The following is a 144,179-nucleotide window of genomic DNA, read 5'->3' on the forward strand; positions in this document are numbered from 1 at the left end:
CTGGTATCCCCCACACAGGTGAGCAGTGTCATCATCACCATGATGACTCGAAGAGGAGAAAGAAGGGAACCTTGGACACCTGGGTCCAGGAAGCTCGAGATGGGAATGCCCCACAAGTATATAAGTATGTCTTCCTCTGTCTAACCAAAATGCAAGCTGAATGCATGCAAAACTGGTATACATAATGGTGTGCTTCTCTCCCAGTCACTGCAGCAGAGAGGACTCATAATGTCGAGTCCCATGTCAGGTGCCTGGCCAAGTTGTGCCATGAGCATGGTAAGTATGGACTGTAGTGCAATATGCAAGAAAGAGTAAAGCATCTACTGCAATAAAACATATACAATAAAAAGTGTAGTACAATAAATGGGCAAGTAGAGCTATAATGCAATAAATGGGCAATTAGAGCTGTAGATCTGTAGAGCTGTAGTGCAATATATGACCAATAAGAACTGTATTTCAATAAAAGAATAACAATACCCATAACAGTAAGCAAAATGTTGTTCAGCAGGACTGTGTTGTCAAAACCATTGCAGTAGTGCTGTATGCATTGATTGTCTATGGTAAGGTTCCTGCAGTCAAGTGTAACATTGTAATAGCTGCAGCCAGCAAATGTAATGGCCTGCAAACTGTATTGCTTAACTCATAGTACTGTCCAAGGCTGTCTCCAGGCCAATATCATTCACATAATGCTCTCTCTTCCTCAGACATCAGGTAATACAGGTATATGGGTGAGGTAGCCCAGTCCATGGGCAGACATTATGTGTGGACTTCACAGATATTTCAAACCAATAACAATAAAATGTGTTCATTAGCATTGTTGATTCTAAAATACAGCTTTTATAAATATATGTAGTATGGTTGTATTTCATGCATGTGTGTTCTACCGTCACTGCAGTCTAGTATAACACTGTAATAGTACTAGAATGCCAGAGGGATGTCCTGTAATTTGTATTGCTCATTTCATAGTATAGTTCCAGGTGATCTCCAGGTAAGTGTCAGTCACTCAATAGTCAGCAGTGACTCAGTAGCTCAGTCTGTTAAATGCTTTGTATGCAATACATTTTACCACACTGTCCTGGGCACTAAACTTTCAGTATCAAGTCACATAATGTTCACATTTTCTCTCTCACCAGGAACACATCAACTATATGGGCGAGGTAGCCCATATTTAGAGCAGGTATTGTGTTTAGGTTTCACAGAATGTTAACATCAATACCAAGAATGTGCTCATCAGCATTGTTGAGTCATAAATAAAGCTGTGTAATCCCAGTATGGCTGTATCCCTTGCATGTCGGTACTAAGTTGCTGCAGTCAATTATTACATTATTTGGAGATGTCCCCTGCAGTCACAGTTATTGGGTTCTACTTCCATGCCTGCCAAATAAGGCATGACAGCTGTCTAGTTTACTCACTGTACACAAACATGCCTTTCAAGTGTCACAATTTCTCATAATGTAATTAAAACTGCCTAATTTGTCACATGATTAGCAGATAAATTATTACCTGGAATGCAATGTATTACCAAATCCATTTACAGGACACCTGGGTAGTTATATAAGTCCACATTATGTGAAACTGTTCTGTGTAGTGGTGTGCCTCCATTTATTATTGCTTGGCCCATACTGACCCATGCTAACAGCTTGAGAGGTATATACGTGCTACATCAGCTATAGGGGAATTGCAATCACTGTACTCAAACCTGACACTGTACACCTGTAGAGTATTTGTTATCAGTATTTTCAGGGATATAATCTGTAATGTCAGTAATGGAATGTTTTTCTGTCTTTTCTTAAACTAATTATATTTTGGAAAAATGTGGTTATTATTGTTATGTTTTATTATGATTTAATAATAATATATTTTGTTAAATTAATTGTTTTTTGGAAAATGTGGTTGATTACTGTTATTTTTTATTATGATGCAATATTAACATATTTGTTAAACTGTTTTGTTGACCCTATGGTTTACTTCGTACTGGCATGCTGTTACCATACTGACTGTTATGTTATGTTGCTCATAATATACATTAATATGTATTTGGATGACTAAATATGATGTTTGATTCTATTAATACTAATTTAAACTTACTGCTATACCTCATTTACCACAGCATGTCAAGGTAGGCCGGTTCCAGCTGATCCTCCTACTTTGCCTCAACTGGCCGTGGCACCGGGTCCCAGCACATCTGGGACCCAGACCAGTGGTGCCTCCTGTGCTGCCCCTGCACTACCTGCAGTGTCAGGTAGTACTGCTCCATGGGATGGGGCTGGGCCCCCCTCTGGGAGCATGGCAGAGTGGGAGTTGTCACCTTGGTGGAGCTGTAGGCTTTGGTGCATAGGATAGTTCACCATGGCTATGACTACTGCCTGCACTGGATTGAGGGCATGCTGGCCAACCTGGTGGGGCATCCTCACTCTGGTGCCCAGCCTTCAGCATAGCGTCTTATCCAAGGTGTTCACCCTCTTCATGTGTTACACACCTCTCCTGTATGCTGGCACACCCCCTCATGTGTTATACACCTCCCCTGTATGTTGTCTTGTCTGCCTTGTCTGTTTGCAAATGGGTCTCCAACTACCCAACTTACCTCCCCCACGTGTCTATGTCCCTTCCGCAAAATTCCACTCTCACCTTAAAAAAAATGCATACCTTCCCCACCTCAAAAAAAAAAACAATCGTCCCATACATAGCTCTCTATTTCGCACACATGTCCACTGGACACACATAAATCAGTCCGCTTGGCTTGACAATGCCATTATATTTCTTCACCCCTCTCTCTGGGGTTTGAGAATCCAAATTCATCTACAAATTCTGTCAAAGTACATAGTTGTTGCTCTACAAGAAATGGATAGCTATGGTTCTTTCCTACACCCTTTTTGCACATCCCTCCCTGCCTTTCAATATGTTTTCCCCTGCTTGCCCCCATTTCACCGCTTTCCTATCCCCCCCCCTTTTTTTTAATTTTTTTTTAGCGCGGAGCTGTGTGACACCCCCCATCACCTAGCTTCTCTAAGCTCAGTTAACATTGTAAGGTACATGTACAAAGTAAACATCTCTGCCATGTTTTGAATCCAAGGCCATCACACCTGCAGCACACTGCATTAACCCACCGCACCACACAACTCTTAATTAATTAAAACAGGTGGTTTAAACAAAACACATTAATTACCAATTACAGTCATTAGTCATGTTTCAGTGGAGGTGTACGCTGTGCTGCACTGTGCAAACTGGAATAAAAAGTAATGGAAAAAATGGAAGTGCACCTTGGACTCTGGTGCAATAGTGCACCACTAGACAGTCAAAGAAATGATAATGGATGTAACTTAGGCCTGTGATAGCAGGTAAATGTGCCCTTTTATCAGCAACATGTAGAAAGTCACGTCCAAAGGCATTCATGGCAAAATGCATATTCTAGTGAGACTCTGTTGCAGAAATACATCCATAAAAAGGCAGGCACATACTGATGGATGTAGAAAATGTTTTTCACAGCTTGTATGTGTGCACATATATATTGCAAATACACCTGCTGTAGCAGTCATGCAGTAGCTCAGTCTGTTAAATGCGTTGCATACAGTACATTTTGCCACACACAGTCCTGGGTTCAAATCTAGGGTTGTATTGCATTTCAATTACATTATTGTGAAGACAACAGTTAACGAATGACTCATGCACTCACTATCCAAACAAAGCATTGCAAATTAAATAAATGCTTTTCAGTGCTGGAAGTCACAGGCCTGCAAGTAGGGACACACTTCACATATCTGTATAGCATTACTATATGTCACCTAGTGCTCTGTTATTGACACAGTTGCCTAACATATCTACCTTAAACACGTGCCGTAATTGGAGTGTAAAGGGGACCCTCACCCTGGCTCTACTGCTACAACAAAGCTGACACAGCTGACACAGGTATACCTACAGCTTGTTGTCCTCCAATGTGTTCACACTCTGTGCCTGTGTCTATTACCTGTGTCTATTACCTGCAGCAGCAGCTGCAGCCTGTGGTATACACACCTCTATGTAAAGGTTTCTGCTACAGACCTGCCCTCTGCGATGATGTCTCCTCACCTCAATAATGTCCATCCCCACAGCTAAGAAAGCAGCCATGTTCTATTATTATATTGCGCAGTGGTTGCATGTAATTGGCTAAGGATAGCTAATGATAGTGCAGCTCAGCTGTTTTGGCTGCAATTGGCATATCAGAGTCACGGATTGGTTTAGAGGCAATTACCTGCTAATGAGAAGCATGTTAAAATGCAAGCAGCTGGCTATGGGCAAAGATTCTGTATGAGACCTTGATCACACAGAGCACACCTTTGTGAAACGATTACTATTAGCACATTTCAACAGAGGAGTACTGCATTCCACCAGGTATGTAACTGTTTTTTGTGTATAACAGGATGCAGATGGGAGGATAACAGTATGGCAAATAGGGATTACAGCAGCAAGCCTGTCTTCAACTTGTGGTAGTGACATGTCATTGATAGCCTGCTGCCTTACACATACAGGGGACATACACTATATTAGGGTTGCATTGTCTTTTGTCATTGTGGCATACTGGTGTTGTTGGACTGTCCCTATACAGTGGTCATAATAGCACACTGCTATTTATCTGGCAGTGGTCTTATGAGATATTATTGGGTGGCTGGCCTTAAGGGACATACCACAGTGGACCAGAGCATTGAGTGTATGATCATACAGCAGAATCTCTCATGGCACACAGGGAACTACCTCAGAAAGTATATTATCTTGGTTGTATCCACACACATAGTATGTTGCCACACTGTGAGGTCTGTGAGCAAGGAGTGGATAGTGGCAGCCATTTTGTTCTTACTGTATCTGTACATAGTGGACATTCATGTAATTGATCCCATAATGTGTTTCCCTTTTGGTGTGTTTCAGGACTAATGTATCGTAGACAGCATGCCACCTTCTCAGATGCAGAGAATGAACTAATACTTCAAGGACTATGGCAGCATCATCACATCCTCCTATCCAGGGAGAAGCATAACAGGGAACAGTGGGCTGCATTGTGGGCAGACCTTGTCCAGGATGTGAATGAGACTGGCCACCAGGACAGGACATATGAGCAAGTCTGACACCGTGTTGCAGACATGGTGAATGCTGCATGATGAACAGCAACTGATGTAGCCAGGGATCGTGTCATCACCGGTGGAGGGCCTGCAATGGAACAACCATTTACAGCCACTGAGGAATTCCTGGTAAACCTAGGGACACACGAAAGCTCCCAAGCATCCATCACACCATACACTATGGAGGTGGCTGCCACAGTGTCCACAACAGAGAAGCGTGTAGGTAAGCTTACTGTGATCACCATTGTAGTACTGTAGCAGTCATTCTGTCAGGCTGTACATACCTTTATGTGGGTGTCAGGTCTATGTGCTGTGGGGGGTGGGTTAACCTCAGTTGTACACTCATACTCAGAATGTCACCAATACATCAAATAACACAGTAGCTACTGTACATGTAAGATATATGCAGGTATTACCTTGTTCTGCTGCAACATGTGGTGGTACTGAAATTACCTCACCCTCACCTTTTTACAGGTCCATCAGGAGTTGTCCAAGGCCATGGTCCTGCTCCTGGTAAGCTTGATAGTGTTTTGCTATGTAACATCTATATGCTATTACATTTAAGGCCCAGGATAATTACCTATGTACAGGTAATGTGTGTAACCAGAGTAGAATGTTTGTATGTTCCAGTCTGTAACCATTACCTGAGTTTCCTAGAGTAGGTAATCACAGGAGTGTAGATGAATGAGCAGAAACACTTTTGCAGTAATAGTTTTGAGTGAATACGCCTCCTGGTGTACATGAGGCAGTTAATGTGACATGCCTTGTAAAAACAGAAAGGTTGATGGTACATATCTTAGGCACTGAAACTTTGTATATATATTTGTTGTGATAGGTGTACTGGGTTTTATGTGTTATTAGTTATAGTGTCATATTGCATACCTAAAAAGTAGATTGTGCTGGTCAAGTGTCATGTGATTTACCTGATGTGCTTGTTATAAAGGTCTTGAGTCGACTGGGTATTTTGTTATGAGGAAGTCTGCTGTGCATAAAAGCAGAGACGAAAAGATGTGGGACTGGTATGCCCACACATACCCAGTCCCCACAGGCCTCAAATATTTTACAGTCAGAGGGTGGAGACATTGAACAGGCCAGTGTGCCAACTATGGCTTTAGTAAGTGTAGACACTGGCCATAGCCAGAAAGCTGGTGAGATCCCATACAGGTGGCTTGACAGGGGTGCTCATAGGAGGACTGCTGTCTGTCCACCACCTGTTACAGGTGTCACATCACTGGTCACTCCGCATATGTTTTGGGCCATCATGGAGACACAGGCACATTCTGAATGGAACACCAGATGTATACTTAGGGTTATGGATGCAGCACAGTGTGACATCTGTGACTGCCTCCACCACAGTGGGGACACCCTAGATCAGTTCAGTGGATGCAGTGGGCAGACAGTGGGATGAGACAGTGTCTGTTTTGGATGCATATTGTCTGTGCTGGAACATGTGGTTGGATTTGGGCGTCGGACACATGGACATAGGTCAGCAACATCATCTGCTGAGAGTCCACACAGCCATGTGTGGCAGTCACCATCAGGTACTAGTACCGCGTTTGACCTTGGGTATGGTGTTACCAGTGTAACTCCTAGTAGAATCAGTTCCCATGTTCAGAGTGGGAGACTGTGATCTGTCAACTCTACCAAGTATGGTCCAAAGCTGTCCAACATACACACATGTAGGGCTAGCACTGTGCTTAACTGTGTACACACTCAAACTCACACACCACTGTCACAAGCAGGTTACCTACAGACACACATGGCACCTCTCCATGGTCCATCTAACCCGCTCCCCTTCCTGACTCACACACACATGCTGTCAACCATTTGGGCCAGCCTAGGCATCCAGCACCCCCACATATCATCCTGTGAAAGTGATGATACTTGTGCCACATCCCTGTCATCCTTCCCATTGATGCAGGGGAATGAAGCTATATGTCTGATGCACAGGTTGACTGTATTACTTGAAATGTACTTGTGTAATGCAGTATTGTTTTGTCATGCCACTTGTAGTGATCACAAGTATACATTGTATGCTGGCATGTGTCATGAGTACACAACATACTTTTGTGGACCTTATGTTGTATGATGTTGCACTGACAGTATTATTACACAATGACAGGTGTGTCACGGACTTGTGTATGTTTCTGTTCCAGGAGTCTGAGGGGATAACTTGTGGGCACACAGTGGCAGTGAAGCGACACAGCATGGTATGGAAGCACAGCAGAAATATGACTTTAGCAAGGTACAGCAGCATACGTGCATGGCTCCATAGGTTCACATCTGTATGACAGTCTACCAAGGACAATGGTGGCAGTCAGTGTACTCATGCATTTATAATTTGTGATAAGGTCGGCTACAGAGCAAGGTGTGATCTTGCTGGAGTGCTTATGCTGCCTATCTGTAGGGAGCATAGTGGATGGATTACTCACTTTAAGGACATTAACTTACTATGTACCATTAGTACTACATACTTGTGGGAGACATCTGTCAAGCAGACATAAGCACACCCTTGCAACAGACCCTGCCTAATGGTACACAGACCACCTCAGTGCACCTCAGCACATGCTATTTGTTTGATTGGCTGGGCAGCCATCATCTCAACATATGGCATCTGCCTGAGTCCCTCTTGGACTTGGGCAATATGTGCTGGTCATTTACTGAGGGGTATACAGATGTCCCTGATTGTGAGGGCTGTATGGACATTATGTTGGTTAAGTTTACATGTCCTATGGTTCCATAACATGATGTATAATGCTGTAACAGCCTCACACACAAACACGGTCAGGCTAGCACCACTTCCACTCACTGTATACAGGACATGCCAAGGTGTGCAGGGGGGGGGGGCACATCACTTGCTACAATTAAAATGATGCAAAACCTTAACTATGTGTAAGTTACAAAGGTTATCATACGTATGAAATATGGATATACACATGCACCATGTTGAGAAGAGTGAAATTAGAACTCCTACCTATCTAGGCTTATGCACTATAGATCACTGTACTTATCACATGTGCCACAGCTTACTTCTGATACTGTCAGCTGGTAGTCTTCAGGTGGCTGACATCATCAGGCCTTGTAGAAGAGAAGAGTTTGGAAACCAGCAGCAAGTTATGGACCCAAAAGGTGCATAAGTATTGCTGCTGGATGGCCCATGAGGGCATGTCCATTGTTTTGCAGAGGTATACACACACTCACACACACACACACACACACACACACACACACACACACACACACACACACACACACACACACACACACACACACACACACACACACACACACACACACCAAGTGGGCTGCAGTGAGATTAGAATCCCTACCTATCTAGGCTTATACATTATGGATCACAGTACTTATCACAGGTGCTACAGGTTAAGTCTGTTGTGTATGTGATTGCAGGCACAGTACTTGTGCATTACACAAAGTAGGCTTGTGTAGAACAGCATCTCTGGCCTGCAGAGTGATATTGGTTTGTACCATTATCTGCATCTAGTATCCTAGCAGTGAGATAACTGTTGTTATCCTAGCTATGTTTGTACAGTTACCAGTATGGCCATATGTGACTGCTTGCAGTTAGATAGGTGACACTGTGTGCAAAGAAAATGTGCCCTGTCCATACGTGTGTTGACACCATTATACATTACACCACCTGCTCACTTGTGTCTGTCTATGCTGTGATATATAGCGGGCATAGGGGTCTGTAGGTAAGTGGATTATGTACTGTTGCATCCTTAGTTTGGATCCTTTGAGCAACATTATGGCTGTGTGATAGTGCAGATTTACTCACCATTATTAGGGCATGTAGGATAATATAGACATCCCCCACATATTTATGTATATAACAGGAATGTATGCATAAATGTAGCTGTGTGTGTATGATATGTATATGTGTTATGTAGATATATGGGGGAGTCTATGTATCTTTTTAATATATATAGCTATATATATATATATATATATATATATCTAGGATGTTTGCTTGACTGAGCAAAACGTCCGAATCCATAAAACCCGAACACACTTTAACAAAAGTGCTTTTATCGAAAAAGTGCTTTCATTAAAGCGTGTGACAAAAAAAACGACAAAAAAACAATCTAGGACTGTGTTTTAACATGGGTCGAGGTAGGGGAGGTGTTTGTAGTTCTGAATAATACTGAACACCTACCTCGACCCATGTTAAAACCATTCCTAGATTGTTTTTTTGACGTCGACATTACTATTTTTGAACTTCCGTGTTCAACTATAGTACAGTCGACGTAAACCATATATCTCAGTATATATCTATTTGACACTACATAGTGATAGATTTACTATGCATGTGACAGAGAGATACTGACAGACGGATATGTATACATATATGTCTGTATGTACATATGTTTATACATAGCAGGTCATTTCAATGAAGAGCCAACAGAATTGACCTCATTTTTGCTAAATGTACGGGCATGCCCATTGGGACTGTCACTGCTTATAATGTGACTCCAGGCCACACCTATCTGTATTCCGGTGTAGGATTTTGTATGTTACAGACTTTAACATCTGCCCCTGTTTCTGAAATACAGCACTTCAAGCAAAATGTCCAAAGCATTCTCCAGCTGTCTACTCTACTAAATATATGACTGAGGTTGGTAATGTTACAACTCCAACAGACTGACAGTTTGTATACCTCTCTACTGTCCTGATTTTCATAGAATGTCCAGAGTTTTGCCTCAGATGTTTGCTCTGTTCCTCACACATTTGTGGTCTTCTGGTACTTTACTGAATGTTGACATCAGTGCATTCTACTAACTACAGACAATTGTGTGTCAGACTTTATATCCATCAGACAATATGTGCTACTGCAACACCTTTAATTCCAGCAACTGTCTAGGTTTATGTGATCAATATTTAAACTATGTCCCTATGTTTGTCCTTTGTCCCCCCCAATCTTTCTGGCTTTGTCCAGATTTCTTGCACTAAGAGGTTGGGAGGCATGACATTCTGTGAAAACACCAACATACTGCTACTACCTCACATGCAAAAGTGAGTAATTCCAGATGAGAACCATCAATACCATCACCCATGCTAGCTTGGTACATTTTCTGAAGTCTCCTCTTCCTTCTTCATACAGGCTATTCCTTAGATTGTAGAAAATCCATGTTTTGGCAGCGTGCACTGGAACATTCCTGGTCTTCTAGCCAAATTACCTCTACTAATTATAAAAACAACCTTAGATATCTCTTAATAACAGGCTGTTGGACATTCAATACTATCCTATTCAATAACATGTCTCCTGATTTCATGTCATGATGACTGAAGATAAAACGAATGAGACTTAAAAAAATCTGAAAAATTTCAAGTTTCTCAAATTCTGCATCTAACATATGTGAGGAAATGTGCATACTGCTTTTTTATTTTTATTTTAATTTCTCCAACTCTTTTGGTTTTCTAAAATCATGACGGGAATGGATCCCATTCCCAAGTCAAAGTATGATTAAAGTTCATGAAATTAGTATGGTTTCAGCCTTTGATATCAGCCAAGACTACTCTTTCCAGCACTTGCAATGTGTCCAGTAATGACTCCTTTTACAATTCGAATGGGGTTACATGTATTGGTAACATGTCTAAATAAGACTGTAGATTATTTTTTATAAGACCCGTTGCTCCCTACTGCTGTAACTGTCTGGGTATCTTTCTTCCACATTGCTCTCATTTTCTGCCTGCAGATCCTGATATTTTTTGACTTTGTGTCTCTCTATACTCAAGACATTGGGTGTGGTGATTTTAATGATCAATGCTACTTTTGTCTTCTTTTCATGGACCACTATATCCAGTTTTCTAGCATCTATCTTTTGAACTGTTGGTAATGTGTGATCCCATGTAATGTAGACTTCATAATTTTCTATGATGCTTTGTGGCTCATGTTTCCAGTGTTTTTCAGCCACTTCAGTACCATAATGTTTGCACAATCCCCAGAGCAACAGTTTTGCCATATTATTATGCCTTTCAGTAGCCCTTTTGCCATTAGCATGTCACAGCCAGCAATGAGATGTGCAACTGTTTCCAATTCGGTTTTACAAAACATGCATTTGTCTGTTTCTTCCATATGTTCAATGGACTTTGTAAACCAGCATGTACATAACCCTCTGTCTTGGGCTGCCACTATTAACTTTTCATCTCTCTCATTGAATTTACCTCTCCTTAACCATTCCTGCATTCCTTCCTGATCAACAGGAGGTTCTTCCAGAAGTTTTCTATACTTGCAACTATATTTATGCATTTTCCACATTTCTTGCCTTCTCATCTGATCCTTCACCTTATATTCTTTCTTTTGTTTATGGCATAGTCAGTTGCTGCCTGATTTTTATCTACTTCTGGTTTGATTTCCTTTCTTGCTTGACGCCAATGTGCTTCTGCCAGGTTAAGCAGAGAAGTCATCTTAGATTTATACTCCTCATGTTGAAAAAAAAAACTTCACTACTTTTGGGTCTTGTGAGGTCAGCAGATAAGTGTAGAGTCCCATAATTGCAGATCTATACATGTAATCAATTTCAAGGAGGCCCATTCATTTTCCAGAATCAAGATTACATAATCTTGATATACACTGATTTTTATAAATCATTTGGTGAGCATGAAACATACTTCTTGTTTTCCTGTCTAATCAATCCAACATGTTTTGGGGCCAGTCAATCACTCCAAAACTGTAACTTAGGACAGGAATAGCAAATTGGTTTATAGCTTGGATTTTATTCCTAGATGTCAATGCTGTCTTCAGGATTAATTTAAGTATGCTAAAGTATTCCTTACTAAGTTTTATTCACATTTGTTCATGTTTTATTGTTGATCCTTCATCAGTTCCTAAATATTTATACACTCCCTCTTGCTCAAGTTCTTTTATATCACATTCTTGTCCCAAACTGATGTTCTTCTGGTGCTTCAGTTTTCCTGCTTTAAAGGTTGCTTTTGTACATTTATCAAGACCAAATGACATTCTTACATCATCTGAAAAAGTTTCTACAACTTACTCATCTGATGAGCAATACAGTTTCAAATAATTGATTAAGAGAAGATCATACGTCTTTGCACTTTGTTGTTTACTAGGAGCCAAATTATAGCTATGACTTAAGCTGTTAAGTAAACAGCTTAGTGGATTAATAGCAGCAGTAACAGAGTCATCCTGGAATATCCCCCTTTGGATTTTTATCCCTGTAATAATACGTTGTCCTTTTCATGGCTTAATTGCAAAGTGGTCTGCCACTGTTTCATGGTCACTGTAATGTAGTTGATCAGTGTAGGGTGTATCTTATACTATTTTATCCAAGAATGTGGGATACTATCAATTGCTTTTTTGAAGTCAATCCATGCCATACTTAGATTCTTCCCCTTTTTACAGTTCTCCACTATGACTTTATTTAACAACAAATGATTCTTTGTTCCATATGACTATCTTTTATTGCCCTTTTGCTCTACTGCCTTCATTGAGTTTTCTAAATGACTATGAACTGTCAGCATTAATTCCTGTGTACAGTTTATACATTGTCGGAAGGCTAGTTATTGGTGTATAGTTTTTAGGGTAGCTTGAAGGTTTACTCTTAAGTAGGAGCATAGTTTTTCCTGTAGTTAGCCAGTTGGTCTCTGTTCAGGGTGCTCATATAAATAGTTTTCAGTCATGGCTAAATCTTTGTACAAAAATGTTAATACTTTTAACCAGAAATTAGGCACTGCATTTGGGCCTGGGGTTTTCCAATTGGAGGCTTTTCTTAACTTAGTTTTAATCTTTCTGGCTGTTACTTCATCCCATTTCATATCCTGTACCTTTAAACTTCTTATTCTTTCTTTTACTTTTTCTATCCATTTAGCATCTTTGCAATGTTCCACAGGATCTTCATAAATGCATGTATCTATTTCTTCTTTTTTGATGGTCTTTCAATTCCTTTTACCTTGTTTCCCAATTCTCTGTAAAACATTTTTGGGGGTCATCAATAAATTGCTTATTTTGTACTTTTCCTTTATATTTATCTGCGTATCTTCTATGTTTTTTCGCCTGTGCTGAGATTTTTAGCTTATTTGCGATAGTGTATGATAGATCCTGGCCTGTTCTAATACCTTGCATTGCTTTTATTACATCTGTCTTTCTTAGTATTTTGGTTGATCTGTTCCCTCTTTTGTACTCTTCTAACAGTGACATTTCTTGTCTTAGTTACTTTATAGTTTTCTCTGTCTGATACTTCCATGATGGTATTCGATTTCTCCCCTTCCTTTCCCTCACTATCCTGTGTTCTTGTGGTAGAACTTTATCAGTTATTAATTTAGCTGCACAGTAATATATCCTATTTACTTTTGTTATATTGCAAGGATCTCTATGGATAGTCCTAATTATTGTGTTCATTTGTTTTATCAAACATTTGACTTTTGGGGTTTTATTGATCTTCTGCAGTCTATTTCTTTCATTGATCTCAATATGTCTATCTATATCTACTAAATCAAGCAATACTTCTCTTAGCTCATTTTCTTCTAAACTAAAAACACATTTTTTTATTTTCCAATTCCTGCAGGCATTTTATATAAAGTTCTATTGCATCATCCTGTGGCACATGCTCTTCAGTTTCATCCTGTGTCATCCGTTGCTCTATCATATGGGAACTCACTGGCCTATCACTTCTCAACATTGACTGCATCAGAGTTTCCACAGTTTCCTGTTCCTTCCCTTGCTGTCCAACTTCAAGTGAATATTTATACTGGTTTCCTGTGGAAGGCTCCAAAATATCTTCATCTGGCACCTGACCAATTGCTTCCTGTTCCACTGGTGTCCCCTTTCTTTGGATATCCATCACTCTATCCTGTTGTGGTGCTTTCTGAATTAGATTTTCTACACTGAATCCTTCATTTCATAGGTACTCCATAACCTCAGTTTCTATTTCTTTAACTTCTCCATTACTGATCTCCTTTTCTACTTTTCATCTTTGTCTTCATATTTTTTGTATTGTAAAGTTTTCCATATCTGGATTACTTTGTCTGTATTCCTCTTCAAATATCTTTGGTGCTGCTCTTTTTGTATTGGTTAGTTTTGCTTTCTCCTTTGCATAAATATTACACTATATTAAATCTTTTTCTTTCCCATGTCCATATTTCTTCTTCACGTCTCCTAATCTTTCTGCTTCTCCTTACTTTGTGGACTCGCTACATCTTGCTGTGATGTAACCTGTGTTAGAAGACCTTCTACACCAAATCCTTCACTTTGCAGGCACTCCATAACTTCTATTTTTTAACTACTACTTTACTAATCTTCTTTTCTACGTTCCCTCTTTGTGAAATTTTCCGTATCTGGATGCCTTTGCCTGTATTTCTCTTGAAATATCTTTGGGGCTGCCTTCTTTATGTTGATTAATTTGACTTTGTCACTTGTGTAAATATTGCAGCGTATCAAATCTTTTTTTCTTTCCCACGTCCATATTTCTTTTTTATACTTTTCAAAAATGTCTAATTTTGTTGTTTATATTTTCAAACTTCCTCAGATGCTTCATTTTTTTCAAACAGAACAATGTTTCTTGATCTATATACTGTTTTTTACAAATCTGTTGTATTAATGATTAAATTATAGATTTCTATTTGAAGTCTCTGACAGTTTTTCTTATCGAAATATTTTTCTTTCCTCAAATTTCTCTCTTAATTGTTTTGTATATCTTGTGTTTGGAAATTCTGGGCTTTTTGCATAATAGTAACAATACACAATTTCTTTCTTATCCTCAATAGTCCACTGTATTGTCTTTATGTTTTTCTTAGGCCTATCAGTTTTTGTGATTTTTGTGGACTACTACATCCTTCTACAACAGGGGGGCCATCATCCCTGGGCCTGGCCTGGCCCCATTGTAGTAATGTTTCCGTATTTTGAGGATTCTACACTGTCATTATTTCCAGTCCTGGCACCAGTGTACCCACCAGGATTGGGCACTTTTTTATTGTCCTGGGTCTTGTGGACCCAGCTATCTTTTTTTTTAATTTTTAACCTACTTTTGTCCATGATATATGCTATATAAATACAGTCTATATATCAGTGTTGCCTTGGTGAGATTTTGTGAAAAACAGGGTCCACCTCATGAAGGTACTCACCAAGACTTGAGAAAGTATTCAGTTTCAGCAATACTACTCTCCTTTGCTTGCTGACTTATCACCTCTCCATTTGGACCCCTACTACATTTGGACCCCTACTACATTTGGACCCCTACTACATTTGGACCCCTACTACATTTTTACATTGTAGTCTGCCTGTTGGGTGATAATGAGAAGAAGATTATTTGTGGGTTTTCTGCTTTCACTTCATGTACAGAATTAGGTCCTTTGAGATGGTTATACATACAGTCTGCTGATATGCATGTATGTCTGTATGTGTACGTTTGACAGTTGCAGATGTCCCTTGCTTGTGTGCAGAACTGCAGATATGGTTCAATTTTCTGTTTTCCTTGTTTATGATATGAACTAGGAAAATCAAACAAGTGGTCAACAAGTCTGTTTTTTTAAAGCAGAACTCTGATAGACTGCAAAACATCTTTCACTGTAGTTCTCTGAATGTAACTAGATAAGAAGAAAGGTAACATTAAAAAAGTGCCACAAAGGAGAGAAACATCAGAACTATGAATAGACATTACTTACATAAGAATAATCTGACGGATAATGGCATTCGTGGTTTCAGTAACCAGAATAGCTGCCAGTCAAAGCAACAGCATACACATATGCAGTATTTTCAGTTTTTAGTTTCTGTTCCAAAACTACCAGTAAAGCACCATTTATGTATATGCCTTTTCAATGGATTTTCTTTTTTGCCTTTTTTTCACAATCATTTTATGTATGTGAGTGCTTCAGTATACAATATGATTTCCAAAGACCGCTAATGCTATATATATATATATATATATATATATATATATATATATATATATATATATGGAAACTGCAAGTGACTATTTTACAGTGTAAAAGGACCAGGGACCCTGAAAGCAGAAGTATAATGCAACGTTTTGAGATGGTGGCTACCTCAGTATAGAGCGATGGGCTGGGAATGAAGGGAGAAGACAAATTTAAAAAGGCTAAAGTTAAGAAAACAATCAGCTCAGGGCCTTTGTCAGGGAATGAGCCCCAGAAGCAGGAATCTTTCTGTTGTGTAATTACAGAGTCCACAATGGAAGAGTTCTCACCATTACTGAGTAAGGTACAAGAGAAAAGAACTGGATGCCATGTCTGTGAAATGACAAAGGGCCATCATCCTAGTCTTTTGTCAGGGGATCCTGGATGAAACAGGGTTTAGATACAGTTTCCCAGATGTTTTATTTGATTTATTTGCAAAAAGCCTAGGATAGCTAACTAGAAATAACTGCTTTCTTTTGTAATAGATACCTTTTGCAGCCTTGATTTCATAACTCCAGTCTAGATTTATCTTGGTGTAGTCATGATTCTTATACCTCTGAAAAATATGTTTAAAAAGGAGAGTGACAAAAATGATGGAAAAATAAAAGCACATTATCAAAGAGACAGTGTAAAATTTGTAGACTTTAATAAACTGTATTATTAAATTCTACCACACAATATCATTTATTTTTGCCTCTGGAAAAGGGATATGTAAGATGTGTGTCCTCTTTTTTAAATTATTGGTGCTGCTGGTCATGTAGTGTGGTTTCTGTGTATTAGACAGCTTCAAAAATCATATGTGACAAGGGGGATTTGGAAAATTGTGTGAAGGGATAAATCAAGCCTGAAAATCGAGGAAATACCTATAAAAATAGGTACATCATGTGCAGGGGTAAATCAGGCTTAAAAATAGAAACATTTCTCCAAAATAGGAGGAGTTGAGAGGTCTGCTGTTCATAATGCTGATGAGTACAACATTTCCATTTTCCAGGAACTGTCTCTGTTTTTATGATAACTTTTAGTCCTTTGAAAATCAGAGAAAGCTGAGACCTCCAACAGTCCTAGAGGTAATGGAATATTTGCCATAGAAACAGTCATATTTATGTGATGGGACAGATACAATGTATCAAGGCCCTTAATGTAAGAATACATGTGGGTGCAGTTAATATGTCTACTTATAAATGTGATGAACATTCTGCTGGTTAATAAGGACTGCAGAAAGTTGAAACCTGTGGAGTGAACATGAGGAGAAGATGTAACACTGAACACAGGGCTTACAATGCCAAGTCCCGGAATGTGGGCACTGAATGACCAAAAATCTGTACTTACATATATTAAATCCAAGATTCCCATTTCTTAGAATATTCCTTTTTCTCCAGGGTATGGTGATCTTAAATATATATATATATATATATATATATATATATATATATATATACAAAAAAGTTCTGGGGGTGTTCTTGCCCCCCATGTTCAAAGGTTCATAGGTAGGTACTTGGCTATCGGCCCTGGGGCCTATATAAGCCTAGCCAAAAAGGTTCCCTGGCTTTCGCCACCCAAGAAAATTATTTTCCTGTGGCCCTGTCAAGCAGCGCCACAGAAGTGATCCCTGGGGTGAATTTTCTATTTCCCATCCAGTCGTCAAGATTTTTCTTAAAGAGGGCCAATGAGGAGCTTTGCTTGACATGAATGGGTAGCTTGTCAGAGTACAGATGAGCTTGAACTCTTCAGAAGACAAGTTTGAAGGAGAGGTGTTTAATATATGCTCTTCTCCTGTGTTTTTGGTCTTTTTTTTCAGTATTTCTAAACTTGACAGTGCGAGTCTCAACATTTTAATAGGGAGCCAATAGTTCGGGTCTAATCAAAGCTGAGTCATTCCTGTGACTGGGAAGGTTCTAGCAGGAATAGATACAAACCAACTGAGAGCATATTGGACAGTAAATTCTTTATTAGCTGCCTCTTTTTTTAGACCACTTACTTTTCCAAGTAAAGATAACATAGACCTGCGAGTCTAAGATTTTAGATCAATAAATGGGCGTAAATGAAGAGGTAGAATAAAAAGGCAGAATGTGTTTAGACAACTTGTGTTTGCTCTGGTGTGTAAACAATTCTTTAGAGTTCTGGGATTGTTGGATGTAGAGGGACACAATCCACTCCACCTTCATCCAGCAAGTGAGTGAAAAATTTAAAATGTAAAGAGAAGTAAGAAGAAAATTAATGCATTTGTAAACTACTGAATTGCTTACATTTATCTCAAAAATATTTTGGAAGCTATGAGCTCTTCTGATGGGCAGAAATCAATGAGGTACAATAGTCCTACTTTAAAAGTACAGTGGATAAAAAAGGGAAATAAAGTACAACGACTCCCTCAAACTGGATGGGCATGTAGCTGCTGCAACCCGTAACACATAAAGTAACTTCATATCTATCAAATCTGATCTCCATTCTTAACTGTAAGTTACCGGAGCTGTGACTTTGAGGATTCTGGTTAAGCTGATGCCTGAGACATGTCTGTATAAGACAGAAATAAATACTAATTCTGAAACTACTGGAGAATTCTCTTTTCTTTAAGTTACAACAATATCAGACTTAATATATGTACATTCTTGGGGTATGGAGGTTGTGGGGGGGGGGGCTGCCATTTTATGATTGCATTATGCTGAGGACGGGGGAGAGATGCTTGTTAAAGACACACATAGTTTGGTGTTGTTACCAGTCAGCAGTTGTATAGGTAATCAATGTGGAAACAAGTCTGACTTTGTATTGCTCAAATGAATTAGTTTTGGAATGATTTTTTTTTAAATAAAAAAGCTCCAGCTCAGAGGTGACCTATGCCTGACCTATAGGGCCATGTCAAACCCTGAACTAATGGACATGCTTCACCTCAAAAAAATGAGATCCCTCAGAACCACTCGTTCTAGCGACTTGATCCTATGTACAACAATAAACAGGACATGCTGGAGGGATAGATTCCTGTCCCAGCGACTCCCCTCACTCTGGAATAGAATCCCAATCCATATTTGACAGAACTCCTCTCTGACCCTCTTCAAGAGAAATCTTGATGAGTGGATGGGTAATCGTAAGTTCTACCCTGGGATCACTTCAGGAGCCCTGTTGACAGAGGCCCAGGTTACTAATCTAATGGGGAGGCGAAAGCCATCACTCTGTGGCTAGGCTTATAAATGCCCATGGGCAGATAGCCTAGTACTTACCTATGAACCTATGAACTTTCCTTTTTAGGAAAGTTATTTTGGTACTTATATATTATCGCAACCACTTTTTCAACAGAAGAAACGGCTGTCTTGAAAGCCGTACTCCTGCTGATAAGTTAGGGCTTGGCCTGCAAAATGTAGGATTTCCATAAAGAAGTTCCGCTTTCCACATTTCAGATGTAGGAGTATATCTGTGGCCATGTGAAACAGTGAGAAGCATATATGCTTCTTTGGGGTTTACAGCTGTAAGCATCGTTGTGGTGGAGTCGGAGTTTTTCTTTTCCAAAATGACAGCTTACAAGTGTTACCGACAGTGAAGCTTTTCAACAATCCTGCCTTGTGCCAGGAAACCACACATTTTATGCAGACAACAGCACCCACAAAAAAAAAAAAAAAAAATAAGATATGACACAAAAATCTGGCTTTTCTGGGAAAAGCTGGAGAGTTGATAAGAATGTTGGCACTCCTGTCTTACTTCTAATGCAGTAGTACTTAACGGTTTTGAAACGTACTGTGTACCTCCGCTGATTTTGACATAGTTTTGGACCACTTGTGTACATTAAAAGCAATGTTTTGTGTTCCTACATGTTTCTACCAATCTTGTTGCTATTTATATAGATTTTGAGTATTTTTAAGTGCATTTGTCGGCACAACTATGGCTTGGAAAATAGCCATTTCTTATCCTCCATATGTGGTTGCGATAATAAGTAAGTACCGTTATTTTAAAGCTAGGAGTGTTGTGTTTTAATGGTCTGTCTCAAAACTGTAACATACTTTTAAGCGGGCCACTTGTTTTTATTCTGTCAGTTTTAAAGTCATGTAAACTAATGGATAACATATTTTCTGTGGATAAATTGTGTTTAACTTTCCATTGCGGGGCTGTCATAATGTCTGAAAGTGCTTTTTACTACAATTTGTTCTGTCTAAAAAGCAACTTCTGTGGACTGCTAGTTTTACTGGCATTTACTGCTTGTCTTCCCTGTTAAAGAAGCACCATTTTTGGCTTGACCATAGAACAAGTTGTCCTTCCTATGATTGGTCCTTCTTCCAGCCAGAAAAAGACAAAGTTAAGCAAATAGCCTTTGCCACCACAGAAGACTAGGAATTTGCCTGCGCTTCAGATGAGTGACTCTGCTGTGGCCATTTGTTGAATCTCACACCACTCATCTTTTACCCTGGATTCCTCTGATGTAGCACCTACAGCCAGTATGGATCAGGAGTTAGCCATATTCTTTGCAGCTGTTGGAGTCATCTCAGTGGGCAAGGGAGAGCCACTCTTGTTGGTCCTGGAAGAGGAACAGGGAAGGTTTCCCTGTGATGTCAGAATGCTATGCCCATCCCTGGGAAAGTATTGTCTGACATTAGTAACATGGTTAGCCCTGTTTTTCCTTTCAAAACAAACCAGAAAACCAAACCTGTATCTTCTCATCCTCATATTTCCTTGGATAGGAGTAGATTAATGGAACTGGCTCAGGGTTAATTCAGGCTATTGATCCTTCTTGTAGAGTAGTTTCCGGTGAAAGAAAGAGGGATGTCTCTTTTCCTGAAGAGATTTAAGATTCTGAATCTGAACAAGAAGATGGGATAGAGTCTGGGTTTTGTGCTCAGGTTTTTGATTTAATCCAGAGGAAAGTTCAGTTTCTGATTCTTCCTGTGGGGGGTTTCTCTTTCTTTGAAACTATTGCTAAAACACCCCAGTGTTTTCAGTGGGAGAACACTGAGGTTTCTCAGTTCCTCAGACAATACTATAAGTCACAGACTATAAAGGATTAGTCTAGATAAAAATCACTTTAGCTAGCAAATCTATGAGATTCTATCTTGCTGATACCCTCCCTGTTAGGGGAATAAAAACACATTGTCCCTGTTAAGGGAATAAAGACAACTTGCTGAAGTTTACAGTAGTTTATTCAGTTAAGCAGGTAGATGGATGAATGTTCTTATTCTAATACATTACATTCAACAGGTTAGTTATTTAAAGGCAGTTACAGACAATGGTGGGAGGTTCCGTAGGAGCTGATTGGAGGAAAATCTGGGAGATGGAAAAACAGGGAGCCAATCCCAAAGTTTAGAGGTTTGTCCCTTATTTCAATATTCCTGAATGACCTGAGAGGGTTTACCAGCTCAGCAGCCTGTGGAACCTCATTCTTAGTTAAAAGGTTTTATTTTTATTTTTAACAAACAAAACATGACAACACACTATGAGCTACAACTATAGAACTATATTTAGGAAAACATTTTTGCCTGAGCTTCATCAGGTCCATCTAATAGAGTGGTTCCACTTTGATCATTGAAAATGCCTGCTTTTATGAGGCTATCACCAAAATGTATTACTTTGTTTTGTAACATATAAAATGAGAGGCTCTGTCTTCATTATCTCCTGACATATAATATGACAGGTTAATATTCTCTTGTATAACAAAAAAGGTTTACAGCACTGCTTATAAGAGGCTCATATATAAGATTAATGTGACCAATCCCCATTCTTCTTCTTCCTCTTGATGAAGACTGCCTTTTTATATGCGGGGAGGTAATCATTTAAAGCTACACTAGGTGATTCCCATCTTTGAACAGTACATGCATCCGGAGAAATAGCATGCAATGGAAAACAAGTCCCAGTGCTCATTGTTTACAGCTCTCATGAATGAGAAAATGTAGGAGGAAAAAAGTACAAAGTAAGTAAAATTTGAGACCTCAGAACCTTTTGTGTAGGCTTACTGTGCCCATGGTATAAAAATCCAACAAGTGGTGAACTGCAGAGTATACAAACACTTAGTAAACATAAGAATCTCAGATTTTCTTTGACCACAGGCAAATTATGCCTTTGGTGTAAAGAATATAGCAGTGTGGAAGTGCTACCCTGGAACAACAATTTTTACTGTACTGCAAAATATAGAAATGTTGTTAAATGCAGGTCCAGTGGCTACAGAATCTATACCTGGTTGCTGTTGGGTAGCTGCAGTGAGAAGTAGAATGCTCTTGGTCCCAGAGTATAGTTTTATAGTACTCCAGTCTGGGGTCTTCACTGTCAAGCTTCTTCCTGAGTCTAGGAGTTCCTGAGGGCTCTTTGGTTCAGAGTCTTCCTCTCATCAGGTTCCAGGTGGTAAAGTCAGGGCTCTTCTGTTCAGATTTTTCCTCTCTTCAAGTTCTAGGTGGTAAAGTTAGTGTAAAAGAGGGCTAGATAGCTCTGTGCCTGGCTAGATAAAGGGCTAGAAACTGGGAGAGATCAGGTGGAAAGGCAATAAGCCAATCACCTGAGAGAGCGGGTGGTGCCATGGGCCAGGGGTGGGGTTAGATGATGTAACAGGTTGATGTAATCTGTACGAGAGTAGGCTGTCGATCAAACTGAGAGGCTAGAGTTTGGCCACCTTTCCTCACTCTTAGCACCAAAGTCCCAAATCAGTACTAGAAAAAAAAACACATTGCCGTTCTTGCTCTTTCAGATTTCCTGGTAACATTAGTCTTGAAAGATACTTATCATCACATCCCTAAAATACTATAAGTTGTTACAGAAGGATTTTTTAGAACCTACACCCAGTTCTCCTGTCCTATCTGCTTTAGAGGATATGTGTCTTATTACCTGCTATTTTCCTGATATGCTAGCTGTCCCTAAAAAGACAGATAGAATGTATAAAGTTCCTTGGTCTTTTAAATTTTATAAACTATTCCCAAACCTGACCCAGCAGATATAGCCTTAGTTGACTCCTCTGCTGCTAAGCACTTAGTTAATTCCAATCCTACTCTTTCTAATAAGGATGGGAAAATTATTGATAGGTATGGGAAAGAAGTGTATGCTTCTGCAAATTTGATTTTCAGAATTTTAAATTGTCTGGATCATATGTTAGAGTTTGTTCTGACATATTGTGAAAGTATGAGAAATGTTTTATCTACAGTTTCTTCTTGTGAAGAAAAATCTGCTTTAAATAACTTAGTTTCTTCTATTGCACAGGTCACTACTCATTGTTTGTGGTGTATGTATGACTCTGTCGATACGTCCTCCAGGGTATGGCCACTGGTACTGCTTTAAGGAGGTTTGTTTGGATGCATTCTCAGAATCTCTAAGATGATTTAAAAATAAGATTTTAAATTCTCCCTTAGAGAGTTAATGTTTTGCCTCTCTACTGCAGAGGTGATCAAAAGGTTTGATGAAAGGGGCAAGCTGATTCAGGGAATCTAAGATTTTTCAGCCCTCCTTTTCCAAATTGTCCAAGGGATTTTCTTTCTCCTCATCCAGTTTTGGCAGAAAACAGAATACACAGTCTCAATGGAATTCAGGTAAACAGGCATTTAAGAAGAAGTGGCAAGGGTTTTCCAAAAAGAAGCCTGAAACTTCCCCCAAACCAATGGCAGCCCAATAAGTCTGAATGACTATTCAAGAAACCTTGTGACCCCTGCTTCACCCTGGCCCCTATTCTCTTCCAGAAAGTTAGAATCTCCTTTTTTCATTTTGGCAACAGATTGTTTCAGATAAGTGAGTATGAAAATCATTCCTCAGGGTTACAGATGGCAGTGGGAGGAAATTCCTCCTTTCCAAGGAGTCATTCATTATCCTGCAGATCAGACTCTTTTATTTCTCCTGTCTTTTATCACATGATGTCCCAAGGAGTGATAAAACCAGTTTCTCCTTCCCAGGTGGGGAAGGAGTTTTATTCAAGGATGTTCTTAGTGCCAAAAATGCTTGGAGAGCAGTTCTAGATCTTTCTTTCTTTCTGAAACCTGTTTGTGACAGTGCCCTAATAAGTTTCCTGGTAACACTAGACTTAAAAGATACTTATCATCACATCCCTATTCATCCAGACTTGGGCATTTCTTAAGGTTTTGTGTGTCTGGATCACATTATTAGTTCTCTGTTTTACCCTTTGGACTATCCACTCCACCAAGAGTGTTCACAAAGTGTCTAGCTCCAGTTATAGCTCATTCCAGGCTACAAGGTATCCACATTTTTACATATTTACACAACTTGGTTATCTTAGCAAAGTGTCAGGAGTTTGTGTCTTGGGTGAGAGATCTCTTGCACAAGCTGGGATTCCAAGAGAACATTCAAAATTCTTTCTTGATTCCTCACACATGATTATGTTTCTGGGATATGAGCTAGACTCTCAGTTCAAAGAGCTTTTCTTCTACAGGAAAAAATAGATTTTTACCTAGATCTATTTCTAACATTTTCTACTCGGACATCAGTCACTGAGAGGGATTACCTCAGATGTTTTGGTCTCATGACATCTATGATTTTCATGATACCCCTGGCAAGACTCCACATATGAAAGATACAGTGGTATCCAAAAATCTCTTTGGTCCCACATCGGCACCCTTTATCTTTTCCGATGCAGTACTGGGGTTTGTCATAAGAGAAATGTTTTGGTGGAGACAACAGATATCCTAAAATTCAGGTATCCCCATCTCCATCCCTGCTCCCTCAATCACCACAGACACTTCGGAATTTGCTTGGGGAGCAGTTTCAGTAGGGTAAAATCACAGGGGGGTGTAGGACACCAAGGACAGATGCAAGGACATAAACATCAGGAGACACTTACCTTGATCAAGGCACTCAACTCTCTGAACCATCTTTGGTCCCTGCGGCCTCTTCAAATGGTTACAGACAAAACCAGTCATGTGATACATCAACAAGCAAGGATGAACCAGGTCATACCCTCTTTGTAGACTAGCATGTTAGCTTGAGATATAGCTTCACAGCACAATCTCACTCTACAGGCATCCTCCATTATGTCAGAGTACAACTTTGTGGCAGACAAGTTAGTAGGACCAGGACAGACCCTCATGAATGGAAACTAGATCAGGGGGTCTTCCAAGTTTTGATATATCTGTGGGGAGTTTCTCAAGTAGACCTCTTTGCTTCCTCTCTGAACAGTCAACTGGAAAAATTATGCTCCTGGATTCCAAGCATGAAGGCCTGGAAAACAGATGACTTTTCTTTTCTTTGCACAGGGATGTTCTTGCACACCTTTACACCCTTTTCACTAATATCCAGGGTACTTATGAAGATTCAGAAGGAATCCCCCAAGATCATTGTGGTGACTGCCTTTTGGCCCAGGCAACAATGGGTCTTCCTTCTTTTTGATATGGCCTGGGTCAGTTACCACAAGCTTCCTCACAGAATGGATCTACTCACACCAGAACAAGGGTGCTTGATACACCCCAACTTCAATCGTCTTTAATTGACTGCTTAAATGATTGGGTCTTAATTCCTTTTGTCACCTGTTTTCTGAGGACATGCAGCAGGTAATAATGGAGGCAAGAAAGCTTGCTACTAGAAAATCATATATTAGCAAATGGAAAAGGATTTCTAGTTGGTGGCAACAAAATAACCAGCACCCATTCAGGGCTAATTGTTCTCTGTTTTTTGGAGTATTTGTGCGAGTTACTATCCTATGGCCTTTCCTGTTCATCTATTAAGGTTCAGTTATTGGCCATTTCAGCATGTCTTCCCATGCTTCCTCCTCTTTCAAGGCAGTCTCATAACAATATGATCTTGAAAGGTGTTTTGCATAAGAGGTTTCCAAGTAAACAAGTGTCAACTCCTTGGGATCTTAAATCTGTGGCAGAGAAGCAAACATTTGCTCCATTTGAACCAGCTAATCTGGCTGACTTGGGGTTATTAACATGGAAAACAGTTTTACTGCTTGCTCTGACCTCTACATGAAGGGTATCTGAGTTTCAAGCTGTTAGGCTAATTCGACCCTACCTCATTTCACATAGGGAGAGGGTTTCTTTGAGAACTAATCCTTCCTTTTGCCTGAAGTGGTATCCAGGTTTACTTTAAGCCAAATTATCCAGCTCCCCATTTTCTTTCCTGAACCTAAAAATGTGGGAGAAAGGATACTCCATACCCTGGATGTCTACAGTCAACTCATGTTCTACCTTCACAGAACTAAATCTTTCAGATCTTTAAATCAGTTTTGCTTTCATGTGAAGGTAAGAAGAAAGGACAACCTGCATCAAAACAGACAATTTCCAAATAGTTGTCTAAGGCTATTATGTTTTGTTATAATCACCATAACTAAAGTATTCCATGCAAGGACCAGGCCCGCCCTACCAGGACCATGGCTTCATTTATGAGTTTTTGAAAAGGGTTGGATTCTAGAAGTATTCTAGAAACTGCTACTTGGTCTTCTATACATACTTTTGGAAAGTACTATAAGCGTGATTCCTTCTCTAGGTTTAGATCAAGCTTTGCTGGGACAATTCTCCAGGGGCTCCTAGACCCTTTTCCTTTGTCCTCCCAAATACAGTTAGCTATGGTAATCTACCCACGTACCTAAAGCTAATGCAGCGGTGATGAATATGAGGAACATAGTACAGTTGTGTAAATTGAACTTGCCATAACAGTAGATGTTTGGATGATCACTGCTGCAGTAGCTGTTACCTACCTCTATCTCCCTTGTTTTTTGGTGTGTTTTTTATGCCAGGGTGTGGACATTTATTTTTTGTTATTCCTAGCATTGTCCTTTCTGGGCTTAGCCTCCGTCTCTATGCTGGCAGGAAAGCTCTGAAGAGCTTCACTCCCAAACTTGTCTTTTAGTCAGCTCATTTCTGTCTTCTTGACAGTTTGGGTTGATGGAAGGTGCCCTGTAGCTTTGGAAGCTGGCTGACATATCCTTGGAAGGATATAACCCATATAGCTAGCGCTACTGTAGCAGTGATCGTTAGAAAATCTACTGTTATGGTAAGTTCAGTTTACACAACTGTATTTTATATGTACTTAGACTCAATCTGTGCCTGAAACAGTAAGCAGCCCTTTTTACAGGTGCAGGCTGCCTCAGGTGAGTTGGAGAGCCTGGGATTAAAAGTGAAAGATGGCATTAGTGTTCAGAAGCAGCAGAGGCAAAAGGATGGTAGGTTTTTGTTTTTAAAGCCAATAAGCCAGCATGTAGAAAGGTAAGTACTTGTGTGTGTGTGTGTGTGTGTGTGTGTGTGTGTGTGTGTGTGTGTGTGTGTGTGTGTGTGTGTGTGTGTGTGTGTGTGTGTGTGTGTGTGTGCGTGTGTGTGAATGTATATATGTTATGGTGTGGGAGGGGGGGCAAAGATGCTCTCAACTGTCCTTGAATTTGTAGAACAGTCTTGATTTTGACATACTTTACTCTGCCCTTTGAAAAATGTTTGATTTTTCTGGAAAACCTCTTGAGTATTGCAGTATTATAATATTATAATTAACAATAAAGTCAGGCATTATAGTGCCATACTTTTGACTCTCCAAGAAATGCATGCTGGTGGAAATCCTCTAGTTAAATTATTTTTTTAACCAAATTATGGCTATATTTAAGCATTGTCTCTAATTTACTTTCATTGCCCCTTCATTATTGTTGATTTTTCTATAATTCTTGAGCAAAGAAGATGAGAGTTTTGGGAAGGCATAAAAACTCTCAGCCATCACTGATATTCCCTCATATTTTGGTCTGTTTTCTTGTAATATTTGAGATGTTCTGCCAGATCAGTGATAATCTTAGTTTCAGGCTTAATAGCCTTCAGGAAAAAGCACACTGGTGCAAAGGTTGTTATTCTGTTTATTTATTTATTTACAGATTGTTTACCAGGATAGTCCATTGGCCAAAATAGCCCATTTTCAATGGAGACATGGGGAGAAAAGCTCCAACAAGGTTAACAATTAGACATTGCAACAACAAAAGATATTACATAGTTTTAAAACATAATAGTATACAAGAAATGCAAATTGTACTACAAGAAAAAAAATAAAACCCTTTTTTTCAGACATACAATGGAGTAGCATGCTCCAGCAAGAGAAAGGAGGGGAAGTTCAGGGTGATAGGAGGTGGGGATGTAGGAGTAGAACGTATGACGAGGTTGGGAGGGAGTTGGCTAGAATGAGTAGTAAGTGGGGATTAAGGTTGTAGTAAGTGAGAGTGTGGGAGATAGAGGAGAGAGGCATCAGAAAAAGTAAGGATGTTTATTGATTGGACAGCTGAAGCCCCCCCCATAGAATGGTGCTGTGTTTAATGGGGTTTTCAGAAAATGTGTTAATATAGTTACCATGCTTACAAAGGGACATACAGGGTATTCTACAGATAGCTATGAAGTGGTAATTCATCTTGCTTAGGGTGATTTGTAAAACTAGGGGTACAAATTGATGTCTTATGGAATCTGTCATGAGGTGATTAGATCCTTGACAAATACTGATACTCCCTCATAAATGCCAGTAGATCTGATGACGTGACACTCACTAAACATAGGAAGAGAGAGAATGCTTTCATTGTTTTAAAATTGTGTCTCTATAACTGCACATATATGAATGTGTTTAAGTTGCAGAAGAGCTTTAGGTTTGGATATTTTTGTTTAGTCTCCTGGCATTGAGCAGAGACACTTTGACTTGTTCCAAATTAGAATTTATTACATTGGAGTGTTCAGCAGATGCACTCTGCCTAAAAAACAGCACTATGGGGCCAGCAAACACTGAGAAAGCTATGCAAAGAAAGGGACAGACCACCCCTGGCAAAGCAGGAAGGCTTGCCAGCCATCTCGCATAAAGCTGACCTATACTAGATCTCCCTAGAATGACACTGTCTACATAGTCAATTATTAAAGCCAATTATTATCATTCTAGATGATAGCAAAATAATTTCTCAAGAACAGTGTCATTCCTGCCTTGAACACATGTATAGTAATCTCAGTCATATCCTTCTATATGTCTTCTGGATAGGGTGCCTAAGGTCATTCACCACCACATGAGACACTATCAAGTCATAATCATATCTGTCAGGATGAAAGGTTCTAAGAACCCTTGTTACTTCCTGGCTCCTGCCTCTAGAAAGCCAACTTTCACCCTATTCTTATCCACCTGTTGGGGTTAGTGTCTGTATGCTTGACAACAGTCACCTGTTACTAAAACATTACCATGTATAGATGCAGTCTGGGGGGGGGGGGGCTTAAGGAATTGTATCTTGCTTCCTTATTACTCTTATAGGTATTTGTACTGGTTATAGCTATGCAGGGTGAATGTGGGTATGTTGCTGTGTGAACCAATGCCTGAGGTTTTCTAGGCCTTAGCTTGGCTGGCTTAGGTAGTGTTTTTCTTACTGACCGTGGCATAAACTGTTTTACTGGAGATGCCTAGTGCTCTGTGGGTGTGTGTGTGTGTGTGTGTGTGTGTGTGTGTGTGTGTGTGTGTGTGTGTGTGTGTGTGTGTCTGTGCATGGGCGCGCATGTGTATATTGAGCTTACCGAATGTGTTCAGAGGTGACAAGGTGGCATTACATTTCACTAAATACTTACACCTTTCACATATTGAATCATTGTGAGATAGCAATAAAGACTCACTAAACATGAGGCAACTGCTACACTGTCTCAAAATACCTATCGATATCAGGCTATCTACAGAGGGGGCCTCAAAATACCTAGTGATATTAGGCTATCTACAGAGGGGGCCTCAAAATACCTTTCTATATCAGGCTATCTACAGAGGGGGCCTCAAAATACCTAGTGATATCAGGCTATCTATAGTGGGGGCCTCAAAATACCTAGTGATATCAGGCTATCTACAGAGGGGGGCCTCAAAATACCTAGCGATATCAGGCTATCTACAGAGGGGGCCTCAAAATATCTAGCGATATCAGGCTATCTACACAGGGGGCCTTAAAATACCTAGCGATATCAGGCTATCTGCAGAGGGGGCCTCAAAATAACTAGTGATATCAGGCTATCTACAGAAGGGGCCTCAAAATACCTAGCAATATCGGGCAAATGTGTTCTTTGCTGGTTTATCATGCTGCTGCCATGGCTTACTTTTAAATCATGTAATATGAGTAAACCCTCAGGTTACCGTCTACTTTTGCTGCAAATGCCATTTCCCTTTCAGTTATGTCCATAGATACTTTAATTTGGTGCCTGGGACAGTTTCTTAGACTAATGTCCCCCTTTTCTCAGACTAATGTCCCCCCTAAGCACAAAGTTGAAAAGAAAAAAAAAAGGTATTCCTGATATTAAGGACCAAAATAAGAAAGAAAAAAAGAATGAAAGGTAAGTTACTCCGCTCCACTGTCAGCTGTAACTATAACAAATGCTACAGTTAGTAACACTGAACTCCTAACTACAACAAGAAGTGCAGTATCAGCAGTTATGTAAGAAATGGTGATATCACCTGGCCTCTTAAATGAATGACAGTATTGCAGCCATGTTCCAGACCATTCCTCATAACAGCCTGTACAGCAGGCAGTTGTCCCCCTTTGCCCCACCCAAGTTAGGGCTCTGGAATTTAGGTTTTCATGGCTGAGACAATTTCTCTATTTTTTAAGTTCCTTTCTACCATACATCTCAGCCTGTTAGCTCAGGAAATCTGGACAAAGTGAAAAATAATGTGGGGAGGAAGGCCCAAAAATTGTAGATGTTAAATTGTGCTCTTCTGATCTGTCATATTTTTTCTGTCTTTCCATGTGTCCGATGGCATATTGATCTCAAACATGGGTCATAGTTACAATTCCGTTCTTTATTCCAAGGTTACACATTCAGAAAATTATTTCAGGTTATTTGACATGATGCTGCTTATGAAAATACATGCTGCTTTGTGGCTAGTACCCCACTGACTTTTAGATATGGAATGTTTTCTTTTGCATTCATTCCATAATTTGCCTTGCAAATAAAATCAATCTGACAAGCTGACAGTTTGCTCGCTCCACCTTGCTTCCAATATGTGGATGGTAATCCCATTTTTCCTCATCTAGTTTTCATACCTTTCCTCAATTTTCTAACTATTCTGCGTGAATCTTCTCAGACTGCTGTAGCTACTTGTATTTCTTTAAATTCCTTCACAACCACTTCCTTTTTTTAATTATTTATTTCCTTGGTCACTTCTACTGGCTGGATATGATAAATCTTTTTAGCTGTCTGCCCCATAACCACCTCTCTCTTACTGTGCCATTTTCTGTCATCCTTTGTATCACTGTTCATCTTCCTTCTGCAGTTTCCCCAGGTCTTCAGAACAACGCCTATCTGTGTACATATCTCAATGTATTTTGCATTTCTGCTTCTTTTAATGTATTTATTGTAAAAAGGAACAATCTACAAACCAATTAAATCAACAGTTTATCACTGACCTCTGCTGATCTCAGTTGCAATTCATTCCCTACAGTATATAGTACAGTACTAGCTATTAAGTAAAAGTAAAATAACTGAGATAGCAACATATCATGCATTATGGGACGCAAATCATAAATTTACTATCAATGTCTGAAATCACTGCTGCCCTTTGCTTACTTTAAATGTTTCGAAAAATGTTTCCAGTTATACCATTAGCGATGATTTATTGCTTACATTTATTGCAGTGATTTAATAATGAACCATGTTAGGTTTATATCACATTGATTTTAAATATTTCCTATATTACGTTTGTATTTCTGTTTATTTTGCAAATTGCTAGCCTCTTCGTTAGCTTGTGTTCCTTAATAGCTAATTTCCGTCTTTGATTTACTCACCTTGTTGTGTCGAGTTCAGAACATTATATTTCTAGTCATCTAACAGTCTGCTATTGCATAGCTATATTAATATATGTTTATTAGCTACTGTTTTTGTCTGAATATTTCCCCAAGTCTGTAATAAACAAGTAAATTCAGTCCATAGAGCAAACAGAAGAACAACATTCACAGTAAAGGGAATGTGTCAGTCCTATCGATACCACTTTTACTGAATGGTGTTTCACAGAAATCACTTTCAACAGTATTTGAGAATTCCCTTTTCTCCATTGTTGTGTGGCAGCACTGTTGGTGCAGACAAAAATTAGAAGAGATAGAAAGGTAGAGAGTGTTAACCTGGTTTAGTCCGGGAGCAGAGCCAGGTATTGTTTAGGTGTTCTCATAGCATTATCTTGAACTTGAATGACTTGGATATATCAAGTATACATTGAAGCATAGTATTTCAAGATTTTGGTATTTTGTTGTAGTACAAGGAGTCACTATGGCTATTGTTAGGTTTGATTACCTTAAGTAGGAGTTTCTGGGAAGATCTTAGAGGCTGACAGTCGGCATTTGTTGGATAAGGTCACTAAGGGCTGGACAGTTGGGAGATGCAGGATGGAGTGTGCTAAGGCTAGCTGGTTAAATGAGAGAAGATTAGAAAGCCCCAACCATTTTAGGTGGTGTAATGTTGAGCAGTCATGTGATCTGGATGGTAGGTTAGGGGCAAATCTGGCTATTTTGTTATAGCATGTCTCCAATTTATTTAGGTCTGCTTTTCTTAGCTTAGTAAATACTGGTGATAAGAGTGTGGAGAGTAAATGTGTTCTAGAGATAGACTTTCTGCTGGTGTCAGTTAAGAAGGGCTTGAGTCTATACAGTAAACCTAACTTAAAGTGGACCTTTTGATTGTTAGTGCCAGGTGTTTGTCATATTTAAGGTTGTTGTCTATCGTGACACCTAGGAGTTCGGTGTGTTTAACTGCCTCAATTACTGTGCTGCTTGATGAATTGATTGTAAAGAGGGTCACTTTTTTATTGCTGGCAAGGTACATGAGCTTTGTTTTGTTTGGAGTGAGAATAAGTTGACAGTCAGAGAGGTATCGTTCAATATCTAGGAAGGATTGTTTTGTTTTTTGTATGAGTCCAGGAAGAGAGGGAGCTGTGCATATGATGGAGGAATTGCCTGCATATTTGATTGTGGTTGCATGCTGAGTGGCTTTATGGAGTTTGTTTGGAAAAATGGAGAAAAGAAGTGGACCAAGGCTAGAACCTTGAGGTACACCCACGGAGACAGGTAGAAGTGGTGAAAGCACATTTTGCCACATGGATGCCTGTTGATGGTCTGACAGGTAGCTGATAGGATAGGGCAGATGGGGAGAGGTTTAGGGCAGTTAGCTCATTAATAAGTTTACCAGGCTAATGACCACTAGGGTCTTTACAAGCCTAGCTAACCTAGCTTCACACCCCAAACCATTTGGGTCCTGAGTATGACGGGCATCTGTATTGGAGGGAAAGCGGCGGTGGGCATGTTAATAGGGAGTTAACTAAGCATTTGTGGGAGGTGTCAGTTATGATAGTATTTCTCTTATTTATAGTCTCTGTGCATAAAGAACAAGAGAACCAGATCATGGGTAAATTTATGATTTCCTTTCCAGTTGACAAGGTTTAATTTTAATATGTTCAGGGATGAACTCTGTATTACATGAATTGGGAGTCCATTCAATAGCACAGGGATCCTTTGGGACACATATCTATCTCTGCAGCATGTTTTATTTGTGTCACAAGCAAAGTTTAGATCTCTGGATCTAGTTTTTCAGGTGCTGTTTGTTTTGAGCATGTGCAACAGCTCCATCAGTGCTGGGTCTGAGAAAGCTCTGTAAATCAGGCAAAGATTCTCCTCTCTGCAGCCTGTAGGATACTGAATACAGAGATACAGCATTCAGATAATCAGTGCAGGACAGGGTATTCATGCTCTGAATTCTCCTGTTGAGAAACCTTTGTGGAAATTAGATACATGCCAAAGGGGCATTGCATTCAATGATATTTCTGAGGAGGGCCAAGTAGAGTGGTTCTATAACTTCCTTAAACCTGTATGCCATACCCTTATCTATAACTTAGGTGACATAGAATTATTTTCTTATCATTAGAGTTACATGTTGGTCAAAGGCCAGATTTCTGTCTACATATATTACCAGATCCTTTACTACTGGGTCAACTCTTAGGAGGTATTTTATTGATTGAGTAATTAATTTCGGTTGACCATTTCCCAAAGGGCATTATAATAGATTTTTTTCTTTACATTGAGTTTGAGGGCATGGCTGTGGCACCAGTCATTTTCTGTGTTAAACCCTCTTTCAAGATGATGGTGTCTTGGGGGAATTTATAATAGAGTCCAATTTACAGTCTTCTGTGAACTTGGAGAGCCAGAGGCCTTGGACATTTGTGTTGACTTCCAAGAAGTAGATGCTAAACAGGAATGGGCCCAGCATGGAGCCTTGGGGTGCTCCATTGGTGACTGGTTTGTTGGTGGAGGTGGTCTTCTGACTTCTTGGGTCCTGTTCGTGAGGCAGCTGCCAATCCAGTGAGTTATGGAAGGATTTATGCCTAGCTCAGAGAACTTGTAAACAATGCCTGAGTGGGATATTGTATTGAATGCCTTGGCCAGATAGAGGTAGGCAGTATGCACTATTTTACCCTCATCTATTCCCTTAGTGACCCTCTCAAAGAAGCCTATCCGGTTAAGTAGGTATGACCTTCCCTTAACAAAGCCAAATTTGGATGGGTCCAGTGCCTGTACGTTGCCTATCTCCTTGTTTATCATTTCCATGATAATTCATTCCATGGCTTTGCATATTATGCTTGTTATACTGATAGGTCTGTAGTTCCCTAGGTCAGTTGATGGTTCACCCTTGTGGAGCAGAATGACTGTTGCATCCCTCCATTCACTTGGAATGTAGCCTGCTTCAAAGCTGTAGTTGAAGAGTGCCTCAAGTGCTCCTGATAGGTTGGGTTTCAGACTGTTCAGAAGACAATTGAGAATGTTGTTTGGACCCATAGAAGTAGTGTTCTTGGCTTTAGCAAGTATCCCTGATAATAGTTAGGGGAAATATGTAGGATGGGATTTCAGCTTGTGGTGGTGGGAGAGGGAGGGGTGAAGTCTGAGCTGAATTTATCAGCCAGTAGATTTGTTATGTAATCCTGATCTCTTTGATTGGTAGCTCCGGGTTATATATTGGGTTGGTTTTACCAGTTGTATTTTACTCTGATGAAGTCTATTATTAGATGAATGCTCTTAGTGGTGAAATAAAATATTATATAGTATTTTTTTCATGGCCCAACATAGCTGCATGTTTTACTATTTTACGTAAACAATTTTATGTTTTGCAGATGATGTTGTCCTTTTAGCTCCAAGGGACTAATTAGCTCCAGTGTGCACTGGAGAAAATCATTGTTAACTGTGACATGGCTGAAATAAAAATCATCCCTTTCTTGTCAGAGGCCATGCTTTTCTTCCAGATTAGTGAATTGCTATTTGTGGGTAAGAGGATGCTATTATCTCAGGTGGGGGAATTTAAGGTTTTTGGGTTTCTGTTCAAGAGTGAAGATAAAGAGGATAAGGAGACTCATTGACAGATAAGTCCAGTGTTAGCACTTCTGCAGGCATCATACTGGATTGTGGTCGTGAAGCCAAAACAAAGTTATTGGACAAAGATCACATTTATCAAGTCAGTATATGTCTGTATCCTCCCCTATGGCCATAAGCCTTTAGTACTGTCTACATTTATGAGATTATGGATACAGGCAGAAAAATATGGTTCCTTCATAGGCTGCTTCAGCTCACTCTCCTTGATAAAGTTAAGAATTTGATAATCTAAAAATATCCAAAATGGACAGATTGCAGCTTTATGTTGCAAGGTGTCAGTCGGGCACCTAGTGATGATGCTGTTTAGGGGTCTCACTTTACATGAGTACCAGGCATAGTCCATAAGGAAGATCCAGGACATATTAAAAAGGGTTATGTCTCCCAATTTGCCTGTAAATGTTTGGATCCATAGCATGAAAGTACAGTTGTGTAAAATCTTACCATAACGGTAGCTGTCTTTGCCTTCACTGCTTCAGTATTCTTAACAGATGGGATTCCTGAACATCCAGCCAGTCTACCAAAGACTACTTGTTGCTTTTAAAAGGTACACTGAATGCCACCCAAATGCTGCTTGCATAGCATAGGGCATAAATGTGATGTTCAGGCCTACCATAATCAGAACTGAATGCCCCAGTAGGAACACAAGAGGTAACTTGCACATCCAGTAAGGCAAAGATCTAGGGGATGGAGGGACAGAGCAAATACTGCAACAGTGAAGGCAAGGACATGGGTGCCAGAACCATAGAGGGAGGGGGAGGGAGCCCCCCCCCCACACACACACCTTTACAGGACCACTTTGCCTAGCCCCTGTGGTAGAACAAAAACAAAAAATCTCTACGGTAGTGGGGTCTTTAAAGGAGAAAAATGGGCTTCTGTTCAGAAATGCTCAACATTTCTGCAATTTTTGTCCCCGTTTTCTGATCCTGTTAAAATCGACTAGTAATGCAGCATTTTGAAACTGTTGTTAATCCAAATGTTTTACAGGGAAAGTACTGAGCCTTACTGTACTGTGCAAAAGCTTGCTGTAGTCTCCAAAATGCTGACGTCAGGACTGCAACTATTTGTACTTGGCTTGATGTTCCCTCCTCCTAAACTGACATTGCACTGCTCTATTTGCACTCTAAAGAAAAACAATGCATAGACACTCCCATTTTGTGATGTCAGTGCTCATTTGTCCTTCCCATGCCTCTCCTTGCAATGTGGAACAACTTTTGTATGCTAGTGTTGCCTGCAGTGTATTTCTCATTGTTGGACATTCGCATACTTGCTTTTGCATTTCTTTTTGCAAAAAGGTAAACATTACTTTTAGAGGTCTTGAGTTCTTGTCCTTACATTCATTATTCTTTACATTTGCACCCAAACAATTCTGGTAAATCCAGTTTGTTTGTTTGTGTCTTTCGGCTTTTCCCGGTTAGGGGTCGCCACAGCGGAACTCCGGTCCGCTAATGATTGGCAGTAGATTTTTACGTGCTGGCTTGCCGGGCCTAACGCACAACCTTGAATGAAGCAACGCCCATTCACGCATGTTGCCACACAGAAGACGCTCTAACTGAGAATCGAACGGGCAACTTGAGGTGACAACGCTACCGCAGCACCACCACCGCAGTAATTCTGGTAAATCCAGTAATTAACTTTTTGCAACTCTTCCTTGTGAGCTGTGGTTAGCCAAAGTCAAAACTTAATTAAGCTGGAAATGAGAGTGAAACCTTCAGTATGGGGATTGCAGGTGGCTTATTCCCTTGCAAAAGTCACTAATGTATTGTTAAGAGGTTGGCTATTTCTGGATTAGAGTAAATGTATTTTACAAATGGGTGAGTGGTTGCCTAAAGAAGACTGCCCAAAGGAAAGGTCTAATTACAGTATTTATATTTTGCTGGCAGTCTTCTTTAGGCAACCGTTTACCCATTTGGAGCCTTTCATTTTTGGTTTAAGCTGCTTTGTGATTATTAGTTGTATATTGTGGATATAGATCTGCTTTCAGGAAATGCATGTACACATACAAGCTGACGATTTAACAGCAAATAATATCAGACCACACACTTCTGAACCGTACCGTTTTCACAGAATGACCAAATTTTTGCCTCTTATTTTTGATCCGTTTTTTTTTTATAAAATTATGGTATACTGACTGGCAAATTAGTGTGAAATCATTAAAGACTGAAGTTAGAAAATAATATAATAATAATAATAATACAGAATGGCGGACACTATTAAAGCTGTGGAACAAGGACGTGCTTAGGTGTGCAGCTTCTTTCATTATTATATCATAGTTTTCCTAACTAGCCTTTGATGCAGAGCTAGGAGAGGTTATCCTGCTGGTCCTTGAAGGAGTTTGGACTGAAAGAAAAAAAGTAATGTCCTCCATTATTTTCCACTCACTAAGCAGTGCTTTTGCTGTTTAGCGACTGTGAAATAAGAAAAAAAAAAATTAAAATAAAAAACGTGAGTGCATGTGTAAGAGAGTGCATGCATGTATGAGAGTGACAGATTGATCAAGATGTTATTTTACACTCGCTAAGGACGGCTTTTGCTGTTTAGCAAGTGCAAAAAATGAAATGAAAGAAGTGTGTGTGTGTGTGTGTGTGTGTGTGTGTGTGTGTGTGTGTGTGTGTGTGTGTGTGTGTGTGTGTTTGTGAGAAAATGTGTGCACTAAAGCAGAAGAGAGAGTGAGTGTGTGTGTGTGTGTGTGTGTGTGTGTGCGCGCGTGTGTGTAAGAGTGAGATCAAAGAATTTCATATAACAATAAACATTGACAAATAACGTCAAACCACAAAAATGGATAGTGCACAGTTAGTGATGGCAAGACCTTTAGATTAAAAGTAATGTGAGGTGTATGGTAAAAACAGTTAGTTGGTGAACCAGTGTTCTGTTTTAGCACAGGTACATCATCATTAGTAGCAGGGTCCTTGTCTACTTTTATATTTGGGAGTCAGATGACTTATTGTTTTATTCCATGGTAGGGATGCCAATTCTTCATGGGCGGCCACAGTGGTGCAGTGGTTAGCATTGCTGCCTCACAGCAAGAGGTTCTCCAGTTCGATCCTCAGCTGGGGTGCCTTCTGTGCAGAGTCTGCATGTCCTCCCTGTGGTTGCATGGGTTTCCTCCGGGTGCTCTGTTTTCCTCCCACATCCTAAAGACATGCTGTAGGTGGATTGGACACTCTAAATTGGTGTGAGTGTGTGCATGTGTGTGCCTTCTGTGGAAGGTTGGGCACCCGGCTGGCAACTTGACACTGTAAAACTCCACTGCCAATCATGAGCGGACAAGTGATCCACTGTGGTGACCCCTAACCGGGAAAAGTCGAAAGAAGAAGGGATGCCGACTCTTCATAAATTTTCTGACAACCTATACAAAAAAAATCTAAAAATGTAAACTCTCCATAATCTGTATGTAGCATTCAGTGTCTGTAAAAAGAATAAAGTTAGACCCTGAGGTCATGGGGCCTGGGGACCAAAGTCAGTGGGGGGAGATTCATCCTTTCCTAGGACTGTATGGACAGTTCATAGTTTAGTGGTGACAGAAACTTTAAATCAGAGGAACAATTTTAAGAATCATGAGATGTGTGTACATAGCTTGTTTACTCAGTCAGATGGTTTACTCATTTGTGTGATGAAACTGTTTTCAGCTCTTGTTTGTGGTGCGGGCTGTGGTGTTATCATACCTCTCAACCTCTTACAGGAAGAAATCTGGACAAAGCCATAAATAAAAGTGGGACAAAGGCCAAAAAAGGGACAATTTTTAACTAGTGTTCTTAAAAATTAGAAAGTTGATAGAATAAGAGGTGTTGCATTAGCAGGAATTTTCGGAAGGGTGAAAAGTCTGAAGCACAAATGTATGCCATTATGTTCTAACTTGATATGTCACTGGAGGGGAGGGCTATTTTTGTTGGGTAGAGGTCTCCATTTTCAACATGTAAAGAAGAAGGTGTGGTGGGGTGGCTCAAGAAGAATGTTTGGTAAAGAGAAAGAACAGCATATAGAGGAGCAAGACTAACCTATATAAACCACGAGCACAGAAATAGACATGGTGGCATATACACAAAAGATATGAATTACAGTGGAGTGACACAGACTGGCAGGGGGTAGGCAGCTGAACATGGGGACAGTTGGACAATGCACAAGGTATGAGGAATGGCACAAAAAGGAGAAGAGTACCTGAATGGACTAGGGCAGGGGGGTCATCGCCAAATATCAGACCAGTCCAAAAGACAAAACACAGCCATCAGTCACTTCCATGGTTGACACCATCGTCAGGCTACACCTTTGGTGGCCTGATGCTCAGGACCTGACACTTCTGTGACCTGGTAATTTGTGCCTTTCACAGTACTGGAAGGGGGCAGGCATTTGTTGATGGACATCAGACAACACCAGCCTCTGCAACTAACATTGGGAGATGATGGGATATCCCTTTAGGCTACTTTCAGAAGAGGATCCTGTGTCTCCTGCCAGGATGTGGCCACATAGGCCACCATCAGTCCTTTCAGGTCATGTAAGGTGACTTCCATGCCTATGCTGAGAGGCAGACTTGATGATCACTGGTTTAATGTTACATAGGCCATTTATTCTTCAAGGGCAACAGGCACTTTATTTGTACATGAAACTTCATTAGTTATAGATCCTTTTACTGTGGAATTATTTAAATGACTTTACATCTGCAGAGATTTTGCATATTTACTGATATTGGTGGATTGTAATGACAGAAGCTTGAGGGCCTTTTATGGTAGAGATTTTCTGAAATTGGTAATTTTGTAGTCATTCGTTCATACAAGTTGTTTCATTGCTTACTAGAAGACTATTCAAAACTCCAAATTTAAAACATCCCAGAGGTAAGCGTAGTCCTTCACTGGCCAGATGCAAAATGAATGTGAGTTTTCATGCCGTTTCAATGAATGTGAGTTTCAAGGGCAGAGAAGTTTACTACTCATGCTGAGTCTGTTTTCATTGTGACACTGTATTGTTTGTTTAGCAAATGGCTCAGTGTTTGTGCTATTTTATTTCAATTTCTGTAATCATTGTAGAAGTAGAAGTAAATAAGAAAACAGTATTCACGCTGACAGGTTTGGACAGTGTTTATGGTAACTGAAGAAAAATAGCCAAGTAATGCAACACTGGAGTGGCTGGGGAGGGGGCTGCTTCTGGAGCAGCAGGGTGTTACAGGCTATCCAGTCAAGTAAAACAAATCTCATCCCTGTCCATATTCAAATGCAACTTGAATCTAAGGATGGGTAATACAAAATGTACTCCGGGATTACCCCTCATGCCACTAACGGATAGAGGTATTTCCTAAATGCTGCATCCCTTACACAAGTCCCCTCAAATTATCTATGGTATGATCACAGTTATTCTCACTAGGGCTAATGTGCAATTATCAGCCATAGGATAGGTAAGACCAATCAGGAAATGTTAATTCAAGCACCAAAAGGGAAATTGGCTAAGCTTTAAATGTCCTCTAAATGAACCTATGTTGTGGTAGTAAATAGTTTAAAAAATTGTCCTTTTGAGATCACAAAGTGCCCCTCACCCTCAGTCCCCCCACAGTCTTCAACAGCTTCCGGCACCTGTGAAGACCTCTACCATTATAATAAAATTTTACATAACTGTACTATGTCCTTACTGTCACTGCTGCAGTATTCTTAACAGATGGGAGACTGTCAAAGCTCAAGAGGAAACCTGGGAGGGGAAGGATCAGAAGAGCCCCTAAAAAAACATGAAGAATGGCACTAGCAAAACCAGCATCCAACTTTAGTGCTTGGGAAAGGTATGCACAGAAGTCCAGGCAGTTGTTTCAAGAATAGAATTGATATTTAAGCCCTTGAAAAAAAGCAACATAAGAAGCCACAGCTCTAGTAGAGCGTGCCTTATTTGAAGAAGGAAGGCTCTTGCCATGAAAAGTGTAACAAAAGGAAATAGTCTTAGAAATACAAGAAGAAATAGTTTGCTTTGATACAGCAGGCCCCAAAGATCTCGAATGAAAAGAAACATATATCTGATCAGATTTTCTAATAGCCTTAGTCTTATCCAAAATCCCTGAATTGCCTATGCACATCCAAAAGTATGCAGCACACTCTCACTGTCAGATTGCAGACAGGGGAAAAAGTAGGCAGATTAATAGACTGATTAAGTGTTAGCTCATTAATCACCTTAGGCATAAAAGAAGGGTTGGTGCCCATGGACAACCTGTCCTCATGAAAGATCAAAAAAGAAGGGCAAGTCAGAAGGGCCTGCAAATCAGACACGTGTCTGGCGGAAGTAAGAGCTGACAAAAGAACAGTCTTCCAGGAACAATGTTGCAAGGAAACTGAAAGCAGACTCAAAAGTAGCCTGAGTCATCTTCTCCAAAAATAAATTAAAATCCCAGGGAGAAGGAACATGCTTCTTGGGAGGTTGAATATTAGGGATGCCTTTAAGAAATTGTTTAACCTCAAATCTAGAAGCTAAAGGAGAAAAAGGCAGATAAACAGAGATAGCTGATAAGTGGGCCTTAACAGAAGAACAGGCCAAACCAGCACTGAGCAGCTCAAACAAATAAGAGAGATCCAAAGGAATATTCACAGTAAATGGATCCAGGTTATGAGACAGACACCAAATAGAAAACGTCCATTTGGATAAGTAGGATTTCCTAGAAGCAGGTTTCCAGGCCACCTGCAGGGCTTGCAGCATGTTCTCATAAAAAAGATGTCTGTGAAGAATCAAATCATATTACCCACAATGTCAGTTGATGTGGACAGGTAGGGATGGTTTGAGATCCCTTGTATTGTTCAATCAGATCCACCTTGTGAGGTAACTTGTGATGACTGCCCCTGGCTAGATGTAGTAGAGGGAACCAGTGTTGCCATGGCCAAAAGGAAGTCACCAACAAGATTTTGGGAGCATCCCGTTGAATCTTAAACAGGACTTTCAAAATGAGAGGACAGGGAGGGAATGGCTAAAGAAACATCCCCTTCCAAGAAAATGAGAGGGCGTCCACCTTCCATACCAGAGAACCAGGGACTCTGGCACAAAACAGAGGACATTGTCTGTTCAGAGGGGAGGCAAAAAGATCCAATTTAGGAGTACCCCACTGGTGGATAATGTCCAGAAAAAAGAAATTATGTACTCACCATAATATTCCATCTGAGTAGTTATGCTTCATTTTTCTGCAACCTGTGGGTATACGGATCCGTATTGGATCCGAGCCGGCAACTTTTTTTCTAGCATCTGCTCCAAGCTCCTCTCCTTACCCATAATGCCCTATCATCTCCTAGCTTCCCTCAGATTGAGTTTGTTGCAACTAACAACCCTGAAAACAGGATAAGGTCCGGGGGACGGAGGGAGGGAATGTTGCAAAAAAATGAAGTATAACTACTCAGATGGAACGTTATGGTGAGTACATAACTTCTTTAGCTGAAGTAGTTACTTCATTTTATCTGCAACCTGTGGGACAGAGTCCCCAGCTACTCCAATCCTGGGAGGCCCTTATAGAAGGATATTCCTGAGCACCACAGAGCCAAAGGATGCTCTACCCCTCTAAATCAGATCCAATTTGTAATGGGAAATGAAGGTATGTGAATTGGCCCATGTCGCTGCTGCATAAATATCGTCCAAAGGTACTCTGGACAAAAAAGCAGCAGAAGTAGCCATGGACCTGGTAGAGTGAGCCTTAACTATACCAGGAGGAGATAAACCTTTTGCTTTGTAGGTATGTGAAATGCAAAGAGTAATCCATCTGGCTAAGAAAACTTTAGAAATAGCTTTTCCCATAAACGCTTTGGAAAAGGAAACAAACAATTGGTCAGTCTTGCGGAAAGACTTAGTTCTATGGAGATAAAAATGAAGCTGTCTATGAACATCCAACAGATGGAGTTTGTAATCACCTTTATTTTGAAAGCTGGGAAAGAAAATGGGCAGATTAATGGACTGGTTTACATTTGCTTCAGATGCCACTTTAGGTAAGAAGGAAGGATTAGTACGGAGAGAGACCCTATCCTTATGGAAGACCAAATACGGAGGCATGGCAGACAGAGCTTGAAACTCAGAAACTCTCCTAGCTGATGTGATGGTGACTAGGAAAGCGCTCTTCCAGGACAACAATTTTAAGTCCACCGAAGCTGCAGGTTCGAAAGGAGGAGCGACCAATGCCTGTAAAACAAAAGTAAGGTCCCAAGGAGGTACAGAATCCTTGACAGGGGGCCATAATAGAAAAGTACCTTTAAAAAAAGCCTTACACAGCCTAGAGGAGGCTAAGGCCATGTTGTCTTCACCAATGTGAAAACTGGAAATGGCTGCCAATTGTACTTTCACTGTGGAGGAACTAGCTCCTTGCTGAAAGATACCAGACAGGAAGTCCAACACCACTGGAACAGGGGCTGTAAAGGGATCTATTTTTTTCTGTAATGCCCAAATGGAAAAATGCTTCCATTTAGTGGAATAAAGTTTCCTAGTGGAGTCTTTAAGAGAGGCCACCAAAATGGATTTTACCTGGGATGAAAGACCGGGAGTCCTGGCAATTAATGGAACTGGAGCAACCAAGCTGTTAGCTTGAGGCTGCCCAGATTGGGATGATGTGTCCCCAATGGATGGGAAATTAGATCCGGGCAGGGATCCAGAACCCACAGGGGAGCCAAGAGATGAGACCAAAGGAATGGGAACCACACCTGATGAGGCCAGAACGGGACAATGAGGATCACTTTGCACTGTAGTCAGCAAGCTTTCTGAAGAAACTTTGGAATGAGAGGTAAAGGTGGATAAGCATACAGAAGCCCGGGGGGCCAAACATGGACTAGAGCATCTCTGGGGACTTCCCCTGGTGAGAGAATCAGAGCGAAGAACTCACTGCACTTAGCATTGGAAGGAGATGCGAAGAGATCGCAGCAAGGCTGATCCCATGCAAGGAAAATCTCATCCGCTGCTGACTAATTCAGAGACCACTCATAAGGCATCAGAATGGTCCGACTCAATATGTCCACTAAAATGTTGGAGTGCCCCGGGATGTGTCTTTCTATCAGAAACCGACCGGTGGAAATCACCCATTCCCACGCTCTCATGGCCTCGTGACATAGAGGGTAGGATCTGGTTCCCCCCTGCTTGTTGATATACCAGACAACTGACATGTTGTTTGATTGAACTGCAATCAATCTGAGAGGGTGGACTGTGTGAAAAGCTTCCAACGTTAAAAGCACTGCCCTCATCTCTAGAACACTTATGTGCAAATTGGTCTCTGTGTGGGACCACGTGCCTTGGACTGTCCTTCCCAAACAGTGTCCTCCCCACCCGAGTTGGGAGGCATCCGTGGTCACTGTGGTTTGAACTGGAGGTGATGCAAAGGGGCGTCCTTTTGATATCTCCTCTGACGTTAACCACCAAAGAAGAGATGTCCTGCAGACGTGACTGATCTTGATCACAAATTCCATGGGCAGGTCTAGCCAAGACCACTGAACAGCCAGAGTCCATTGAAGAACCTGCATGTGAAGTCGCGCATGAGGGAGAATAGATATGGTGGCAGCAACGAAATAAGTATAAGTAAAACCAAGAAAACACAACTGGCAACCGCTAAGGAAGGTAGATGAAACACTGGATAATTGTAGTAAAAAAGTCCACAAGTCAGCTGTTAACTGAAGTTAACACTCTTTAATTCCACTCTGTAAACGTTAAACACCAAAGACAAACAGTGTTTTTCGTCCCAGTCACTACCGGAACTTCATCAGACAATTACTTCCTGTAATAGTAGTGCTTATATACAAAATAGTACATCAGCAACATTAATTAAATTGTCAATTAAACAATTAAAAAAGAGAGTTAATCTTAAACATTAATAAAGTAAAGTAAAATAGGGTCCATTTTTCTAAACAAGCTCCATACAGTCTAAAGTTCACAACTAACTAATGAAGCTAAACATAAACTGAACCCTAGTATCAATAAAGGTCAACAATTGTAAAAGTGCGTGTCATAAATTACTTTGAAGCACTTCAGTCCTAGTTAAGTTTCATTGTTTTGATAAACAGTTTCCATGGATTATAATTCCCCGTTTAGGACATTGAAAATAAATGCTCCCTATACAAGTAGTTCCCTATCTAAAAGTTTATGATAAAAGCCACGTTTAATATGACATAAAAAGCGTAAATAAACGTAAAACAATACAAAAAGTATATAAAAAGATAGTACATGTAAGCAACTGTTTCCTCCGTGCTGCTGAGATCCTCAACTCCGCTGTAATCTCACAGGCTGCCCGATTTCGTGAGTGTAAACACCACATAATAGTTACACGGTCCAAGTAGTCTCACTCCCCTACTGGGATACGGTTACCAAGAGAACAAATTATATATATCATCAATTGCCAAATCGTACATCCACGATCACAAGCACCCCCAAAAAAGCACCGACAAACCTGTACATATCGCAGTTACATTTATTTACGCTTTTTATGTCATATTAAACGTGGCTTTTATCATAAACTTTTAGATAGGGAACTACTTGTATAGGGAGCATTTATTTTCAATGTCCTAAACGGGGAATTATAATCCATGGAAACTGTTTATCAAAACAATGAAACTTAACTAGGACTGAAGTGCTTCAAAGTAATTTATGACACGCACTTTTACAATTGTTGACCTTTATTGATACTAGGGTTCAGTTTATGTTTAGCTTCATTAGTTAGTTGTGAACTTTAGACTGTATGGAGCTTGTTTAGAAAAATGGACCCTATTTTACTTTACTTTATTAATGTTTAAGATTAACTCTCTTTTTTAATTGTTTAATTGACAATTTAATTAATGTTGCTGATGTACTATTTTGTATATAAGCACTACTATTACAGGAAGTAATTGTCTGATGAAGTTCCGGTAGTGACTGGGACGAAAAACACTGTTTGTCTTTGGTGTTTAACGTTTACAGAGTGGAATTAAAGAGTGTTAACTTCAGTTAACAGCTGACTTGTGGACTTTTTTACTACAATTATCCAGTGTTTCATCTACCTTCCTTAGCGGTTGCCAGATATGGTGGCAGCCATGGAGCCCAGAGCCCGGAGAACCTCACTCACCTTTGAAGACTTGGAGTTTGCTATCTGAACAATGTGACACCTGAGATGTAGAATCCTGTCTGGAGTTAGGAATACCTTCATCTGCAAAGTGTCTAACCATGCCCCAATGAAGTCTAGAACTTGTACTGGTTGCAAATGGGATTCGTGAACATTGACTATAATCCCCAGTAGCTCTGCTAACCAAATTAAATAATCTCGGGCCAGACACAAGAGATGCTTGTTGGGCGCAGCGAAGAGCCAGTCGTCCAGGTATGGAAACACCTGAATACCCTGAAGCCTCAGGTGAGCCACTACAACTGCCATTACCTTGGTGAACACCCTGGGAGCTGTGGTGAGACCAAATGGTAGGGCTCTGAACAGAAAATGACTGGCTCCCACCCGGAAGTGCAGAAACCTCCTGGAGCTTCTGTGTATTTTGATGTGGTAGTAAGCATCCTGAAGGTCTAATGAGCACATCCAGTCGCACTCTCAGAGATAAGGTAGAATGGACTGTAGGGTGTGACCATCCAGAATTTCTGTTTGGCTACCGACAGGTTTAATGTTGGCAGGTCTAGAATGAGCCTGAAGTCCCCCGTCTTTTTTGGCACCAAAAAGAACCTTGAGTAGAAGCCTAATACGGACTGATCGGGGGGGGGGTGTTTTGATGGCTCATTTGAATAGCAGCTTTGAAACCTCTAGAGCTGCAGTCTCCCTGTGAGTGGGTGGAACATCCGGGAGGTGTTTTGTAATATTTGGAGGGGCAACGAAAGGAATAGAGTAACCTCTGGATATTATCTGAAGAATCCAGCGATCTGTCGTAATGGACTCTCATGCTGCTGGGTGTAAGGACAATCATCCCCTGACTGCCTCCAGAGTAGAACAGTCGGGCAATCCCTCAGGGCTGCTGACTGAGTCTATCAGAGAAGGGTCCCCTAGACCCCAAATTTCTGGGACCCCCTCTACCTCTGGGCCAGTGTTGATCCTGTCCCCCTCTGCCTCAGGGGGAATAGCTGTCCTGAGAATTCTGGGAAAACTGAGATCTGCAGAACCACAAGTTCTTCTGCCCTCTTTGATTCCCAGAGAAGAACCGCTGAGGGTTAGAGAAGTGGACTCCAATGGCAAACAAAGTCTTCCCGTCCTTTTCGCTCTGGACAAGTGTGTCATGTACTGTCTTGCCAAAAAGGGAAGAACTGTCGTAGGAAGCGTTGATAAACAATGCCTTGAAAGGGTCCACGAACTGACACAATCTGAGTCAGACATGACGCCTCATGGCTATGCCTGTCCCATCCACCCTAGCTGCTCCTTCCATGGCATGGGAAAGTAGCCACATAGATGTGTTTGAGACTGACTTCAGAGTAGACATTTTTGCTGAGAACAGCTGCCTGTCCTGTGGCGATAAAGACTCTGGGGGTGACAGTGAATTCCAAAGCAAGGTCTTGCTGAAGCCAAATCACATGTGCCAAATAATTCAGCTCACAGATAGACAAAGTCATTGAGTAGTATACTTGCTTCCCAAACCTATCCACCGACCTGGACTCCTTGTCTAGAGGGTGGACTAAGGAACTCTCCTGTGCTAGTTCCTTCTTTGTGGCCGCTGCGACCAACATAGCATCAACTGGGTCTCCTTTCGATCAGGGTTGTCTGCAGAAGGGGAAGATAAAACTTTGTCAGGGCATTTGGGGATGGGCTCTATGGTGTCAGGCTCCTTCCATGCCCTCATGGTGATGAGGTCCACCAAGGGGTCTGCTGGAGGGGACACCCAGGAAGTAGATGGGCCCATGCCAAAGGCCTCCAGGAACACTGACTCATCCCCAGAAGGTTTTGGGGCTGATCAACCTCCCCTCTGGCGGAGGATCTCCATAATTTCTCTGAAGGAGACATCTTCGGGAGGTGACCTGGGGGGAACCTTCTCTTTCATTTACGTCAGTGTCAGTAGTGAGGGATTCGGGGGAGTCCAAGTGCCTCCTTTTGCACTTGCGCTTACGGTGACCCTCTTTAGTGGGACTTTCAGAAGGGTATTCTCGAGCTGCAGGGGTTTCCTCGGGGGAAATGACCTGGGGATCCTCTGGCACGGGCTGTCCCTGAGACAGGATGAAGGGAGTCATCGCCAAATCCAGGGGGGACTGGGTGGTATCCGAGGGGATGGGCTGGGGTCTCAGTCCCTGGGAGAGAACCCTCTCCACCACTTTGAAGGCCGAGGGAGAGGCCCTCCCCAGATCCGAAGTGGGGACTGGAGCCGAAGACAGGGTAGCCTGAGGTCCGAGGGAACAGATTGGATCCAAAAAGGTCAGAGCCAAGGAATCCGTTCCGTCCGACTCCCTGTCCGTGGCTCCGAGAGTCACTTGGATCTGAACAAGTCAGATCCAAGGAACTCAAGGTAACAGCTGTAGTCGAGGTTGGAGGAAGCGTCAGCACCGAGCTACCAACTCCGAAAAACCTCGGATCCAAGAGCCCCGAAGCCGAAGCACGGATCGGGGAAGGAGAGATGGGGTGGAAAAGAGGCATGGAGGTCGCCCCTCCAGAGGGAGAGAGACCAGGCAAGACTCCCATCTGAATTTGGGTCTGAATAAATCTCTGCATCATCCTGTCCATATCTATGTCCGATAGGCTCTGAGTCGACCTCGAAGAGGCCACAGACTTGGATCTGGCAGGTCTGCGCAGTGGGGACGAGGGCCTCGGGTCTGAATGTTCCAATGGCTCCAGTGAGAAATGAGGAGACCGGAGCCGTGGAGAAACAGGCCTCATGATCTTAGATGGGTGGCTGAGAAAGAGCTCCCTGTCTGGGGACCTCTTACAGTGCCTGTCCTTATTTTTCTCCTGTTCCTCTCTGTGCCTTTCCTTTTCAGCCTCTTTTTCATTATCTTTGTCAGACTCATTGACTGAAGAGCTGTCCTTTGAAGACCCATCGCCAGACGAAGAGGGAGGTTGAGTCCCTGTCTGGGTGGAAGGTGGTACACTAGCGACCGAGGCCGAGGCAGATTCCAGCATGGCAGCAGGGAGAAGGCCTTTGGCAACTAGCTTGGCCTTATGATCCCTAAGGGCCCTAGGCTTGAAGCCTGAACAGACAGCACATTGAGTGGACAAATGTGCCACTCCTAAGCATATCACACACAGAGTGTGAACATCGGCCGGAAAATCTTATGGCCACACTCTGTACATTTTTTGAACACAGGCTTTGGCTGGTTAGCCATAGTCCTGCACTCCAAGGTACAAGCACTAACCTTCCAAAAAACACACACATACAGGTAGGGAAAGGGCAGGCCTAATTACTACTACTCCATACAAAAAAAATTTTTTTTTTTTTACACCAACGAACAAACGCAATACTACAGAAGGGGAGGAAGGAAAATCCTAGTCAAGCACACCTAGATATCAGCAAAACAATTTCTACTTATTATCCCTGAGCTCAGAGCAAAGGAGACCACGATGCACACTACTGGCATGGCAAATGAGATCTGAGGGAAGATAGGAGATGGTAGGGCATTATGGGTAAGGGGAGGAGCTCGGAGCTTGGAACAGATGCTAGAAAAAAAGTTGCCGGCTCGGATCCAGTACTGATCCGTATACCTACAGGTTGCAGATAAAATGAAGTTAACTGCTTTAGATCACATACCTGTGAAGCATCCCTTCATGGGACTGAGTTAAGGAACTGCTCAGAGTGTCTGCCACAATGTTCTGATTGGAAGAGATATAAACTGCCTGAAGAGTCACTTGATACTTGACAGCAAGATCCCACACCAGAAGTGCCAACTGGCAAAGAAAACAAGATCTCATTCCTCCCTGTTTGTTGATACACCTCATCACTGTGGAACTGTTTGTGAACAAGTTGAGAGGACATGGAGAGAAAAGAGGATGAAAGGCCTGAAGAGCCAACACAAGAGCTCTCATCTCTTTGACATTGATGTGCTCTTTCTGCTGATGAGGTGACCACATCCCCTGTACCTTTAAGGAGCCAAATGTCACCCCTATGCCATGTCTGAAGTGTCTGTGAACAATTCCTGAGAGGGAAGAAGGAGATGAAAAGGGATCCCTAGATTCAGAGACAACTGCTGAATCCACCAGTGAAGTTCCTGTCTCAGACAAGGAAGAAAAGGAACTACAAAGTCTAGAGGATGTGCAAGAAGTTTGCAGCTGTGGTTCGCATAAAGGGTGGAAACATTATGAGGAAACTGGAAACACTGCATGCCACCAGAAAGCCTCATCATCTGCTGTCTTAAACATAAGCCATATAACTCTATAAATCATCTATAATTAAAGTCACAATAAACCTTACACACATAAAAAATCATCCAGAACAGTGATTTCACATAAAAAAATGTGCACAGCTCTCAAACTCCCATCTCCAAAGTGTACAGTACTGCAAACCATGCCTCTCAACCTCCTAAGAGCAAGAAATCTGGACAAAACCATAAATAATGGGGTGGGGGGGGGTAAAGGCCCATAAATAAGGACACTTTAAAATATTGCTCTTACAAACCTAGAAAATACAGATTTTGCATTAGCATTAATTTTCTGAAGGATATAACATCAAACTCAAACGTATGCCATTATTTTTTCATAAGGCAAGACATTTTTAAAGCTGCTTGTATTTTTAAATAACTGGATTAATAACACTGAGAGTGAACTTCTTTCTGACAGTGTTCTTGCCTTTAAAGGCTATTTACTATAAAATTTACCGATCTGAGGTTGTACACTACACTTCAGATGGACTCAAGGACCAAACCATAAATACTGTAAAAAAACATAAATAATAAGGACCAGATGTTCAGTTAGACTTTTCAAGTACTGGTTTTAGTAACTTGCAAAACTGACAAAATAAAAGGACTTGATTTACCACACACATACTTTCTTAAGTAAAAGAAACAATTATCCGTTATGCATAAACGTCATATAAACAGCAAATAAAAAAGAAAGATGGTGCAAAAAATTCTATGACTGTCAAGAGTATTTTAGAGATATATAAACAAAAAAAGCTAATCACTTTCAGCATGTCCATTTCCTAATACTAATACTACAATTACTAATTAACAAATCTAAATTTCCCAACCCACTTTACAAGCTGGACTTACCTATAACCTAGGAATGTAAATCCCTCATTGACTTAACTCTTACTTTCTTCCATCGTGCTTGATAATGCTGGCAACCTTTACTTGCTCTCTAAGAATCACACATACCAGCAGCATTAGGTCAGCTAGTAAAAAAAAATGAAAGCAGCGTCAATACATAAAATAACTTACACTTCAAAAGCCAATAAACTCCGCAATCCTGTAAAGTTTTTTTTTTAAGTTTTTTTTTTCCTCTTCCTACTGGCCCATCCTGCTCCATTCACTCCTCTCCTACCTCCAGTTCCCACCCATACCCTATATAATTTCCTTTATACCTAACCACCTAATCCCTTCCACCCCTTCCTGCTAAAACAGTCTTAACACCTTACCCTCCCTTACTTATCACTTCATAGTTTAGTCTGCTGAAAATCCTCCTTCTTCCAACATATTTTCTACTCCCCCTACAGGTTTTACTTCAACTCTCTAACAGTTCCAACAACTTACATTTCCTAGTGCCTTACCCACTCTTCACTCCATCCCAATCCTACTTCCCCACTTTAGGCCATGGCTATTGCAACTCCCTCCATTTTCGTCTTGCCTCCATTACTTTTTCTCATTCTTACATCTTGTGCTACTCCACGACCACCTGTCCAAAGAGATCCCACTAATCCCCACACTAACTGCTTCTCATCTCTGCAGTACTCTATTACACTCTCCTCCTCTATCGTACATCTTGTACTACTCCATTACCACCTGTCCATAGAGATACCACTAATCCCCATACTAACTGCTTCTCATCTCTGCAGTACTCTATTACAATGTCCTCCTCTATCTTACATCTTGTAATACTCCATTACCAACTGTCCTAAGAGATCCCACTAATCCCCATACTAACTGTTTCTCATCTCTGCAGTTCTCTATTACAATCTCCTCCTCTATCGTACATCTTGTACTACTCCATTACCACCTGTCCATAGAGATACCACTAATCCCCATACTAACTGCTTCTCATCTCTGCAGTACTCTATTACAATCTCCTCCTCTATCTTACATCTTGTACTACTCCATTACCACCTGTCCATAGAGATCCTACTAATCCCCATACTAACTGTTCTCATCCCTGCAGTACTCTATTACAATCTCCTCCTCTATCTTACATCTTATACTACTCCATTACCACCTGTCCATAGAGATCCCAGTAGTCCCCATACTAACTGCGTCTCATCTCTGCAGTACTCTATTACAATCTCCTCCTCTATCTTACATCTTGTACTACTCCATTACCACCTGTCCCTAGAGATCCCACTAATCCCCATACTAACTGTTTCTCATCTCTGCAGTACTCTATTACAATCTCCTCCTCTGTCTTACATCTTGTACTACTCCATTACCACCTGTCCGCAGAGATCCTACTAATCCCCATACTAACTGCTTCTCATCTCTGCAGTACTCTATTACAACCTCCTCCTCCTCTATCTTACATCTTGTACTACTCCATTACCACCTGTCCATAGAGATGCCACTAATCCCCATACTAACTGCTTCTCATCTCTGCAGTACTCTATTACAATCTCCTCCTCTGTCTTACATCTTGTACTTCTCCATTACCACCTGTCCATAGAGATCCTACTAATCCCCATACTAACTGTGTCTTATCTCTGCAGTACTCTATTACAATCTCCCCCTCTATCTTACATCTTGTACTACTCCATTACCACCTGTCTATAGAGATCCCATTAATCCCCATACTAACTGTTTCACGTCTTTGCAGAACTCTATTACAATCTCCTCCTCTATCGTACATCTTGTACTACTCCATTACCCCCTGTCCATAGAGACCCCACTAATCCCCATACTAACTGCTTCTCATCTCTGCAGTACTCTATTACAATCTCCTCCTCTGTGTTACATCTTGTACTACTCCATTACCACCTGTCCTAAGATATCCCACTAATCCCCATACTAAATGCTTCTCATCTCTGCAGTACTCTATTACAATCTCCTCCTCTATCATACATCTTGTACTACTCCATTACCACCTGTCCATAGAGATCCCACTAATCCCCATACTAACTGTTTCACATCTTTGCAGTACTCTATTACAATCTCCTCCTCTACCTTACATCTTGTACTACTCCATTACCACCTGTCCGCAGAGATCCTACTAATCCACATACTAACTGCTTCTCATGTCTGCAGTACTCTATTACAACCTCCTCCTCTGTCTTACATCTTGTACTACTCCATTACCACCTGTCCATAGAGATCCCACTAATCCCCATACTAACTGTTCTCATCTCTGCAGTACTCTGTTACAATCTCCTCCTCTATCTTACATCTTGTACTACTCCATTACCACCTGTCCTAAGAGATCCCACTAATCCCCATACTAACTGTTTCTCATCTCTGCAGTACTCTATTACAATCTCCTCCTCTATCTTACATCTTGTACTACTCCATTACCACCTGTCCATAGAGATCCCACTAATCCCCATACTAACTGCTTCTCATCTCTGCAGTACTCTATTACAACCTCCTCCTCTATCTTACATCTTGTACTACTCCATTACCACCTGTCCATAGAGATCCCACTAATCCCCATACTAACTGTTCTCATCTCTGCAGTACTCTATTACAATCTCCTCCTCTATCTTACATCTTGTACTACTCCATTACCACCTGTCCATAGAGATCCCACTAATCCCCATACTAACTGCTTCTCATCTCTGCAGTACTCTATTACAATCTCCTCCTCTATCTTACATCTTGTACTACTCCATTACCACCTGTCCATAGAGATCCCACTAATCCCCATACTAACTGCTTCTCATCTCTGCAGTACTCTATTACAATCTCCTCCTCTATCTTACATCTTGTACTACTCCATTACCACCTGTCCATAGAGATCCCACTAATCCCCATACTAACTGCTTCTCATCTCTGCAGTACTCTATTACAATCTCCTCCTCTATCTTACATCTTGTACTACTCCATTACCACCACCCGTCCACAGAGTACCCCAATCCCACAGCCTAACTGCTTCTCATCTCTGCAGTAATCAATTACAATCTCCTCACCTATCTTACATCTTGTACTACTCCATTACCACCTCTCCATAGAGACCCCTCTAATCTGCATACTAAACTGTTACAATCTCCTTCTCTATCTTACATCTTGTACTACTCCAGTACCACCTGTCCATAGAGAACCCCCTAATCCTCATACTAACAGCTTCTCATCTCTGCAGTACTCTATTACAATCTCCTCCTCTATCTTACATCTTGTACTACTCCATTACCACCTGTCCATAGAGATCCCACTAATCCCCATACTAACTGCTTCTCATCTCTGCAGTACTCTATTACAATCTCCTCCTCTATCTTACATCTTGTACTACTCCATTACCACCTGTCCATAGAGATCCCACTAATCCCCATACTAACTGCTTCTCATCTCTGCAGTACTCTATTACAATCTCCTCCTCTATCTTACATCTTGTACTACTCCATTACCACCTGTCCATAGAGATCCCACTAATCCCCATACTAACTGCTTCTCATCTCTGCAGTACTCTATTACAATCTCCTCCTCTATCTTACATCTTGTACTACTCCATTACCACCTGTCCATAGAGATCCCACTAATCCCCATACTAACTGCTTCTCATCTCTGCAGTACTCTATTACAATCTCCTCCTCTATCTTACATCTTGTACTACTCCATTACCACCTGTCCATAGAGATCCCACTAATCCCCATACTAACTGCTTCTCATCTCTGCAGTACTCTATTACAATCTCCTCCTCTATCTTACATCTTGTACTACTCCATTACCACCTGTCCATAGAGATCCCACTAATCCCCATACTAACTGCTTCTCATCTCTGCAGTACTCTATTACAATCTCCTCCTCTATCTTACATCTTGTACTACTCCATTACCACCTGTCCATAGAGATCCCACTAATCCCCATACTAACTGCTTCTCATCTCTGCAGTACTCTATTACAATCTCCTCCTCTATCTTACATCTTGTACTACTCCATTACCACCTGTCCATAGAGATCCCACTAATCCCCATACTAACTGCTTCTCATCTCTGCAGTACTCTATTACAATCTCCTCCTCTATCTTACATCTTGTACTACTCCATTACCACCTGTCCATAGAGATCCCACTAATCCCCATACTAACTGCTTCTCATCTCTGCAGTACTCTATTACAATCTCCTCCTCTATCTTACATCTTGTACTACTCCATTACCACCTGTCCATAGAGATCCCACTAATCCCCATACTAACTGCTTCTCATCTCTGCAGTACTCTATTACAATCTCCTCCTCTATCTTACATCTTGTACTACTCCATTACCACCTGTCCATAGAGATCCCACTAATCCCCATACTAACTGCTTCTCATCTCTGCAGTACTCTATTACAATCTCCTCCTCTATCTTACATCTTGTACTACTCCATTACCACCTGTCCATAGAGATCCCACTAATCCCCATACTAACTGCTTCTCATCTCTGCAGTACTCTATTACAATCTCCTCCTCTATCTTACATCTTGTACTACTCCATTACCACCTGTCCATAGAGATCCCACTAATCCCCATACTAACTGCTTCTCATCTCTGCAGTACTCTATTACAATCTCCTCCTCTATCTTACATCTTGTACTACTCCATTACCACCTGTCCATAGAGATCCCACTAATCCCCATACTAACTGCTTCATCTCTGCAGTACTCTATTACAATCTCCTCCTCTATTGTACATCTTGTACTACTCCATTACCACCTGTCCATAGAGATCCCACTAATCCCCATACTAACTGCTTCTCATCTCTGCAGTACTCTATTACAATCTCCTCCTCTATCTTACATCTTGTACTACTCCATTACCACCTGTCCATAGAGATCCCACTAATCCCCATACTAACTGCTTCTCATCTCTGCAGTACTCTATTACAATCTCCTCCTCTATCTTACATCTTGTACTACTCCATTACCACCTGTCCATAGAGATCCCACTAATCCCCATACTAACTGCTTCTCATCTCTGCAGTACTCTATTACAATCTCCTCCTCTATCTTACATCTTGTACTACTCCATTACCACCTGTCCATAGAGATCCCACTAATCCCCATACTAACTGCTTCTCATCTCTGCAGTACTCTATTACAATCTCCTCCTCTATCTTACATCTTGTACTACTCCATTACCACCTGTCCATAGAGATCCCACTAATCCCCATACTAACTGCTTCTCATCTCTGCAGTACTCTATTACAATCTCCTCCTCTATCTTACATCTTGTACTACTCCATTACCACCTGTCCATAGAGATCCCACTAATCCCCATACTAACTGCTTCTCATCTCTGCAGTACTCTATTACAATCTCCTCCTCTATCTTACATCTTGTACTACTCCATTACCACCTGTCCAAAGAGATCCCACTAATCCCCATACTAACTGCTTCTCATCTCTGCAGTACTCTATTACAATCTCCTCCTCTATCTTACATCTTGTACTACTCCATTACCACCTGTCCATAGAGATCCCACTAATCCCCATACTAACTGCTTCTCATCTCTGCAGTACTCTATTACAATCTCCTCCTCTATCTTACATCTTGTACTACTCCATTACCACCTGTCCATAGAGATCCCACTAATCCCCATACTAACTGCTTCTCATCTCTGCAGTACTCTATTACAATCTCCTCCTCTATCTTACATCTTGTACTACTCCATTACCACCTGTCCATAGAGATTCCACTAATCCCCATACTAACTGCTTCTCATCTCTGCAGTACTATAGTACAATCTCCTCCATCTTGTACTACTCCATTACCACCTGTCCATAGAGATCCCACTAATCCCCATACTAACTGCTTCTCATCTCTGCAGTACTCTATTACAATCTCCTCCTCTATCTTACATCTTGTACTACTCCATTACCACCTGTCCATAGAGATCCCACTAATCCCCATACTAACTGCTTCTCATCTCTGCAGTACTCTATTACAATCTCCTCCTCTATCTTACATCTTGTACTACTCCATTACCACCTGTCCATAGAGATCCCACTAATCCCCATACTAACTGCTTCTCATCTCTGCAGTACTCTATTACAATCTCCTCCTCTGTCTTACATCTTGTACTATTCCATTACCACCTGTCCATAGAGATCCCACTAATCCCCATACTAACTGCTTCTCATCTCTGCAGTACTCTATTACAATCTCCTCCTCTATCTTACATCTTGTACTACTCCATTACCACCTGTCCATAGAGATCCCACTAATCCCCATACTAACTGCTTCTCATCTCTGCAGTACTCTATTACAATCTCCTCATCTATCTTACATCTTGTACTACTCCATTACCACCTGTCCATAGAGATCCCACTAATCCCCATACTAACTGCTTCTCATCTCTGCAGTACTCTATTACAATCTCCTCCTCTATCTTACATCTTGTACTACTCCATTACCACCTGTCCATAGAGACCCCACTAATCCCCATACTAACTGCTTCTCATCTCTGCAGTACTCTATTACAATCTCCTCCTCTATCTTACATCTTGTACTACTCCATTACCACCTGTCAAGAGACCCCACTAATCCCCATACTAACTGCTTCTCATCTCTGCAGTACTCTATTACAATCTCCTCCTCTATCTTACATCTTGTACTACTCCATTACCACCTGTCCATAGAGATCCCACTAATCCCCATACTAACTGCTTCTCATCTCTGCAGTACTCTATTACAATCTCCTCCTCTATCTTACATCTTGTACTACTCCATTACCACCTGTCCATAGAGATCCCACTAATCCCCATACTAACTGCTTCTCATCTCTGCAGTACTATAGTACAATCTCCTATCTTATATCTTGTACTACTCCATTACCACCTGTCCATAGAGATCCCACTAATCCCCATACTAACTGCTTCTCATCTCTGCAGTACTCTATTACAATCTCCTCCTCTATCTTACATCTTGTACTACTCCATTACCACCTGTCCATAGAGATCCCACTAATCCCATACTAACTGCTTCTCATCTCTGCAGTACTCTATTACAATCTCCTCTATGTTACATCCTGTACTACTCCATTACCACCTGTCCCCAGAGATCCCACTAATCCCCATACTAACTGCTTCTCATCTCTGCAGTACTCTATTACAATCTCCTCCTCTATGTTACATCTTGTACTACTCCATTACCACCTGTCCCTAGAGATCCCACTAATCCCCATACTAACTGTTCTCATCTCTGCAGTACTCTATTACAATCTCCTCCTCTATTTTTTCCATGAACATCCCTCTGCCTAAAATCAACCCCCCCCACTCTCTAGCATCTAAAACCAAGACTAAGTATTTGACTTACAGCCCACTTAAATTCAAACTTTACCACCTTCATGTAGTCCTGATTCTATCAGAAGACATACATCCAAATCCTGGGCCCATCCTTCACCCCACCGTGCATAACTCTACCTCTCCCAACTTAATAAACTCATCCTCTCCAAACAAACATATTTCCCTTTACTCTATGAATGCCAGTAGTATTTTAAACAAGGTTAGTGAAATCCATGCCTGGATAGCCTTCCACACCCCTGATTGTCATCACCCTAACTGAGACTTGGCTAAAACCCCAAACCTCTAATAAAGACATTATTCCCCCTTGTTATAATATACTCCCCATAGATCGCTAAAACAAACAAAGGGGTTGAGTAGCCATCCTCTACTCCAACCACCTCAACATTACAAGTATTATGAAACCTATTCCATCCTTTTGTCCTGCTGAACTACTTATAGCTAACCTTAAAATCAATAACCACACTACTATCACAGTAACAGCCATCTATATTCCTCCAGGAGAAGACAACATTCCTCTGCTCGAAAATATTCTTTCATACTTTTCTCAGCACATCCCCAATGAAACTATCCTCCTTAGGGATTTCAACATTAACTGGTTAACTCTCAGTAATCCAAACTTTAATACTCATATTAATTTATATGGCTTTACACAGCTAATCTCCCAACCTACTCATACAAACAACTGTCACACATCTTAGTACTCTTATTGACTAGGTACTTGTATCTAATCCTTCCAAATATCATAACCCTAAAACCCTACCAAACACCCTGAGTGATCACTCCCCTATAAAAGTGCTTAGGTTCACTCCCCAGTTCTCAACACCTCCTAGATTTATCACGTGTCACAAACTCTCTAACTTCCATCCAGAAACCTTTAATATCCTCCTCTCAAAAGTCAACTGGAAATTCCTTACCCATCTCCCACTAGAAGAATCAGTCCTAGCTTTCAACTCCACCTTCCTTAGCATCTTAGACTCACTTCCTCCCCCTCGCAAACTCCGAATTAAGTCCACCATGTCTCCATGGCTTTCAAAAGCCACTTCGTACCCTTATGATAACTAGAGACAAATTATGGAAAAATTGTCACAAACTAAGCCTCCTGCAGACTTGCAAAAATATAAAGAACTCAGAAATCTGACAACCCCCCTCATAAACAAAGATAAAAAGGACTTCTATAACAAACCTTCCACAGCCCTCAAATCTAATCCTAAAACATTCTGAAACTCTATTAACCAAATATTACATCCCGGTAATCTTAGCTCCCTCAATCCATGCCCAGACAAGACATCTGAAGAAACTGCCACTATCTTCAATATCTATTTTATCGCTTCAATATCTAAGCTACTGAACCCTAACCCAAACTCCTCTACTACTAACATCTCCAACTTTTCTGAACCTACTCCTAATACTATCTTCTCAAATAACTTCTCCCTCAAACCTGTACCTGCTAGCTACATCAAAACTTTACTCTCTAAATTAAAACCATGCTCCGCATCACCTGACAATATTCCTTCCACTTTTCTTCTACTAGCAGCTGACTCTCTTGCTCTTCCTGTATCTATGCTAATTAATCGCTCTGTCTCTGAATCTAAAGTCCTTTCCCTCTGGAAACAATGCTATACTCTACCTATACACGAAGGAGGTAACTCCTCTGATATCTCCAACTTTAGACCTATTGCTATCATCTCCCCTCTCTCTAAAGTACGAGAAAAATGTATTCATAAACAAGTTATGCAGTATATAATACAGGAAAATCTTATGCCCACTCAGCATGGCTTCAGACCCAAACATAGCACCACTACAGCTCTATTATCCTTCCTCAACACTGTCTCTATAGCCATGGATGACCATAACCTTATTTCTTGCCTATTCTTGGATCTCTCAAAAGCTTTTAATACTGTCTCACACTCTCTTCTGCTGCACAAACTGCATAACCTCAACTTCTCCTCTGATACTGTTGCATGGTTCTCCAGCTACCTCACTGATAGATCTCAATCAGTGAGATGGCACTCTGCACTCTCCCCTCCTCTCCCTGTAAAAATGGATGTAGCTCAAGTGTCTGTCCTAGGGCCTTTACTTTTTAATATCTTTACTAATCAGTTCTTTACCTCCTGTCGTCAGTCATCTTTAGTGCAATACGCAGATGACTCTACAGTCATCACCACAGCCAAACTCTCCCTCTAAGCTCTTCTCAGCTACTCAGGCATCTTTTAACTTAGTTGAAACATGGCTCTCCAACAACCAGCTCATCCTTAACCCTAAAAAAACAAAGCTGTTACTCTTCCTACCTAAAACGTTCAACAATATTAAACCTTCCTTCTCCATACAGTCACTTAATAACACTCCCCTTCAGGTAGAATCCACTACTAAGCTCTTAGGCATCACCATTGACGATCAGCTTAAATTTGACTAGCATGTTAATAACTGTGTCAAAAAGACTCATTCAAAACTAGGGCTCCTTTACCGTAGCAGGAAATTCCTTACTTCTGAAGCCAAGATTACTCTCTCTTACCTACCATCTACCCTGTCTAATGTACAATTCTCAAATTCTCACAAATCTTAACTCAGCACTCCTGCCCAAACTCAAATCTACCTACAAGGTAGCTAGATTTGCTGCCCAAAAAACTTACAAATCCCATCTCTCTCTCTCTCTCTAAAACACCTAAACTGGCTTGAATTACCCCACCAGCTTCTTCTCTCTCAGCTCCAGATCATCCATTCTATCCTGTACCAGCCTTCCTACAGCCCAGCACTATCCCCTCTCATCTCCCATTATTCTCCCCCCTCCAAACCTCTCCGAAGCTCTAACCAAGACCTACTACAAATCTACAAACCCAAGTCTAAATTTGGATGCAACATGTACAGCTATCAGCCCAGTATTGCATGGAATAGGTTCCCACTAGAAATCAGGATACTAAACAATTTAAGACAGCCACCAAAGAGCTCTTTAAAAGTTGCTGGTCCTGCCACTGCACTCTCCCTCCTTAATCATCCCCTACTTCCCATACCTTAATCTACTTTCTGCCCTTAACTCACTCCTCTCACTAGCTCTCTCTAATCTTCCTTGAATACTCTTTCTACTGTCTTCTAATATCTATTAAGCAAATTGCCTCAGAGAAACATTCTGTTGTAATTGTCTTGCCTTCATGCAACTACATTATGATAAAACTGGGTTTTTGTAACCACTTACCCCAAAAACTATATTCATCGTAATTACATATTTCTTTTTATACATCTTGTAAATAGTTTTGCTATACTCCTGATTATTGACACTGTCAAACATTGTATTGCTACTTAATGCCTTGTAATAATCCTGTAACATTGCTCTTTAATGCTAATTTAAAATGAAAAGTGTATAATATGTTGGAGCTTTTCTCCTCAGGCCTCCACTGAAAAAGGGCTCTTCAGCTCAGTTGTACAATCCCGGTCAACAAATGTAAAATAAATAATAAGAAATAAGAAATAAAAGTAGCAGCACAGACACTGAACTCCACTGTCACAAATCATCTCTCTTCTTCACATAACTGGCAAGTATTATTAAGAAGGCATTTAATTGCAATATATTTCTCCTCTAACAAATAATAAACTTCCGCCAAAGTTACTCTTCTTTCATCTAAATTTACACTATGCATCCCCCTAGAGTATGTCACTGTCTGTCATGTCCCAAATCCTATTGAGTGCTTCTCTTAAAATGTATGTGTAGATGACTTTGCATGCCAGTGCTTGTGTATCTGAGCCAATTGCTTTCCAGATAAAAAATAAATAAATAAAAATGCAACCTGCAACTGGACAAAATTTCCCGCAACCAACTTTGATTTTATTTTTTCTGGACAATACACTGTCAAGAAAAGGCAGTCAGTGTTTTTCTGTACAGTGTCCCTTAATTCTAGACAGTCCAGAAGAATTCTGGACAGTTGGCAACCCTAGAAGACCACACTGACTTCAGAAACCACTGAAACCTTCTCATGTGAAGTTTGTCCAGATGGAGCATTGGAATGGTGGATGTCATGAAACCAAAAGCTCTCAGAAACTCCCTGGCAGTAATGGAAGCCAGAGGAAGAAGAGCGTGAAAGATACAAATGAGAGTTAAGGCTTTTGGAGGAGGCAGGAATGCAAGCATTGGCATTGTCTGAATCCTGCAACCCAGAAAAACATGATCCTGAGAAGGAGTCAGAGAAGATTTGTTGAAATTTATAGTGAACCCCAGGCTCAGAAGAAGAGAACTGGCAAAATAAAGATTTTGCAAAAGAATCCCTGGAGAGGATGCCTGAATCAGTAGGATGTCTAAGTACAGAAATATTTGGATCTCTTGAAGCCTGCAAAAAGCAGTCACAGTATCAAGGCATTTGGTATACACCCATGGGGCAGTAGAAAGGCCAAAGGGCAAAGCAGAGAACTGAAAATGCCAGGAAGCAACAGAGAAATTTAAAAACTTCCTGAAAAGAGGATGGGTAAGAATATGGAGATAAGCATTCTTGATATCCAGAGACACCATAAAGGCCTGAGGGAGCAAGAGAGGAAGCAGAGTCTGAAAGGACAAAATCCAAAAGGAAAGCACTTGTAGAAAAGTGTTTAGATGAGGATAAGGGAGGTCTAGAATAGGTCTCCAAATGCTCTCTTTCTGGGCACTAGAAACAGGCTGGTGTAGAACCCTTCCCCCTTTGGGATACAGGCAGCTCTTGAATAGTACCCTGACTCAAGACATTTTGAAGAACCTCTGAAAAAAGGAAGTTATTTCCAAGGAGGCTGAGGAATGCCCATAAAAGGAGGACAGGATTTCCACACCATGAAGTACCTCTGATGAATGATTGACAGAAACCAAGAATCCTGAGTGATCTGAAGCCAAAGAGGAAGAGAAAGGGAAAGGTGAAGAAAAAGAGGAATGTGGCTGGGACGAGATGGGTAGTCCTACAGCACCTGGTTTGTCCGGAAAGAAAGGTTTCAGAATCTCTGAAAGAGCTGAGTAGTTTTAGCAGGAGGAGCTAGTTTGCCACTTTTTTTGCTTTTAGAAGAAGGTGGGATTGCCTATGAACAAAAGCAGGCTTAGCAGGGTAGTTTCTCTGAAGTTTAGGCACTGGAGAAACAAGCACATGTTTAAGCTCCTGTAAAGCCTTACCCTTATCCTGAAGGGACTTAAACAGACCAGCAGCTGCTTCCCCAAACAAAAATTTAGAATCCAGAGGAGCATCTATCAACTTAGGTTTAATATCATCAGGCTGAGGTTGAAGCCTTTGTCAAGAGTATCTCTATATCACTGAACCAAAAACAGTAGCCCTAAAAGAGGTATCAGCTGCATCATAACTACATTTAATAGAAGAATGAATGACTTGAGAGTAAGTCCCTAGTAAGGAAAGAGCAGAAGTTTTACCCTCGGAGTTTGGAAAATCAGAAATAACTTGACAGGCCTGAGAAAGAAGAGTCAACACATACCTAGACATATGGATCTGATAATTAATAGCCCTAAAAGCTAGGGTAGCAGAATGTAAACCTTCTTACCCAGCCTTTCCATGGTTCTGCTGTCCTTGTCTGAAGGCAGTAACTTGGGTGAATAAAGCAGTTGAAATGGCTTATTAGAGGCTAAAGACAGCACAGGGGTCAGCAGCAGGACAGTTATATAAAAAATGGCAATCCTCAGGCACCCTATAAAACCTATCAGGTTTCTTGGGAGCAGGGGGCAGAGAATCAGGTGTATGAGAAGCAATAGAAAAAGCATCCAGCAAAGCAACCAAAACAGGAGGAATAGCCTCTGATTTAGGAGATTCCAAGTGCAGCAACTCGTAGCACTGTTTATGGATATCAGAGACCTGAGCATAATCCCACTTAAAAAACTACATCATCCTAGAGAGTGTATCCCCAAAAGAAATTTCCTCAAAAGAAACTTCGGGACTAATAGATTCTTATTCCTCTGACCTGTAGTTCAAAGGAGAAAGAATTTGAGTGGAATACATCAGGGATTCATTATCAGAATCCAACTCTTCCTCAGAAGAATCCTGTTCTCTAAGCTTTTTAAGGGGAGCAGAGGACCAAGGAAGAACAGGAACCAAAACCCCTGAGGTGGCTTTAAGGACATTAAAGCAGTAAGTAGCCCCTGAGTGAAAGCCTGCCTCTCACTTTGTGGATCCCTAGGAGGAGAAACATGCTTACGTTTTTGTTTCTTTTTTAAGGGAAAGTCCCCTCCGAAAAACTGAGAAGGCTCAGACCCAGAATGGCAGTCGAAAACTATAGTAGGAACGTCTTCCCCAACTAAATTTTGAGGAACTGCCTTAGGCCTCTTGGAAAAAAATCAACCATGGTTCTCCTGAAGATCCAAGATGGATGCCTACAAAGCCTCTTCGGATGTGCTGACAGCTGGATACTCACCGGCCTCCAACATGGTTGTGGCAAAGAAATTCAACAATACAGCGAGGCAAGCCTCTGGGTTTGTAATGACCTCAGGAGAAACACCTAGCAGAGGGTGAACAGCAGAAGATTCCAGTTGTACCTTTTTCACCTTCTTCTTCCCTAATGGCTGACCCTCAGGGTGGGAGATTCCTTCCAGTGTATCTTTAGCAAGAAGCTTAAAATGCTGGTTCTCAAGATACAAGGAAAGGGAAGAAAGCCTACCATGAAGGATTTTCAGGGTGAATGCCTGACAAATAGAACAAGATGTATGGTCATGAAAAGCTCATAGGCAAAAAAGACACGTATTGTGGTGGTCTTTATAGGGAATCTGTCTCCCACACTGGCATTTACCCTTCCTGTCTCACAACAAACCCAAGGAACACAAAAAATAACAAGAAAAAACAAACCCCCCAATGGGGCACTTATCTGTAACTGCTAAAAGTCAGCAAACAGGTGATGGTGGTCATTGGAGAATGAAAATGCGTTCAACTGGTGGAAAATGGACACAGGTGAACAGACCGATGGGAAGAGATATGTTCAGACTGGCAGCAGAGAAGTTCTGATTACAGTAGGCCTGAACATCAGCTTAAAAGCAACAAGTAGTCTTTGGTAGACTGGATGGATGTTTGGGCTTCCACAGCAGGTTATCCCATCTATTAAGAATACTTTAGCAGTGAATGGAAGGACATCTGGACAATACTGCTGAGATTAATGAAGTCAGGTCTACCCTCCTTAAGTTGTTGATATAATGACCCTTCCCACCTTATCTACCTCTACAGTTCAGAATAATCCCTTCTGAATTAATTATAAAGAAACAGTCCCCTTAATTCTAACCCTTTGCACAGTGCCAAAAGCTATTCTTAGTTACCCGGAGTTTGAACTCATAATGCATTTATGTAAACACGCTAAAAAGCCTAATTTAGTTGGACTAATTGCAGTCAGTATTTCTCATTTAATCTGCACACATCACCAAATGTATGGTGGAATCACTATTGTCATAGGGGAATTCAAGTTTCAAAGACTAATCTTGTTATAATAATCTTAAATCCTTCCACAGTCAAATCTTATCTGGTGAACCAACCCTTCCTCTGTTATGTGTACACTTTCTGAGTTTAAATCTCAAATAGTTTATATTCAGTCAAATTGTAAATAATAAACAAGCCCTTTCCCTGCTGTGTATCTTCCTTTTGAGGTTAACCGTATTAGACAATATTAACCAAATTCCTAGATGCAGTGATTTACAAACATATGTATCCCTCAGTGAATACCCAGCATCAATTAAGCACTGTGTCCAGTTAAAGAAAGGATAACAAATTCTGATAGAAATTATAACAAGCAACCCTGGAAGCCTGGCTTAAATCTGAAGACTCTGGCATGCTAGCTATTACTGAATTTTGGCTCAAGCAGAAAGAATGTAATTCTGTAGTCAGTATACAGTCTTACCCAATGATCTGAGTATACTCAACCTCAGTGGAGGAGGTGAAACTCTTCTTCTTTTAAAAATCAAAAATAATCCTAAAAGAAGCCAAACTAAATAATAAGAGAAACATGGAAACTGAAGTCAGCACATACTGGCTGTAGGTCACATCAAACATTTTATGGGTTTAGGCTGCATCCCCCACCTAGTTTAAATGAAGTATTTGAGGTAACCCTAAATTCATTTATACAGTGCTGCCTTAGAAATGATATTATCATCAAAGGAGACTTGAACCTGGCAGGAATATTGAAGAAGCTACATGACAGGGCCATCCCCATCTTTAGCCCAGCACAACTAATATAATCCCCATTGAGACCAAACACAAAACAGTAGCGCCACACTCCTTGATTTGGTGTAGCTTATGTTCCTTGCAGATATATTGAAACAGTTGTTCTACCAAACTCTCTAAGTAACCACTCAATGCTATGTGGTCTTATAAATGGAAAAGTAGCAAAGCCCATTGTAATTAAGACAGAGACATATCCCAGAAGGCAATAAGCACAGCTCTTATCTGAATGGGATACAATCAATAGGTATTAAATCTACAAGCATTCAGTACATGTCCTTAACTTCTTTCACAGTCTGCTCAACCATGTAACAAATAAACTCTTCCAAAATAGTCTTTTGGCTTAAAGGAAGTAACCTTCTACGACTTACCTCAAAAATCAATAAACAAATGAAAATAAGAACTAAAGCTTGGCATCTGAAGAAGGCTACCGAAACCCAAGAACATTACCAAAACATTCCATTATTATCATCATCATTATTATTATTATCATTATCATTATTATTATTATCATTATTATCATTATTATCATTACTATTATTATCATTATTATTATCATCATTATTATTATCATTATTATTATTATCATTGTTATTATTATTATTATTATAATTATTATTATCATTGTTATTATCATCATTATTATCATTATTATTATCATTATTATTATTATTATCATTGCTATTACTATTATTATCATTATCATTATTATTATTATCGTTATTATTATCATTATTATTATTATCATCATTATTATTATCATTATTATTATTATCATTGTTATTATTATCATTATCATTATTATTATCATCATTATTATCATTATTATTATCATTATTATTATTATTATCATTATTATTATTATCATTGTTATTATTACTATTATTATCATTATCATTATTATTATTATCGTTATTATTATCATTATTATTATTATCATCATTATTATTATCATTATTATTATTATCATTATTATTATCATTATTATTATTATCATTATTATTATTATCATTATCATTATCATTATTATTATCATTATTATTATTATCATTGTTATTATTACTATTATTATCATTATTATCATTATCATTATTATTATTATCATTATTATTATCATCATCATCATCATCATCATCATCATCATCATTATTATTATTATTATTATTATTTTCTCATTTGTTAGCCAGTTATGTCAGCTGGTCCAGGAGCCATGTTCAGCTACACCACAGACACAATGACAGTTAAAAACAAATATAAGAATGTTACACATTTGAGACTTTCGGGAAATGCAGCAATATGTTTCTATTCAAAAAATACAAACTTGCTAAAACAGGCAACAAAGTTGTGATATATAGTTCAAAAAATGCAATAATACAATAATATTTATGCAGAAAGATGTCTGTTGGTAGGTAGTAAACAATTCAACAACTTTGATGTTAATATTCCTTAGTACATATGTGAATATAGGTTCATTCATTGACTAGACAATAGATCCATTTTTTCCATAATGTAATTTCTGTATTCGCATGCATGCTATATTTAAGTGTTTACATAGTTATACCTTAACATGTTTACAATAGTGTAGTCAACAACTTTTTACAGGACAACTAGACTTTTACTATAAAGGCTCACCCAGACTCTGCTACACTTTGCTATGAGGGAAAGGTTAGTTTGCTTTTTATTTGAGGTATTTTGTATTACTTTATGGCTTTTTTCTATTTTGAATACGGTGATTTGGTTTCTTTACATTGTGTTTTACTTGTATTCTTCTTTTAATTGCATATTAAAACTTGAAAAGAGACCACAGCTCTGTTTTTTGTGAGTCAGGCAGAAATAATTTTTCCCACCCAGTTACTGTTGTGTTCTTAAACACCACTGTCTTTCTAGTTGCCTGCCCCTTATGTTAATCTAATTTCTTCTCTGCTTTAACTGGTTTGTGTGAGCAAGCACACAATTAACATTTTGTGAAATCACTTCCCTTCAACTATTTAAATTTATTGGCCATCCTACTGTATTCTATAGTACCAGAATACAAAACTGACCACCCCCTTTCAATCTATCTTGCTGTTTTAAACATAGTGACTCTCTACTAAAACTTCATGGGCACTTACTAGGCTATTGATCCGTGAGGATCTTTAGAAGCCTTGCCATTCATTCTCATTAAGTTTTTAGCACTTATATTTTAAGTACAAATTTCCCAGAGAAGAGCAGAACATTTACATGTACCCCTGCTCATGAGGGTTCTAAACCAGTGGTGAATTTGTGGTTATCCATCCATACATTTGAATAGCGTAAGAGAAATATTTTGCTTCATGTGGATAGGAAGACTATTTCAAAGAAGTGGTATTCTCTGTGCTACATATCTATCCCACCAACATTTTACATTAGATCTCTTGAGAAGGTGTAGATGCCCTTGTTGGACTAGCAAATTAGCAGGTCTGACAGAAGAGGGTCAGATCACCCCTCAGCAGTCTGTATAACAGTGAGAAGAGGGACAAGGCTTTGAGATAGTCTGCATAGATTGTATGATTAGGCCCTTCATTTTCTTAGTAAGAAAGCATTCTGGGAATTTGAGTTGTGTGAAATCTTTAGACAGAAACATACTGAAGGGGATTTATTTTCAATGTTGAGCCTGATGAATGCAGTATACAGACGAACGATCATATCACTGGACCTAGGAACCATACCCTTGATAATAAGCTGTACATTGAAAAAACACTTTCTAGCAATGTGGGTACATGGGGATTGAAGCACAGTTCATGGTCTTTATAGTTTCCCAGGTCCCTTACTACTGCATCAAGTTTCAGGAGTGTGTTGACAATGTGATAATTACAACTTGGTCAGCTATAAATGCTTAAAAGTTGTTTTCACTTCCAAGAAATAAATGTCAAAGAAAAATGGCCCAAGGACTGAGACCTGGGGTATACTACAAGTGACAGGTCTTTTACAGGAGGTAGAACAGCAGACCCTAATTTTATGGGTTCTGTTTGTGAAGCAATTTGCTATCCAGTGAGTAACACTGGGATTCATTTTTAGCTGGGATAGTTTATCTTTTATACCTGATTGTGGGATGATATCAAATGCCTTTATGAGGTCTAGATTGGCAGTGACCAGTATTTTGCCCCATCCATTGCTTCAGTAACCTTCTTGAAGATGCTAAACAGGCACGAACTGTCTATAACAAATCCAAGCTTATTTCATTCAAGAGTTTGTACATTACCTATATCCTTATTTATTAATTTAATAATGATCCTTTCTATAGTCTTACTGATGAGGCTGGCCAAACTTATGGGTCTACATATTCTTTGTCTATTGATGCCCCACATTTGTGAAAAGGGGATGAGAGTTGCTGTTCTCTATTTAGCTGGTTGAAAGTCTTTTTGGAGTCTGACACTGAATACCCTCTGTAGGAGGTCTGACAGGTTTTGTTTCAGGTTGGCCAGTAAAAAGCCCAAGGCTGGATCTAGGACTAGGTGATCTAGATGGCTGCTTAGGACCTGCTGCTGGAAGGGTGGCCCAGCCACAACATTAATTTAATTTTAAAAATTATGAAAAACAGTTCTCCTGTGTACCTGCTACTTTAAAACATTATTTTCCTATCAATGAGACAACATGTATGCAAGATTTTGATTGTCTGATATTCCCAAACACACATGCAAAAAGAAAGGACAGCAATTTATTTCAAATATCACACACATAAGAAGCTCTACTTATTTACAGCATTGCAAAAGCAGCCTGCAGCAAACAGGTAGTAAACAGCACTTTTCTTGTGAGTGTGTGTGAACTAGCCAGTCAGCATTATGGACGTGTGTGTGTGTGTGTGTGTGTGTGTGTGTGTGTGTGTGTGTGTGTGTGTGTGTGTGTGTGTACTAGCCAGCCACTATTATGAATTGATTTATGTACAGCATTGCAACAAAACGTGTGTGAACTAGCCAGAAAGTATTATGGATTGATTTGCTTACAGCTTTATAAATAGTGTGTGTGTTTAAAGCCCACATTGCAAACAGCAAGTTAATTAATTAAGTGATTTGCTCAGGCTCAAAATCTATACTTTGGGTACAGTAAGCAAGAGCCTTAATCCTCTAAACCAACTCCCAGACTGGTGAATCGCTGTCCATCATTAGAGCTGGTTGAAATGTTCTGCATTGGGTACTTTTGTCATTACTGATTCATACATTTTGTTTGAGTGATTACTAGAAAAAGTGTTCTAAGCTACAAACCTAAAATGCAGTCTAACAATTTTGTCATATTAAACCTGAAATATTGCTGTCTTAAACAAGAAATATATTTAAAATAATCAGAAAGGTGAACCAAAGAACAGATGTGACCATGATTCAGCTCTGAAGTAGCCATGTTATCTGGCCCTGTAGAAGCAGTGTTCATAGCATTGAATAGTGCCTCGAGGACTTGTTTATGAGAAATTTGAGAAGAGGTGTCGATGTGGGTATGAGATCTGGGAATGTAGGAAGGGAGAGGGAATGAAATTAGAGCTAAATTTCTCTCTTAACTACTTATTTATTTACTTGATTTTTCAATACCATTTTTACAAACAGATAAGGTTTTCTTGCTTGCTCTAGGCCTTTTGCCTTTTTATAGAACTGAAAATAGCCTGGTGACAGCCTTTTAGACTGTGGTATGTTCCTAGTTGGAGTTCATAAGGATCAGTCCTTGGCCTTCTGTTTTTGTCCTTGTTAATTACCTCTCTGTTACACTATCTCACTGTCACCATTTATCTCACTGTCTACCCTAATGGTACATGCTGCTGATGTTGTAATTCTCAGATTCAACAACTCAAGCAACATTATTAAATAACATTTAAATAGAATTTCATATCTTGTGGTCTACCTTGGAATTTAGCCTTTCAGTTTCATGTTGAGAAAATCAGGTAAAAAATCAGCTGCTTCCAAGTGTGTGCCCAAAACCTTTCTCAATTTTTCTCTCCATCAGCCAGAAATGTCATTGTTAAAGGCATTCTTGTTTGACTCAACAACATCACAGGCTTGCAAACAATCCCCATCAAAATATGGTATATCATAACTAAGTTTCCACAGCAAGAGCATCATTGTCACACTGTCTAAAGACAAATGGCTTGCAGTATTAGGCAGAGCAAACCTTTATCTAGCATCACTGCTTTTTAAACACAGCCATCAGGGCACCACATCACCACTTGTCCTGAGACTCCTCACAACTGCCCTCACTTATAACCTCAGGAACCAATCCTGCTCAGACCCAGTACCCAAAATCCCTAAAAGTAGGTTCCACAGCTTTGACCACAGCTTCCTTGTACTCGCACTTAAAGTTGGACAGTTACTCCCGGCAAATCTAAATGATATTACTAATTACTCAAAGTTCAGATCAAAAAATTCAAACTATTTCTTTTTAAGCAAGGCATATATAAATGTCACAGCACATATCACATCACCTTAACCAAAACTTTAACACTGTACTATCCCTCTTTGTTCTGACATCACTCTAACCTGTGATTAATATATTGTGTAAATATGCATATATTGTTTTAGATGCTTGATATACACTATACTGGGAAACTAATGTCTGCTTTGCAAAACCAATAGTTCTTGTATTTTTCATATATGAGTTACAGCCTGTATTAGGATGATACTATATTTATATTATGCTTTATGTTAAGTTATTATGATTGTTCTTAATATTGTCATTGTTTTATTTATGCCCTGCTTTCATTGCTCTTCCAGCTGATAATACGTTGCACTTTTTGCAATTTTGTACTTCTGATAGTTTTAAGTTGTTTACATGTTTAAAATGCATTAATTAAATCTGCCTGTAAACTGTGCAATGGTCCATGTCCATAGGGTTCATAGGTTTAGTGAACAAGGTCAAGACCTATTGACCATCAAGGATCTCAATACCTTGGATCCCATGTTGAAATTTGTAGGTGCCTTTGTGGTCATCCAGCTCCATTTTGAAAGTATGATTGATGGGCTGACTTTAACTTAGGGAGGAAATTTACTCCATATATGTAGAAGTCTTTGAGATATGAAGTTGTCATAGTTCAAGTTACTGCATGAAGGGGGTTCTATGCAAGGGGTTTCATTTGCCTTCATATATTTGAGCTTATGTATGATTCTGTCATGTGACATAGTGTCGAATACTTTAGCTAGATTAAGGTAGGAAGCTTGGCAGATGAACCTACATCTAGGATAGTGGTCATACTCTCATAAAAAAATTATGAGGCTAAACATAAAAAATCTACCAACCTTTCAGAAAACGGTACTGAGGTAGGTGATAGACAAAGAGTTTTTTTATGTCTCCCTGAAGAAGTTCCACAAAGATTTTCTCCATCACCTTGCATGATATGCTTGTGAGGCTGATCACTGGAGGTCTGTGGAAGGGCCTCCTTTGTGGATTGGGGCCACAATAGCCTGCTTACTCATAGGGCCTTAATCAGTTTTTCATGTTTTATTAAATACGTATAAGGAAGATTATTAGGCTATTTTTGACTGCCCGTATTATTTATTTTGGTTATTTACTCTTTGTTGACCAGGTTAGTCCAACTATGCCAATACTTTTTTTTCAGGGGAGACACGATGTGATATTCATACTTACTAAGGAAACTTTGGCCAAAACACTGTGAAACTTCCCCTAATCATTTTGATAAATACCATGGGATCCTTTATAGACCGGCAGTTGGCACCTCACTTTAACATCTCATCTGAAGAATGGCACACTCAGGAATGCAGCAATCCCTTTTATACTGCATTGCTGTGCCAGTGCAGGAAATTTAATCAACTATGTGGCATGGGAATAGAACCCCCAACAATCTACAGCAAAAGTGAGTGCAGTATCTGTTAAAGCTACTGAGACTATAAGATATTCAGTTATCTCATTTGATTCCATGGATCTGAAGTTTGAAGTTTCTGACATTAGTGCAGAAGTGACAATTTTGGATGTATTTTTGGTGGAATGATAATGCAGGGGGAATAATGGATGGGATTCCATGCTGGATCCTGAAATTTGCAAGAAATCTGCATGCTAGTCTGTTGGCTCTGTCTGTTGCCTCTGTTATGATTATACTGTTTTGTTCTAACACACTGGCATTCTAATGCTCCCCTTTATTTTTGAATGTGGTTGTAGAAGGCTTATTATGGGCACTAATTTTGATGGCAGGTTTTGATTGTTTAACAGACTTAGTGAGTTATTTTAGGGACAAATTGACCTCATACCTGTTGCATTATACAGGGGTAGTTTTAAGGACTTTGTATACTCTTTTTCAATTGGTTTAAAAGTTTTCTGATTTGTGTTTATTGCAGCAATGTTGACTATAGTTATATATCATGGAGATGACATTATCAATTCAGTTGTTATTGTTGTAGAGGGCTACAAATGATTCACTACTTTCCTGGAGGGCTTAATATATATCTCAGTTTGACTGATGCAAGGCAGTTATTTAGAGCACCATCACTGTCATTTGAAAAATCATTAAAAGACGGTTTATTTTTTATTAGGTTCGATTTAATATATTTTCATGGCATGAAAAGGGGTACGACAACAGTGAGCTTAGTACTGCAGGAGTATTTGTCAGGACAACATCTAATATCTTTTTCCACTTAGTGGCATTTTTACAATTTACTCAAGACTGCTAGAGGTTATGAAATCCAGTCATGTTTAGTCTAATTATTGGTTAAGACCTCGTTCTTCTAGTCAACAGAGACAGTAAGTCAAAAACTAGTTTCCATTAGGAGGAAGGGTAAAGGTTTGTCAACAAAGTGGTCAAGTTTACGAAGAGACACAGAAGAGCTATAAGTTACAAAACTGTGGTTGGTGTTGTTTATTTTAACATGAATTTCAAGTACTTTATGTCTACAATTTGACTCTATAAGCCTCATTATGATGGACTCATTTCTCATTACAATGGACTCCATCCTTCCATCCACAAAGTACAGTTTTGTACCTACCATAAATGTAGATGTCCGATAGATATGCAACTGCAGTCCTGACATATGGGTTGTCCTGCCTCAGGCAGCCCTTCGGTCGGCCGGATTCCAAAGTCTGGGTCCGGCGTTGGCTGATGTCGCCTCTTCCCCGACGTCAGAGTGGCTGGGGTATAAAAGCATCAGTCGACGCCATCTTCTTCAGTGTTTCTTGCCCCAGATGCCAGGTGCCCTCCAAGGAAGGCTAAATTTAGAGAATGGATAAAATTCCAGACATGCACAACAGTAATAAACAGATACACCATAACAGCTATCCCCAGCTAATTTGAAAAAGGGGGAGTGGACCCAAAAAAGAGAATTACAGAGGGGTAGGAGGGAGGGAAAACCTGACTGCAGTTGCATATCTATCGGACATCTACATTTATGGTAGGTACAAAACTGTACTATGTCCTTCAAGAATGCAACTGCAGTCCTGACATATGGGTTGAATACCATAGCCAAGCTGGGGGTGGTAGGATCTAAGGTAAGGATGGTGTAGCTAAAATGTCCTGCAGGACTGCAGAAGCAAAGCCTGCTCGGGATCTGGAATATAAAGGCAGGTTGTAATGTTTGGAAAATGTATGCACGTAGCTCCATGTAGCAGCTTCTAGAATGTCCTTTGTAGCCACCCCTCTTAGAAAGGCTGTGGAGGTGGCTGTAGCTCTGGTGGAGTGTGGCCTGATATTGGCTGGCACACCTTTTCCATGGAAAGAGTAGCAGAATCTGATGCAGTTTCCAATCCATTTTGAAATTGTTTGGAAATTGCCTTTCCTTGTACTCCGGCAGCGTAAGCTACAAATAGTTGGTCAGACTTTCTTTTGGCCTTTGTTCTGTCCAAGTAATAGCGCAATTGTCCAAAGTGTGCAAAAGCTTTTCTCCTTTATTTTGAGGATTGGGAAAGAAAGTAGGCAGGTGAATTGCTTGATTTAGAGAAACCCTGGATATCACTTTTGGCATGAATGAAGGATTGGTTCTTAAAGAGACTCTGTCCTGATGGAAAATGAGAAATGGAGGTACTGCCATGAGGGCCTGTATCTCCGAGACTCTTCTTGCTGAAGTAATTGTCAACAGGAAAACTGTTTTCCAGGAGAGAAATTGCAATTCTGAAGATGCTGCTGGCTCGAAAGGAGGAAGAGTTAATTTTTCCAAGACGAAGTTGAGGTCCCATGCAGGCACTGGTGGTTTTCTTGGAGGTTTGATATTCTTTATCCCTCTTAGAAACTGTCTTAGCAAAGGATGTGAAAACACAGGTGGATCACAGTTGTATTTTGCTGAAATTGCTGAAGCGTGTATTTTTATGGAAGAATATGAAAGGCCATTGTGCAGCATTTCTGCCAAGTATTCTAGTATCTGTGGGATGTTCATTACTGATGCATCCTGACCCTTGTTGGCATTCCAGATGTTGAATCTCTTCCATTTGGCTGAACCAGTTTTTCTGGTGGAAGGCCTGCGTGCTTCCAGTAAGATCTCTTGAACTTTTTTGGAGAGAGAGATATGGGGAGAAGTCATGGAACCCTCCAAGCTGTCAGTTGCAATGTTTGCAGGTTGGGATGAACAGTCCTGTAATTGTGCTAAGTTATAAGCAGAGGCCATTGAGGCAGGGGCCACGGCTTGGTGCAAGTTATGCTCCTTAGTAATGGATAACAGTGCTGTCTTGGCCAGTCTGGAGCTATCAAAATGCCTTTTCGTTGTTCTGCTTTGATCTTCAGTAACACCTTGGTCATTAATGTTAGAGGTGGGAATGCATAGATTGTTAGAGAATTCCAGCTGAAGGAGAGAGCATCCATTCTCCAGGCTTGAGGATGGTGTGTCCTTGAGCAGAACTTCTTCAGATGATGATTGAGGTGTGAGGTAAAGAGATCTATGTCCGGCCTTCCCCATGCCTGATTTATTTGTGGAAAAATGTCTGGATGCAACATCCATTCATGCGGGTCCATAATGTTTCTGCTTAGACTGTCCGCCAGAACATTGTCCTTGCCTGGAACAAACTGGGATTGCAACTGTATGTTCAGTTTCAGGGACTTTTCCCAAAGAGTCATTGTTAGTCTGCAGAAGGGGTAGGAATGGGTGCCTCCCTGTTTGTTTATGTACCACATAACAGTGGTGTTGTCTGTCTTTATTAGCAGATGACCTTTCTGAAGAAATTTTCTGAAGGCCTCGATTGCATGAATCACTGCCAGCATCTCTTTTTGATTGATGTGCAGATGCAATTCCTGGGGTGCCCATTGCCCTTGAATGCATCTGCCTTCCATGTGCGCCCCCCATCCATGATCTGAGGCGTCTGTTGTAATGGTTTGACTTGCCTGAGGTTTGTTGAAAGACATGCCTTTGTTTAGCTGGCTTGCTTGTGCCCACCACAAAAATTCCTTTTGTAGACATGGAATGAGTGGAATAATTGCTTCTAAGTTGTGGCTGTGTTGAGACCATAAACTTTTTAGGTACCATTGTAGTTTTCTCATGTGTAGTCTTGCCAGTGGAATCAGAAGAATGCAAGATGCCATGAAACCCAGGGCCTGCAGGATTTTCCTTGCAGTCATCTGGGTGTGCTTTGCTAGGCTTTTGAAGTAATCTGGTAATTGCTCTTGTTTTTCTTCTGTGTGGAAAGCCATTTGTGAGTCTGTGTCCAGTTTGGCTCCTAGAAAAATTATTTGTTGGGATGGCAGTAGTCTTGATTTTTGAAAGTTGACTGTGTATCCCAAAGCCTGTAGTAAGTGAATGACGTAGTCCAAGTTTCTTATCAAGGCTTGCTTGCTGTCCGCTTGTATAAGGCAGTCGTCCAGGTAAGGGTATATTTGTATCCCCTGAAGTCTGCAATGTGCAATTACTGATGCCAGGCATTTCGTGAATACTCTGGGCGCAGTAGATAAGCCAAAAGGCAATGCTGAGAATTGATAATGCTCTGACCCTGCAAGAAATCTGAGGTATCTTCTGCAGCTGTGTCTGATTGGAACATGCAGGTATGCCTCCTTGAGGTCCAGAGTAACCAGCCAAGACCCCTTGCCCAGTATGGGAAGAAGTTGCTGTAACGTCAGCATTTTGAATTTTGGCACAATGAGAAAAGTGTTTAGAGCGGACAAGTCCAGTATAGTCTCCATTGCTTTTCTTTTCTTGGAACAAGGAACAGTCTTGAGTAGAATCCCTGGCCTTGTTCCTGAGGAGGAACCTTTTCTATTGCTTTGATTTGTAGCAGCTTTGAAACTTGTATGAGTGCCTCTGCCCTTTGATTTTGTGGCAGGTTTGGCATGCCTTGTCTTGTTGGTAAGGTATGGAAGTGGAACCTGTAACCTTTGTCTATTATGTCCAAAATCCATTTATCCTTTGTAAAAATGTCCCAATTGTTTGAAAATAAGGATAATTTTCCACCTAAAGGTGCTTCTCTTTGAGCCTTGGTCGGCGGTGTCAAAGTCAAGTCATTGTGATTGTCCCTGTGGAGCAGTAGGAGTCCCTGCGCCACTTCTCTGATTAGTTGGTTGCCATTGGCGGCCCCTGTAGGAGCCTCGGTATTGCCCTCTACCTCGAGCATGCCTGTTTTTTCCCCTTTGAAACTTGTCTGTGTCTGGAAAGGACCAATTCTTCGAAGGCCAATTCCTGCTGAACCTTGGTGGCTGAACCTGGAGGAAATCTTTGACTGTTTGTACTGATTTAGCCTTTTCCTCAATTGATTTCAACACACCCTGTGCATTAGCACCAAATAGCTTGTCTTTTTCCAGAGGTGCATCTAGAAGCTTTACTTTAACATGATCTGGCAAAGTCTGTTCTTTCATAGGTTCATAGGTTCAGTACTCAATCATTGACCAGACTGGAGCATGTCTACGTATGACGGCCCCTGTCATAGCTGCCCTACATGAAGCTTCCAATGCATCATAACCACACTGAAGAAAATGATTGCTAACCTACTGAGTATTATGAACCAAATCCTGCAAGGCCTTTCTATCTAAAGGCTCAGGAGAGGCTAAATTTTTCTGCAAATCATCCATCAAGAAATCCTGATACTGAAACATATGAAAAAGACAGTTAAGAGCCCTCATGGCAAGGGTGGTTGAGGTATAAACTTTTTTACCCCACCTCTCCAGGGGCCTAGATTCCCTGTCTGCGGGCAAAGGATTTTTGGCCGTGGAAGTGGCCACTCCTTTGGGCCCTTGAGAAATAGTTTCTAGATCAACAGAGTGGGCCTTAAAGAGATGCTTATGAGTTTCAGGAACACTGTAATATCTGTCTGGCTTGACAGGAGCAGGAGGGAGAGAATCAGGAGAAGTACTGGAGTCTGAGTACACATCATCCAATACATCTAACACTGGTGGGTTAGCTAAAGGCCTGTGCTGGGGTAACTTAAGGAAAGTACGAAGCCTTTTCCTGGAGTCAGAGAAATCCTGGCCCTGCCACTGAAAATGCTCTCTCATGGAGTGGAGATTTTCCCCGAAGGAAATATCCTCAGGAGGAGAGGCAGAGGGAATGGATTCATCAGCATCAGAATCCTCGTAGGCCGGGAAGGATTCTTCCTGGGAATCTGAAAGGCCTGACTCATCAGAGGCTTCATCTGAGGAAAGGCTATCTGTCTGCTCAACCCTAGGCCTTTAGTCTGAAGGCGGCTGAGAACCTCTGTCTAGATGAGCCTGAGAGCCCCTGATTAAAGAAATTAGATCTGCAGCTAAAGTCATGATCTGTTTATCAGAAGTGGGACCCTGTGAAAAAGATTTAGGAGGGTGAGACAGCCTGGCTGGCAGCCTTAGCACGTGTGTAGGCCTTGATGGACATAGACACAGGAGGCCTAGCTGCCCCACGTACTGGAGTAACTTTGTCCACCGGTAAGGTGTCAGGCAAATCTTGGGCTTCGGTTTCAGGAGGAAAATCAACAACCGGCACCGGGGTAGCCTCCGGGACAGAAGTGTGCGGTAAAGCGGTGTCGTGGGCCTGGACTGGTTGAATTACCACCTCCAAAGAGTCCGATGCACTCGCGGTAGGCTTTAGCGTGGTGTCGGTGGAAGTCGCAGGCCGCGAATATCAGTCCCGGTCCTTCTGTTTTTTTGGAAACATGTGCTGTCGGTAGTCTATGATATAGGAGTAATTTTCCCCAAAAAAGTCTTCAGCAAATTCTGCCCGGCGCCTAAGTGTGCGCTTATTGAAGCAAGCATAGGCAGCACAGGCTGAGACGTCGTGGTCTGGGCCGAGGCAGGGAAGGCAGTAAGAATGAAAGTCCTTATGAGGTATTTGTTTACCACAAGACAAGCAATTATTAACTTTAGCAGTTTTGTCTGACATCGGCTGAGGCAAGGAAAGGTTCCCCAATGGGGTACTTAGCTTTTTTATGACTTCGTATCTGAAAACACAGGAGCTGGCCGACCAGCACTTGCGAACTGCTTCTGCTTCGGGCACCTCGCGGCAAGAAAGACTGAAGAAGATGGCGTCGACTGATGCTTTTATACCCCAGCCGCTCTGACGTCGGGGAAGAGGCGACATCAGCCGACGCCGGACCCAGACTTTGGAATCCGGCCGACCGAAGGGCTGCCTGAGGCAGGACAACCCATATGTCAGGACTGCAGTTGCATTCTTGAAGGACATCCCCTTTTTCCCATTTTTACTCATGGGGTCGGGATGTCACTTCATCAGTGACAATCATCTAGATCCATGGTTTACACCATCAGTTAGCTAGCCCTGACACAGTTGTTCTTCCATACCACAGATTCTCACACCTATGACCAATTTAGATTGTCCAGTCCATCTATTACATGTCTTTGGAATGTTGGAGGAAACCAAAGCCATGTGAATACAGAGAGGGCATGCAGACTCTGCACAGAAGGCACTCCAGCTAAGAATTATACTGGAGAACCTCTTGCTGTGAGGCAACAATGCTAACCTCTTCACCACTGTACCACCGTTCCTCATTATGGACTGACCTGTAAAAATTGATACACCACCTCCTTACATGCTTGGCCAGATTATGTGGTATGATGTGTGACTAGATATTTGCGGAATGCAGGGAAGATCTATGGACCATAGACTATGGACCATGTCTTTATGACAGTAAATACATGGATTTCCTCAAAGGAAAGCCAAGTCTTTAGGCAGCTTAGTTTTTTTAGGCTGTAGGCAGTGATGTGCCCAACCTTCACTTTATTGTTATCTGAAGATTTTAGTTTAGAATTTCTATTAATTTGATGACGCCTAAAAAAGGAAATAGAGTGAAGAAACAAGTCTATTCAGTTGTCTAACCTTCTTTGAAGAATTATAAAGCCCATATGTTGTAATGTAAGTCTTGGCTCCACCTGCTGTACCTTAGATATAACCTTTTAGCACTACCCTTATCTGTAGTCATTTGCCTCTAGTCTGCCTTGTACTTAGAAAGGGTCCACAGACTTTCTTTGCTATTTAGTTAACATCAAGGAGAGAAATAAATGAATATTTGTCTTGGGTGCTGCTTCTGAGTTGTGTTATTTATCTGCTGAATTTAGAAATTCAGAGTCTTCAGCAACGAGCCAAGCATGCATTGAAAGAAAGTAATAGTGCTGAGTCCACAAGAATGCAATTAGAACATTGTAGGTCTTGTGACGCTATAACAGCTGCGGTTGTATAATGTACCTGCGTGCCTGAACACAACAAAAGTCACCTGCTTTTATTTAATCAGCTGCACCTGCAGCCGTTGAGACTTTCTTTTTTCTGCACTTTATTTCTGAACAATGGCTAAAAGTAGTGTAGACGTTGCTACTCATTTGGAAAGGGTGACCCATATGGTAAAGTAACATTTCCTGTACGAAGCTTGTATAGCACTATCTGAGGAATGTGTTTGTTTTCGCAAAAGCAGATTCTGAGAGAGGAGTCTAAACTACACTTACCATCTTATAAACAATAATTAATGACGTTGCTGAGTCATTGAACAGAGAAGAGGGTTGCATCATGTGATGTGGGGTGAGGAAATTATGATACAACACATCAGTGTACGTTTCACTTTTGTATTCTGTTCAGATAAATATTGGAAGCAAAACACATCTGGTGTTATTCTGTATTCTGCAGAGTGAGAAAGCAGCAGCAAGGAAGAATTTTCTAAACACGATGGTCGTTGGTATAATGAGAAGTTATGTACCTACCATAACGTTCCATGTTAGTTGTCTTCTTCTCGCCTTCTTTCTTGCTGGATGGGTTCGGAGCCGATCCTCGGCTCCGACTCGGCCAATACTAAAGCTCGAGAGCTAATTCCACCGGCTCAAGGCTCCCCCATATCCCACAATGCTAGGCGGTAACTCCTCAGATCTCGTTTGAAAGCTAGGCCAAGCAAGAAAAAGGCTCCATAACATGGAGAAGGGTAATCCACCTCTATAGGGCTGACTGTGAGGTGACTTAAACCTAACAGAGGAAAATATAGAGGTGGTAAAACAGTGGGAGAAAGGATTAGAGAGGTCACAAATAATCTCCTTTAGGTCTGTCCAGGCTAGGGGGAAGGAGGGTGGGACGCAAGAAAGAAGGCGAGAAGAAGACAACTAACATGGAACGTTATGGTAGGTACATAACTTCTTAATGTTAAGTTGTCTATCTTGCCTTCATTCTTGCTGGATGGGACCGCGTCCCTAGCACCTTGTCCCGGGTGGCTATCGGAACAGACTCTTGAGAACAGTGGAACCAAAGTTGGCACGGTCTCTGGAGGCTATGTCCAACTTGTAAGGAGAAATGAAGGTATGAGGTGAAGCCCAAGTTGTGGCTGAACAAATAGAATCAATAGGAAGCCTATCCTGAAAGGCTATGGATGTGGCTAATGCCCTTGTAGAGTGAGCTCTAGGCTTAGAGGGCAACTGTTGGTGTCTGATCTCATAAACATAGGTAATCATAGAAGTAAGCCATCTCGAAAGTGACACTTTAGAGACTGGAAGACCCATTTTGCCTTCCGCATAGGAAACAAACAGCTGGTCTGTTTTTCTGAACTGTTTAGTCCTGTCCAAATAATACCTTAGTTGGCGATGAACATCTAAAGAGTGCAATTTTTGTTCTGACCTGTTGCCATAATTGGGGAAAAAAACTGGAAGATCAATAGTTTGATTCAGGTTTGATTGAGAGGCCACTTTAGGCAAAAAAGATGGATTGGTATGCAAGGATACTCTATCTTTGTGAAAAATTAGATACGGAGGACGACAGCATAGAGCATGAAGTTCCGAAACCCTTCTAGCCGAAGTGATAGCTATTAGAAAAAGCGTTTTCCAAGACAGCAACTTCATAGAACATGAAGCTGCAGGTTCAAAAGGGGGTAGAATCAAAGATGCTAAAACCAAGTTCAGATCCCATGGAGGAGGTGGATCCTTGACAGGGGGCTTAAGAAGAAAGACTCCTTTCAGAAAGGCTGTACAGAGTTTGTGGGACATGATAGTTGACTCTAACACTCCCACATGAAAATTAGATATAGCCGCCAATTGAACTCTGATAGTAGAAGGAAAAGAACCTGCTTGGAAAAGCTCAGCTAGGAAATCAAGAATGGACTGAATAGGTGCAGTAAAAGGATCTATTTTCTTGGACACTGCCCATAAAGAAAAACGTTTCCATTTGCTGCTATAAATCTTCTGGGTGGAAGACTTATGAGAAGCTATCAAAATATCTCTAACTGAGTGAGATATTAAGGGAAGCCTGGCTAAGGTTGGAATTGGAGGAACCACGCTGTGAGGTTCAGAGAAGAAAGGAATTGGTGCAGTTGACCCGATTGATGGATCAAGAGATCTGGAACTGGGTCCAGATGCCATGGTTGCGCCAAAAGGTAATGATGAAGAAAGGGAAACCAAACTTGTCGAGGCCAATAAGGGGCAATGAGGATCATTAAGGCCTTCAGAGCAATGGCTTTCCGAATCAGCTGAGGTATCAGTGGGAAGGAGGGAAAGGCATACAGGAGCCCCGGAGGCCAATCGTGAGCTAGAGCGTCTCTGATGGGATGACCTGGTAGGGGAAAGAGGGTGAAGAACTCGGTACACTTGCTGTTTTGGGGAGTGGCAAAAAGATCGCAGCAAGGATGGCCCCAAGTTCGAAAAACTTCTTCCAATACTGATTTTTTTCAGAGACCACTCGTGAAGCATGAGGATTGCTCTGCTTAATCTGTCTGCTATCACATTGGACTTGCCGGGAAGGAAGCGCTGAGAAGAGATCGCCCATTGCCACAGTTTGAGTGCTTCTCGACATAAGGGGTAAGACCTGGTTCCACCTTGTTTGTTGATGTACCACACTATGGACATATTGTCCGTCTGAATTGCTATAGTTCCCTTGGGAAGAGAGTCTTGAAGGGCTTGCAACGCTAGAAGCACTGCTCTCATCTCTAGAACATTTATATGCAAGTGGCACTCGATCAGCTGCCACATGCCCTGGACTGTCCTGCCCTGGTAATGCCCCCCCCCACCCTATCAGGGAGGCGTCCATTGTCAGAGTTGCAGCCGGGGGCGGGGGGGGGGGGTGAAGGGTCTTCCTAGAAGAAGTTGGGGAGATGGGACCCACCATAGAAGATGATTCCTGCATGACTGAGTTATGCTGATAGTGTGGGACATTGGTAGAAGTTGAAAGGACCACTGAGTGAAAAGCATCCACTGTAGAATCCTCATGTAAAAGCGGGCTAAGGGGAGGAGAGGAATAGCCGCCGCCATAGTCCCTAGAACTTTCAATACCAGTCTGACCTTGATCTTGTTTTGTCGTAAGAGAAGGGAAACCTGCTTGTGAATGTCTGCTACTCTTTGTTCTGTGAGTTTGGCTGACAGACTGACTGTGTCTAATCTTGCGCCTATAAAAGTAATAGATTGACAAGGTGACAAGACAGACTTTTCATAATTTACCGAGATGCCTAGAGCCTGACAGGTTCGTAAGGTGTAGTCTCTGGCTAAAAGAAGTAGATGCCTGGTAGTGGCAGTCAGGAGCCAGTCGTCTAAATAAGGAAACACCTGGAATCCCTGGCCCCTCAAATGAGCGGCAACCACTGCCATGCATTTGGTGAACACTCGGGGGGCTGTAGTGAGACCAAAGGGCACGGCCCTGAACTGAAAATGACTGGCCCCTAGCCTGAAGCGGAGAAATCTCCTGGATCGTCTGTTCACTTTGATGTGATAGTACGCATCCTGGAGATCTATGGAGCACATCCAGTTGTCCTGGCCCAGAAAGGACAGGATGGACTGCAGCGTGACCATCCGAAATTTTGTTTTCTTGACAAACTTGTTGAAGTTGCTGAGATCCAAAATGGGTCTCCAGTCCCCTATTTTCTTTGGAACCAAAAAGAATTTGGAGTAAATTCCAGATTCTTGTTGGTCTGCTGGAACTGGTTGAATGGCTTTTTTGTTAGCAGCTTTGAAATTTCTAGTGCTGCTTGTTCCCTTTGACTGGGTGGAATGTCTGGAAGGGATTTTCCGGACTGTTTTGGGATGCGAATGAAAGGGATTCTGTAGCCTTCGGATATGATAGACTGTACCCACTTGTCTTGAGTAAGGGAAAGCCAGGCTTTTGGGTACAGAGATAATCTTCCCCCGACTGCCTCCGAAGGTGGACAGTTGGGCAACCCCTCAGGGGTGTTGAAAGGGTTTGTCAGAGAAGGTTTCTCGACTACCCTGATTCTGCGGGCCCCCTCTGCCTCTAGGACGGTGTCTATTATTATTGTTCCCCCATCTGCCTCTAGAGGGGAAATGACTCTGTGCATCTGGCAAGACTCCCTGTGGTTGTTTGCGGAACCACATCTTCCCCCCCTTCTGACCTTTGGGGTAAGGCCTAGAAGGGGTAGAAAAATGGACTCCGACGGCAGAAAGAGTCTTACCTTCTACCTCACACCTAGTCAGAGTATCCTTCACTTGTGGACCAAAGAGAGATGATCCGTCAAAAGGGGAGTTAGTGAAAGATGCCTTGAAAGGGTCCGCAAAGCTACATAGCCACATCCAGGCATAGCGACGTAAAGCCACCCCTGTACCTGCGGCTCTGCTCGCTCCATCAGCCGCGTACGAAATCAGGCGCATGGAGGAGTTAACCACTGAATTAAGGGTAGCCAGCTGGGAGTTCATCCTATCTTGAAAACCCACAGCTGATGGGTCCTTCAACATTTCACTCATTTCCTTGAGCAAGTCCCTCTGGAGACGAGTGAAATGACACAGGTAGTTCAGCGAACGCATGGAAAAGGTCACTGATGAAAACATCCACTTACCGTACCTGTCCATGGTCCTAGATTCTTTATTAGGAGGATGAACAGGCACCGAAGGATCCACTAATTCCTTCTTGGTGGCAGCAGCCACCACCATGGCATCCACAGAGACACCTTTGGACAAAAACTCCTTGTCTTTGGGGGCAGTGATAAATTTGGCCGGCCTCCTAGGAGTGGGTTCCACCGAGTCAGGAGCCGACCAAGCTTTCCTCGCCACCACTTCCATGAGTGGGTCAAAGGGAGGGGACACCCAGGAGGTGGAAGGTCGAGAACCAAATGCCTCAAGGTACACTGATTCATCCTCCGAAGGGTTAAGGGCTGGCCAATTCCCCCTCTGCTTCAGGATTTCCAGTATGTCTGCAAAGGAGACATCCTCAGAGGGGGAACGAGGGGAACCCTCAGAATCTTCCAAATCAGTGTGAGAGGTGACAGACTCAGGGGAGTCAATGTGTTTCCTCTTGCACTGTCTCTTCCTAGGGGGTTCCTCTGCAAGATCAGGGGAGGCCTCGGAAGAGGCGGAAATTCCCACTGGGGAAACTTGAGGCGCAGATTCCCTACGGTCCGAAGCAAGGGGTTGAGAAGAAATCACCGCAGGCACTGTAGAGGGAGGAGCTGATGGAGCCGACTGTGGAGTAGAACCAGGTTCTAACATGCTCCTCATTACCTCAAAGGCACCCCTATCAGGCAGGGCCAGAGGTCTCCGCTCTGAAGAGCTGAAAACCTCCCCCGGCACCGACAAGGATGGCTCCGAAGCTGATGTCGGAGCCGAACTAACCAGCGCCGAAGCACCGAGAGGGAGAGCAGGGTCGGACAAGGGTCCGATGCCACTCAACCCCTCGGAGCCAACGAGGGAAGTCCGGCGCCGAGATCCCTCCAAGAAGGAGATCGGAGCAGACGGCGCCGAAAGGAAAGGTATCTGTTCCGATGCTCCCACAGTCTCGGCTCCGAGCAGCACCGGCTCCGAACTCGATAGAGTCGGAGGAGGAATGTCTAATGGAACAGGGGCAGCCATCGACTGTTGAGTTGGGCTGTGTAACATCTGGGCCAGTGCCTCGGACTTAAGAAGCCTACTCACCACCCTCTGCAAATCATGGTCCGAAAGTCTGGAGGACCTAGAGGAGTGTGACCTATGGCTCTGTTCAGACAAGAGCAGTGAGGCTGGAGCCGAATGAACGGAGCCGATAGAAGGAGACCTGGACCTCTTTCTAGTAATGGGTTCCGACAAGAGTGTTGGAACCGACTTAGACTTGTCTGTCTCGGCTCCAGCCGGAGCCGAGGACACAGTATGTGTAGTCGGTCTAGAATCATCGGCTCCGGCTGGAACTGATGGTTGAACCATTAAAACAGTCTTTGAATCTCTGGAGGATGGCTCGGACACTGGAGCCGACTGCCTGGAGGACTTAGAAGGTTTCCCCGACATGGACTGTGTCGGGGGACCCTCAGGCTTCAATAAGCCTCTTAAAATTAGCTTATTTTTACATTCCTGCAGGACTCTAGGGCTGAAACCATGACAGACAGCACAACAGTCCTGCAGGTGTAAAGGTCCCAGGCAGTATACACAAGAAGTGTGACCGTCTGTCAGAGACATCTTCTGACAGCACGAGTCACACTTCTTAAAGCCTGAGACCTTCGATTCTTTAGACATATCTAAAGAACAATAGTGCAGTCACTCACACTCACACACACACAGATCACACTAAATTAAATTAAGTAACTAACTTAACAAAATTTCCCTAGAAAAACACAGTCACTCCAACTACTAGGAGGGGAGGGAAGGGGCCTAAAGGCCTAAGGGAAGAACTCTTGAGAAATTTTTTTGGAAAAGGGGAAGAATTTGGAAGGGAGTGGTAAAAAACTACTTAATTAACTAAATATTATAGAAAAAACTAACTTAAAGGGGGTCTATTTTAGTAAAACGTTATCTAAAGCAACTAACCTGCAGAGCCGGTTGGAAAGAGCACCTCGTCAGCTAAGCGGCAAACGAGATCTGAGGAGTTACCGCCTAGCATTGTGGGATATGGGGGAGCCGCAAGCCGGTGGAATTAGCTCTCGAGCTTTAGTATTGGCCGAACCCATCCAGCAAGAATGAAGGCGAGATAGACAACTTAACATTAGTTATTATCCTAATGTCTCCTGCAGGTAGGTCTGTCGGACTGAACTGTAAATGTATGTTTGCTATTTATTTTTTCCTTACTTTGGTTCCCCTTCTACTACAGAATCTAAACGTTCTGGGCTCAGAAATATTAAGATGTTTGGATTCCCATTTCTGTTTATAGTTCTAACTGTGGATGTTTGCTTGTATTGCTTTGCTTATGTGATGGGTGGAGATGTGATTGAAGGCAGAATAGCTTCTTTTGTTATGCCCTAATCTTACTTTGTGTGCATGTGTGTAGATAGGTAGACATCACGCTTGTCTACAGGCCTGCAAAAATACAGTGTATTTTAATTTGCTCATTAGGAAATTATTTTATGTGCTGCATGTACTCCCACACATCTTCGGGATTACAAGACATGCTCTAGATCACTCTAGTAAAAGCAGAATGAAGAAATGACAGAATTAAGGCAAATATGATAACAGTGAGCTGCACTTCAGAACAGCTTTTCATAGATTTTACTTTCTGCAACTGGAACAAGTATCTTTCAAGATGAAAGTCTTTGCAAAAGTAGATATGCTTTCAGAATCACTCTCAAACAACATTTGTTTAGACAAGAGACTTCTAACACAATAAAAATCTCCTGACCGAGTGAAACAAAAACATAAAAAACTAATGCTAGCAAAAGTGTGCTACAACCAATTGTTCTTCCCATGTTTATTACTCACAGACCCAATTTATAATTTGTTTGACTCACTGATTTCTTTATGGTTCTCCTGTGCCTGGCGATCTCAGTTAAGAACATATCCTTTCTACTTAACCACCACCTCAGCACTTTCTTGTGATATTCCTTAAAATAGCTTCATCTAATCTCAAATAATGGCATGATTTTCTTAACTCTGTAAACTTTACTGATACTCCATGCGTTTTTATAAGTATACAAATAATACAAATATTTTTTTTTTTTTTTTTTTTTTTTTTTCCCTTCAGAATATTAGTAAATATAAAGTGTAAATACATTTATGCTTTAGTGTACTGAGAAGTAAATAAACTGTAAAATCATACAAGTAACACCTCTAGGAGTCAAACATTTCTTTTTCCTATTTACTTTAATAATTCAAAACCATGGTCTATGCTAGGTGCTGAAATGTATCATCTTAAAGCTTACATAATACATAACTGCATCGATATTTCAACTCTGACTAGTGCAGCTAAAGAGATATTAAATATTGTTTGTATAATATTTATTTATATTGCAATAATTTTCATATTTCTCAAAATATGTTAACAATCAGGTAACACAGCCCGAGCAGTTTAGCCACACATGGAAGCTCATAGCTGGTTGAAATAACTGCTGTTGACACTGTGACTGTAGCTTGAGTGGTTACTGAGATAGTGTTGGCTGTTTATAAAGCATTACACCAATTAATATTTAGAATGCTAAATGCGACTAATAGAATCCAGTTTAAGGCCTAGAATCAAAGAAATTTGAATATTGCAAAGCATATTTTTGCTGAACAGTTTGCCAGTCACACAACTTTAGCTAGTGTTGTGGTTTTAGAGATGTGAACATTTGTTTGAACTGTGAAGGCGTAACTTGATTTTGTCAAAACACTTCAGGGCACTGTGCTGTAAAGTTCCATCATAGGAAATGGATGGGCTCAGCTATTTATAAACATAACATGCAAGTGCATAAATGTGTCTTGTGCACTATGGTTAGTACACTTCCCTTAATCAAAGTCATTCATAGACATGAATTGTGGGACTCAATGACAGTCTACAGCAGGTGATAACAGTTTTTTATGGTGATAAACTGGAAACTACTTCACTCAAGGAGAAGCATTGTCTGTTGTGACAGTGCTATACAGTGCAACTGGGAACGGCAGCTGAGTCAAGTATAGCATACCTCATTAAGAAGATATAATGCAGCTACTACATAAGTTAGAGTATCTGCAACAAACTGCTCCTCCCTGCTGTGCTGTGCTTCACTGTCATCCCTATGTGTTAGTTGCAAAAATGATTCAATCGTTAAGCATGATGGTAGTCCTAAGGTCACTGACTGGTGGGAGTTTGGCAACATCTCTGTGTTGGGGTGGGACAAGTATGGTTATAGCAGCAGGTTTGCCTGCACCATAGGGAATTCGACTAATGGCCATCTTTTTGTACTGGACAACATTGTTACTTTTTATTTGTATATTTAGAATGAATATGCCCTTCAGTTCTGCATTTGGAGCAACTTAACAACAGTAAGGGATATCAGTGTATTAATAAGCAGTGAAGCATGAGGTGTGTACATGGCTAAAGCCCCATAAGATATCCTTCTGGTTGTGGTGTGTACAAAGGTGGTATACTCTTTGTGAGTCATGCATAATCTGGGGAAGATATAATTAGCATGTGTGGTGTGTGGAAGGCATACTGGTTACAGAGTGGAGAAACACCACTTATAAGGTCTTGACCCATTGTCTACAACTCTTTATGAATCTCAAAATGTTGTCTGCATGCTAGCCATACTCCATAGCACACTTTGATTCATGAATATCACTCTACAATTTAATACTGCCTCCCTGGATGAAGATGATGAAAGCCACAACAAGTGATCCTTTATGCAAGTAGTACAATAGTAACACTGTATAACACAGAAAGAATATTTGTAAAAATGATACAGTACTAGGAGTTGTAATTGCTACACAGAAACATTTGTAACAGATGATACACAGATGGTAAAAGAAATCCATACTACGTATTTAAAATTATTAGAAACGCTAACCATCCAACCCAATACCATATTCATGGGTGAATTTAATTACCCCACTATTAACTGGGACTCCTATACAACACCAAACATACATAGGTTCATAAGTAGGTACTAGGCTATCGGCCCACGGGCCTACATAAGCCTAGCCAGCAAGGTACCATAGCTTACGCCACCCAAGAAAGTTATTTTCCTGTGCCACTGTCCAGCAGAGACACAGAAGTGATCCCCGGGGTATATTTCCTATTTCCCATCTGCTCATCAAGATTTTTCTTGAAGAGTGCTAATGAAGAACTTTGCTTCACATAGACGGGTAGCTTGTTCCAGAGTATAGGAAGCCTCTGGGACAGGAATCTATCCCCCCAGCATATCCTGTTTATTGTGGTGACAAGGTTTAGGTCCCTAGAGCGTGTAGCTTGGAGGGATTGGGATTTCTTTAGGTGTAGCATGTCCAACAGCTCTGGGTTTGACATAGCTTTATATGTTAGGCAGAGATCACCTCGGAATAGACGATATACTACGGAGTAAAGCTGGAGTTTTTTGAGGCAGTCAGTGTAGGGCATTTGTTTGATGCCAGTAATCCTCTTTGTGAGGTACTTCTGTGACCTTTCCAGCTGCTGCAGATGTCTTGTGAGGTACATTCCAAAAGGGGTGTTGTACTATATAATGGGACTAATTAGTGACGAGTAGAGGGGAACAATGACCTCTTTTTTCATGGATGAGAACCCTTTTATGATGAGGTGTGCCAAGTAGAAGGACTTCCTGACTACTGTGGTGATGTGACTATCAAAGGAGAAACTACTGTCCACCTGGGTCCCAAGGTCTCTTATCATGCATTCGGTGTTAAGTAGATTGCTGCCTATGTGGTAGTTCATGGGTACAGAGTTTTTACCAAAGGGGATGACACTGCACTTTTTGGCATTGAGCTTGAGGCCATGGCTCTGACACCAGGCATCTGTCTCAGTGACGCCCTTCTGTAGGATGTCCACATCATTTGGGGATTTTACTATGGCTTCTAGTTTGCAATCATCTGCGAACTTTGTCAGCCAGAAGCCTTCTGTGTTAGCCTGTACTTCAGAGAAGTAGATACCAAACAGGAGAGGTCCCAGGACGGAACCCTGTGGCACTCCACTTGTCACTGCCTTGAGGTCAGATTTGGAGTCTGCAACTTTTATATTGTGGGTTCTGTCAGTGAGCCAGTTGGCAACCCATCTTGTGACATAGGGATTTATACCTAGTTCAGTGAGTTTAGCTATAATTCCAGAATGGGGGATGGTGTCGAAAGCCTTGGTGAGGTCAAGATAGGCTGTGTGAACCACCTTACCCTCATCCACGGCTTTGGTGACTGCCTCAAAGAAGTCGATCAGGTTCAGGAGGCATGATCTGCCTTTCACAAACCCGAACTGAGTGGGATCCAGAGTTTGGAGGATACCAATGTCTTTGTTTATGAGTTCCATGATGATACGTTCCATGGCCTTGCAGACCAGGCTCGTCAGGCTAATAGGTTGATAGTTAATGGGATCAGTGGTGGCTCCCCTTTGTGGAGTGGGATAACTGTTGCTGTGCACCATTCAGTGGGCACAAAGCCTGATGTGAGGCTATTATTGAACATGGTGCTTAAGTGGGGAGCCAGTTCATTCTGAAGTTCATGTAAAACGCAGCCTGGGATGTTGTCCGGTCCCATGGATGCTGTGTTTTTGGCTTTAGAGAGTGCAGCTTTTACCTGAGTAGTTGTGATTACAGGGACTCTGCATTCTTCCTGTATATATATATATATATATATATATATATATATATATATATATATATATATATGGGCCCTTTAGGGGGTGAGAGGGGGGTAAAGTTAGCACTGAACCGATCTGCCAGGATGTTGGCAATATCAGTTGGTTCTGTAATTTCCGTGCCTTTGTGCTGTAACTCAGAGCAGATCTGGGTGTTGCCATCTACATTCTTGACATAGCTATAGAATGCTTAGTGGTTGTCCTTGGATTTAGTGGTGATTTTGTTTTCGTAGCTAGCTTTGGAGGATCTTATAAGGATCTCAGCTTCATACTGAGGCTGACCAGGGAGCTCCTCCACTCATGGGAGTTTACTCTCTTTTGCAAGTTTCTTTCTTCTGTTGTACAGTTTGTTTATGGCAGGGGACCACCAGACTGGCTTCATATTTTTGGAGGATAGTGTCTTGGTTCTGTTTGGGATAGCACGATCCATGCACTCGTGTAAGTGCTTATAGAGTGCATTTGTGTAGGATTCAGCAGTTGTAACTGTATTGTCCATCTGCATGGGTGTCATGAAGTTCACCACTTCTGTCTTAAGAAGCATGAAGCTGGCTTTGGAGAAATTTTTTACTGTGGTTTCCTTAATGGGGAGTGAGGGTGGGATGTGGATATCAAGAGTGATAAGCTTATGTTTGGATCGGACCAACGAGGAGTTGACTTCAGGTGTGGAACACCGGTCACTCATGTTGGTAATGACTAGGTCTAGGATATTGTTGCCCCTGGTGGGGTTGTGGATAAGTTGATCTAGGGCATGGGAGTTTATGAATTCCAAAAAGCTTTGAGCTAAGGAGTTGGTACACCAGTAGTTTTCCCAGTTAATGGTGGGGTAGTTGAAGTTGCCCATTATTAGGGTGTTTGGTTGAACCCTAATATTTTTCAGTACATCAAGAAAAGAGGAGTGAGAATCCTGGGGCATGGTGGGGGATCTGTAGCAAGCTACAATTTGGATTGCAGTTTTGCCCAGAGTTAGTTGAACTTGGATAACCTCAGATGCATTATGCTGAGCAACTAGCCTGGAGGTTTGGATATCCTTAATGAATATGGACACACCTCCGCCTTTGGAGTTTCGGTCCAGGTTACATGGCCGAAAAGTGTGGTATGAGTTATAGCCTGGTAGTGCAGGGGTGCTCTCTGGAGCCTTGAACCAGGTCTCAGTCACTGCACAGATATCGATGTTCTCCATTTTAAGGAGCACCTAGAGTGAGTGCATTTTGAGATTTAGACTTCTAGCATTGAGTAGCATTACCTTCAGATTTTGTTTGCCTGTTCCTGTTATGGTGGTGAATTTGTTATTTGAACCCTGCCTAAAAAAGGCACTATAGGGGTAGCAAGAGCCTTAGCCAGTATCAGGAATCCCAGGGGCAACAGGTGCAGACCATCTGTGGCAAAGCATTGTGGTCTGTCGACCATGTCATCCCAAGCAGACAGATACAGGATCCCCTTAGAATGACACCAGAAGCTTAACCAGTTGTTGCACAGAGATTCCTGGATTTTGTAAACACAAATTCCCTGGACCAGATAGTCAATAAACCAAGCAGAGGTGCAGCCATACTGGATGTGGTCCTCACTAATGTGAGAGACTGCTGCACACCCCCTACTGTAATGCCTTCCCTGGTAAGATCAGACCACAAAATGGTTTCCTTTGAAGTAAAAATAAAACCTAAACCCCAGCTAAACCTGGAATATTCAGGAACTATTCCAAGGCTAACCTCCTCCTATTAAGTGAGAACCTGGCAAAATGTCAAGCTCTCATAACCCTGAGAACACTGCTGCCTGTGCAGAACTGTTCAAAGAAGCCCTGTACAGGTATGTTAATAGTTCAAAATAACTTAGAAAAGAAGCCACCCTGGTGGAATCACAAAATCAATATTCTGTATAACAGGAGGAAGAAAATCATGGCAAAAAGTAGGAGGTGCAGCACCCAGCAGGATAAAAACACTCTCATCAAACTAAACAAACAACTCACAGGACACATAAAGTTTACCAAAGCCAAATTTGAGGTAAATTTGGCCTCCCAGGACAAGGACAACCATAAAGGATTATTTAGCTATGTCCGCAACCTCAAAGGCAGTACACACTTGTGTGCAGAGCTCATTGTAAATGGAGCCACCTATACTGAGCCAGAAGATATAGCAAACCTCCTGACTGATAAATTCAGCTCCAACTTTATCCCTCTCTCCCCCTCAACCTTTCCTCAGGAAATATCATCAAATATAACTCCTTCTGCTATCACTAGGGAACAGGTCCTTAATGCTCTCTCTAAGACCAGGAACACTGCATCAATGGGCCAAACAATATCCCAGATGACTTCTAAATAGCATGAAACATGACCTATTAGGGCCTCTAGAATTGCTATTTAACTTTAGTTTCCAAACTGGCCTTGTGCTTCATGAATGGAGAAAGACAACAGTCATCCCTTTGCACAAAAGTGGGCCATCTGCAGACCCTGGAAACTACAGACCCATAAGTTTCACTAGTCTTATATGTAAAGCCATAGAAAGAATTATCTTGGAGATGATCAAGAGAGGTATAGTAAACCTCCAGACACTGGACCCAACCTAGTCTGGTTTCGTCAAGAGCAGATCATGCCTACTCAACCTTGTGGACTTCTTTGAGAAGGCCACCAAAGCAACGGATGAGGACAAAAATGTTCACACTGCCTACCTTAACCTAGCCATACCCAACTTGGGCATTGTTGACAAACTCAAGAGGTTAGGTACAAACCTATATATCACCCGGTGGATATTGAACTGGCTCACAGATAGGGCCCAGGAAGTTAGAATTGGGAAGTCCATCTCTACAAAGAGGCCGATCACAAGTGGAGTTCCTCAGGGATCAGTCCTTGGACTGTTCCTTTTTTGCATTTACTTCTCAGAAGTCAAGGCCAATGTCAGTGGTCTCTGGATGCCTAAATTTGCAGATGATTGCAAATTAGGAGCTGTCATTGAATCTCACACTGACACAAATGTTCTCGAGGAAGCACTGACACAGACAAACAACTGGTGTCAGAACCATGGACCAAAACTAAGTGCCAAGAAATGCATAACAGTATCCTTTGGGAAGTCATCCATTTCTGGTAACTATCATATTGACAACACACCCCTTAGAGTTGACCCAGTAGTCAGACACTTAGGGACACACATCGATGACAATCTAGCCTTGACCATCATGTGTCTACAGTGGTGAGGAAATCATTCTATGTTGCCTCACTTATAGACAAAGATATGGCATCCAAGTCCAGGGAAGTCATTGATCCACTGTATTCAGCTTTCATCAGACCTATCATTGAGTACAATGCCCTCTTTGGTATGTACCTAACCAGGTATTGGAATCCACAGAGAGGTTCTTCACTAAAGAATACAGGGCTTAAGTAAAACATCCTATGCAGACTGCATTATGGCCCTATCCCTGTATTCTGTCTCCTACAGACTTTTGGGGGGTGATCTATGCCTGGCATATGGAGCATTGTCAGATCCCACTCTAATGGACCTTGTGCATATCCACAAAACAAACAGCACCAGAATTAACCATGCTAAAGACTTAAACCTTGCCTGTGTTATAAATAGGACCTGCTGAAGAGATAGATATGTATCCCAGAGACTACCCCATCTATGGAACAGGCTCCCCATCCATGTGAAGCAGAGTTCCTCCATAACCCCACTCAAGTGCAACTTGGACAATTGGATTGGAATCCAGAAATTCATTCCTGGTTTGGCACCTATGTCTCTAATGGACACAGGTAACCTGTAAATGTTTCATCTCCCAGGCCCCAGCTTGCACTTATCAAGTATCTTGTAAGAGATTTGAGATGCATGGCTAGATTTAAAAAGGCCCTTGTGGTCATTAGACTAGTAAACACCTATGAACCTATAAACCTATGAACTACTAGGAGCTGGAATTGCTATACAGAAACAACATTTGTAACAAATGATATACTACTCTGAGTTGTAATTGCTACACAGAAACAACATTTGCAACAAATAATGCACTACTAGGAGCTAGAATTGCTATCCTAATGACAGCTGAGTGTTATTATAACAACTGCATATTTGTTTCATTACTGTCCTTTTACAATTCTTGACTCATTACATATCTTGTAGTAAGGCATGAGATGGGGGAATTAGGGTTAGTTCAACATGCCAAGTCAAAGTGTTTCATAAATCTATATTTTCCTACATTATTCTGGGTTGCTGTATAGTAAGCATAATACTGAATGCCAGGGCCAGTGTCCAGATTTTGAGGAGGCCCCCTATCGTGGATTAAGGCACTGGTTCCTTCAGTGCAGAAATCATCCTCTCGCAATCCAGACCCATGCCAACCTTTCCCACTCACCTAACCTCTTTCACCTGTTCATCATCATTTACATTATCTCTTTCTATCTCCATCATAATGGCACCCTTATTCATTCCACTGCTACAAACACATCCTTGTATTAGACAGCTGTTATGCAAGTGAGCTTCCCTGTCCAGTGATACAAAAAGAGAGTGATGTTTCACATAAATATAGTTACAAAGTTTTCTAACACACCAAGTTAGCAGGTCTCACCATTGTTATCCATTTTTGTTCATTAAACTGCCCCACCAGAACAATCCCATGCATCTGCTTTTACCATTGTTTACACAAGTATCAGCAATTATGCACTTAATCTTCCAGTTTTAACTGACCAACTTATCTCACTCATCTGCGCACAATATAAACAAATGTTTAATAAACAGGCAAATAGATTCATAGATTAGTACAAAGCTAACTGCCCTTGCGAGCCATTTTAAGCTTAGCCAATTATCCCTTGTGAGACTCAAACCCTGCACCTTGTGCTTGTAAGGCAAACACCTTAACCATCAGGCCTGACATACTGTACTCTTTAATCTACCATACTCAATCTAAACAGGAAAATGATTATGGACAACTAGTTATTTCAGCAAAGTACAATTACAAAAAAATTAACCTGCTAACATCAGAGGGGCATTTTGTTTGTTTAGTCAGTTGTTTTATTTGTACGAAGTCATTGCATTTGCGCAGCACTGCACATTGTACTGCACTTGTCGGCACTCTCCTGTAAAGATCCAAGCTCTTAAAATTAGAATGTTCCCTATAAAACCACTTTTCAAAATTCCCTAGGTCTTAGTTGCCCATAGAGCAACTGCTTTGCATGTTGTGGACCAGCACCCCATGAGTTTAGTTTTAGATAGTCTTAATAGAAGTCCATACTCATATAGCACCTAAGCTTTCCAACTGTATACCTCTCATGTACCATCGTCTAGTGACCACAAAATAAGGATCTGGAGATATAGATATGCACTTTACTACTATCTTTGCAACCTTTTTGGTGGATAAGGGCAACCAGAGGTAATGCAGCAATCGTCTCATGTTTACTGACAATTACTTAATTCTTAAACAAATTGATATGGTATGTGATAGGTGCAGTTACTCAATGTCACAGGAGACAAGGCTCTCACATACAAGAACTTCTAATGCCAAATAAGTTGTCAGAAACACACACACACACACACACACACACACACACACACACACACACACACACACACACACACACACACACACACACTCACACACACACACACACACACACACACTAGACCCACCACACAAACTTTGTACAACATATATAGAACCACATATGCTGAGGTTCGTAAATATTCTTTTCCTAAACTCCAAAGGCCTCCCAAATGTTGCACCCACAATAAATATCCTCCAAATCCTCAAAGGAACTCTACCAAAACAATACCCACCTGGACACATATGGCCACATCTCACAGCAGCTGAGCCTCTAAGTCCATAAGGCAAACGACCACATAACCCAAGCTGAGTAAGGAGAGTCACAGTCAGTTGTCTGTCAAGGGCCATGATCTGACAGATCACACATGCGCTCAGGCAATTGTACCATAAGTACCAATATGACTCAGCCACGTGGGTATAAACACCTGAAACATATCTCCCTGCGCTATATGAAGAGAGACAGGATGAAGCTTTGACTATGTGTCCCAGGCTGGTATGAGCCTAGCATTGAGCAGCATTCTACCTTCTACAAGGATGATGGCACAATATAAAGAGAAGATAGTTGACTTTAAGAATGGGTTTTGTTTTTGATATAATTTATAGGGGGTACAATATTTCTTAGCTTGAGAGGATATGGTAGACAGACCACACTGTTTTGCTAGAGACGTTCTGCACCTCTCACTTTTCGGCTATTGGCTAAACACTGTCCTATCCGTAACAACTGTATAAAATATCAGCCTGACAAACAGAGGGTGCATGAAACACAAAAGCTGGAAACAGACAAAAATGCTATCATATATATTAGGCAGGAATAAAAAGTTTTTATCATAATGGCTACAATATCCAAATTATATTCGAATGTGAAAGGTCTTACAGGTATGGACAAAAAGATAAAAGTATTGAATTATATTAAGAAATGCAGAGTACAAATAGCAATGCTACAGGAGACACATTTGGAAAGAAGTGAGCATGTGAATTTGATAAAGAATTGCAGAATGAGTATTCAGCAGAGTATTACGGACAGAGGAATAGGGGAGTACTTATATTAATTGCTAAAGGAGCTCCAATAGTGATAGAACAAGAAAAAAGATAATAATGGTAGATTTATGGTAGTAAGGGCTTCTGGCAAGGGGGGAGGATTGCAGTGGCATGTATTTATATTCCACTTATAACTGCTATTATAGCACTTACAAAAATTTGGGGACAAAATAATTAAATTAACTTTTAGCAGGGAATATTATTTATGTTTGGGGATTGGAACTTCATTTCCACCAGTGTTGATGTATCTGGGGGCCTAGAAGGGAAAATATAGCAAAAAAGGTAGATCTCTGAAGAAATTTATGAAAATATTTGGTATGGAAGATGTGAATTCAGTAGTAGGAACTCTGAGAGAATTTATATATCATTCCCAAAGGTACAATAACTGGGCTAGACTAGACAGAAATTATATTTCACAGTGACAAGTGCATTTAATTGAAAGCATTAATATATATATTAAACAACCATTTCAGATTCTGCACCAATAACAATGCAGGGCAATAAAGTAAACATGAGATGCTGGTGCTTTCTCACTTACCTGTTAAAAATTGAGGAATTTAAGGAGTGGGTAGTGGAAATTATTAGTGAAGACAGACATTTCTTGAAGTTATAGCTAGTGAGTGGGATAAATTGAAAGTGGAGTTTAACCATTAAATTGCTTCATTTTTTCCTCCTGAGGCTCTCAGATTTTTGTTCATGCTGCTAACATCTTAGAGCTTATTTATTGCCAGCATACTACAGAAGGTTAAGGCTATGAGCTGCTAAAAACCTTCATCCTACAGTTCAGTTAGATTCTCTCAGGTTTCCTGAGTGTACCGTGCAGCTCTGAACATCTATTTAACCAACCAGTACTTATGGATCATAGGTTCATAGGATCATAGGTGTGTACTAGGCTAATGGCTCTGGGGACTTTACAAGCCTAGCCTATAGAAGTGCCCTGGCAATGTGCTGCCTGATGTTAGTTCCCAGTGCCTCTATCAAGTAGAGCCACTGGAGTGATCCCTGGGGTGAACTTTCTATTTCCCATCCACTCATCAAGATGTCTCTTGAAGAGGGCCAGTGAGGTGCTCTGATTGACATGTATGGGAAGTCTATTCCAGAGCATGGTCAGTCTCTGGGTTATGAACTTGTCCCTCCAGCATGTTCTGTTGATTGTGTTAATGAGGTTGAGGTCTCTGGAGAGTGTAGTGTGCAGGGATTGGGATTTCTTTAGATGTAGCATTTCTAACAGAGCTGGGTTAGTCATGGCTTTGTAAGTCAAGCAGAGCTCGCCTCTTAGTAGAAGATATGGGACAGAGAATAGCTGGAGTTTTTTGAATCTGTCCATGTAGGACATGTGTTTAAGACTTAGGATCCTCTTCCTGAGGTACTTTTTTTGGCCTCTTCAGCTGTTGCAGGTGTCTAGTGAGGTACATGTCAAATGGGGCATTATACTCTATGATTGGTCCAATGAGGAAAGAGTAGAGAGAGACGATGGCCTCTTTCTTCCTGGATGCAAAACCCTTGGTAATGACATGTGCCATATAGAAGGACTTTCTGACCACAGTGACAATGTGGTGGTCGAAGGAAAGGTCGCTGTCAACCTGTGTCCCCATATCTCTTATAACACCTTCAGTATTCAGTGGGCTCCCATCGATGTCATAATTGGTGGGAATTGAGTTTTTCCCAAAGGGGGTGATGACGCATTTTTTGGCATTAAGCTAAAGGCCATGGTTTTGACACTAGTCATTGGTCTCAGTGAGGCCTTTCTGTAGGATGTCTGCATCACATGGGGAGTTAATAGTGGTTCCCACCTTCCAGTCATCTATGAATTTGGTCAGTCAGAGTCCTTCTGTGTTGGCCTGGACCTCTGAGAAGTAAATGCCAAACAGGTGAGGACCTAGGACTAATCCCTGTGGGACTTCACTTGTGACTGGTTGGCAGTCTGACTTGGAGTCCGCTACTTTCACACTGTGTGTTCTATCTGTGAGCCAATTTGCAACCCACCTAATGATATAGGGGTTGATGCCTAATTTGGTGAGTTTATCAATAACTACTGAGTGAGGAAATGGTATCAAAGGCCTTGGCCAGATCAAGGTAGGCTGTATGAACTGTCTTACCTTCATCCACCGCTTTGGTGACTGACTCAAAGAAGTCAACCAAGATGAGCAGGCATGATCTACCTTTCACAAAACCAAATTGTGTGGGATCTAGAGTTTGGAGATTCCCTATATTCTGGGTAATTAGGTCCATGATAATGCACTCCATAGCCTTACATATCAGACACATCAGGCTAATGAGGCAATAATTTCCAGGGTCTGTAGTTGCTCCTCCTTTATGGAGATGGATGACTGTAGCAGTGTGCCATTCGGGAGGGGCAAAGCCTGAGGTGAGGCTGTAAGTGAACAGAGCACACAGATGGGGTGCCAGTTCACTTTGTAATTCATGTAGAACACAGACAGGGATACTGTCAGGTCCCATGGAAGCTGTATTCTTGGCCTTAGACAATACAGCTTTAACTTGTGGTGCAGTAATGCAGGGTGTCTGGCATTCTTTCAGTATTGAGATTGGCACTTTAGGGGGGGAGAAAGGGGTAAAGTTGGCACTGAATCTGTCAGCCAGTATGTTGGCAATATCTGTTGGCTCAGTATAGGCGGCACCATTGTGCAGTAACTCAGAGCAAACCTGAGTATTGCCATGGAGATTCTTGATATATCTAAAGAAGGCTTTGTGGTTGTTTTTAGTGTCTGCCACAATTCTGCCTTCATAGCTGGCTTTGGAGGTTTTAATGAGGGATCTCATCTTTTTGTTGAGGCTAATAAGGGAATTTTTCCAGTCTTGGGACTTCACCTTTTTCTACAACAGTTTCTTCCTTCTGTTGTAGAGTTTATTAATGGCAGGGGACCACCAGACTGGCTTCCTTTTTTTGGAGGAGAGTGTCTTGGTTCTGTTGGGCATGGCTAGTTCCATGCATTTATTTACATGTTTGTACAGTGCACTGGTGTATGATTCAGCAGTCATACATCTATTTTCCATTGGCATGGGTGCCATGAAGTTAGCCACCTCTATTTTTAGGACTCCAAAGTCAGCTTTGGAGAAGTTTGTCATGGTGGATACCTTTCCGGGGTGTGTGGGTGAGATGTGGATTTCCATGGTGATTAGTTTGTGGTCGGATCTAGTCAGGGAGGAATTGATTATTGGTGTAGAGCAATGGTTGCCCATGTTAGTAATAACCAGGTCTAGGATGTTGCTTCCTCTAGTGGGGGTAAGAATGAGCTGGTCCAGGACATTGGAATTGATGAATTCCAGGAAGCGTTGGGTCAGTGCATTGGTGCTTGAGTAGTTTTCCCAGCTGATGGAGGGGTAGTTGAAGTCTCCTAGTATGAGAGTGTTGGGATGGACCTTGATAGATTCCAGGGTGCTTAGGAACGTGGAGTGAGAGTCTAGGGACATGTTTGGGGACCTATAGCAGCCTATGACCTTAATCACAGTCTTACCCAATGTTAGTTATACCTGAAGTATCTCAGATGCATTATGCTGGGCTACTAGTCTGGAGATGTGCATATCCTTTATGAATATGGAGACACCACTGCCTTTGGAGCTTTGGTCCATGTTTCGGGGCCAAAACATGGACTGAAATCAGGCTTGTAAAAAGACACATGTACTAATGGCTTTATCTATGTAACGTATGGATAAAATAAACATTCTTTGAGAGCTCTGACTCATTAAGTCCTTCTGTAGGTAGGCTGATTCCATTAATTCTTGCCATAACTTTGTTAATCCCCCCCAAACTCCAGTGCTCACCCTGGAAGTATTTATTTGTCAGCTCCTTGCTTGTAGAGAGCATATCTCATGTCTTACTTTGGATTACAAATAGCAAACTGAGTAATCTGTGTTTACATCTTGTACTGCACTGGGTTAGGTATCAGTTAAGGATCAATAAGATATTAATATGTTTGCTTTAATGTAACATTAAAATATGCATGGCATTATAGTTTGTTGATTCTTTTTTGACTAATGTTGACCAGACGAGTAAGAGAATAATATGCTAATGAACCTAAAAGGCCTTTTTAAGCCTTTACTTCTTACAAATATCAGAACGGTATTGGTCCCTTAGGTTTTGTGGGGGGAAGTGGTTGACCATTTACAAACTTCCTCCCTCTAACAGAGACTTAGGTGCCAAATTTAGGATTTCCCTATCCACTCCTCCAAGTTTTGCTTGAATCAGTGCAGGTAAGAACTTTGCTTGACATGGATGGAAAACCTGTTCCAGAGAAGGGTAGCCCCTGAGACACATACTCGTCCCTCCAGCACATCCTATTTATGTTGCAGGAAGGTTTAGGTCCATTTGTCAGGTGTTTCTGATGATATTTGTTTTGCAGATATGCAACAGGTCCATTAAAGATGGATTATAGGATAATTTGCAGATAAGGTATAGGCCACCTGTCAGTGACTAAGTATAAGTATAAGGTTTTGAGGTGGTCCGCAGAAGACTTGTTTTGTGAGGAATCTCTCTTGATGCTCTGGCTGTTGCATATTCCTGGTCATGTCCATGCTGAAAGGGACATAGTACTCAGTGTTTGGTCTTCTGAAGACAGAGTGCAATGGGACAATGACATCTTTGTACCTGGATGCCACACCCTTGCTTATAAGTTTTGCAAATTAGAATGATTTCCTTACTACTGTAGACACATAATAGTCAAAAGCCAAGTCACTGTCTACATGTGTGCCTGAATCCCTGACTACTGACTCTAAATTTAGGGGTTCCCAGTGGGAGTGGGTATGCACCAGGGTTCAGCTCTGAGCCCACTGCTGTTTATACTATTGATGGACTGCATTGGCAAACAGGTCAGAGGGGACAGATCAACAAAGTTGCTATAAGCAGACAATGTCATATTACAGGCCGACTCTGAGCAAGAACTCCAGCAAAAGCTAAAGGAATGCAAAACTGAAGGCACATGGAATGAAACTGAGTACAGATAAGAGTTGTAATGACAGCAAATGGTGGCATTCAGACAAAGCTGAGAACTGAGAGATAGATGGGAAAACAGTGGAACAGGTTAACAGCTTCAGGTATCTGGAAGGGGTGGTTGAGGAGAAGGGGAGTCTAAATGAGGAGGTCTAAACTGGAATCAGAGAGGCTACAGCCAACTAGCACAGAGTTGCAGGTAATATGTATGACAGAAAAATGCTAAAGAAATTGAAAAGTAAGGTGCACAAAACAGTGGTGTGACCAGTTCTACTTTATGGTAGAGAAATCTGGGTAGTAAAGGCAGAGCAGATGTGAAAGCTAGAGGTGATGGAAATGAAGGTCTGAGAAGGGTGGTAGGATGCACACTGTGGGACAGATGAATAAATAAGGACAAAACGGCAGAAGCCAAAGTAGCTCCAAATGCAAAAAAGGTGAAACAGAGCAGATTACTGTGGTTTGGGCACATGTGCAGAAAACCAGAAGACAATGTGGTGAAGAAGGTTTGGGACAGACAGGAAGAAGGCAAGAAGAAACAAGGATATCCAGCAAAGAGGTGGGTGGATTGTGTAAGAGAAGACCTGTGACAGTTGAGCATGAGTGTCGAAGAAGGCAGGAGAGTGGCATTGAATAATGAGAGCCGGTGAGACACCCCAATCCATGTACAAAATGGGCAAAAGAGGGGAGATGATGATGATTATCAATGTAGTAATTTGCGGAGGTGGCTGTCTTATTGAAAGATACTATTATGCACTTCTTGGCATTGAGTTTAAGACCATGAGTCATGCATAAGCTATTAGTCTGTGTCAAGCCTTCTTGGAGGGTATTTGCATCTTAGGGAGATTCAATGATTACACCTAATTTGCAGCCATAAATGCCAAACAGGAGTGGCCCCAGCACTGATCCCTGAGGTGCTTCACTATTCACCAGTCTGCAATAGATTTAGACTTCTCTTACCTAACTTCTTTGGTCCTCCCGGTGAGCCAGTTGGCCAGCCAGTGAGTGATACAGGGGTTAGTACCAAATTCAGTGAGCTTATTTACAATGCCTTAGTGGAGTACTGTGTCAAATATTTTGACCAGGTCAAGGTAGAGAGTGTGTACTATTTTGCACTTGTCCACTGCTTTGGTGACCTCCTCAAAGAAGTCCACCTGTTTGTGTAGGCATGATCTGCCCTTGATGAAACCAAAATGAGTTGGGTCAACTGTCTGTAGGTTTCCTATGCCATCATTTAACATATCAATGATTATTCTTTCCATGGCTTTACATATTAGACTAGTCAGTCTTATGGGTCAATAGTTCCCAGGGTCTGTGGATGGCCCATCCTTGTGCAGTAGGATAAACATTGCAGTACTCCATTCGTTCATTGTGAGGCTTTTCGGAGGCTGTGTTTAAATAGTGATTTTAGTGGGTCTGGCAATTCATGTTTCATGCTTTTAAGAAGGCATCCTGAGATATCGGAGCCCATCGATGCAGTGTTCTTGACTTTGGAGAATACCTTGAGGCCCGGCTACCTAGTGATTGTTGGGGCAGTTATGGGTGTAGGTATTTTCTGAGTGGTGTCTTGGGGAGGTAAAATTGGAGCTTAATGTGTCGGACAGTAGATATGGTGTATCTGCCGGTTCAGTACAGGTGGCTCCATTTACAATTAATTCAGTGCATTGTTGTATATTGCCTTTGAGGTTTTGGACATACCTGAAGAAAGCTTTGCAATTGTCATTGGCCTTGCAGGCTATTTTTACCTCAAAATTGGCTTTGTGGACTTGATAAGCCCCCTGAGGTGCTTGTTTAGATTGATGAGGGAGTTTTTACCTTGCTGGGCATTGCAACTCCTAATTTTCAACATGACTTTCTACCTTTTATTGTACAACCTATTCATGTTTGGATTCTATCGGTGTAACTTGTTTTTTGAGTCTGTCCTTCCCTTATTGCAGGTGGGAACTGCTACCACTATGCATCTGATATTATTATACAGGGTTTCCCTGAGCAAGTCTGTGTCCTCAGGGTTTGGTGGGAGCTTGTAATTTCGATAAGGTGTCAGTTAATAGTAGGAAATTTAATTTAGAATAAGTCCTAAAAGTTCCAGGGTTAGCCGAGGTTCTGGATTTTATTTTTATTTCAAAGAAGACAGCTCTATGGTTTGACCAGACCAATATTGACAATACACTAGGGATGGTGCAAGATTCTTCCATGTTCGTGAGGACCAGGTCAAGAATGCTTGCATTCCTAGTGAGCATACACACTTACTGGTCTAGGGTACTTGTGTTTATAAAGTCCAGGAATTTCTGAATATATATATATATATAAGGTGGTCATGTATATTTCTCAGTGTATAGTGGTGTACTTAAAGTCACCCATGAATAATGTGTTGGGCTGAATGGGCAATGTCTCCAGTATGTTTAAAAATGTTTTGTGGGTTTCTTGGGCCACTGAGGGGGGACTTATAGCTAGCAAGGATATGGAAATTTGCACATGCAGAAGCTCATGTACATCATACTAACTGACCAGTCTTGAGGTGTCTATGTTTTAATGTAACTTGAGACACCTCCACCCTTCATCCCTTCCTGTGTAGTAGGTGGTCTAATGTGAGAAAGGCATTATAGACCTGCATTTTGGGGTGCTGTCTGGGGCTTTAAACTGAGTCGCAATAGCAGCACAAATATCTATATTCTCTAGGGTGAGGAGAGCCTACTCTTGGATGAGTTTCTTGTTTAGATTCCTGGCATTGAGCAGTAACACCTTTATATGTTCTTGTGTTGGTTTTATTATGTCAAAAGGTTTCTCAGATTGGCAATGCCTAAAAAAGGCACTATGTGGTAGGAAAAGGTTTATTTTTTAACACTTTTGTTGAATTATCACTTATACATAGCAAAATCCATTTATATAAAAGAAAACAAACCATATTAACATGTTTCTAGTTACTAACATATATTGCATGTTTTTTGTATGTCATCAATCCAGCATTATATATATCGCTTAATTTCTGCCTTACCTTAAACCTCACTCCTCCTCCTGAACGTTATTCTGCATGTATTGTTCCCACAATTTCCATTTTATTCTATGTAATTTGCTCCTGCCCTTTTCTAAAGATTCCATTCCAGTTATTTATTCTCACAATACTCAATACTTCAAATACAGTTGGTTTACACTTTGATTTTCATTTTCTTGAAATAGTTTTTTAGGCAGTCACCATTAATTAAACTTAGCAAGGCCTTACTATGTCTAGGCAATTCTTATTTTGTATCCCATCTCAAAAAAATAATTTCCTTAGTTACATCCATCTGCTCACCCAATATGTATAACAGAGTACTCTGTAGCGAATTTTTGAAGTCTACCAATTCATTACACTCCTAAAACTTATGTACCCATTTAACTCTTTCTTTCCCATCATACTTCCAACATTTTCCATATACCTGTGGAAAAATTCTTTGGAGTTTGCTTGGGGTATAAAAATACCTATGCAAACACTTCCATGCAAAAATCCTAAATCTTCTAGACTTTGTTGCATACTTGAGAGCCATACATATGTCCTTCCTTTGTTTCCTTTTGAATTACTTATCCAGACTCTCTTCCCAATTTTTTCTATCCTATGCTGACTGATTCCCTATAGTTATTGTGCAATATTTTATATGTCCTACTAATTATTCCTTTTTTAACAGCATCTTCTGTTCTACATTCAATGAAATCTGATAAAGTCTGTTTCCATTTCTGGATGAAAAGCTGATAGTGAACTGTGTGCTAAAACTAACTTTGGTTGAATAAAATGTTTTGGTTATCTACCTAGCTCATGGGCTTCCTTTCTGGAGTTGGCTGTGTTTTGGTGTACTTCCTTTTGGTGGTATTATTTGTTGATTATATACTACATTTGAGTTGGTATCCACCATTTTTACCTTGGTTTTAGTTCCTGATTGTGTTATTATGGAGGCAGCAGCAGAACCAGTGAATGACAGCCAAAGTCTATTTACCCTGGAAGTTTACAGGGCTGATAGTGCTAAGGAAACCGCATGCTTCATGTCTCAATTTACAGGAGAGTTAACCAAGTTACTTGGTGTACTTGCCGAACTTACCAACAACTTGGGCGAGAGACAGACGGTGAACTCCGGGGAAGGTAATCCAGGACCGAGTACCTCCTCCATGCAAAACAACCATTGTTTGGATTTGACTTATACACCTTCTCAAAGTGCAAACTGACTAGGATGGTGATGAGTTGAATATACTGTTTACAATTCTAATTCTCTTCACTGTTTGGCTGCTGAAGACATCAAGACTACTTTTCCTAATTCAAACCCTAATGGGTCCTTCAGTTTTAGTGATCGACTACATACTGTTTTTCCTTTGGGAGTCGAATGTCACCATAGATCAAAAGTGATGGGTGAATCTGGTAACTTAAATGACTTGTATGATGTAAGGAGGTACTGCCAGCACAGCTATTGGAATTTTATAAATAATTATATGTCATTGGTGAATATCAAACTAATTTATACAAGATGCTTGTGTTACAAATGCATTAGAACTATATGTCATGTGTATATCAAACTGCTTTGTACAGATATTTGTGTTGAAATGGTTTTTGTAAAGTACTTTTGCTTAAAATGTAACCACAGTGTGCCCTACTGGAAGAGAACAGAAATGTACATGCACTATTGCAACTATTTAAATGTATATGTTAACAGAGGAAACAAAAGGTGTTTTAACAAAGTATTTGTTTAAGGCTGTGCACACATGCAACCAGCTTATTGTACATTTCTTTATTTTTATATTTTTCCCCTAACAGATGTGTTTGTTTTTCAATTGAATTGTACGGGTTATAGGTCACATTAAAGGTGGGAAAAGTTTTGAAATGATTTATTGTGGTCTCATTTTTTTATATCACAAAACCCTGTCATTTTAACAGGCGTGTGTACACTTTTTATATCCATTGCATGTCTTGTACTGTTGTCAGATTATGGCACTTTATTTTGGAATTATGGCTGGATTAGATTTTAGAAGAGTTCTGCTAACATTATTTGTTGTTTTTATTTTATACAGTTTTATTAGAAGGGGCAAATGTGTTGCCAACATTAGCATGTTTCTGTTTCTTCCTCTTCTAACCTAACTTCCTCTCTTCTAAACATTTAGTCTTGTAAATAAGACTGTCACTAGTTAAACTCTAACCTATTGCTTAAATCCTTGTACCTTATGTGAAGTATTGCTTCCTTAATCTGTAAATAAGACTGTCACTAGCTAAACTCTAACCTATTGTTTAAATCCTTGTACCTGATGTGAAGTATTGTACGTAACTCTCCTGTACTACAACTGTTTTTAGCTTCCTTAAGTAATATTCTGTTTATTGCTAATTTATATCTAGAATAAAAAAAACATCTGTTTTATTGTTTATTAATCCTTTACTTACCTTGTAACAATATTTTTATACTTTGTATATCTGTGTGGAGCTTTTCTCCCCGGGTCTCTACTGAAAATGGAAATATGTCCAGCTAGACTAGCCCGGTCAGCAAATGTAAAATAAATAAATAAAATGTCTGTGCAGCTCATAAGTTCATAGTCTATGTACCAACGTTAAGGCCATATGGCCATTTAATAATGCTGTCTCCAAGATTTCTTAATTACTTTGTCCCAAGTCCATGAATCCAGATGCCTCTTAAAGGATTCTGTGTTCTTGCTGTCTCTAATTCAAAGTGGTAATTTATTCCCTAATATTGCAAATCTTTGACTTAAGTAATAGTGATATAATTGTGTACTCATAGTAACTAAATCAAACTTCATAGCCTGATATCTCCATATTAAGCTACAGTTGTAAATTTTTATGTTCACGGCAGCTTGTAAACCAGAGTCATGAATGACTTTGTAAGCATTATCACTTAAGCATGTGTATCAAAGAAAAAATTAGAGATCATGGTTATTCCTGTCTTTATAATGAATTATCTGCTTTAGTGAATGATCTACTGGGTACACAGGCAAATGAACTGCAGCCTTCCAAAATATATTGTTACAGTTATAATCAAAATGTATACCTGTGATCTCTGCCCACTCATTGATCTGTCAAGAATTTAAATGTTCAATATCAGATCTGTTTTGTGCAATGAGACACGTCTTACAATCATCTGCATGGTTATTTATCCAATGTGTCTTAGATCTAGGAATGGAGGTAAATACAACATTAAATAATGTTGGTGTAAGAACTGAGTCTTCTGGAACTCCATGACAGGAAGAGAGTCAGAACTTATACACTCTATGGTTATACATTGGGATATACTGGTTACCTATAGCATAATCCATTTTACCAGGAATATATTGAATTTAGCCTTGATGAGGGCTTGATAGATTACATGCTGAGAAAGGTAGTTTAAAGCCTTGGCCAAGTCTAAAATAATTACTCCACATGAGACATTTGTATTCAGGGCTTAAGTAATTTGATCATAAAAAACTTAATAAAATTTGTCAACATAGATCTACTGTTTACAAAACCATGCTGCTCCGAGTCCAAAATGCCAATATGTGTGTTATTGATTCCCAGTTTTTCAGTAAAGTATCTTTTTAAGCATTTGACTAGAATGTAAGTGAGACTAATAGCTCTATAGTTGTTAGCATTACTTTAATTACCATTTTTATATATACTGATATTATAGAAGATGTGCTCCAAGAGTTGGGAACAGTTCCTGTTTGTAATAGCTTGTTAAATATTAAGTGCAATATCGGTAGTAAGTGATTTTTAATTGTTAGTAGCTGTGTGAAGGGCATCAAATCTGATCCCATAGAAGATGAATTCTTTATTTTACTAAAAGTTCTTTTTATCACCCCACTGAGATATAATAGGGCAAGTTAATGTGTCAGGAACTACATTAGTAAATAATCTGTCAAAACTAGATCTAACAGTGAATAGTGGTAGAAAAGGTATGCTATATACAAGGGATCATGTAATATATTACCATCAGATTTTATACAGTTTACTGGCACTCACAGGTGGTTATTATATATCAGCTGCCCTGTTCCATAATTATCACAAAAGACAGGAAGCCCTGCTGCTTAGCATCTGACCATTAGCACATAAAATGTCAAGGGCTCAGGAGTTTATACTAAACCAGCAGTATGCTAAGCACTGACTTCTTAGGCAATAATGCCATACAAGAAGAACCCATGAAGGTGAAATAATAGTGCAAAGCATGATGGGAAGAGTTTACTTGGGAGATATAGACAGAATATTTTCATCTTGGATTGTGTTATAGGGAAGGAAATAAGAAAATGTCACAGAAACATAAGAAAAGACAAGCTGAGAAGGAGTAGGGAGGAATGAGATGTCATAATATTTGATGTGGCATCATTAGATGTTGGTAGATAGTGGGTGCTGGAATAAATTTACGTGACTCCATCCATTCATCTAATTTAATGATGAATATGTTAGAGAGGTCTGCTCCATAGGTACTGGAGGAGGTGGTTGATGCATTTACCAGTCAATTGGCAATTATTGATATTTGGTCATAGTCATCACGCAGACTAATAATATATATCTAAGTTTTTCCTTCTGACAAAAACAAGGTCACAAAGAACAAAGTTTGGTATAGACTGGAAAGAAAGATACAGATCAGCGTGCAGGAATTGATGGGGCAGAATTCTTAGTCTTTCCAAATAAGACTGGTTCTATAAACCGTAGAGTCTTTTGGTTATAAATTGATAGAATCTTTATGGAAGGGAGAGTCATTTAGATCTATACATGCTAAATGGAACATTATATTCTATGATGACATGAATTAGGGCAGAATAAAGGGGAACTATAGTGACTAAGATCTGGATGAAAATCCACAACAGATGAAATGAGAAACATGCAAGGATTATCAGACAATATTGGGGAATATACTGATGTAAGGATAGCACGCTGGCTATGAAAGTTCCTAAATCATGGATCACATTGTTGATATTAACATAAGCTCCATTTATCTTATCTTAAATAGCATGATGCGTGATTCAGCCATCCCCATAACAACGCTGTTCAAATTCAGCCTCCATACAGGCTTTGTACCAATGAATGGAGAGCAGCTATAGCCATTCCCCTGCATACGGGAGGACTTTCCACAAGCCCAGGTAATTACAGACCCATAAGCCTGAGCAGCCTCATATGCAAAGACATGGAAAGACTCATCATGGAACTAATCAGTAAGGACAAAGGGAACCTCCAAACACTGGATCTGTCTCAGTTTGGATTCATCTAGGCCAGGCCATGCTTACTCAACCTGGAGGACTTTTTTGAAAAGGTCACCAAAGCAATGAATAAAGGTAAAATGGTACACACAGCAACCTCAAACTGGCTAAAACATTTGATACAATCCCCTACTCATTCATAGTAAAACAGCTGAATAAACTGGAAGTAAACCCCTATGTCACCTACTGCATTGCCAACTGGTTCACAGATAGGATGCAGGAAATCAAAATAGGGGAAGTTACCTCCACAAAGTGACCAGTCTCCTGTGGAGTCTCACAAGATTCTGACCTTGGACCTCTCTTACTTGGCATCTACTTCTCAGAAGTAAAAAACAATACCAGAGGGCTCTTGTTGACTCAGTTTGAAGATGGCTATGAGTTTGGAGCAGTCATTGAATCCCTACATGACTCAACCATCCTGCAGGAAGGTTTGTCCTAAATAAATAACTGGTGCTGAAATCATGGACTGAAACTTAATGCCAAAAAATGCATCCTTTGGAAAGTCATGTAACCCACAGAACTACTACATTAACAATAGGCCCTGTAAGAGATGACCCAGCTGTTCAACATTTGGGAACTTATGTGGACAGTGACCTAAATTTCAGCCAACATGTGTCCATTGTCGTAGAAAAACATTCTATATTGCACAGCATATAAACAAAGGGGTTGTGTCTAGATATAGTGATGTCATTGCCCCACCTTTACTCATCCCTTATTGACCAGTCATTGAGTATAATGCCCCTTCATCATGTATATGTCCAGACACCTGCAATAACTCAAACACCCACAAAGATACCTTACTAAAAAGGTAGAGGGCCTAAACAGTATGTCCTACATGGAATGACTCAAAGCTCTGCCACTGTACTGAGTATCCTACAAACCGCTAGGAGGTTACGAATGCCTGGCATAAAAGGCATTCTCTGATACAACACTAATGCACTTACTGCACATCAGCAAGTCAAATGACACCAGAAATACTTGATCTAGGGATCAAACTCCCTATTCTGCAGAATTAACAGAATAGCTTGCTGGAGCAGATATATCTTGCAGAGGGTACTGCTGCTGTGAAATAAATTCCCCATCCATGTAAAACAAAGCTGATCTCTGTCTATATTCAAGCACAACTTGGATCTATGGATGGGAAACAGAAGATTTATTCCAGGATATACCCCTGTACTACTAATGGACAGAGGCAGCTCTTTAATGCTTTGTCCCATGCATGGGTCCCCTCAAATTATCTAAGGTATGATTCCCAGTTATTCTCACTAGGTGTAATATATAATGGGATGGGTAAGTCCTGTCTAATACTAAATGGGATAGGTTAATATGAGCACAAAAAGGGAAACTAGCTAGGCTTAAAATGGCTCTCAAGGGCAGCTAGCCTAGTACTTAATTATGAACCTATAAGGAGGGCAGCTAGCCAAGTACTAACCAATGAACCTATAAGGGCAGCTAGCCTAGTACTAACCAATGAACCTGTAAGGGCAGCTAGCCTAGTGCTTCCCTATGAACCTATAAGAGCAGTTAGCCTAGTACTTACCTATAAACCCAAGAACCTTATCAGAGCGCTACGTATTTGTGGGGAAAAAGGCCTTGTTGGAGCATTAGTGAATCTGAGGGGGAGTTTAGGATGATTCCTGGCTGTATGTCATCTTGTGAATTTAGTTAGCCAAAGGTAGTTATCATTTATCTGTATTGCCAAGAAACAGATTTCAAATTGCTGTTTGTTAGCCAGTTCACAATATGGTAAACTACAGAGGGAGTGATGTAAATTTGAATTAGCTTATTTATCATGCCAGACTGGGGAACATATCAAATGTTTTGGCTAATTCCAAATAAAGTCTGTAGATGGTAAGACCCTCATCTATGGCTTTAGTGACTTTTTTAAAGAAGCTAACAAAATAAAGAAGGCATATTCTACTCTTGACAAAGCCAAACTGAATGGCCTACAGTCTGCAAATCTTGTATGTCCTTACTAATTATGGCTCTATGATGGCTCTACAATTGAGGTTAGTGAAACTGATGGCTCTATAAATGACCTGGATCAGTAGACTAGCCTCCATTGTGGAGGGGATGACTGCAATGTGACATTCTTCAGGTACATATCCCGTGGAGACATTTTAACTAAAGATGTGAAGGGGAGATTTGGCTAAATGATGCTTTATGCTTACCAGTAAGCAACTGGGTATGTTGTGTAGCTCCCTGGAGGAACTAGCTTTGGTTTTAGATAGTGTGGTTAAAACCTGATTGATATTAATGACTGAGGTTTTGGCTTGAGCTGGTATGGAGGGATGAAGGGTATATAACATGTATAGTAAAATTAGAGCTGAATTTACAATAATTTCAGAGCACAACAGGGTATTACAGCCAACATATCTTACTACAGCTCAGTACATAGCTACACGACTTTCCTTACTGTTGGTGGCTATCTTATGTGGACGGTGACCTTGGTGCTTATAGTTTTCAAGAATTCCTTACTATTTTTCTTAAGTCTTTATATGAACTGGAATACGGTAATATTTGTATAAGGCTAGGGACTTTTGTAACTTGTTATATAATTTGCTGATTTTATTATCTCATCAGGTTGGATGTCTGAGGCATTGTTTTGCTTATGATAAAAGGGGGAAGCTTTCTCTACACAATGATTTGAAAGGTCACAAAAATTCCTTGGCTAAACAGGCCAGGGTGTCAGTGCTCAGGGATGTGGCATGGCTGAAGCATAAATGTTTTTAATAAAGGATGGTATAGGTTCATAGGGTTTACTAGGTTTACGGTCATAAGGGCCTTTTTAATCTGGAAGTTTTTTTTTTTTCCCTGAATGTAGCTTATCTGCCCAGCAGTTGAAAAACACTAAATGACCATCGATCCTCAAAAGCCTACAAGAGGATAGCTGTTTTGTGGCAGGAAAGCTATGAAGGGCTTGATGCCTAAATTACTCTTTTTCTTCAGCTCTGCTGAAGTTGGTTAATGGTTTGGATGCTTGTAAGGTGCCCTTAAGCTTTGGAAGCTGGCTGCCTGCTATATCCCATAGAACTAAGGCTATTGCAGCAGTGATCAAATGATGAACATTGTTTATTTCAGCATTTAAGAAGGTAGCTAAAGCAATAAGCCCAAAACATGAACTCTTATAGGTTTATAGGTATTTACTAGGCCAATGACCACAGGGGCATTTTTAAGCTTAGCCATGCACCCAAAATGTTTGACAAGTTGTCATATCCTTGATAAGTGTAAGCAGGGGCTTGGGAGATGAACCATTTAAAAGCAGTGGCCGGGGAGATGAACCATTTACAGGCTGCCTGTGTTCATTAAAATAGGTGCCAAACCAGGGATGAATTTCCTGTTTCCCATCCAATTGTCCAAGTGACACTTGAATTGGGTTAGGGAAGAACTTTGATTCATATGGATGGGGGAGCCTGTTCCAGAGAAGGGGTAGTCTCTATGATACATACCCGTCTCTCCAGCAGGTCCTATTTATATCCTAAGGTTTAAGTATTTAGAATGGGTAATTCAGGTGCTGTTTGTTTTGTGCATAAGCAGGGGGTCCATTAAGGTGGTGTCTGACAATACTTTGTCTACCAGACATAGATCTCCCCTCAACAGCTTGTAGGAAACAGAATACAGGGATAGGACCTTAATAACATCTGCACAGGACATGTTACTTACGTCCTACATTCTTTTAGTGAGAACCTCTGTGGACATTCCAGTTGTTGGATGCTCCTGGTTTGGTACATGTCAAAGGGGGCATTGTGCTGAATGCTAGGTCTGATGAATGCCGAATACAGTGGAACAATGACGCCCTTGGACCTAGATGCCATACCTTTGTTTATAAGTTGAACAACATAGAATGATTTTCTCACTACTATAAACATGTAATAGCCAAAGGTTAGATTACTGTCTGTGTGTGTCCCCAAGTCCCTGACTACTGGGTCAACTCTTATGAGTGTGTTGTCAATGTGATAGTCACTAGAAGTGGATGACTTCCTGAAAGATACTATTATGCATTTCTTAGCAGTTTTAGTCCATGGCTCTGACACCAGTTATATGTCTGTGTCAGCCCTTCCTGAAGAACATTTGTGTTGGTGGGGATTCCATGACTGCTCCTAACATGCAATTATCTGCAACTATAGTCAGCCAGAGGCCATTGACATTGACCTTGATTTCAGAGAAGTAAATGCCAATAAAGGAGCTGCCTGAGGACTAGTCCCTGAGGGACTCCTTTTATGACTGGCCTCTTTATAGAGGTGGACTCCCCAATTTTAACTTCCTGGGTCCTGTCTGTGAGCAAGCTGGCTATCTACCAACAATGCCAGAGTGGGGTATTGTGTCAAATGCCTTGGTCAGGTCAAGGTAGGAAGTGTGAACCATTCTGCCTTCATGCATTGCTTTGGTTACCTTTTCAAATTCTCAGAGAATTCCAGCAGGTTGAGTGGGCATGACTTGCCCTTGACGAAACCAAATTGGGTTGGGTCCAGTGTTTGCAAGTTTCCTATGTCATTACTAATAATTTCCATGATAGTTCTTTCCATGGCTTTGCATATGAGACTAGTGAGACATTTGGGATTTTAGTTTCCAGGGTTTGAAGATGGAGGCATGCCTGTTGCCATTCTCCATAAATAAGGCAGGAAGTCTGTTTGGTGGCTACAGTTAAATAGCAATTCCAGGGGACCCTGATAGGTCATGATTCATGCTATTTAGAAGGTATCCTGGGGTATTGTTTGGGCTCATTTATGCCACTGATGCAGTATTCATGGTCTTAGAGAGAAAGTATTGAGGAGTTGTTCCCTAGTGATAGCAGGAGGGAGTTATATTTGATGTTATTTCCTGAGGGAAGGTTGAGGGTGAGAGAGGGGTAAAGGTGGAATTTGTCAGCAAGTAGGTTTGCTATATCTTGTAGCTCAGTATAGGTGGGATCATTTACAATGAGATCTGCAAACAATTGTGTATTGCCTTTGAAGTTGCGGACATAGCTAAATAATGCCTTGTGGTTGTCCTTGGCCCGGGAGGCCAAATTTATCTCAAATTTGGCTTTGGTAGACTTTATTTGTCCTCTGAGTTGTTTGTTTAATTTGATGAGAGTGCTTTTATCGTGTTGGGTGCTGCATCTCCTAATTTTTCCCATGATTTTTTTTTCCTCCTGTTATACAGATGATTGATTTTGTGATTCCACCAATGTGGCTTATTTTTTGAGTTAGTTCTGTACTTCTTCCTGGTGGGTGCAGCTGCCACTGTGCAGCTATTAACATGCTTGGTTAGGATTTTTGTGAATGGTTTTGTGTAGGCAGCAGTGCTCTCAAGGTTTATGGGGGATTGGCATTTTGCCAGGTTATCACTTAATGGTAAGACGTTAGTCTTAGAGTAGTTCCTGAATATTCCACGTTTTATTTTTATTTCAAAGGAGAGAATTTTGTAATCTGACCTTACCAGAGAAGACATTACACTAGGGGTGTGCAGCACTCTTCCATATTAGTGAGGATCAGGTCCAGTATGTTTACAACCTTGGTCGGTGTAGTGACAATCTGGTCCAGGGGGTTTGTGTTCACAAAATCCATGAATCACTGTGCCTGTACATTTGGTGTCTTATATGATTCCCATTTAATAGTGCATAAGTAAAGTCACCCAAGAATATGGTTTTGGTTGGATGTTGAGTGTTTCCAATACGTTTAAATGCAAGTTATGAGTTTCCTGGGTCATAGGAGGCCCTATATCTTGCAAGGAACTGGTATAGGTATTTGCTTATGGTGATCTGAACGTGGAGAAGCTCAAGTGCATTTTCTGTTTGATCAGCCTTCAGGTACATTTATTTTGATGTAAATTGAGACACATCCAACTTTAGTCCCTGGCTGTGTAGTAGCTGGTCTAAATGTCTGGAAGGCATTATAGCCTTGCAATGCTGGTGTGCTTTCGATTGCTTTATGCCATGTCTCAGTGACTGCACAAACATCAGCATTCTCTAGAGTGAGAAGAATTTGTAGGGAGTGGAGTTTTTTGTTTAGAATCCTAGCATTGAGCAGTAACACCTTTAGATTTTTTTTGTTTTGATTTGCTATGTCAGAAATACTTTCAGTTTGACATTGCCTAAAAAAGACATTATGGGGATGGACAGTGTTTTAGCTAATATTAAAAAGCCTAGAGGGGAGAGGTGCAGAACATCCCTCGCAAAGCAGCATGGTCTGTTGACCATCCCCTTCCATGGTGACAAACATTGCACCCCCTTGGAATTACACCAGAAACAAAGCCAATTATGAAAATTATCCATCTTCTATTCATATTGTGGCATCATCCTTGGAGAAGGTAAAATGCTACTCAGTGCTGGGACACATATTCCAAGATCTCCATGATGCTTCTCTCTTCAAAGAGTCTAGGGAGGTACATCTCAGGTCATTTACACCTTCATGGACTATGACTGACTCATACTGGTACTTGTGATCCAATGACCCAAGTGCGTTAGTAATGTGGTGGATCCTGCCCCTGCTAAGCAAGTGACCGTGACTTTCTCCTTACTCAGCCTGGTGAGAGGGGCATTAGTTTGTCTCACAATGGAGTCTCCATTGACCAGAATGTTGGATTGTGTGATGGCTTGACTTTTGGGCTTAGAAGTAGAGGCACCATAACATGTGGCTGTATGTGTTGATGTGGGTGTTGTTTTGAAAGAGTGCATTCAGGGTTGCTGAGGGTATTTGTTATGTTTTGTCTAGGAGGTCTTTGGGGTTTAGGAAGGTTACATTTAAGTGCCTCAGCATATGTTGGTCTATATATCTGCTTTGAATTCTGTGTGATGGGTGAGTATGTGTACTACTGACAACCTTATTGACATTAGGAGTAATTTTATGTGAGAACTTTGCCTCCAGTGACATTGTGTAAATACATCCCTCACATACCATAACAGTTTGTTTGAGAATTAACTGGTTGTCAGTAAACATGAGGCAATTTCTACATTGCCTCAGGATGTCCAAATCCACCAAGCTGGTAACGGAGATAGTGGGAAAGTTCATATCAGTGGCAACAGACCCTTTTTATTGATTAGATAGTTGGAGTGAGAATATAAAATAATGTTAGGAGTATCTGTTTTGCAACTCTGGGGGCAGAGCCTGTTACTGAAACTAGTTGCCTCATATGCAGCTAGGTATTGGTGACATTTCAAGGATGCATTTCCAGGAAAAACGTCAGTTCAAGATGTCTGGTCTATACAGGGCACTGCCAACCATTTGGGAGGGAACTGATAAGTAGACACCAATGATTTATGGAAGACGTATTTAGGGAGATATTCTGAAGTTAGGTTAGACAGTAGCTAATCAAGCAGTACTCACTGAAAAGAAAGAATTAGCTTTGTCAAAAATGATGAAAGGAGGGGATTCCCCTGACTGGCTGCTGCCTGGGTATTACTAGTGCCTGTATCGACATAGATTCATGCTGCTGGTTTACAATGCTCCTTCACTTCTTATTTCACCAGAAGCAAAACAGTAGCACCAGTCCCAAGATGAGATGCAGGCCACAGGCACTTTGGTGATCAACAGTCTAGTCTCTGGTTATGCAAGGGTCTGTAAGTTGGTTGTAGCCTTTTCCTGGTAGATGCCTTGCATAGCAACCAGACCAGTGAAGAGGGTCCAACACATACACTCACTGTTCAATCAGAAACAGTCAGGAATCAATACACTCTACTCCTTCTCTCACCAGGGGAGATATAAGCATAAATTAACCATAGCATATATGTAGGCTTTGTGCCACTCAAATGGAAAACTGCAAAGGTCATCTCTCTGCATCAGGGTGGGCCATCAACAGCCCCTGGGAACTACAGACCCATAAGTCTGTCTAGTCTCATATCCAAAGCCATGGAAAGAATTATAATGGAAAAGGTTAATAAGGACATAAAACCTTCAGTCACTGGATCCACCCCAGTTTGGTTTTGTTGAGGGAAAATGATGCCTACTCAACCTGATGGACTCTTTTGAGAAGGTCACCAAGGCAATGAAAGAGATCAAAATGGTGCATATCACCTACCTTCACCCGACTAACGAATTTGATACAATATCCCTCTCCAGCATTATAAACAGACTTATGGATATAGGCATAAATCCTTATTCTATAAGCTGGATAGCCAGCTAGCTCCAAGAGAGGATCCAGGAAGTTAGGATAGACCATCTCCACAAAGGACACTAGTCCACTGAACACTAGTAGAGTTTCTCAGGGCTCTGTGCTGGGTCCATTCCTTTTTGGTATCTACTATATGAAATTCAAGGCTAATGTCTAGGGCTTATGGCTGCCCAAGTTTGCAGATGATTGCAATCTAGGAGCAGTCATAGAATCCCCCCAAGACACCTTACAGAAAGGACTGGCTTATGACTAGCAAATGAATGACAAATGAATAGTGCCAAGGCCATGGCTTAAAGCTCAGTGCCAAGAAATGAAAAATAGTACCCTTTGGGAAGTCAGCCACCCTAGAAAACTACCCCATTGATAATACACCCCTAAGTATAGAACCAGTACTTAGGGATTTGGATATGCATGTAGATAGAATCCCCGCTATCAACCAACATGCATATAAGGTAGCAAGGAAATCATTCTATGTTGCTCAACTTATAAGCAGTAGCATGGCATATAGGACCAAGGAAGTTATCATTCCACTTTATTAGGCCCTCATCAGGCCCAGCATTTACTACAATGCCCCCTTCAGTATGTACCTGAACAGGCATGTATAACAACCGGAACATCCATAGAGGTTGCTCACAAAAAGAATACAGGGTGTCAGAATTGTAGCTGGTTCAACCAGTGCCATGGGCCGGTACTGTGAAACCAGTGTCCCACCCTCTCCACTCCTCAAATGAAGAGGAAAAGAAAAACTCTTCATTGTAAGCCTTTTTAAGCAATCGGCCTATTACAGTTAGATCTATGACACCCCAGCTCTTCCATGGAAGAGCAAAAAAAAAAAAACAAACAAACAAAAAACTAGCACACACAGGTGGCCAGATGCTCAACACTTACCTATCCCTCCTGCCCCAGCCATTCAGCTCCCATTTCTGCACCCTGCCCACAACCATCCCTCAACATAATTTCTTTTAAACTGTAGCAAGTAGTTGCTGCAGTTTATACCCTGCCTTCATGCTAGAGCGATCAGGTTTTAGTTCAAACAAAAAAGGATGTTTGGACCACACATGGAGACCTAAAGTGCTCAGGTTTGACTGCAAAAACAATACTGGCTTTTAAAAGCCAGTATTGCATTAATGAAATATTGGGATCAGCTGGTTGCGCCCTCAACACTTTGCTCCTTGGGCACTTGCCCCTCTCACCCTATCCTAGCTACACTACTGCAGGGCGTAAACAGCATCTCCTATTTAGATCACCTCAGAGTCCCATCTCTAAACTCTGTTTCCTACAGACTGTTGAGGGTTAATCAATGCCTGGCATACAAGGCATCCTTGGATCTCACACTAATGGACCTTTTGCATATCTGCAAAATGAACAGCATCTGAATTACTTCACCTAGGGATTAAAATTTTCCTTGTTTCATAAATAGACACATTGGAAGGACAGGTATGAGTCTTCGAGAATTATCCTTATCTGGAACAGGCTTCCCATCTGTGTGAAGCAGAGTTCTTCCCTAAGCCTGTTCAAGTGAAACCTGGACCAGTGGATGGTAAATCTGGAATACACGGCTTGTCTAGCACCTATTGTCTGTAATGGACAGAGGTAGCCTGTAAATCTTGCCCTAGTTTACAGATATCCCTTAAATAACCTCTAAGGCACATAAACTTGTGGGATACAATTGCAGTGCTTGGCTAGGCTTATAGGGGCCCCAGTGGTTGTTAGCTTAGTATGAACTTATAAAAATATGATTTGTAATACTGAAATGTGTTATTTGGGTAACAATAACACAACAGTTAAAGTATAAGAAAGACAGGTCTGGCAAATATGATTTCTACATGACAGTATGAAACTGGTGCAGATTCCTTATCAAAAGAATGAGACTCAATACTGCAAGTCCAAACAGTATTGCAGTAAAAAAACAGCAAATTCCAAAGTATGATGTTATACCTTTCCCCCTTTCACTCTCTTTACTCACCCTCCTGAGAACTGCTATCCACACCATGACCATTATATATACAGTAATTCCAATTTCACAGCACCTCAAATAAGGGGAATACTGTGAAATACTGCATCCTTGGACTTCATGTGTATCCCCACATTCAGAATTCCAGTTCTGTTATTCTGAATATTGCAAATACAGTCCACGGAAATTTAACAGCCACCCAATGGCTCAGGATTATAGCTCTGAGAAACGGGAACCATGCCATGAGGTCTCCAGCACTGGGTCCATGGTGTGTACCACCAAAAGCAAAATATTAGAGCTGGAGATGGAAATTATGTGTGACCAGATCCGAAATTCTTACAAACCACAAGGTACAACGCCCGTCAGTAGACAACTTAGTTTCAATGGAGAGTGAAATGAGAAGAGCCAGACTCAAACTACGAAATGCTATAACAAATGGATAACCTTTCACATGCTCTATGGTCAAGGAGCATCAAAAGCTACACAAAGCACCTTAAAGCACTTTCTCTGTGTTCCCTGTTTCCCACAGACTCTAGAGGGAAGATCTCTGCCTTACCTTCAGTGCCTTGATGGATCCAGTCCTATGTGACCTCCTAAACATGTACAAAACAAACAACACTCTAAACACCTGCTGAAAGGAACTAAACTTTCACTACAACATAAATGTGACCTGCTGGCAAGACACATATTGCTCCCAAAGAATCCCACTTCTGTGAAATAGACTTCCCTTAAATGTAAAGCAAAGTAACTCTCTGACCCTCTTTAAGCACATCCACAACAAATGCATGGGAAATTATAAAATCATCACTGATCTGGTCCCTCAAACCCTCATTGAAAGGGGACAAAATTAGGTAGTAGCTATTCATGCTGCTGGGCACTGGCAAAATGAGATCTTGAGGCTGGGCTACAAATGATGGACCTGATCAACAGCCTAGTATGGACCTATGAACCTATGAAGGTCTGGGGATGGAGAAAATGAATCGTCAGAGTCCCAGAGTGAGTACTCTTTGTGGCGGTGGTTCCAACCTGAAATGACCAGAAATGCATACTATTCAGAATACCTGTGAAGACTCCTCAGTGGCTGAATCTCTAAATAGGGAAGAGTTTTATGAACTGTACAGAAAAAGTATTACTGAGAGTAACACTTAATGCACAATATTCAGTTAGCTGTCCTGTGTCAACAAAGTAAATTCAGCTATCTATTGTCCAAGATATCATTTAGATTAAAACAATACATTAAAAATAGCAAAACTCAACATAAATATTAAACACGTAGCTTAGCTGTATGATCTATTTCTCACTGTTCCAGGGTAAAATCCTGACCATTCACTGGATGGAATGGATAGAAAACACACACACATATATATGTGTGTGCATGTGTGTGTGTGTGTGTGTGTGTGTATATATATATATATATATATATATATATATATATATATATATATATGTATATATATGTATATATATATATATATGTATATATATATATATATATATATATATATATATATATATATATATAGTTCCCCATTATAATCTTGAAATACTGAAATCTCGAATTTCAGTATCTCAAAACCATACAGGCGAACGTTCAAAATCCCGAAACCCCAAAACCGCAAAATACAAAATCGAGAACATATACACACCACACAACACATACACTATCCTACCCACACTAGATACACAAACACAATAACACAAATCAACACACCTATACTACCTATAAGCAGGGAGGCAAGCCCCCCTGCCCTCTCCATGTGGGGAGCTGCACCCCCAACACCCCTCCCTACTTATATAAATGTAAGAAACCTGAACAAAGCCCAACATAATGGGGGAACAAAGGTCCAAATGTAGGGACAGATTTTATTTATTTATTTTATTTTACAATTGTTAACCGGGAAAGACCAACTGGATACATATCCATTTTCAGTGGAGGCCCGCGGAGAAAAGCTCCAACTAACAAGTAACAAGGCATACAAAAAATAAGGCACATAAATAACATCAGTATGCATACAACAAGATATGGAACACAAACAGCATAGTACAGAGTGAACATGCATTAAGTTGCAGCTATACATCAAAATTTACATATATTGAAATAATGACATTAATAGTGATAAATTCTTCATAAAATACTAGTTAGTTAGATTCCTTATATTGAAATAATGACATTAATAGTGATAAATTCTTCATAAAATACTGGTTAGTTAGATTCCTTATACTGAAATAGTGACATTAATAGTGATAAATTCTTCATAAAATACTGGTTAGTTAGATTCCTTATATTGAAATAATGACATTAATAGTGATAAATTCTTCATAAAATACTGGTTAGTTAGATTCCTTATATTGAAATAATGACATTAATAGTTCATAGGTTCATAGGTTCATAGGTTCATACTAGGCTATCTGCCCGAGGGCATTTACAAGCCTAGCCCATCGTTTTGTGGCTTACGCCACCCCTTTAGTATGGGGAACTATACCCATTATTTTTCTGTGCCTCTGTCGAGCAGTGACACTGAGGTAATCCCTGGGGTATATCTGCGATCTCCCATCCATTGGTCAAGATTTCTCTTGAACAAGGCCAGCGAGGTGCTCTGCCTCACATGTACTGGGATTTTGTTCCACAGCATAGGGAGTCTTTGGGTGATGAATCTATCCCTCCAGCACGTCCTATTAATAGCCGTGTCAAGGTTTAAGTCTCCGCCCTTGTGGCTCTGATGGATCTAGATTTTTGAGGTGAAGCATATTCATCAAATCTGGGTTTGACATGGCCTTGTATGTTAGGCAAAGGTCACCTCTGAGCAAGCTGTAGCGACTGAATAGAGCTGGAGTTCTTTCAGTCGGGCAGCATAGGACAGATTTTTGAGACCCTTTATCCTTTTGGTGAGGAACTTTTGTGGCCTCTCCAGCTGCTGCAAGTGTCGGGTCAGATACATTCCGAATGGGGCATTGTACTCAATCATTGGTCTGATGAGTGATGAGTAAAGGGAGACTATGACCTCCCTTGATCTAGATGAGAATCCCTTCATGATAAGGTGGGCAATGTAGAAGGTCTTCCTAACTACTTTAGCTACATGGGTGTCGAATGACAGACTACTATCAACCTGGGTCCCCAGGTCCCTGATAACTTCTTCTGTGCTCAGTGGATTGCCACCTATTTGGTAGCTAGGGGTAACCTTGTTTTTCCCGAAGGGTATGACTATGCATTTTTTGGCATTTAACTTTAGGCCGTGGCTCTGGCACCAGTTATCCATTTCTGTGAGACCCTTCTGAAGGATATCTGTGTCAGATGTGTTTTCTACTATGGCCCAGTTTGCAGTCATCTGCAAACTTTGTCAGCCATAACCCTCCTGTGTTTGCTTGTACTTCGGAAAAGTAGATGCCAAACAAGAGTGGGCCCAGGACTGAGCCCTGTGGGACACCACTTGTGACAGGCTTTGAGTCTGACATGGCGCCAGCAGCTCTGACCCTGTGGGTTCTGTCACTCAGCCAGTTTGCAACCCATCTTGTGATGTATGGGTTGACATTTAAGCTGATGAGTTTTTCAATGATACCCGAATGGGGTATTGTATCGAAGGCCTTAGCCAGATCGAGGTAGGCTGTATGGACTGCCTTCCCTCATCAATGGCTTTGGTGACTGTTTCAAAAGTCAACCAAGTTTAAAAGGCATGATCTGCCTTTGACAAAGCCAAACTGGGTTGGATCCAAAGTCTGCAAATTCCCTATGTCTTTATTTATGAGGTCCATTATGATCCTCTCCATGGCTTTGCAGATAAGGCTTGTCAAGCTAATGGGCGGTAATTTCCAGGGTCGGTGGAGGCACCGCCTTTGTGAAGTGGTACCACAGTTGCAGTGCGCCACTCCTGGAGTGCGTATCCAGAGGTAAGACTTTGATTAAACAGCTGTCCTAGCTGTGGGTTTAATTCCTCATTGAGTTCATGGAGCACACAGCCGGGGACACCATCAGGTCCCATGGATGCTGTGTTTTTGCTTTGGAGAGAGCAGTTCTCACTTGAAGCTGGAGATGTTTGGGGGCTGCAATCGTTTGGTATAGATATCTCTCCTTTTGGGGAGGGAGAAGTTTGCACTGAACCTGTCAGCCAGTATGTTGGCAATGTCTGTAGGATCAGTAATCTTCACATCATTTTGAACTAGCTCTGAGCATATCTGGGAGTTTCCTCCCAGGTTTCTAACATAGCTAAAGAAGGCCTTATGATTGTCTTTTGAGTCTTTAGCTATTTTTCTCTCGAAATTTGCTTTGGATGATTTTATGAGAGCTCTTAGTTTTTTACTTATAGTGATCAAGGGTGTCTTACCTTTTAAGGATTTTGCTCTATCTTGTAGTAGCTTCCTCCTTTTGTTGTAGAGTTTGTTTATGGCTGGGGTCCACCAGACTGGACGCTTGCCTTTGGTACAAAGAGTCTTTGTTTTGCTTGGGATTGCCTTATCCATGCAGTCCTGCAGGTGCTGGTAGAAGGCATTTGTAAGTGATTCAGCGGCTTGAGTACTGTTTTCCGCCGCTCGGGGCCTTAAAGGAGACCACACTAGTCTTTAGAAGTGTGAAGTCGGCTTTTGAGAAGTTCTTTACTGTGGTCTTTATTTCAGGTGGGGGTGGGATGAGGACCTCCAGCGAGATTAGTTTGTGGTCTGATCTCACCAGTGAGGGGTACACCTCCGGTGTTGAACATTGTGCTCCCATGTTCGTGATGATGAGATCAAGTATGTTATCTCCTCTTGTGGGATGGTGACTAGTTGTTCCATGGCATTTGAGTTTATGAATTCCAGGAACTTTTGGGCTAGGGTGTTTGGGCTTGAGTAGTGTTCCCAGTCTATATTAGGGTAATTGAAGTCACCTAGTATGATGGTGTTTGGTGATACATTTATCCCTCTAGTGTTTTCAGGAAGGCCATGTGAGGTTCCTGAGTTTGTGAGGGTGGCCTGTAACATGCTACAATTTGCAGAGCAGTCTTGCCTATGGTTAATTGCACCTGGATGGTCTCCAATGCATCGTGCATTGCCACCAGTCTTGAGGTGTGGGTGTCCTTGATGAATATGGATAGCCCCCCTCCTTTCTTCGTATTGTCCAGATTTTCGCCCCGGAACGCATCATATGAGGTAAAACCTGATAGCTGGGGTGCTCTCAGGAGCCTTGAACCAGGTTTCTGTCACAGCACAGACATCGATGTTCTCCATACTGAGAAGGGCCTCGAGTGCGTGCATTTTGAGATTTAGACTTCTGGCAGTGAGCAGCATTACCCTTAGTTTTTTTCCTTTTTTGTGTTCTAGGGTGGTAGGTTTAGAATTTGAGCCTTGCCTAAAAAGGCACTATGGGGGTGTCAAGAGCCTTTGCCAATATCCGGCATCCCAGGGCTGACAGGTGCAAGCCGTCCCTCGCGAAGCAGCGTGGCTTGTCCAGCATGTCATCCCAGGCAGACAGACACTGGATCCCCTTTGAATGACACCAGTGTTTAAGCCAAATGTTAAAGCTGATCATCTTATCTCTGTATTGTGGCATCATTCTTGGTGAAGGTAGGATACTGCTCAAGGTCAGGGTCATACCTGTCTGGGCTACATAATCAGAGAGCTCCTCAATGTCTCTTTTCATGTAGTCCAAGGAGGTACGTCTCAGGTCGTTTACACCAGCGTGGACAATGACTGAATCATATTTGTACCTGCTGTTGAGAGACCTGAGTGCTTGCGTTATGTGGCGGATTCTAGCCCGACAGGCAGCTTACTGTGACCTTCTCCTTACTCAGTCTGGTGGCGGACGCCAGTGTGTCTGACTATGGAGTCACCAATGACTAGTGTGTCTGGCATTGTGTTTGGCCTTAAGGGCTGTGACTGTTTGACACTCTGACTGTGAGGTCTATGTGTTGCAGGTGTTGTATTCTGAGGTGGTGGTTGTTTGGGTGTCTGCTTTGGTGGCCTCTGCTGTTTTGGTAGATTTTGATCAGAGTCTCGAGTATGTCTTTGTGTGTTTATGTGTATGATTTGAGGTTGTAATGGTAATATGTGAGACTGGGTCTATAGTGTGTGTGGTAACCTTCTCCTCCTGACTGGTCTTGCCAGTCCTATGTTGAGAGCTCAGCCTCCAGTTTGGCCGTATAGTTGCATCTCGCATGTATTTGTGTTTTGTGGGAGGAGGAGAGGGTTGTTCTGTGTACATGAGGCAATTGTAACATTGCCTCAATATTCCCAGGTTCACCAGCTGAGCAGGAGAGGACACTAGCAACTGATCCCTCGACATGCTAGAAGGAATAGACAAAAAACTTTAAAAAGATTCGGGACGTGGGTGACCGAGAAATGGGGGTTGCCTTTTGGGGTACTATCTATGACAAGAGTGCCGTATCAAGGTAATAAGTACTGTAGGAGCAAGTGCTACGTTTAACAGATAGAGAATAGTCTACTTGGAGTCAAGTAGAGATGATCTTTTAATTATAGGATACGCTGATTAGATCAGTAGTATAGTTCGAGGAAGGTAGTTTTAAGGGAAAATTTGAAGAGTGGACTTTAGGTAGCGAATAGTTTAAACCTGCTTAACCGGGCGCTGCCCTAGTGTGCAACGGTAGCAACTCTGGCGCTAAATCGGCTAAATCGGCTAAATCACGCTAAAGCGTGCTTTTATAGCAGGGGCTGGAAAAGACAGGAAATGACCCAAATTGGCCAACAAACCACAAGTCACTGCCTAAACCACTCTCTCCGAGGGACAAATGAAGGAGTTATGGAAATGACCCCTAGTGGCCAATAAAACTACAGTTTCAAGTCAGTAACCACCTCTCCGGGGCAGGGAAGCTGCTCAATGTTAGTCACTGCCACTGATAAACACAGAGACCCTCCTTCAGCCCAAGCAAAATGGCCTCACAGAAACTTTCAAACAGTTCAGGAACAGCAAGCCTGTAACTGAACTTTTTAACTCTCAGAAAAGTGGGAAAAAGCAAGATTTTTTTTGTTTTGTTTTTTACAGAGATAGCAGAGGTTCACAAGTAATATCAAGTTATAACAGTGCAGTAAATGACCCCACACAAGAGTGCTAGGTCAAGGACAGAAAATATGCAAGTTTTAAGAAAAACGATTTAAAATTAAGTGCAAACAGGAAATTCAGCAAACAGCTTTTGGTTGTGCTCTAAATACAGCTACTAATACAGAAATCAAGTTTAACAAGCCAGAAAATGCTCAAGCTAGGCAGCTATGCAGAAAAACTTAGCAAATAAACAGAGAAAAAATACTTAAAATCTCAAAAGTGGCTCCCTTCTTCTCTCAGCGTTTTTCCTCTTGGAGGTGCTTCACCAACAGCCAACAAGCCTGAAAAGACGCTCAAACCACGAGGCAACTAGGTTTTAAGAGAGGAAGATGAAGGAGTTATGGAAATGACCCCTAGTGGCCAATAAAACTACAGTTTCAAGTCAGTAACCACCTCTCCGGGGGGCAGGGAAGCTGCTCAATGTTAGTCACTGCCACTGATAAACACAGAGACCCTCCTTCAGCCCAAGCAAAATGGCCTCACAGAAACTTTCAAACAGTTCAGGAACAGCAAGCCTGTAACTGAACTTTTTTAACTCTCAGAAAAGTGGGAAAAAAGCAAGATTTTTTTTTTTGTTTTGTTTTTACAGAGATAGCAGAGGTTCACAAGTAATATCAAGTTATAACAGTGCAGTAAATGACCCCACACAAGAGTGCTAGGTCAAGGACAGAAAATATGCAAGTTTTAAGAAAAAACGATTTAAAATTAAGTGCAAACAGGAAATTCAGCAAACAGCTTTTGGTTGTGCTCTAAATACAGCTACTAATACAGAAATCAAGTTTAACAAGCCAGAAAATGCTCAAGCTAGGCAGCTATGCAGAAAAACTTAGCAAATAAACAGAGAAAAAATACTTAAAATCTCAAAAGTGGCTCCCTTCTTCTCTCAGCGTTTTTCCTCTTGGAGGGTGCTTCACCAACAGCCAACAAGCCTGAAAAGACGCTCAAACCACGAGGCAACTAGGTTTTAAGAGAGGAAGATGAAGGAGTTATGGAAATGACCCCTAGTGGCCAATAAAACTACAGTTTCAAGTCAGTAACCACCTCTCGGGGGGGCAGGGAAGGTGCTCAATGTTAGTCACTGCCACTGATAAACACAGAGACCCTCCTTCAGCCCAAGCAAAAACGGTCTCACAGAAACTTTCAAACAGTTCAGGAACAGCAAGCCTGTAACTGAACTTTTTAACTCTCAGAAAAGTGGGAAAAAAGCAAGATTTTTTTTTTGTTTTGTTTTACAGAGATAGCAGAGGTTCACAAGTAATATCAAGTTATAACAGTGCAGTAAATGACCCCACACAAGAGTGCTAGGTCAAGGACAGAAAATATGCAAGTTTTAAGAAAAAACGATTTAAAATTAAGTGCAAACAGGAAATTCAGCAAACAGCTTTTGGTTGTGCTCTAAATACAGCTACTAATACAGAAATCAAGTTTAACAAGCCAGAAAATGCTCAAGCTAGGCAGCTATGCAGAAAACTTAGCAAATAAACAGAGAAAAAATACTTAAAATCTCAAAAGTGGCTCCTTCTTCTCTCAGCGTTTTTTCCTCTTGGAGGGTGCTTCACCAACAGCCAACAAGCCTGAAAAGGCGCTCAAACCACGAGGCAACTAGGTTTTAAGAGAGGAAGATGAAGGAGTTATGGAAATGACCCCTAGTGGCCAATAAAACTACAGTTTCAAGTCAGTAACCACCTCTCGGGGCAGGGAAGCTGCTCAATGTTAGTCACTGCCACTGATAAACACAGAGACCCTCCTTCAGCCCAAGCAAAAGTGGCCTCACAGAAACTTTCAAACAGTTCAGGAACAGCAAGCCTGTAACTGAACTTTAACTCTCAGAAAAGTGGGAAAAAAGCAAGATTTTTTTTGTTTTTGTTTTACAGAGATAGCAGAGGTTCACAAGTAATATCAAGTTATAACAGTGCAGTAAATGACCCCACACAAGAGTGCTAGGTCAAGGACAGAAAATATGCAAGTTTTAAGAAAAAAACGATTTAAAATTAAGTGCAAACAGGAAATTCAGCAAACAGCTTTTGGTTGTGCTCTAAATACAGCTACTAATACAGAAATCAAGTTTAACAAGCCAGAAAATGCTCAAGCTAGGCAGCTATGCAGAAAAACTTAGCAAATAAACAGAGAAAAAATACTTAAAATCTCAAAAGTGGCTCCCTTCTTCTCTCAGCGTTTTTGCCTCTTGGAGGGTGCTTCACCAACAGCCAACAAGCCTGAAAAGACGCTCAAACCACGAGGCAACTAGGTTTTAAGAGAGGAAGATGAAGGAGTTATGGAAATGACCCTAGTGGCCAATAAAACTACAGTTGCAAGGCAGTAACCACCTCCCCGGGGGACAGGGAAGCTGCTCAATGTTAGTCACTGCCACTGATAAACACAGAGACCCTCCTTCAGCCCAAGCAAAAATGGCCTCACAGAAACTTTCAAACAGTTCAGGAACAGCAAGCCTGTAACTGAACTTTAACTCTCAGAAAAGTGGGAAAAAAGCAAGATTTTTTTTTTGTTTTGTTTTTTACAGAGATAGCAGAGGTTCACAAGTAATATCAAGTTATAACAGTGCAGTAAATGACCCCACACAAGAGTGCTAGGTCAAGGACAGAAAATATGCAAGTTTTAAGAAAAAAACGATTTAAAATTAAGTGCAAACAGGAAATTCAGCAAACAGCTTTTGGTTGTGCTCTAAATACAGCTACTAATACAGAAATCAAGTTTAACAAGCCAGAAAATGCTCAAGCTAGGCAGCTATGCAGAAAAACTTAGCAAATAAACAGAGAAAAAATACTTAAAATCTCAAAAGTGGCTCCCTTCTTGATAAATTCTTCATAAAATACTGGTTAGTTAGATTCCTTATATTGAAATAATGACATTAATAGTGATAAATTCTTCATAAAATACTGGTTAGTTAGATTCCTTATACAGTAAGATCCAGATTAGGATATCTAATACATAAAGGGATGCTGGGTAGATTTCATGGCTAGTTAACATGTAGGATATTAGACTCAAGTAGAAGGGAAGTTGAAGGAAGGTAAAGAAAGATATTTACAGGTATTTACATATTTATTTTTCAGACTTGTTGGCTGTTGGTGAAGCACCCACCAAGAGGATAAATTACTGAGAGAAGAAAGGAGCCACTTTTGAGATTTTAAGTATTTTGCTTCAGATTATTTGTTAAGCTTTTCTGCATTGCCGCCTACTTTTGAGCATTTTCTGGCTTGTTAAACTTGATTTCTGTGTTGGTAACTGTATTTAGAACACAACCTAGAGCTGATTACTGAATTTCCTGCCTGCACTTATTTTTAAAATCGTTTTTTTCTTAAAACTTGCATTTTATCTGTCTATGGCCTAGCACTCAAGTGTGGGGTCATTTACTGCACTGTTCTAACCTGTTGATACTTGTGGACCTCTGCTTTCCTTAGAAAAAAAAAACAAAAAAAAACAAAAAAATCTTGCTTTTTTCCCACATTTCTGAGATTTAAAAAAGTTCAGTTTCTGCTTTGCTCATGTGAACTGTTTGTAAGTTTCTTGGAGGCCATTGTTTACTTGGGCTAAAGGGAAGTCTCTGTGTTCATCAGTGGCAGTGATTAACATTGAGCAGCCTGCCTGCCCCTGTGGGAGTGGTTACTGCCTTGAAACTGTAGTTTTATTGGCCATTTTGGGTCAATTCCTAACTCCTTCATCTCCCTCTCTTAAGACCTGAGTGCCTCGTGGTTTTGGCATCTTTTCAGACTTGTTGGCTGTTGGTGAAGCACCCACCAAGAGGAGAAAACGTTGAGAGAAGAAAGGAGACACTTTTGAGATTTTAAGTATTTTGCTTCAGATTATTTGTTAAGTTTTTCTGCATTGCCGCCTACTTTTGAGCATTTTCTGACTTGTTAAACTTGATTTCTGTGTTGGTAACTGTATTTAGAACACAACCTAGAGCTGATTACTGAATTTCCTGCCTGCACTTATTTTTAAAATCGTTTTTTTCTTAAAACTTGCATTTTATCTGTCTCTGGCCTAGCACTCAAGTGTGGGGTCATTTACTGCACTGTTCTAACCTGTTGATACTTGTGGACCTCTGCTTTCCTTAAAAAAAAAAAAAAAAAATCTTGCTTTTTCCCACTTTTCTGAGATTTAAAAAAGTTCAGTTTCAGATTTGCTGATCTGAACTGTTTGTAAGTTTCTTGGAGGCCATTGTTTGCTTGGGCTAAAGGGAAGTCTCTGTGTTCATCAGTGGCAGTGATTAACATTGAGCAGCCTGCCTGCCCCTGTGGGAGTGGTTACTGCCTTGAAACTGTAGTTTTATTGGCCTTTTTGGGTCAATTCCTAACTCCTTGATCTCCCTCTCTTAAAACCTGATTGCCTCGTGGTTTTGGTGTCTTTACAGACTTGTTGGCTGTTGGTGAAGCACCCAACAAGGGGAGAAAACACTGAGAGAAGAAAGGAGCCACTTTTGAGATTTTAAGTATTTTGCTTCAGATTATTTGTTAAGTTTTTCTGCATTGCCGCCTACTTTTGAGCATTTTCTGGCTCATTAAACTTGATCTCTGTGTTGGTAACTGTATTTAGAACACAACCTAGAGCTGATTACTGAATTTCCTGCCTGCACTCATTTTTAAAATCGTTTTTTTTTTCTTAAAACTTGCATTTTATCTGTCTCTGGCCTAACACTCAACTGTGGGGTCATTTACTGCACTGTTCTAACCTGTTGATACTTGTGAATCTCTGCTTTCCTTAAAAAAAAAAACAAAAAAATCTTGCTTTTTTCCCACTTTTCTGAGATTTAAAAAGTTCAGTTTCAGATTTGCTAATCTGAACTGTTTGTAAGTTTCTTGGAGGCCATTGTTTGATTGGGCTAAAGGGAAGTCTCTGTGTTTATCAGTGACAGTGATTAACATTGAGCAGCCTGCCTGCCCCTGTGGGAGTCGTTACTGCCTTGAAACTGTAGTTTTATTGGCCATTTTGGGTCAATTCCTAACTCCTTGATCTCCGTCTCTTAAAACCCTCTTTTGCGTGGTTTTGCGCATTTTTGCACATAGCGCAACATCGGGAAGCGCCACCTAATTGGGTTTAAGCTATTCCTGGCTCCACAAAGTCTGCTCTTCACTTTTTCCCTTAGAACTGCTCTATCTCTCAAAGTAAACATCATATTCTCATTCTAAGGCCCCTCAATGGTCCAAATAAGTAATTTTACAAGTTAGCACTAATAAACCATAAGAACTAATTACTCTTATACTCTCTACAATTACCTTGTCCCCTATTGGTCCATTTTAATTCAGTTCCCTATATTACTCTAGCATGTCCAAAGGTCAGTCAATGGTTTCCTCTCCAGTCCAGCTGGTGAATCTGGGAATTTTGAGGCAATGTTACAACTGTCTCACGTACACGGACAACCCTCTCCTCCTCCAAACAGGTTCGAATATATGTGAGAGATGCAACCATATTGCCAAACTGGAGGCTGAGCTCTCTCATCTCAAAACTGGTGTAACCAGTCAGGAGGAGAAGGTAACCTCACACAACACAATTCCAGTATCACATAGTCCCACCACAACAGCGAACCAAACACATAAAAACACAAAAACATACTCGGAGGCTCTAAATAAAAATCTACCTAAGCAACAGAGACCTCCAAAGCAGATATCCAAGCAAACATTACCCCAAAACAAAACACATAAAACACATAGCACACAAAGTCAGTGTGCCAAGCAGTCACAGCCCTTAATGCTGAATAACACACCTGATACTCTTGTAATAGGTGACTCTATTGTCAGACACACTGATGTCCCGCTCACCAGGCTGAATAAAGAGAAGGTCACAGTGAGCTGCCTGTCAGGTGCTAGGATCCGCCACATAACGCAAGCACTCAGGTCACTCCAAAGCAAATACAAATATGACTCAGTCATTGTACATGCTGGCATGAATGACCTGAGACGTACCTCCCTTGACTACATGAAAAGAGACATAGAGGATCTCTCTGATCATGTAGCCCAGGCCGGTATGACCCTAACCTTGAGCAGCATCTTACCCTCACCTAGAATGATGCCACAGTATAAAGACAAAATGATCGATTTTAATAATTGTCTAAAATTCTGGTGTCATTCAAAGGGGATCCGTGCCTGTCAGCCTGGGATGACATGCTCGACAAGCCACGTTGCTTCGCTAGGGACGGCTTGCACCTGTCACCCCTTGGATTTCGAATATTGGCAAAGGCTCTTGCCACCCCCATAGTGCCTTTTTTAGGCAAGGCTCAAAAGTCAAACCCACCTCCATAGACAGCACAAGGAACAAGAAACTAAGGGTAATGCTGCTAAACGCCAGAAGTCTTAACCTCAAGATGCATGCATTCGAAGCTCTCCACAGTATGGAGAACATCAATATCTTTGCAGTGACAGAAACCTGGTTCAAGGCTCCAGAGAGCACCCCAGCACTACCAGGTTATACCTCATATCATGCTTTTCAGCCCCAAAACCGGGCGAACCACAAAAGGAGGGGGAGTTTCCATATTTATCAAGGATATCCACACCTCCAGGTTAGTGGCATTGCACGAAGTATCGGAGACCATCCATGTGCAACTGACAGTGGGCAAGACTGCTTTTCAGTTTATAGCATCCTACAGACCACCCTCTCAAAGTCAGGAATCCCACTCGGCTTTCCTGAAAACACTGGAGAACATGAAGATCTCTCCGAACACCATTATATTGGGTGACTTCAACTACCCAAACATAGACTGGGAGCATTACTCAAGCCCCAGCACCTTAGCCCAAAGGTTCCTGGAATTTATAAACTCAAATGCTATGGAACAACTAGTCACCACTCCCAGAAGAGGGGAAAACATACTAGACCTGATCATTACCAACATGGGGACTCTATGCTCCATACCAGAAGTATATGCCTCATTGGTAAGATCAGACCATAAATTAATTTCACTGGATATCCACATCTCAACCCCACCCCCAGCCCAGAAAACCACAGTGAAAAACTTGTCAAAAGCAAACTTCACACTTCTCAAAACCGAAGTGGAATCCTTCAAGACCCCAGAGCCAGTGGAAACTACGGCTGCAACTGCAGAATCCTATATAAATGCATTCTACAGACATCTCCAGGAATGCATGGATCATGCTATCCCAAACAAAATCAAGACCCAGTCATCCAAAGGCAGGTGTCCAGTCTGGTGGACCCCAGCCATAAATAAACTGTACAACAAAAGGAGGAAGCTACTGCATGATAGAGCAAAATCCCTAAAAGGGAAGGCATCTCTGATCAGTACCAACAAAAAATTACGATCCCTCATAAAATCCTCCAAGGCCAGCTTTGAGAGAAAAATTGCACAGGACACTACAGACAATCATAAGGCTTTTTTCAGTTATGTTAGGAAACTGGGATGCAACTCCCAGACTTGTTCTGAGTTGATTCGAAATGACAAAAAATACACTGAACCCACAGACATCGCCAATATCCTGGCAGACAGGTTCAGTGCAAACTTCTCCACCCGCTCCCCCCCAAAATAGCAAGTATCTATCCCGGCAGAGTGCAGCCTCCCAAACATCTCTGATGCTCAGGTGAAGGCCGCCCTCTCCAAAGCAAAAAACAATTGCTTCCATGGGACCAGATGGCATCCCGGATTGCATCCTACATGAACTCCAAGAAGAACTAATCCCTCAAGTAAAACTGCTGTACAATCTCAGCCTCACTGCAGGATATGTGCCCAAAGAATGGCGTACAGCAACAGGGATTCCACTCCACAAAGGTGGCACCTCTGCGGACCCTGGAAACTATCGCCCTATAAGCCTGACTAGCCTAGTCTGCAAGGCTATGGAGAGGATCATCATGGAACTCATAAACAAAGACATTGGGACCTACAGACTCTAGATCCTACCCAATTTGGCTTTGTCAAGGGCAGATCCTGCCTTTTGAACCTGGTCGACTTCTTCGAAACAGTCACCTAGGCCATAGATGAGGGGAAGGTAGTCCACACAGCCTATCTGGACCTCGCAAAGGCATTTGACACAATACCCCACTCAGGCATCATAGATAAGCTATCCAGCCTAAATATAAACCCCTATATCAAAAGATGGGTCACAAACTGGCTCAAAGACAGAACCCACAGAGTCAGAGTTGATGGGGCCATGTCAGACTCGAAACTGGTCACAAGTGGCATCCCACAAGGTTCTGTCCTGGGCCCTCTCTTGTTCAGTATTTACTTTTCTGAGGTACAGGCTAATGTGGGAGGACTATGGCTCACCAAGTTCGCAGATGACTGCAAACTGGGCGCCATAATTGACTCTCCAGCTGACACAAACATCCTTCAAAAAGGTCTTGCAGAGAAGGATAACTGGTGCCAGAGCCATGGTCTAAAGCTAAATGCCAAAAAGTGTATAGTCATACCCTTTGGCAAAAACAATGTGCCCACAAATTACCACATAGGTGGTAACCCATTAAGTACAGAGAAAGTAATTATGGATCTGGGGACCCAAGTTGATAGCAATCTCTCCTTTGACAACCACATTGCCAAAGTGGTTAGAAAGACCTTCTACATAGCCCACCTCATCATGAAAGGATTCACATCTAGATCAAGAGAGATAATCGTGCCCCTTTATTCATCTCACATCAGGCCCATCATAGAATACAATGCCCCCTTTGGGATGTACCTTACCCGACACCTGCAGCAATTAGAAAGACCCCAAAAGTACCTCACCAGGAGGATCAAGGGACTCAAACAGATGCCATATGCTGCTCAGTTAAAAAAACTCCAGCTCTACTCAGTTGCATACCACCTACTTCGAGGCGATCTATGCCTGACATATAAAGCTATGTCCAACCCAGAATTAATGGACATGCTCCACCTCAGTAAATCTAAATCCCTTAGAGCCACGCGCTCGAGGGACTTGAACCTCAGCACAGAAATAAATAGAACATGCTGGAGGGACAAATTCATAACCCAGAGGCTCCCTTCGCTCTGGAATAGAATTCCAATTCATGTTAGGCAGAGCACCTCACTGACTCTCTTCAAGAAGAATCTTGATGAGTGGATGGGGGATCGTAGGTTTGTCCCGGGAATTACTTCCGTAACACTATTAGACAGAGGCACAGTAAACTAAACTTTAAAAATGGCACAGTATACTCATATCAAGGGGTGGCGTAAGCCAAACACAATCGGGCTAGGCTTATAAATGCCCCAGGGCAGATAGCCTAGTATGAACCTATGAACCTATGTAAGTAAGGAGGAAACAGAATCAGCCAAGGGATGAACGGAGGCAGATCTTATTGCTCTTATAAATTTAGAAATTTGCTTGAATGAGAGGTTTTGTGTTAGCGTGCATTTTCTGAAGGATATGAATCACAAACATAAAATTTTGGTCATTATTTAATAACTTCAATCCCCAGTGGCTTGCCAGAAATCAGCATTTTTTTACAAGGGAAAAGACCAAAACTAGGAGGCAAACATCTGGATTTTTAAGAAGTATGACAGTATGATGAAATTTTACTAAGGACAGCGCAGAAATATGAGGAACATCAGGTATGTTCTGTTTCTTTAGTTTTGCAGAACGTACCTGATTTTTCTTGCATTTTTTCTTTGTTCCCTAAGCATGTGCCAATAGAAAAGTCTGGCCGCTCAATGGTTCTTCAGAGACTGGACTTTTTTCTGTTGGTATATGTTCAATTTAAAATGGGCTGTCCAATCAGCATGCTCATTTTTGAATACTAATGAGAAGTCATTGTACAATTCACATTGGTGTTGTTGTAAACTAGAAGCAGTACTATGCCTTTTTCTGTAACAAATCTCAGCTGCAACATTTCTGGATACTTGATCAGCTTTTGCAGACTTCTTCCTAGATTGTTCTCCGTCCTGCAATACACACGCACTTAGCTTTGTGTCATCACTGAAAAGGCTAATGTGGTCTTTCTTGCTCAAATATGTGTCAAGTGCACAGTCTTTAGAGTACTGGACCCAAGATGGAGCATTCTATTACTCGACCAAGCACCTGCCATATTTCTGGCATCCTTCTGACCATAGCTCACTATTATGTATCCTTCAGTCATGTGGCACTCTTGCACTCTTGTTTCTCTGCATTGATCTGTGCAGGTTTTGGATATGTCTTGTTTTCTGAGTGACTGTCTGTTCGTCTGTTTGTCTGTTTTTCCTTCCTTGTTCTCCCTGTGCCCGGTAACTGCTGAGAACAGTGCACTGTAGACAGCTGTGAGTTGTTAATTAACTGCCTTTACTTACCATTGTAAACTGGTCCATATCCAGGCAAAATTTGTATTGTCCACTCAGTTCATGTTATTTGTTACCACATGTGCTCACTGATGTACTGTTGTAACCTTCAGTGCTGAAATGAATGAACTCTAGTGTGTAAAGAAACAAATGCCATTAATCTGAAAGACTGCAAACAAAATTCTAAAAATAAAAACAGTGCTGCTTAGCTTCGGTATCTATAATGCTGCTGGCATGTCTGAGAAGGCACACGTGCAGATTCTTTTACAGTACTTCATTTCTGTTATTGTTTCTGGACAAAGGCCAAACTAGTAGCATATTTTGAAGCACTTGACTGACTGCCAAGGGAAGACTGCTTAACAACACTTCTAGAAAGGCGTGCCTCATCACCTGAGATGGGTCGATGTTCTATGACCAACCAAATAAAAGAGGCTGAAACTTTTTTTAACACAAAAAGCATTCCGTAGGAAATAGCAATGAGTGGAAGCAGATGTTAACTGTTAGCGACCGAAAGAAGTAGCAATGACGAGGATTGTCGCGGTTTTCCTGATTGCCGTCTGTGCTGTAGGTGAGTTTCTTTTAGAGAATTATAAATCTCTGTTTTGCAGTCACTTTCTTCTAACTTTAGCACTTTTCCCTACAACAACTTATTTCTTTTTGTCTAGCTTGTTTCTGAAAATGGGTTTTCCCCTGCTGTTAAAAACCTTACTACAGGACACACAAATGAAGGAAATGGCACACTGCGTGCATGCTGTGATTGTTTTCCTAATGTATTCACACTTGTTATTCTTACAATTCTTTTTAAATAGTTTGTTCAACGTGCTGTTCTCTTATTATGCTAACAGCTATGGGATAAGACCCTTAGAGGGATATTCTTTTTGTCTGAAATTGATGTAAAGACTTAAGGGTGTACATCCTGTATATATTTTCCTTTTTAGACATTAGAATGTTTATGTTACTTTTCTTTATGTGTTGTCTCCTCACAGGTTGTACAGTTCATGTTCTTTGTTATACTTCTGTCTGAGTTCCTGTCAAGAGGCTGTTAGAATGTTATCATTTTCTCCATCTGAAATGCTTTCATCTTGTTAGTGCATTTAAAGAAATGTGAGACACAGTATAATTACCCCCTCCCCCCCGAGGCCACACAGTGGTATCTGCTGTATCTTCTTCTTCAGTCCTTTTCTTCTGCTTTTAATACATTTTACTCAACACCCAAATCTTAAAAATGGGGATTAGTGAAATCACACTTGGTGGTAGCGTGTGCATTTGTGGACATTTTACAACAAAATGAGACAGAGATGATTAGGACGACTATAAACGTGGTTCGTCAATGGAAAGTCTGATTTATGAGGAAGACTGTGAACATTCACATTTTTTCCATCTGAAATGCTTTCATCTTGGTAGAGTATTAAAGAAAACTGAGCCACAGTACAATGTCTCCCCCATGAGGCTGCACAGCGATAGCTACTGTATCTTCTTCAATTCTTAGCTACTTGCCTTTAATGCCTTCTACTGTACATCCCAGTAATGAAAAGGGGGATTAGTGACATAACACTTGGTGTAGTGCATGTATTTGTGGACATTTTGCAGGAAAGTGACAGAGATGATTAGGAGGACTATAAACATGATTTGTCAATGGAAAGTCTGATTTATGAGGAAGAGTGTGTCAGGCTGTGAACATGCACACTGGTGGAGAGTAAAGGATAGATATTATGTGGACACAGAGGATGGGCTGACACAGGGTAACTGGTTAGGATAAGCAGGATAGGATGGGAGGTAAAAAGGGGCCACGAATGTCAGACTGAAGGGCCAAGCTCAGGTTGGTTAAGAAGAAACACTGCTTTGCAGAGGGAGTCTTGGGGCCCTGGAATGAACTGAAAGATATTATAGTTTATGTTCCTTAAGGAAGAATTCTAAGTGATTGGATAGATGGAAGTGGAAAGGCTGTGGCAGCAGAGATCGTGCAGATGTATAAAGATAAGTTACAGCAGTTAGTAACCTCATCACACTCCAGTGTCCTGTCAGGTATAATGAGTATTCATCTCAGTCTTCAGTCATGCTTTGTCAAATGATGTAATGTCTTTGGGATTATCAAATACTTTCCGTAGGCCTGATTAATTTTGCATGCTTAATGGTTAACTTCCTTACATCAGAATAATTTACAGTTACTGAGTATTTCTGCATTTCCTTACTGCGCCAGTTCATAACCTAGATCGAGTTGCTTATGATTTCAGCATCCTTCTGTTTCCCTAGTGGTATCTCTTTGATTAGTATGTCTTGATAAAGAAAGAGGTATAGCTGAGTGCAACTCAGTAATAACCAGCACTTTGTCGTTACTTCGGGTTCTGTCTCACGAATTCCCCTTTCAGCCCTGTTTATTATTCCCCAAAGCTTTTCTTTTATCACAACCTATTGTTAACAAAGATCGCTTTCGTCCTTCTAGACTTCTTCAGGTCTGTGTACAAGAACCCTAAAAACCTATATAATTGTATAATTAGTTAGTATTGTTATTACACATCATTTTGAATAAAGTGGAAAAAAGAACCAGAAAAAAAATAAAAATAAGAAAAAATGTATGTATGATGATGGAAACAAAATATACACTTAAATTTCAACTGATTTAAAATGGTATGAAGAAGTCTAGAAGGACGAAAGCGATCTTTGTTAACAATAGGTTATGAAAATAGAAATTGATTTTTGCATGCAAAATATATGTATATATTTATATATATTTTTTGATTGCCAAATGAACTAAGGTTGATATATTTCCAGCCATGTAATATATTGTCTTGGATAAAATCACAGACTTAATAATCTACTTAATAATTTGGTTAAATAAGAGGTACCACATCATTATAAATTTTATTTAAAGTACATAAGGGTTCTATATTATTATGACAGCTACTAAGTAGGGCAGGACCAGCTCGAATGTCACACTGATGGGGGAAGGGATGTGAATTTAATGTGTACCAATAACACTTTGTTTTACAGCACAATAAACCACTCCCCTGCCTGATAAAAAGTGTATATATATATATATATATATATATATATATATATATATATATATATATATATATTTAGAAAGCTTGTGATGAAATTATTACTCTATTTTTGTTTTACGTGGCTTGCTTGTCTGTGTACTTAATTAAGGATTTTCGACTGGAAATAGACTGCTTGCCTTGCTTGGATTACTTTCCAATACTTAGTAATGCTGTACAATTATATGTTTTCTATTATTACTTTTTGTTTTGTTTTGTTTTGACTTGACGGGTTTACGTTCGCTACTTTTACTACTATTGTCTGATCTGATTAATATACAGTGATTAACTAGAAATATATGGACTGAAAATCTTCCACAAAGAGAAGTTTCTTACACTGTTTTGTTTTTGGACCTACTACACTTTAATGGGTTGTTTTGAGAGTATGGATTACTTGCCTTTTGCATTTTAAAGACATTATCTGAATCCTTAAAGTGTGTTCAGTGTGTCTTGATCTGTTTAAGCCTAGCCTTTCTGTTGTACCATGTAGAATTGTATTACAACACTGTAAAATGGCTGTGCCAAATTGTACCTACTGGTCAATTATTTAAGAAATGGTACTTACTGGGCCTAACCTTATCTTGCTTGAGCACTATACTGTCATGTCTTTCTCCCATGTCATTCTTTATCTTTCTTTCTTTCCAGGCCTTCTCTTCTGCTGTAAGTATCTGATCTGCTTACCCTATCCTTGAAGAAAATCACTGGGGAATAGCTTTCAAATGTCCTGCAGTAGCTGACTGTCAAAGCCATCATTATATTAGAAACAATTAATCTAGTCTCTTTTCTTGCAGATGTAGTTGTATGGCTTGCCTCATGCTGGCATGTTTACCTTTATTATCAGATTTTCCTCCTCAGTAACGCTTAAAACCCTTGTGTTTAGAAGCCTGCAATTTTTAATGTGTGTGTGTGTGTGTGTGTGTGTGTGTGGATTGTTCATAGTTTTATTTATTTTGTACAGTTTCAATCCACAGTTGCATAACTTGAGGTGATTATCCCATACTTTGCTGTGCAGTATTACATTTCATTGTTTGTCTAGCTCTTCAAACTTTGAGTTGGCTAGAGCACATCAACAGACCTTGAGGTATAATCTGATCCATGATTTCATCTATTATATGTTTGACTGTTTAAAATATTTAACTGTTCCCACCAAATGCAGTAAGATGTTAGTTCTACATTCTTTGTAATAAGCAGGTAAATAGCCTCTCGCTATCACTGATAACTAATGCCACTACTTCATTCCTCACACTCCCAGCTAACAAAGTGTCACCAGCCCTCTTTAAATCTGACATTCAGTTCTCCAGCAGTTCTGCATACTCCCTCCCTCTCCCCACATAGATAAGTAATCACATACTCATTTATCTGTACAAAGAAATATTTTTTGTGTTCAGTGTGATGTTACAGTATGTTCATCTCTTATGAATGTCTAACTTCTACCATCCTATGGTTTTACCCATCATCTGACATGTCCAGGCTGTGTGGTCATGAATCTGCTTCAGTCATAAAAGACTGTTTTTGTATCCTAACCCATCTAAGCCTACTCTCTGTATCATGATGCTCAAAATTCATTTAAACTAGCATACACTCTAGTGTGGCCAGTCAGTACTGCTAACTGCAGCCATCTTATCCAAGATCCATTTTGCTTCTGCCAAA

The sequence above is a fragment of the Protopterus annectens genome, chromosome 1.part1 (assembly GCF_019279795.1).
Source record: "Protopterus annectens isolate FY-2018-M chromosome 1.part1, PAN1.0, whole genome shotgun sequence".
In the NCBI taxonomy this organism is placed as follows: domain Eukaryota; kingdom Metazoa; phylum Chordata; order Ceratodontiformes; family Protopteridae; genus Protopterus; species Protopterus annectens.